This window comes from Giraffa tippelskirchi, chromosome 4 (assembly GCF_054371585.1).
Source record: "Giraffa tippelskirchi isolate mGirTip1 chromosome 4, T2T-mGirTip1v1.2.pri, whole genome shotgun sequence".
Lineage (NCBI taxonomy): Eukaryota > Metazoa > Chordata > Mammalia > Artiodactyla > Giraffidae > Giraffa > Giraffa tippelskirchi.
Window position 1 is genome coordinate 32,595,665 of NC_137278.1, and position 121,896 is coordinate 32,717,560.

At 45.6% G+C, this 121,896-nt stretch overlaps 3 protein-coding genes, 2 long non-coding RNA genes and 1 pseudogene across 20 annotated transcripts in view; 4 read left to right on the forward strand and 2 right to left on the reverse strand.

The window, feature by feature from the left end:
- Nucleotides 1–3,016, forward strand: part of SLC35F6 (solute carrier family 35 member F6) — a 17,193-nt gene extending 14,177 nt beyond the window's left edge. For both annotated transcript variants that reach the window (XM_081484024.1, XM_081484025.1), the window contains one exon: nucleotides 1–3,016. This exon is cut by the window's left edge and continues 710 nt beyond it. The gene's annotated coding sequence lies outside the window, so the exon portion shown is untranslated.
- Nucleotides 3,017–8,730: 5,714 nt separating this feature from the next.
- CENPA (centromere protein A) lies at nucleotides 8,731–14,881 on the forward strand. Of its 2 annotated transcripts, none has more exons than XM_081484026.1 (5): nucleotides 8,731–9,019; nucleotides 11,693–11,802; nucleotides 12,299–12,376; nucleotides 12,666–12,825; nucleotides 13,071–14,881. In XM_081484026.1, exons 1-4 carry the CDS (start codon nucleotides 8,926–8,928, stop codon nucleotides 12,798–12,800), a joined length of 417 nt encoding a protein of 138 aa, XP_081340152.1. In that variant the 5' UTR covers nucleotides 8,731–8,925; the 3' UTR covers nucleotides 12,801–12,825; nucleotides 13,071–14,881. The 2 variants fall into 2 exon arrangements, with proteins under 2 accessions (XP_081340152.1, XP_081340153.1); XM_081484027.1 differs by having other exon boundaries at nucleotides 8,738–9,019; nucleotides 13,651–14,881.
- A 2,469-nt stretch (nucleotides 14,882–17,350) lies between these two features.
- LOC145503777 (uncharacterized) lies at nucleotides 17,351–20,155 on the reverse strand. 2 transcript variants are annotated; one of them, XR_014051746.1, is made up of 3 exons: nucleotides 19,854–20,155; nucleotides 17,916–17,990; nucleotides 17,351–17,706 (listed from the first exon to the last, which is right to left on the reverse strand). It is a non-coding gene; the product is annotated as an uncharacterized LOC145503777 (long non-coding RNA). The 2 variants fall into 2 exon arrangements; XR_014051745.1 differs by lacking the exon at nucleotides 19,854–20,155 and adding an exon at nucleotides 19,071–19,440.
- Nucleotides 20,156–20,252: 97 nt separating this feature from the next.
- On the forward strand, nucleotides 20,253–20,885 carry LOC145503776 (uncharacterized). Its single transcript, XR_014051744.1, has 2 exons — nucleotides 20,253–20,377; nucleotides 20,657–20,885. It is a non-coding gene; the product is annotated as an uncharacterized LOC145503776 (long non-coding RNA).
- Nucleotides 20,886–32,745: 11,860 nt separating this feature from the next.
- DPYSL5 (dihydropyrimidinase like 5) lies at nucleotides 32,746–118,585 on the forward strand. Of its 13 annotated transcripts, XM_081484035.1 has the most exons (17): nucleotides 32,746–33,084; nucleotides 45,360–45,454; nucleotides 63,606–63,656; nucleotides 63,743–63,843; nucleotides 65,940–66,106; nucleotides 70,004–70,268; nucleotides 95,046–95,204; nucleotides 97,240–97,419; nucleotides 98,228–98,296; nucleotides 100,488–100,532; nucleotides 102,375–102,450; nucleotides 103,328–103,484; nucleotides 108,026–108,167; nucleotides 109,553–109,695; nucleotides 111,269–111,476; nucleotides 116,251–116,419; nucleotides 118,297–118,585. In XM_081484035.1, exons 6-17 carry the CDS (start codon nucleotides 70,008–70,010, stop codon nucleotides 118,380–118,382), a joined length of 1,695 nt encoding a protein of 564 aa, XP_081340161.1. In that variant the 5' UTR covers nucleotides 32,746–33,084; nucleotides 45,360–45,454; nucleotides 63,606–63,656; nucleotides 63,743–63,843; nucleotides 65,940–66,106; nucleotides 70,004–70,007; the 3' UTR covers nucleotides 118,383–118,585. The 13 variants fall into 13 exon arrangements, with proteins under 13 accessions (XP_081340161.1, XP_081340158.1, XP_081340166.1 ...); XM_081484032.1 differs by lacking the exon at nucleotides 45,360–45,454 and having other exon boundaries at nucleotides 65,936–66,106; XM_081484040.1 differs by lacking the exon at nucleotides 45,360–45,454 and having other exon boundaries at nucleotides 65,936–66,106; nucleotides 70,004–70,118.
- Nucleotides 81,094–81,193, reverse strand: LOC145504058 (U6 spliceosomal RNA; annotated as a pseudogene).
- Nucleotides 118,586–121,896: the final 3,311 nt, after the last annotated feature.

Sequence of the window (121,896 nt, forward strand, 5' to 3'; positions counted from 1 at the left end):
GCTTCCCCAGCCCCCCAGCCCCCCTGGAATACTAGAGCTAAATCATGGGGTAGAATTGAAGCAGCCCTAGGGCTTCCTCTTAAGTTGTAAGCTAAATGTGGTTCTCTCAGGAAGAGAGGTCAATGAGCAAATTCTAACAGAACTAAGCACCCCATTTTCTAAAACTTGTAAGATATTCCCTAACTCTGGAGACTGAGGTTTCAGCTGGGGTCTTGCTGCAAATGCTGTGTGCTCCCCAGCCCTGTACCTGGTTCTTCTGGGCTTTGGCATCCTGCTCTGTACAAGGTGTAGGACCAACCTGGGGAAGGAGGAACAGCCCGTTTATTGGAAATGCCTCCTGCCCACAGTTGTCCTCCTCCTTGCTCACACCCCCTGGGCCTCCCTGCCTGGGAGAGATTACAGAGGGGTTTCCAGGCAGCCCCTGATAACAGTTTTTATGAACTCTGATTCAGCTTCCATTTTAAAGCTGAGGAAGCTGAGTCCCAGAGTTTTAAGTTGTTTGGCCCAAAGGGCTCTCCTGCCCAGGGCTCTGGCCATGCAGCTACATGACCGGGCAGTAGGCTGGGGTGTCAAGGGCATTTGGGCCTCAGCTCCAACCCCAGCACCCCTACTCCATGGAGAGCCCTGCAGGGTGATGGGTCTCCCGGGAGTCTTACCATTCAGAGTGATGCTGCTACCCCAGACGCGTGTTAGTGCATGACAGCCTGCACAGGCGGACATGGATGAGAAAACTGTGGCCCAGAGATGGTCAGGTGACGTCCTCATGGAGCCAGTATTCCAAGCGCGGATTGCCTGATTCCAAACCTGTGGCCCCACCTATGATAAGAGCGTCTCTGGGATTCTTGGGCAGGGGTACATCCTGTTCTCTTGTCCTCCAGGTAACCCACCCCGGAAGAGGGAACTGGTAGCAGGGACCCCAGGTAGCTGAGCAGACCTTCTTTCCAGTGGTCCTCACTCTGTGGCAATTTCTGGAGTCTCAGTTCACTCCCTTGGGCAGCTCAATCATGAAAACAAAACACCAAATGCCTTCCTTAAAATAGATCATCGGGGAAGGAATCTCTGACCAGCAAAGCCCTCGGGCTGCGGGGATCCAGCAGGTTCTTACCATCCTGTACCTGCAGCTCTTGAGTCTCAGGGGGCCCTGAGCTCCTCTGGCCATGGTGTGTACCACAGGAGGAAGGAGGTGGGGACTACAGCTGCTTGGGGGCCTTACAGTGTTGTGTCAGGCTTTTTCTTTTTAAAAAACAAAGGGAAATTGGCAATATGGACTTTTCTCTTTAGTGAGAAGGAAGAAGCACAAGGGTTAGGACATTCCTGGAGGTGATATCTAGAATGTCAAAATGGAAAAACTCTAATGCACCAGAGGAATCATCCAGCCCCAAGCCCCATTGTTCACATGAAGAAGTTGAAGCCCAGAGAGAACGACACTTCTCAAAAATGCATAGAGCCAGGGACTGGTAAAGACAAATTTGCTGGTCTCAGTCCTTGCCCATCCCGTTCTCCCATCGGAGCAGGGCTGGGAGCCTGAACCAAGAGTCCAGGACTTGCTAAAGTACACAAATCACGGACTGTGTGGATTTTAGCATTGAAGGGTTGTGGAGTGAGGGGCGGCAGAGCATGGGGAGGGGGAATCACAGGCAGGCCTGCCACCCACTCAGACATCTTGCTTTAGGTCTTCACATCTCTAAAATGGGGAGGCCTGTATCTCACAGGATGACTATGGGCATTAACCTAAGATAATAAATGGAAGGTGCCTGTAAATGCTTACAGTGGAGTGTCCTGTCAGGCTGCTCTGCCCACCAGGGTGGCTGTCAGGCACTGAAGTCCCAGCAGAGCCCTGGTGCGGAGTATCGGTTTTGCTTTGGGGGGTGGGGGGATCTTTTGTTACACTATTGAGGAGTAGAGTGTAAACCTCATGTCAATTATAAGATAAAACAGGATGCCTCATGAAATTTTTATCTTGAACTTAAGTACCCCTCCGGACTGTGGAGGTGTGTCCTCTCTGTCCTGGTGTCTGGGGGGCTTCAGGATGAGTGTGGGAGGCTGTGCTGTGTCGTTCTGGTCATGGGGGTGGAGGGAGCAGGATCCCTACTCTCCCACTGAGTCTCCAGGGTTGTGAGGAACATCTGCAGCTGTGGCCTACTGCTCTGAGCAAGGTAAGGGGGCCGTGGACCCCAAAACTAGAATAAACATCAGTTCAGATACAGTGTTATTCAGGCCATCTGCATTGTTGTGAACTGACCAGTCCCTGCCCCATTCATAGTGGTCCTGGAAAACCCTGGGGCTGGAGCATCCTCCAGGACTGCCATCCAGGCCCTGGAGGAGCCCTCGGGCTCGCTGCCCACAAGAGAGACTTAGGACTATGCCAGGCAGTTGCGTTTGCCTTCACTCGTCCAAAGGTCTCTTAACAATCGAACTGCACTCAAGGCGGTCAGAGTCCCCTGATGAGGACGGTAGGAGGATTGGACCAAATGGCCACGTGGTGTTGAGGGGGAAGAAGCAGAAAGGGAGTCAGAGAGCTGTGTCCTCAGCCCACCCCTCCTTGACTGTGGCTTTAGACAAGTGATGTTACCTCTCCAGACCTTGGCTGCCTACAAGAGGGAGGTTCTTTGCTTCCTAAGTGTGTTCACCTCCCTGATGTGCTTACAGATTTTGTTCTTTCATGTTTCCCTTGGTAAAGAGCCCACTCGGCCTTCTGTTGACTACATCCTTTGAAAATTGGAGGTCATCAGGAGGTTCCTCCTATAGCCATAAAAGTTTATAGATCGCCCTTCTTCAGTAAGAACTCTGTCAAAAAAAAATTTTTTTTTCATGTTTTAAAGAATTTTTATTGGAGTATAGTTGATGTAAAATGTTGTATTAGGGACTTTTCTGGTGGTCCCGTGGTTAAGACTCCATGTTTCCACTGCAGCACGGCAGGAGGCATGGGTTCAACCCCTGGTCAGGGCACTAAGATCCTGCATGCCACATAGTGTGACCAAAAATAAAAATAAAAAAGTGTTTTGTTTTTGCTGTATAGCAAAGTGCATCAGTTATACATATACCCACTCTTGTTTAGATAGATAAAAGGCCTCTGTAATGGCATTTTCTTATAGGGCACTACAGAGGAGTAGAGTTCACTGCGCCATACAGTGGGTCCTTATTAGTTACCTGTTTTATATATGGTAGTGTGTATATGTCAATCCCAGCCTCCCAGTTTATCCCTCCCTTCCCTTCCCCCCCTAATAACCATAAGTTTGTTTTCTACATCTGTCTTGTCCAATATATGTATATGATTTCTATCCCATAATTCAAGCTTTCATTGAGAGCTGACATGCTCCAAGAACTGGGTCCATCAGAGAAAACCAGAGAGACAGATGTGTAAGGAAGGAGTTGGAGCCCAGCACAATGTTTGCTAGTGAGAGGCCTTTGTCTGAGGGTGGGGGCGGGGGGGCCAGGGAGAGTGGCTCAGCGCCCAGAGCTGTCAGCCCCTTTGGAACCCGTGTCGCAGAATGAGCAGCTGTCTTCCAGGCTGGGAGGAGAGGAAGAGGAAAGTCATATTCTAGGAGCAAGGAACAGCTGGTGAAAGCACAGAAATGTGTTAAGTGTGTAACCAGATGATGAACTCAGGAGCTGCAGGTGAGTAGGTTGGTTTGCCAGCCATGAGTACAACACAGGGAGTGGCACAGGCCCCTGGGTAGTGCTGTACCTTTTAGGCTTTGCTGAGCCACTAGAACTCCATCCTTAGATAGCAGGGTGCCAAAGGAGTGATGAAACCCTAATCATTGTTTGGAAAGATCACCTAGTTGTTACATGGAGACAGGTTTGACTAATGTCAGGAGGTACTAAAGGCAGAGACTGGTAAAACGCCCATTGGGGACTTGCCTGGTGGTCCAGACTCCATGCTTCCAATGCAGGGGATGTGAATCTAATCCCTAACCAGGGAACAAGTGTCCCACATGCCGTGTGGTGCAGCCAAAGAATTAAACAACAACAAAAAACACTGGTTACTTCGGGTCTAAACTAGAGAAGGGCTTCCCTGGTAACTCAGATGGTGAAAAATCTGCCTGCAATGCAGGAGACCTGAGTTTGATAGCTGGGTCAGGAAGATCCTCTGGAGGAGGGCATGGCAACCCATTCCAGTATTCTTGCCTAGAGAATCCCACAGACAGAGGAGCCTGGCAGGCTACAGTCCACGGGATCTCAAAGAGTAGGACACGAGTGAGCGGCAACACTTTCAAACTAGAGAAATGGTGGCGAGGATGAAGATCAGAGCCATTCAAAGAGTAGACTTACATTTTCGAGCCCTTGGCTGTTGGATGGTCTGTTGTGTAAGCTGGCACCAAAGACTGGGTCTCCTGGACCAGACTACTCAGCCCACCCCCCATCACCAGTGGACCCACTGAGCATCCCCCAAGCACAGCTCCAGCCAGCCAACTCAAGGAGATGCTGCCTTAAAGGACTGTAGACCCACATCAACCTGGTCTGCCTATTGTTGAGAGTTAGTTGTTACCTTCTCAAGGTAGGCAGGAACTCTCACCCAGATTCTGGAACAGCCAAGAGGGAGATCACCATGGGCATCACAAAATCAGAAGTCATCAGTACAAAATAGTGTTTGTTTGCTTTTATTTATAAAAATAAATGTCAGAGGAGAAAAGGGACACCAAAATTCTATGCAGAATATTATTCTCAGGTTCTGTTCCTCATTCTAAGGTAAAGACTTGTGTTCCATTGCAGCTTGATGCAGTGAGTAGAGTTCTTGACTGTGAATCCAGAGTTCCAGATCTGGCTCTAACTAGTGGCCTGAGAAGCCCCTTCCTCTCCCAGGAATCAGTCTCCTTGTCCCACGGATAAAGGAAGTGAGCCAGATATATTCACAGGAGTCTCCAGGAATCTGTGGTCTTTGTTCCTACTGATGATCCAGAGATTCTTCTGTGCTGACCAGCAAGAGGCACTGGGGAGTGTGGCTGGGGCTCATGCATGCATGCTAAGTCGCTTCAGTCATGTCTGACTCTGTGTGACCCCATGGACTGTAGCCCACCAAGCTCCTCTGACCATGGTTTCGCCAGGCAAGAATACTGGAGTGGGTTGCCATGCCCTCCTCCAGGGGATCTTGCCGGTCCTGGGATCAAACCTACATCTCTTGCATCTAACCCACAGTGGCAGGTGGGTTCTTTACCACTAACGCCACCTGGAGCTCATGGTCTACCTTAATACCCAAAGAAAAGGAGCCCATTTGGGTGCTGAGTTCACTCATAATTCAGTCACCCACTGCTGTTCAAAAAGGGTGATACCTGGCCGGATGCCAGCCCTAGACCCAAATATATACAAGGACTGGCCCTGGCCTCTCCAGAAATCAGAATTCTTGTCCTTGGGCCAGCCTCCCATTCTCACAGAAGTGCCAAATCCTGCTCTGAGGTTGATGGTCCTGGTGTCCATTCTGATCCTGACTTTGATGCTGGATGGGTCACTTCACAATTAAGTAACTTGTTTGTCTTTCATACTTTTCATGTCTCTCCATGGTCAAGCGCAGTTCACAAATTATTGTTTTTCATGTGTGCAGAGACCATATCCTAGGGATCATTAACTTGTTGAGCTCACTGAGCAGCATGTGGGTCACCTGCCACCACTGCTTAATTGTTTGGGGGTTTTGTTGCTTAGAAAGCACTGCTTGGTCTTGCGGTTAAGTAAACCTGCTCTCTTGAGTAATCATTAACTTAACTTATATGCAGAGTACATCATGAGTAACACTGGGCTGGAGGAAACACAAGCTGGAATCAAGATTGCCAGGAGAAATATCAATAACCTCAGATATGCAGATGATACCACTCTTACGGCAGAAAGTGAAGAAGAACTAAAGAGGCTCTTGTTGAAAGTGAAAGAGGAGAGAAAAATTCTGCTTAAAGCTCAACATTCAGAAAACTAAGATCATGGCATCTGGTCCTATCACTTCATGGCAAACAGATGGGGAAACAGTGGCTGACATTATTTTTTGGGCTCCAAAATCACTGCAGATGGTGATTGCAGCCATGAAATTAAAAGACATTTACTCCTTGGAAGGAAAGTTATGACCAACCTAGACAGCATATTAAAAAGCAGAGACATTACTTTGCCGACAAAGGTCCGTCTAGTCAAGGCTATGGTTTTTCCAGTAGTCATGTATGGATGTGAGAGTTGGACTATAAAGAAAGCTGAGCGCCGAAGAATTGATGCTTTTGAACTGTGGTGTTGGAGAAGACTCTTGAGAGTCCCTTGGACTGCAAGGAGATCCAACCAGTCCATCCTAAAGGAGATCAGTCCTGGGTATTCATTGGAAGGTCTCATGTTGAAGCTGAAACTCCAATACTTTGGCCACCTGATGCTAAGAGCTGACTAATTTGAAAAGACCCTGATGCTGGGTAAGATTGAGGGCAGGAGCAGAAGGGGACGACAGAGGATGAGATGGTTGGATGGCATCACCGACTCAATGGACATGAGTTTGGGTGGACTCCGGGAGTTGGTGTTGGACAGGGAGACCTGGTGTGCTGCAGCTCATGGGGTCGCAAAGAGCCGGACACGACTGAGCGACTGAACTGAACTGAGTAAGGCAAAGAAGGCACTCGAGGTCTAAAGCAAAATGAGTGAAGATTTGCTTCATCTGACTAACAGGTCTTGAAGACTAGTATAGAAGGACTTCTTGCCTCTGTGTCACTGAATAACAACCATCCTTCTGTCATATCAGTTCAGTTCAGTCGCTCAGTCATGTCCATTCTCTGCAACCCCATGAACTGCAGCACGCCAGGCCTCTCTGTCCATCACCAACTCCCGGAGTCTACCCAAACCCATGTCCATCGAGTCAGTGATGCCATCCAACCATCTCATCCTCTGTCATACCCTTCTCCTCCTGCCCCCAATCCTACCCAGCATTAGGGTCTTTTCCAATGAGTCAACTCTTCACATGAGGTGGCCAAAATATTGGAGTTTCAGCTTCAACATCAGTCCTTCCAATGAACACCCAGGATTGATCTCCTTTAGGATGGATTGATTGGATCTCCTTGCAGTCCAAGGGACTCTCAAGAGTCTTCTCCAACACCACAGTTCAAAAGCATCAATTCTGCGGCGCTCAGCCTTCTTCACCATCCAACTCTCACATCCATACATGACCACTGGAAAAACCATAGCCTTGACTAGACAGACTTTTGTTGGCAAAGTAATGTCTCTGCTTTTAAATATGCTATCTAGGTTGGTCATAACCTTCCTTCCAAAGAGTAAGCGTCTTTTAATTTCATGGCTGCAATCACCATCTGCAGTGATTTTGGAGCCCCCCAAAATAAACTCTGACACTGTTTCCACTGTTTCCCCATCTACTTCCCAGGAAGTGATGGGACCAGATGCCATGATCTTAGTTTTCTGAATATTGAGCTTTAAGCCAACTTTTTCACTCTCCTCTTTCACTTTCATCAAGAGGCTCTTTAGTTCTTCTTCACTTTCTGCCATAAGGGTGGTGTCATCTGCATATCTGAGGTTATTGATATTTCTCCCGGCAATATTGATTCCAGCTTGTGTTTCTTCCAGCCCAGCGTTTCTCATGATGTACTCTGCATATAAGTTAAACAAGCAGGGTGACAATATACAGCCTTGACGTACTCCTTTTCCTATTTGGAACCAGTCTGTTCCATGTCCAGTTCTAACTGTTGCTTCCTGACCTGCATACAGGTTTCTCAAGAGACAGGTCAGGTGGTCTGGTATGACCATCTCTTTCAGAATTTTCCACAGTTTATTGTGATCCACACAGTCAAAGGCTTTGGCATAGTCAATAAAGCAGAAATAGATGTTTTTCTGAAACTCTCTTGCTTTTTTCGATGATCCAGCGGATATTGGCAATTTGATCTCTGGTTCCTCTGCCTTTTCTAAAACCAGCTTGAACATCTGGAAGTTCACGGTTCACGTATTGCTGAACCCCCTTTATTCTAACTATTCAGTTGTACATTTGACCTCAAGCATATTTTCCCCCAACAGGAAGGGAAACGATCCTTTCCCTTGGGATGATTCTATTGAAATGCTGGAGCGTGTGATCCAGAAAAGAGCTGAAGCCTGCCCTGCTTGATCTCATTGTCAGAGTCCCCATTCTGGCTGTCCCACGACCCTAATCATTAATAGCGTTCAGGATGAGATGGTTGGATGGCATCACCGACTTAATGAACATGAGTTTGAGCAAGGTTCCGGAGTTGGTGATGGACAGGGAAGACTGGCGTTCTGCAGTCCATGGGGTCGCAGAGAGTCGGACACGACTGAGTGACTGAACTGAACTGAACTGAGTTAATGCTCATTTCTGAGTCGCGTTCGTGGGGTGTTCGGGGTGACCCTAATCTCAGGTGAGGCACGAAATAGTCACATTCTCCTTGGGCCTGTCTCCTAATCTTTAAAAGCCAATTTAGGATTAACAGAGCAAAACGTAAAATATTTGCGCAAAGTGATTCGTCTAGAGAAACGCGTTCCACACACGTACCGTCTACATCGTCAGAATGGAGCTTTCTTTTTTTCGACCAGAAGCCACTGGACTACCTGGGTCTAATCCATCAAACATGCGGGCCTCTCCAAGCGAGCGGAGGGCCGGAGCAGTTCCCGCCTCCTTTCACCTCTTCAAGTCTCTATTGGCTGGTTCCTACCGTCAATCTTTCTTGCCCCTGCAGTCTCCTCCTATCACCGCCGCCGTTAGCCTCTCGGGCCTGTGCTCTCATTGGTCCTCCCCGCAGTCGCTCTATGCCAGGAGCGTTCCGAGGCAGCCACTGGGAGTCGCTGGATTTGGTTTTTAAAAAACGCCGCCAGTGAACTGGCGTCGGTGCGGGCAATTCGAACAGCACCCAGCCGGGGCACGCGGCCGGGACGCCCCGGCCCTCCCAGCCTCTGCCCCCGGACCCAGAAGATCTAGAAGGAGCCGCGGGGCCGCAGCCCTGCGCGCCCGCCATGGGCCCGCGCCGCCGGAGCCGCAAGCCCGAAACACCCAGGAGGCGCCCCGCGAGCCCGGCTCCCGCCGCCCGCCGGCCGCCCCGGTCCTTAGGTAACCCGCCGCGATCCCTTTCCCTCCGAGCCGGCCTGCCTGCAGCCTGTCTGTGAGGTGGGTACGGACCCGGTCCGCGTGCCCGTTTCACAGACGAAAAGCTGAGGCTCCTTGCTGATCTGGGATCGAGCCCATTCTCCCAATCCCGGTCCACTGGCCTTCCTCTACAGGGAGCAAAGCGGCTCTGCCGTCCAGCATCTGTACGGAAGCAAGGTCCAAAACCCGGAGGGGACTGAGGAAAGCAGTTTCGAGGAGGAGAAAGGACTGGCTTAGACATTCTTGATACTAACAGCATGGATTGACTGCTCACCACTAACTAGGCATTATGTTAAACTCTTTATACGAAGTTACTCAACTTTATATTGTGCCCATTTTACAAATGGGACAACTGAGGCTCAGACAGACCTACTAACTTGAGCAAGGGCACCCAGTCTGTTCCCGCAGACAGGATTTTTTAAAATCAGTGTTTGTGCTTTTTTCAGTCGCAAAATTATTGGCTACTTTTTGTGACAACTTCACAAAAGTTTCGTGACAACAACAGTTCTACTTTTAGAAGGTGCCTGTTTAGGTATTTGGGTTGGGGGGTGGTGGTTTGATTTTTTTTTTCCTTCAGTGAGTGGCTGTGTTGGGCCTTAACCAAAGTGCCCTAACTCGACCTGTTCTCTCACCTTGTCCTCTTCCAGAGGTATGTGCCCGGAAAGAAGACTGGTCTGTGGTCCTCAATTTCTGTACTGTGGTCTGGTGCATGGGAGACCTAACCATCAGCAACCGCTTTACTTGTCTCCTGCTCCATAGCTAAGAGCAGGGAGAAGAAAGTATTATCAGTTATTTGTAGATGTTGCTATAGTGCATAGGATTTTTTTTTTTCTTTCCTAAACATAAATAACCTTTGCAGCTAGTGAACTTGCTGAATTCTCTTGTGAATCCTAATAGTCTTTCAGTTGCTTTAATTGAGATTTTCAAGTGAGCTATTATATTATGTGCAAATAATGACTTTTGAATCATTTTTTCATTTTTATACATTTTCTTTCTTATTTTATTGTTACTGAGGCCCTGAGACTAGTGTTGCCATGTGTCTGTTTTCCCCTCTTCCCAGTGATCCTTCAACTGATTTCAATCCGACTCCTCATAACCACTACCCCTGTATCTAGTGCCTTTGAACTACTCCTGTCAAGGTCACCAACTACTTTTGTATTGTCAACTTTATTAGACATGCCTGTGTCCTTCTCTTACCCTGTCTTTCAGAAGCATTCGACACAGTGGGCCATTTCTTCCTCGAAACCCTCCATCCCCCTTACTCCATGGTACATACACTCTGTAATTTCTGCTCAGCAGCTAGTGCTTGTGGCATCTCTCTGGAGCAAGTTGATATTGGACTTCCGTGGTCTCCTTTTTCTTTCTTTCCCTTCCCCAGGGGGGCTCATCCCTCCTTTTGACTCCAGTAGGACTTACACTCTGACAGCACTCACATGTTTAGCTCCAGCCCAGGTCTCATCTCTGACCCCACATACCTATGTCCAACTGCCTTTCTACCCAAGGACTCTGGGGTATGTCACACTAGTTCAGTTCAGTTCAGTAGCTCAGTAGTGTCTGACTCTTTGCGACCCCATGGACGGCAGCACACCAGGCTTCCCTGTCCATCACCAACTCCCAGAGCTTGCTCAAACTCATGTCTATAGAGTTGGTGATGCCATCCAACCATCTCATCCTCTGTCATCCCCTTCTCCTCCGGCCTTCAATCTTTCCCAGCATCAGGGTTTTTTCCAATGAGTCAGTTCTTCACCAAACACATCTAAAAGCAAACTTTTGGTTACTCTCCTCCTGCCTCTTCATCCTCAGTTTCCCTCATTTCAGTAAATGGCACAACCTCCCATAGCCAAAAACCTGGAAGAGATTTTTCATCCTATGCCCCATGTCCATCCAATCCAAATGTAAGTTCAGGTACTCCTACCACCACATCGCATCCTAATCATGCCACTTGTTGCCTTCTCTACTCCCACCAGCCCCATCCAACCCCCCACCCTAAGCCGGCTATGACATCACTTCCACTGTTGTCCCTTTTCAGTACTTTCCTTACATAGGGGCAGGAGTGATCTTTAAATAAAAGTGTATCATCTCTCCGTCCTGCTTAAAGCTCTTCCATGGCTTCCCATTACTTTAGGATTAAGGTAATGTGTGAAAGAGTTGGCATTTAAATTCAGACCCTCAAAGGATCATCACTGAGGGTCAGTAGGACCCTGAAAGGATCATTTATTCATTCATTTAACAAATATTCAGGTAGCACTGATCTGCTGTTCTCCAGTTGCTGAAGATTACCACAATGACTACAATAGACAAAAATCCCTGCTTTGGGGAGCCTGTTATCTACAGTCTACTATTTGGCTTCCCAGGTAGCACTAGTGGTAAAGAATCTGCCTGGCAATGCAAGGGACGCAAGAGACAGGGGTTCGATCCCTAGATTGGGAAGATCCCCCCTGGAGGAGAGCGTGGCAACCTACTGCTGTATTCTTGCCTGGAGAATCCCATGGACAGAGGAGCCTGGCAGGCTACAGTCCAGGGGGTTGCACAGTCGGACACGACCGAGCATGCATGTTTGGCAGTTTTTTGGCCAGGTTGCAGCACACCACCTATTTTCCACTGCCTTTGACTCTATGACTCGACTCCTTTGCTCAGGCACGTCCTCCCGTTCACCTGCTCGCCGGAGATATAGAATCCTGAAGGAGATCCGAACTCTTCAGAAGACCACAAACCTGCTGTTAAGAAAGACCCCCTTCTGCCGCCTGGTGAGCTCCAGGGAGCTTCCCACCAACCCCTGTGCAGCCTCCTTTCTTTAAATTTCCTGGGTGTTGGGGCCTTGTCATCTCTTGCCCTCTTCTATAATCTGATCAGTGACACTTCAGCTCCTGAAAACGTGAGGCTGCCGAGGGCAACTTCTCATTCTTTATAGAGTTCATTTCTAACCCCCACCACCTTTGAAACTGTGCTTTGATTTTGTAAAAGGAACTCTCTCATCCAATCAGCTTCTCATCCCTTCTCCTGCCCTAAGAGATTGTCTCCTCCTCTCTCCCCACTGCGACCAGGAGAGATGTGCCCATCTCTAACCTCCCTGGAGTTGACACCTAGTTAGGTGTTAGCTACTAGTTAGGTCCCGAGGTTAAGCACCAGGAAGGAATAACAGAAGTGAAGATTCATGGAGACTCACGGAGAGAGTCTATCTTCTCTTGAGTCTCCTTTTCCTCTCTACTCTTCCCCTTGCTCCCCATCCCCACTCCTTCACAGGCAAGAGAAATATGTGTTCAATTCACTCGTGGTGTGGACTTCAATTGGCAAGCCCAGGCCCTGTTGGCCCTGCAAGAGGTAAGAAGGGGTCCAGGGGCCAGTTGGGTGAGGGGTGAGAATGGGAGAAGGATGAGGCTGAATATCACCTCCTTGAAAAGAGCAACAGGGAACCTCCTGAGTCTGGAGGCTAGATTCTGGGGTCTGGTAGTAGTGGAATTCCCTGGCAAAGTTCCGTCTCGTGCTGTGAACAATCTTTCCTGTAGTCCTTTGAGCCCTTAGAGGCTGAGTTTTTAGCAGGTCTCTCAGCAAAAAGCAGCCCACGTCCCCTCGTCAGTGTCAGTCTTTCTGCTTCTCTTTGTGTCTGCAGGCGGCAGAAGCGTTTCTAGTTCATCTCTTCGAGGATGCCTATCTCCTCTCCTTACATGCCGGCCGCGTCACGCTCTTTCCGAAGGATGTGCAGCTGGCCCGGAGGATCCGAGGCATTCAGGAAGGGCTTGGCTGAGCTCTGGCCACCCACCCAAGTCTCTGTAAGCATTTCCTGCTCACCAGAGAGTGAGCAGACCTTGCGGGGAGAGCACTCAACTTCCCATCACCTGGGTGGGAGTTTCTCTGAGGGAAGCTTCCTTCTCCATCCTGACTCCTTTGCTGCCTTGCCTCCCCTTTGTTCTCTAGGAAAGCTTTGACCTAGTTTTAACTTGAATGTTTGGGATTCTGCAGCTCCTGTCCTTTTGTACAAAGTTATTTTTCAATTTTAATTTGGACTTCCCTGTAGCTCCAACGGCAAAGAATCTGCCAGCAATTCAGGAGACCCAGGTTTGATCCCTGGGTCGGGAAGATCCTCTGGAGAAAAGAATGGCAATCCACTCCAGAATTCTTGCTTGGAGAACCCTATGGACAGAGAAGCCTGGAGGGCTACAGTTCATGCAGTTGCAGAATTAGACACGACTGAGCGACTAACACATGCTTATTTTCAATTAAATAATGACCAGATAAACTGAATCTCTGACAGAGTTCATCCTGTTTTTCAAGGACCAGATGACCTTGGGGTTCTTTTGGGTTTGATTTTTTAATTGGAAGGTAATGGCTTTACAATGTTGTGTTGGTTTCTGTGGTACAACAACAAGAATCAGCCATAATTATATATATATATATCTCCTCCCTCTTGAGCCTCCCTCTCCTCTAGGTCATCACAGAGCACCAGGCTGGGCTCCGTATGTTATATAGCAGCTTCTCCCTAGCTAGTTATCTATCATTCACACATGATAGTGTATATATGATGACCTTGTTTTGATTGAAAGAAAGTTCTTATTTTTGAAAATGCCTTGTTAGTTAATATGATTCCTAAATTTCAGGGTTGATCCCAGAGCCTCTGCCTGTAGCCAGGACCAGATTCATGGAGTACAAGGTGTTGCCTGGACTGGCTCTCTCAGAGCAGAGTGTGCAAGTTGCTTTCGTAGTTAGTTTTTTTTTTTAGAAGAAGACTGCATGGCTTTCCTCTGTAACAGAGGTAATATATGAGAGAATCAACACATTCCAGAAATCCTGAGAATAATTTTCAGATGAGGAGACTCTAAGGTTGACTTCACTTTGCAAATTATTCATGTGACTGATGATTTGGAAGACATCAGATTTTCTAGGTTATGGGCAAAAAGGATATTTACTGATTATTTTAAATCTTCTTGTACCATTTAAATTTTTACCATATATATATATATATTTACTTATATTTAAAACATGATGGAAAAAAATAAGAGAAGACCAGTCAGTTGCATGGAAGAGCCTGGCACATCCAGTGTACAAATCTCTGTCCTTCAGGTTGACTTCATCATTAATGGCAGAAGCAAGTTCGTATGTGGACTGTACCTGTCAACAGATTATACAGCTTTTCAAAAACTCAATTGGGATGAAAATAGAAAATTGTTAAGGTTTGATGTTCTGGCTCCTTCTGGTAAATTCCTGGCAAAATCATTCAGAAATTCCAAATTGTAGAATTTATTTTATTCTTTATTTGCAAATCATAGGAGATGTATCATAATTCATACTTCAGAATTTTTCATTCCAGGATTTTAAAGAGCCTTTTCGATGTTTTTACAGATATTTTTATAACTTCCTTGTGGAAAGATAATAAAAATAATTCTTAATGAAAAAAATTTGAAGCAAAGTTACTGTTATACATAGATTTTACTATGTTTTTTGTGTGTTAGCATTAAATTCTTCCTTTGGACACTTTGCCAACAGCCCCAATTTAAACAAGAGAATTGAGGGATGTACCTTTGCCTCCAGTGGAGTAGAGCATGAGCCGATAAAATCCTTGCCCTTCTCTTGTAACTGAAAGCAGTTTAAGAGACTTCCAGGGAAATAGGAAGTTCCACCCAAAGACATTTAGGCATTGTGTGTGATGAAAATGATTAGTCAGGGAAGATAACTAATAACGATGCGTCAGCCAACTGAATTCAAACTAAAGGGAAGGACCAAGTTCTGTTGTTTCATAAATTTTAACCCTTTGTAAAAACCTTTTCCTGTTTGACATCAACTCATTTTTATGTAAACATTGGAATAAAGCTTATCTATGAATACATTTAACGTTCTTGTCAGAGTGTTATTAATCAGAAGATTATGCCTGCATGCATGCAAAGTCGCTTCAGTCGTGTCCCACTCTGTGCGACCCCATAGATGGCAGCCCACCAGGCTCCGCTGTCCCCAGGATTCTCTAGGCAAGAATACTGGAGTGGGTTGCCATTTCCTTCTCCATCAGAAGATTATACTCTTCCTCTAATTTTCTTAAAATTGACACTTCTCTTCTCTCCTAAAATTGTACCAACCAGAGCCCCACTGCAACACATGGTCACATGTCACATTCAAATGCCAGGCAGGATGTGTGCTCAGCACCACAGAGTAACATGTATAGTAACTATACAATAACCTGAGAATCTGATGTTACAATTTACTGTCAGCTTTGAGCACTTACATAGCTGATGTTGTTGGAGTTTTGTTTTCGTTTTCCCTACTTTCTGGGTGATTTCACCAACATCATCTTCTAATCTTTCCACTGGGTTTTTTATTTATGCTTTCACATTTTTTAATATCCAAGAACTCTCTTCATTGTAGTGCTCAGGCTTCTCATTTTGGTGGCTTCTCTTGTTGCAGAGCACAGGCTCTAGGCCCACGGGCTTCAGTAGTTGTGATGCACAGGCTTAGTTGCTCTGTGGCATGTGGGATCTCCCCAGAGCAGAGATTGAACCCATGTGCCCTGCATTGGCAGGCGAATTCTTATCCACTGTACCACCAGGGAAATCCTAGTTCTAGAATTTTTGATTCTTCTCAAAATTGTCATGTCCCTTTTTATAATTTCTAGCTCCTTGTCGAAAATGTCAAACTTGGCTTTTATATCCTTTAACACAGAAAGTAAGTTGCTTTGCAGACTATGTCTGTAACTCTCATAGACTCCCTATGACTCTGTTTCTATTTATGGCTTCTGTTGATTCCTGCTCATTTTTTTTCCTCTGATGTTGATTACACATGATTGTATGCCTGACACATCTATATGGAGAAATAATTTGAGGCCTAGAATGGCACCTTCCTCTAGAGAGGATTGGGTATTTTTTTTTCTATAGTTGCCTAGAGGCACTAAACATTCAGAACCACCTTCAGTTCAGTTTTAGAGCCCAAGATTTTCTGAACCACTCAGATGATTCAAAGCCAAGGAGCTGTGTAGAAATTGCTTCTCAGGAGGTGGCAGGCGGGATTCAGGATGGGGGGACACATGTATACCTGTGACTAATTCATGTTGATGTATGAAAAAAACATCACAATACTGTATAAAGTATTCATCTGCCAAGTGAAATTAATTAAAAAAAAGAAATTGCTTCTCATTCACTTTATTCCCAAGGTACAGGCAGCCCTCCAAGGTGAATTTATCACCCTTACCTTAGCAGGCCTGTACTTCAGCCTTGTCTCCCTAACCCCACAAGGTTACCGAAAGCATAGCTCATTCCTCAGCTACATTCCCACGGAAAAATGTTAGGCCTAATCTGCTATTAAACTCATCTCTAGATTTCCATCCTCTCTTTGATCTTGTATCAATAATTTCTAATAATCACTGCCTTGTTAGCAGTTTAATGCTTTTAAGAGCAAAAATATATTTGTCCAACTTTTTCTTTGTCTTCAGTAGGAGAGTGGTCCAAACAACTACTGGGATAAAGACCAGATAGACCAATGGAATAGGATGAGGGGGCCTACAAGTAAACCCTTGAATATATGGTCAAATGATTTTTGACAAGGGTGCCAAAGCCATTAAATGGGGAAAAGAGGTTTTCCAACAAATGTTTCTGGGAAAACTGGATATCCCCATGCAAAGAATGAAGTTGAAACCTTACCCACCACCATATAGAAAAGTCGACTCAAAATGGACCAAAAGCTTAAATATAAGAATGACAATTACAAAACTCTCAGAAGAAAACATAGGGAAAAAAAAAATTTTTTTTAAGACAAAAAACATTAAGAAAGAAAAAAAATAGGGCAAATACTTCACAACATTGGATTTGGCAATAATTTCTCGGATATGACACCAAAGGTACAGGCAATTAAAAAAATGAACATATTTGACTATGAAAATTAAGAATTTTGGGGCTATCAATAGTGAAAAGGCAGAATGAGCAAGTATTTGTTACATATATGCTAAGTCTCTTCAGTTGTGTCCAACTCTCCTTGATTCTATGGACTATAGCTCACCAGGCTCCTGTCCATGAGATTCTCCATGAAAGAATACTGGAATGGGTTTATATATATATATATATATATATAAAATGAGATAATGAGACAACAGAGATTGAGAAAAATATTTGCAGATCATATCAATAAGAGATTAATATTAGAATATATAGAGAACTAAACAACAAAAACTTGATTCACAAACGAGAAAAGGACTTGAATAGAGGAATATGTTCGAACAAGAATGTTAGTTTTGTAATTCTAAATATTCAATAAAATATTTTCTCAAATTTTGTAATATGTTTTCCCAATGGGGGAAAAAATTGGACTCCATCCTCAATGTTTATATCCCAGCTGATAATCGCTCTTTTCATTATTGGCTAAACTGTTTGATGAGAATATACACAGTCAGTTCCAAATCCCCAACCTGTAGAAGATTCCAGGAAATGGCTCCCAGTGAAAATTAAATGCAGCTTGATCCAGGACAGAAACAAGAGATGTGAATTTCAGAGTCTCTGAGTGAGCTGTAGAGAACTGGCAGAGTGTCTCTCCCTGGGCATTTGCTAAGTTCTGATCGGTCCCCACTCCACCCCAGCCATGTGAGTCATTCTGGACACCCTCTCTGGTCTATCAACTTCAACGGAAGCAGGGTCCTCAGGGTAGAAGGCAGAGGGTCAGATACCGGATGCCAATGAAGACTGTAGAGAGAAAGGATTGACATTCAGTCCAAATAATACTAAACCCCTTTGCCTAACTCGTGTCTCTCCAAGCCTTGTTACTTTGACGGTTCCCCGGTTTACAGTTCGCACACAGAGTCAGAACTCACTCTCCTCCCTTTCATCAGATCTCACTCATACACCCAGAGAATTGAAACCCCAACTCTGCTATTAATAATAGCATGACTTACCTGCAACTTTTCCATAGAAACAGCAGCAAAGAACAGGAGGCAGCCATCAGATTGGACCCAGACGCCACCCCAAGGCTTAAGAGACAGCATAGTTAGTTAGCGCACTTGAGATAAAATGAGTTTTTTTCAAGCCCTTTCACAGAATCAGACTTACAGGTTTGGGAGTAATGGCAATAACCAGCCAGTTTTGAAAGTGAAAGAGGAGAGTGAAAAAGCTGCCTTAAAACTCAACATTCAGAAAACTAAGATCATGGCATCTGGTCCCATCACTTCATGGCAAATAGATGGGCAAGCAGTGGAAACAGTGGCAGACTATTTTTAGGGGCTCCAAAATCACTTCAAAATCACAGACTTTATTTTTGGGGGCTCCAAAATCAAAAGTGACTGCAGCCATGAAATTAAAAGACACTTGCTCCTTGGAAGAAAAGTTATGACCAACCTAGACAGCACATTAAAAAGCAGAGGCATTACTTTGCCAACAAAGGTCCATCCAGTCAAAGCTATGGTTTTTCCAGTAGTCATGTATGGATGTGAGAGTAGGACTATAAAGAAAGCTGAGCGCCGAAGAATTGATGCTTTTGAACTGTGGTGTTGGAGAAGACTCTTGAGAGTCCCTTGGACTGCAAGGAGATCCAACCAGTCCATCCTAAAGGAAATCTTGGAAGGACTGATGCTGAAGCTGAAGCTTCAATACTTTGGCCACCTGATGCGAAGAACTGACTCATTGGAAAAGACCCTGATGCTGGGAAAGATTGAAGGCAGGAGGAGGAGGGGACGACAGAGGAGGAGATGGTTGGATGACATCACCGACTCAATGGACATGAGTTTGAGTAAACTCCGGGAGTTGATGATGGACAGGGAGGCCTGGCGGCTGCAGTCCTTGGAGTCTCAGAGTTGGACACGACTGAGTGACTCAACTGAACTGAATTCACACACACATATCCACGCCTGAATCTCCTCTCCAACAGCCACCTTCCCTCACCTCCCTGTTCTCTCTTTGGACTCCTCTAAAGTCCAAAGTCCAAAGAATTGATGGTGAGCTCATCAATTCCCTAGACAGCCTATTCCATACCCTGATACCTCTGACTCCAGAAAAGTAAGTAATTTCCTGCTACTATTTCCCAATCCCCCTCCTGGGGCCCATATAGGTCGTACCTTACTCCTCCCTAGTGTGACAGGCTTTCCTGCTAGAGGGCAGTCCTGTGACAGTTCAAAGTCACTGACAATTAGATCAGACTCCAGCTTCTTGGCTTGGAGGCTATTTAAATTTGGTCTTGCTAGTAAATAAAGGAGGAATGAAAATTTCCAGACAAAGCCCCTCTTAGAGGCCTCTTCCTCTCCCAGGGGAGCCTCTTGACCCCAGGCCATTGTCAGTCACTCTTAGGGCTCCTGGGGAGAAGGTGGGATGGAGGTATCATAGCGGGGAGGGGGCTGGCTTCCCAGGACCACCCTGGACTTTCGAATTCTCTAAGGAGTCTTACATGCACCCATCTGTTCACAATCTACATCTAAAGCCAGGCAGCTTACAATCAGGAGGAAGAGGCGTGGCCTAGCTGAGGGGCGGTGCCTTCATTGCTTGCCCTCCCATGTGAGCACCACCAGGCTCCGCCCCCCATCTCTCTACCCCTGGCTCCTTTCTGCGCTGCAACTGAACCAGTAATTCTTTTGCAAAATTTTAAAAGTTGAGTAGATAAAGATACCCTGTAAACTACAAACCTGGTAGACTGAGTATAGAAAAAAACAATTCAACTAAAACTTACCAGGCACATTAATATATGAATGACAGTGAGGAGATGGTCTGGTAAACAGGTGTGGTGATCAGCAAGCCATACATGCTAACTGATGGTCCCTGGGACCAAGATCATGGCACATCAAAATCCAATGTTGGGGGGAAGTGGAGCAGCTACAAGGACTGATGACGGGTTTGCACCCACTAACCTGAGGGCTTAGCGGTAACTAGGCACTTCTCATTCCCTCCTGGAGTCTAGACAGATCGGGACAGGACAGTCCTGCAGTAACCCTCCATGAGGTTTTGAGGCATGGGCCTGGGGCCCCACAGGGCTCTCTCCCTGGAGTCGCTCCCAGCCTCCCCGTTCCACAGCCAAAGAAACGGAAGCCCAGAGACGGTAAGCAGAGAAGCTCCCCTGACTCAAGTCGAGGGGACTTTGCAGGCGTGAAGCAGGGGATGGTTCTTAACCCTGCCACAGAGATGGGGACAGATGACCAGCCAGGGAGACCGTGGTGGGGACAGAAGGGGAACAGAAGAGAGACACAGCATTAGATTGTGACATCAGGCAGCTGAATCACTCCTAGAATCCCAGGGGGCCCCAGGATCTTTGCTCTCCCCAAACCCATTCCTACCAAAAGCAAAGTCCAGCTCCTCTGGAGCCCTTGGGAGTGTTCCAGGCCCACCTTTCTATGAGGAGAGAAAGAGCTGAAGCTCCAGTGACCACCAGAGTGAGGCACGATAGATATGGCAGGACTTCAGGGACCCTTCCTGTCCCCCTTCCTCCCTGCTACCCCCACCCTCACTGGTACAGGATTCTGACTTTGGAGACCCCTCTAAAATATCCCCTTGGCCCTCTATGGGCTGAATTGTATCCCCCCAAATTCCTTTGCTGAAGTTCTAACCCCAAATGTAGTGTGCCTGTACTTTGGGGAGGTAATTAGGGTAGAAGGTGGTCAGTGGGGTGGGCCCAAATCCAGTGAGGCTGGACTTATAAGAGGAAGTTTGGACTCAGATGTATATAGAAGGAAGACCATGTGGAGAAACAGGGAGAAGATGGCCATCCACAAGACGTGGAGAGAGACCTCAGAAGAAACAATCCCACCGGCACCTTGAACTTAGAACTCCAGGCTCTAGAAATGTGAGGAAATAAGTGTATGTTGTTGTTTAATCACCTCCTTCCACCCCTCTACCGCTGTCTGTAGTACCTTGTGTATCAGCAAATGAATACAGCCCTCACCTACCATCTGGATCTCACTGTTACAGTGGCACCCACGGGATGACGGGCTCGTTCAACAATGGGAGTGGGCACTGGGTCCATCACGGACAGTGGGTGTGGGGTGCAGTGGGGAGAGGAGGTGAAACATCATAGCAGACCCAGGGCATGGGCTGTTCAAGGCAGCAAGGCTAGGGTCCATGCAAGTGGTCCATGCAAGTGAACGGGCAGTAGAAGGAATGGGTCCCTGTGCGCTTGGGTGCATGTGTGCGTGCTCAGTCACTCAGTCATGTCTGACTCTTTGCAACCCCATGTCCACCAGGCTCCTCTGTCCATAGAATATTCCAGGCAAGAATACTGGAGCAGGTTGCCATTTCTTACACCAGGGGATCTTTCCAACCCAGGGATCAAACCCACATCTCTTGTGTCTCCTGCATTGGCAGGTGGATTCTTTACCACTGAGTCACCTGGGAGTCCCTGATGCGCTTGGGAGGGAGTCCCAGAAACACTTGGCCTTTTCCACTGGCACCTCTGGGGCAGAGGATGTTGATTCAGAAGAAAACTGTAGAACTCACAGCTGGAAGAGAGCTCTGCAAGTCCCAGGCTCACCTCTGACCTCCTGGCAGGCAAGAACAGCAGGCCTCCGGCCCAGGGAGAAACCCAAACAGAAAGCAACCCAATTAGATCACGACATCTGTGCAGGCATTTAAATTAGAAAATGACTGTAAAAAGAGAAGCCAAACGCATTGGTAAAGAACCTCCCTATCCTTTCACGTGGCTGAGACACACATGTTCTTCCTGACAACTCAGAGGGGGGTTGTTGCACACGAGGTAGTGAGATCACCAGAATACGAAGGAACCCAGGCCTGGCACGGACAGTCTGAAGCCCGACTCTGACTGTGACTCCATGACCTGGGCAAGCTACTCATCCCCCGTTAACCCCACTGCAGGTTCTGGCAGCGCCCACTACCCCATGAATGTCAGCAGCGGCTAGTGTCATCACGGTTCCATAGCAATGTGTTCAGGGAGGCTGAGTGGCCGTGTGGCAAAAGCTTGCCCACTGTCTTACACCCAAGTCACAGACTGGGACACCCTGGTACCCACCAAGGAGTCTTGGCCACATAAACAAGGTGTCGGCCTTAAAAATCACCTTCACAGACCTATTTCAAGATGGTTACATGAGAAAGGCTCAGAGGGTAGTGGCCTCAGGGGCTAGGACTTGGGTGGGGCTTAGGTGGTTTAAGCAACTCTGAAAGGTTGTCACTAGCTATTGAATAAAATTGGTCACCCTCAGTTCCCAAGCAGAGAGACTAATGTACCATAACATCTCGAATTTATTTGGTGTCTTTCTGCCAAGAAGATCAAAGCACTTGAAAATAATTTCCTCTAAACTTTTCAGAGAAAGAAGCCAGTGGGGGGAAAACACATTTCACCTATGAGTTCTGTTTGACATCAATCTCTGAGACTTCATAATTCTATATGCTCTAACAAGAGACTTTTGCACATCTCCTCAGTGGCATTCTGGAGCAGTAAACAGGTGAGGCTGACCCCATTTTACAGATGGGTAAGTGGGAGCCCAGGGAGCCTAAACTGCCTTTCCTAAGTGAGGACTTTCCCATCTTGCACTGCTGCACATTGGTACCTCCATACACTGTCATGTTTGCTAGTTTCTCCTTCCAGGGACTCGCCTAAATTCTTCCTGTATTCTCAAAGCCTTCCCTTCTCTTTTGTCCCAGGGCTCACCTTCTTCGATCCTCTGCACCTCTGTCTCCCTTTTGCATTCAGCTTCTTGCTCTTCACATGGCCATGTCTTTGAAGCTGGAAAAACCTTCCCCCAAACCCTGCTGCCCCTCCTCTTAGCCCTACTGGCCCTTCCTCTCCCTGACAAGTTTCCCCTGGACTGTGGACAGTGTGCTTCTATCTTTTCACCACATACTCTTGAGCCCACAGGCAAACTTTCACTTCATTCTTTGCATTGCAGCTGCTCAGCAGGCACGGTTCTCAGTCTCCTGAGTCACAATAGCCACCAAACACTGAGGGGCCTACTTCTGCAGGGGCTGTGTCATCCATCCTTAAATGACCTTGAGACATGCATAATGTTAGCCCAGGCTACTGAGCTGGTAATGCAAACATTCAGCCTATAGCAGAGTAGACATTCAGAGCAGCCCCCATACTTCTATAGGTTTTACTTCCAGGAACCCCACTAAAGTTCTCATGGTGAAAACTGGAGAAAATTCCCCTTGTGTTTCTGGCATGGGATGGGAAAAGTAACTATTTTGAAATAAGCCTAGAGGGTTATTCATAATAAGGGCCTTCCAGGGGAAATTCCACTAGACCCTTATCTTACTTGAAAGAAGGGCAATTATCCAGTTTTGGTCCCCTGTAGACTTCCTGTCTCATGTAAGGAAAGAGAAAAAAAGCTTGAGAATTGCTTCTGCAGGTCATAACCCAGGAACTCAGTCCTGCTAAAAAAAAAAAAAAAAGTGAATGAGATTTAATCATAGGATTATAGAACGCTTACCAACACATTTCCACCATATCAACAGGCTCCAGGACAATAATAACAGATCACAACTGAAAAAGCTGCAAGTCACAGAATCTATTTAAGAAAAGGTTCTTAGGGAAACCCAAAGATAATAGGGGAAGACAAGAAACAAAGAAATTAGAGGAAACAATCTTTGGCACCCATAATGATTATTCAACACAGCCCAGCTTCTACATAGATTAACATAAAGCCTTGTACTGAAAGCTTAACTACCTCAGTTTCTCTCTTTCTCTTTTTTAAAAGATTTATTTATTTATGACTGTGCAGGGTCTTCATTGCTGCATGTGGCTTTCTCCAGTTGTGGTAAGTGGGGGCTACTCATAGCAGTGCACAGGCTTCTCACTGCAGTGGTTTCTCTTGTGGAACACGGGTTCTAGGCACGTGGACTTCAGTATTTGCGGTGCATGGGCTCAGTAGTTGTGGATCACAGGCTCTAGAGCACTGGCTCAGTAGTGGTGGTATATGGGTTTAGTTGTCGCACGGCATATGGGATCTTTCCGATCCAGGGGTTGAACTCGTATCTCCTGCGTTAGCAGACAGTTTCTTTACCACTGAGCCACCAGGGAAGCCCTACCTCAGTTTCTCTTGTCAATGCATCATGTCTGGCTTTCAACAAATATGGTAGATATTAATCCAACTATATCAAGAGTCACTTTAAGTGTGAATGTTCTAAGGATACCAATTAAAAGACAAAAATTGTCAAAGTGAGTTGAAAAAAGAAAAAAAGACCCGACTACGTGCTGTCTACAAGAAACTCACTTTAAGTATAAAGACATAGACAGATTAAAGGTAAAAAGATAGAAAAAGATACACCATGGTAACACTAATCAAAGTAAAATTGAAGTGACCATGTTAATCTTAGACAAAGAGACTTCTGAACAAGGAAAATTATCAGAGATAAAGAGGTTCATTACATACTGATAAAGTGGTCAAGATTTAAAAAAAAAAATGTACCAAGACATGACAAACAATTGTAACAAATATACTACACTAATGTAAAATATTAATAATAAGGAAGATTCTGTGGTGTGTGTTTATGTGTTACATGTCTTGGAAGATATATGGAAACTGTACTATCTGCTTAATTTTTTGTACCTCTAAAACTGCTCTAAAAAACAAAGTTTACTAATTTTTAAAAGGTAATACACATTGATTTTTTTAATTTGGAAGAACTGGAAAAATAGAAAATAAAAATTCTGAAGACTTTATCATCCAAAGACAACTGATATTGACAATTTGATAAAGCGCTACCAGACTTCTTTGTGTAATCTTTTACTAACAGAAATTTCTTTATACCTATATTATACCGTGTACCTTCATCTGTCTTCTAGTATAGCTGTCTGTCTCTTCCACAAGGTCTTAAGTTCTCCAAGGGCGAGAACCACAACTTAATTTTCATATTTCACATGGTTCTTGCCATAAAATCTGGAACATAGTAGGACTTCAACAAATTTTTATTAAACTGAATTTAATAGAGAAGAATCTTCCCCACATCAAATCTATACTTTCTGGGGAAAAAATTTACGGAATGATTAAGAAAAAAAAAAAAATATATATATATATAATGAGAAACTCTTATTTTAAAGTTTACACATTTAGATAGATAGAGACGGGCTGGAGACCTTAACACAACAGAACCAAGGGAAAAGAAGTACACAATTTACCTTTGAAGACCTTTGAAGGTACCTCAACACGGGTACCCTTTGGTGGTCACTTTGCTCAGAGGGCTAAACCTCTGACCATGCTGGTCCAGGAGCCAGGCTGGGAGACTTGTACAGAGCATGTGGCTCTTCCAGGTTGGATCTGCAGAGCCAGTTGTGAATGCATTTCCTCATGAGAACAAGCACCTGATGGCACTTATAGTGTTAATACCACCTGTCCGTGCTGGCTGCTGGGCAGGGACCCTATTCTTCTTCAGGGACCTACCTAGATTTGAATAAGCACACAAAACTTGTTGGGTGGATAAAGCATTCCACATACAAGATCAGGTCTAGTCCTTAGGGTTTTTTCCTCCTCATAGCATGGGAAATTCCGATTTGATTTTCTCTCTCATATACTCAATATGAAGGATCCTCAAACAAGTAAATAAACCTCCTTCTTCATCTTAAGTGAGTTTGAAATTTAAATCTCCATTTTGAGAAAAAGTGGTGCATTTGTCTGGAAGAATTTTCTTTGATAAACTTCTTAATTCTTTAATTCATCTGTTCTTGGAGTCTAGTGGAATGACAGATTTTACCAATTATACCTGTCATAATTTCTATCAATTCAGGTGATATGTAAGGGCTGCTGACCAACTCCCCCACACACATGCCAAAAAGAGAGTGAAACCAGAGGATTCTTTGGACCTCAGGTCAAATCATAATGACAATAATAATTGGTGCTGATATAGTGCTTTATATTCAATTCAACAAAATGTTGGGTAATTTCATAAATGTTCTCACTTGATTAATGCCCTAAGGTATTGTCTGGTCCCTGGGCACTTTGCCTGGATTTGAATGAGCCCCATTCCCAGAACAAACAAAGCTCTGCTGACATGTCTCAAAGAATACTTAAATTGTAGCCAGCCTGAGCACAGGCTCCTTCCTAAGAGAAAAAAGCTGGAGTGAGTCAAAGGAAAAATCGTGTGTTTGTCCACCTTCTGGTTCTGGTACCCAAGATGTAAAGCACCCACTGGCGGGCTGATGGCCATTGTTCTAATTCTCCTCTTTGGGGAGTCCCTGGCTGTGGTCCCCTGGCTCTCTGCAGGGAGTAGGGCATTGAATGTTAAGCCCAGAGGTCTTGGTACACGGTGTCCTTGCCAGAAAAGGACAGGAGAGGGAGGCAGGTGGTGGTCTGTGCTTAGATAATAATGAGAATAATTGCTAATAATTTGTGAGCAATTAATAGAGCAGATCTGATTTATTAACTTCTCATAACCCCTACAAAAGTAGGTAATCTGCTATAAAAGTACATTTCAATTGTATGGTGCTTTACACAGTTAATTTTTCACCGGTTAATTACAAGCCATCGAATGAACACTGAACACCGTGCATAATCTATGGCACCTTGTACACTACCGCACTCGCTCCCCACAAGCACCCTATGGCTAGGCCCTGAACTGTCCTCCTTGTGCAGCGAAGGATACCGAGACTTGGAGATGCAGCATCACTTGATCTCACGGCTAAGTGAATGATTCAGGCAGGGGTCCAAAAAGTGCCCCACTCTTCCAAAGTCTGGGCCTTCATTCTGTCTCTTTTGACCCTCACAATAACAGAGCGGATAATCACTGCCCTGCAGTTAATGAAATTGAAGGCAGGAGGAGAAGGGGACGACAGAGGATGAGATGGTTGGATGGCATCACCAACTCAATGGACGTGAGTTTGAGTAAAATCTGGGAGTTGGTGATGGACAGAGAGGCCTGGCGTGCTGCAGTCCATGGGGTCGCAAAGAGTTGGACACGACTGAGCAACTGAACTGAACTGAACAGTTGGGAAGCAGAGTCTCAGCTGAGGGAAGAGGCTCATTCTGCGTCACCCAGGCATTTGACCTACTGGCCACACAGACCAAGTCCTTCTTCTACATGCTTCAGAACACTGTAAGATTGAACAGCAGGACACCTGGCTCCCTGGTACCTTACAGAGCCCCCATCGGGGCTCTTCTGCTGAAAGTGGAGAGGCAAACTAATCAAATTCAACAAAATCTCCAAGCTGGGTAGGATGACTGCCACCCTGAATATTACAATGTGAATCCAAATCACCATTGTAGGTTTGAGCAAAGGGCAAGTATGAACAGAATAACGTTCAATAACAAAGCAGTGTGGGTTAAAGGAACAAACAGGGATCCTGGAGTCAGACCCGGATCTTGATCTCAGCTCTGCCCCTTTGCGCTATTGGACTCTTGGTGAGTTCCTTGCCTTTGAGATCCTGTTTCCCTCTTCCCTTCCACAAGTGGGCTTCCCGCTTCCACTTCCCTTCCCACTTCCACAAGTGGGCTTCCCTTGTGGCTCAGATGGTAAAGAATCTGCCTGCAATGCAGGAGACCTGGTTCGATCCCCGGGTTGGGGAGATCCCCTGGAGAAGGGAAAGGCTACCCACTCCAGTATTCTGGCCTGGAAAATTCCATGGACTGTATAGTCCATGGGGTCGTAAAGAATTGAACACGATTGATTTTCACTTTCTTCCCTCTTCCATAAAGTGGGTGTCAGGATATCTTTCTCTTAAAGGGATTAAAATATTTACATAAAATATGCAAGAAAGGCTAGATAAATATTTGCTTTAATTCCTATTGAGAAAGGTTTTGATTAATGCAACTATAGAGGAAAAAATAGCTCAACGGAAGGGCTGGTTTCATAAAAGAGTACCAGAAAAAAAATCAGATGAAGGCAGTAATGGGTGGTTGGTTTGTTTTTTTTAACTGTTGTATTGATATTTCTCTGGACTCATTTGAGAAATGAAAATCCAACTCCAACTTGGTGGCTAGAGTGAGGGGATTCTTTCCAATATTCTCAGCTCCTCAGCTCTGGTCAAGGGTTAATAATGCATTGTGTTGTGGAGGGTGACAGGTGGGAAACAAGAAGATGATTAAAGATCTGACTCTCAGAGTAACTCTTTTGTTCTCTGAAGGTGTTTGTATATATTTGAGTTGTGTTTCTTGTCCTATTAATCCTGCTAATAGTTAGACTGAATTTTATTTGTTAAGGAAGAAAATGACTTAAAACAAAGCCTCCTTATCCTTATCTGTATAACGTTGGTATTGTGAGACTATGAAATTTTTAGGTTACTTCTGGCTTGAAGAATCTTCATATGAGTGTGAAACAAATACAAATTTAAAACTGTAGATTTCCACAATGGGGCCAGGGCATTTGGAAGCATCCAATGATCCCTTCTTTAGGGTGGTTTATGATCATTCAGTTTCCAAGAGAAGACAAGCTTTTATTTCAAAACTAAACTTTGAAATTTAAACATAAAGGGAGAAGAGTGGGAGGGGGTGGGAGGAGGGAAGGAGGTTCACGAGGGAAGGGACATATGTATACCCATGGCAATCCATGTTGATATATGGCAGAAATCAACACGATATTGTAAAGCAATCTCCAATTAAAAATTAATTAATGAATTAAAAAAGAAAAAAAAAAGGTATCCAAGGTCAGAAGGAAAGATTTAAATTTTTGAAGAGCTCATCAGCATTTCATGGGTAGTGATAAGCCACAGGAATTTACTTTGCTGTTTTCGGTTCAAGCACTGCCACCCCCAGCCTCTCCAGGTCTCCTCTCCCATAACTCTGTGTCAGACTAGGTGGCCACAGCTCTGGGGTCTGAAACTTCCAGTCTCAGTCTCCTCTGTTCCTGTTTGTTTATCTGATCTTCTTCATGCTTCCTCTGTTTTCTTGCAATGTCCATTTGTCCATCTTTCTGATGCCTTTTTGGCCCCTGCCTGGTGGCACTGACCTGAATATAGAAAAATTTCTACTGCTGGCTCACAATGGTTTTTTTAATGGCTAATGAGTTCTCCAGAGTAGGGTTATTGTGGAGTATGAGCTGAGGGAAGAGGTGGAAAGAGAAAGCAGAGGAAGAAATTTAGCACAAAGGTCCTCAGGGATGTTGGAGAACACACTTCTCAGAGGGTACCTTGAGGAGGAACAGGTGAAACTGTAGGAGGAACCTCTGGGTGCCAGTGACTTGTCTCTGCTTCCCTTGAGAGTCACTCATTCATAGTCACTACAGTCTGTCATCTTCTGTAGGGGAGGGCAGGCTGGAGCAGGAAGAGCTCAGCTTTGCATCAGGCAGATGGGGCCCGGAATAACATGGCTCTGCTGCTCTGAGTCTCGGGATGCGGATCTCCTCATCTCCATGAAATGAGCAGTGCTACTGCCATATGTGGGGTAGGGGAAAGGCTCAAATGTGTTCTAAAAACACCTACCTAGAGACTTCCCTGGTGATCCAGTGGCTAAGACTCTGAGCTCCCAATGCAGGGGGCCCAGGTTTAATCCCTGGTCAGGGAAATAGACCCCATATGCTGCAACTGAGAGTTCACCTGCTGCAACTAAAGATCCCAAATGTGGCAACTAAGACCCAGTGCAGCCAAATAAATAAATATTCAAAAACCAAACAAAGTACACCTACTAGTCTCTCCTCCCTCCCTTTTTATGATAGTCCTTTGCATGCCAATTATTCAGAAGATTCCTATAGGAGACTTCCCTGGTGGTTCAGTGGTTAAGACTTTGCCTTCCAATGCCACGTGATGGGGGAGGGGTGGTGGGTGGTGTGTTGGTTTGATCCCTGGTTGGAGAGCTAAGATCCCACAAGCCTCAAGGCCAAAAAACCAGGACATAAAATAGAAACAACATTGCAACAAATTCAATAAAGACTTAAGGTTGACATCAAAAAAAAAATTTAGAAAAATAAGCAAAAAACTCTTAGAAAAAGAAAAAAGCTTGCTGTTAAGACAATTTGGAACCCCTAACACATTTTCTCATAAAAGCCAGTAGTCCTGAGTTTTGTGAAGGCCCTGACTCCAGCCTACCTTGCCATTCCCTTCTCTTCCCACCTCCATCCACGAACTTGACTTCTAAGCCATGATGGGATCCTCAGCTGTCTTCCCCTCAGCTTTGCTACCCACAAACTTTTACTCCTTCATCCTGGAATCTCAGACCTCTGCTTAGAAAAATCCAGCAAGTCAATATCCAGGTGAAATTCAAATCCAGCTGATGATCTGTTCAGAACTGATTTTTCTCTTGCTTGAATTGTCATTCCACTTCACCTAAGCTGGTCATGGGAGCTTTACAATAAAAGTCACAACATATTTCCTTCTGTGGTTGTTATAATGGTAGCACACTGTTCAATAACCACTTATTGTTGAATAAATGAACAATAATAGCTACATTTGTTGAGTGTATGCTATATGTTAGGTAGTGTATTAAGCCTTTTATATGCATTTTCTCATGTAATTATCACAGCAAGGTTAAAACAATGTATTATGGTCCCCACACTCAGGGCTTCCCAGGTGGTGCTGATCAGGTAAAACCCCCCCTGACAAAGCAGAGACGTTAAAAGATGCAGGTTCTACCCCTGCGTTGGGAAGATCCCCTGGAAAAGGGCACGGCAACCCACTCCAGTTTTCTTGCCGGGAGAATCCCATGGACAGAGGAACCTGGCGGGCTGCAGTCTATAGGGTCGCACAGAGTCAGACGCGACTGAAGCGATTTAGCACACACACATGGTCCCCACACTCTGGGGAGCTAAGGTTCAGATCGACCAAGTAACTCTCTCAAAGTCAAGTATCCAGAAAGTAGAGCAAAGATTCCAACCTAGAAATGTGTGAACCCCAAGCCCTGTTTTCCTTCTACTTTCCAAGAGATAGAGCCTAAGTTAAAAATACATAGAACTAAAATCAACTACTGGGACCATTTGTAATCTCATGTTTGGATGTGACTTTCAGCAATGCCCCAGGCCAACAAATAATCTCTAGGCAGCTCTTTTCTGACTTGGGGAGGCAGGCCCAAGAAAGCAAAGAAGCAGGAATCCAAACGTGAGGTCCATTAAATGCTGCAGAAAAAGCTTACTGCCACTAGAGGGCTCCCTCCTCCTTAGGCAAAAAGTGCAGCCTGGACCGTGCAAGTGGACCCTGCTGCCCTGAGCCCGCTCCATTCCACTTCCCTCAAGTTCAATCCATTTTACCCAAATCCCTGGGACAGTAGCAGAAGTTGGCCAGCCTAGGGGAATCCCTTGGTACTTCCCTAAGCTGGAGCAGTGGGGGAAGGAGGAGCCATTTGCCCCATGTTTTCACAACCACATTCCATCCTCCTCTGGATTAGAGATGCTTTGAGGTCATCAGTTGAAGCTCTAAAACTTTGGCCACCTGATGCGAAGAGCCGACTCATTGGAAAATACCCTTGTGCTGGGAAAGATTAAGGGCAAGAGGAGAAGGGGGGCAACAGAGGATGAGATGATTGGATGGTTTCACCTACTCAATGAACATGAGATTTTGGAAACTCCAGGAGATAGTGATGGTTCGGGAAGCCTGGTGTGCTGCAGTCCATGGAGTCACAAATGGTAGTACACGACTTGGAGACTGAACAACTAACAATGCTCAGTGGGGGCGGGGGTGGGGGGTGGGCAGGGACAGGCAGGAGTTGGTCTCCCTGCATAAGCTCAGGATGTGAGAGGGAGCAGAAAACAAAACCTTCCTCCCAGGAGAAGTGGAGGCTCTGTGGTGGTAATCCAGAAGTGAGGCCCAACTGCCAGCCTGGTGGGCTGCAAGCTCTGAGCCTACAGCAAAGGAGTACAGAGCAAGTGACCCAAGGAGACCTCACTTAGATGGGCTCTCTGGAGGCCAAGCACTCTCAGATTTTGCTGAGATGGGATCGGGGGGTGGTGGTCGGTGGGAAGGCCTTCTGGTGTAATGAAGCACAGTTTTGTTTGAAAATATCCTTCCGGGAGAAACATCTCTTGGGGCCATGTTTGTGCGGCTACAGTCAGGGAACTCCCCCATCTTCACCACTTCCCAGAGGCCCTGCTGGGGAGGGGCTTCTGCAGCAACCCTTTGGGGTTCCCCTAGGTTGGAATGAGGACTCAATGATGCATTTTAACACTGTATCAACAGCAATGCATTAAGTGAAAACAGGCAAATTACTAAACTGAATCTAAGCTATTATTACACTACAGGAAAGAACGGATAACTGGTAAAGGGTTGAGAGGCTATCCAGAAGGAGGTAAAGGCCTGGTGATCCTCCCCTTTTTAGACTTGTTGATTTTGTTAGATTATGTGTGTATGTAAAAGTTGAAGAAAAAACGTGAAGCGAAGGTAAATTGAGTTACAAAACATTTCCAGAGGCTTCACCATGCCCTGATAGGAGGTTTCAGAAATTGGACGGGCAGCTTGGACCTGAGAGCCCTGGATGGAGAAGCAGTAGCTGAGAGCATGAACTCCGGGTTCGAGGCCCCAGAGGGGACAGATGCGAACTGAGGTGGCCCCGCGTGGCCGATCACGTTGTACATGGGAACATTTTCCTATAACTACATCCCGCCCTCTTCATCCTGCAATTCCGCCGGGCGCCCAGGGTAGGACTGGGTCTTGGCGGTAATCAGGTGGCCTTAGCCCGGCCTGCAGAGAAGGGAAGGCCCGGCAGCAGCCTAGCAGCCGGGGAGGGGCGGCAAGGACATTGTTCCAGCCCCTCGGGTGGGGTCTTGCGGGGGGAGGGGACGCGGTAGCCGTCCCAGGGGACCCGTGCATTAGCGCGTCCAAGCGCCGTGGCTTTGTGAAGTGTCTTGAGTCACCATGGAAATCCGAAGGAACGCGAAGAGCGCCCGGGGGTCGCTGGTTCTCGGGCCGCGCCCTTCGTCCCCTCTCGGACCCTGGCCCCGCCGCAGGGCCTGTCGGGAGTTGTAGTCCCCAGGCGGTGGCCGCGCGCGGCGCCGAGGATGCAGGGCGCCGCCGGTCCCCGCCTACCCCTAACCTGCTAGCGCGAGGTGGGGAGCGCTGGGGAGGAGCGTCGCTCCCGTGATTGGCGGAGGCCTCCTCCAGCCCCCTCCCAAGTCCCCTCCCCCGCTCGCGGCTTCGGACTCCGGAGCCCCCGCGCGCCAAGGCGGCGATCGAGCGAGCGCGCGTGCAGCCGCGCCGCCCAGAGCACCCGCAGCGCCGGCGCCGCGGCGAGACAGGAGGAGAACCCACCCACCGACAGAACCCCGCAGCCGCGGCATCCCGGAGGAGTGGGTGATGGCAGGGCGGGCGGTGGGCTCATTCTCCCCGGGCTGGGACGTCCATCTCACACAGTCTGTTTCTCTGGGAGGAGCACAATAGGGCTGGGGTCGGAGTGCGCCTAGGGAACCGGCTGCTGGGAACGCGGAGGGAGGTGTGGTTTGGAATTCGGGGCAGCCTTTTCGGGCTAAACTGGGACCCGAATCGGTTCCTCTTTGTAAGCCCACAGAGCTCCCAGAGCGCCGAGCGGTACCTTATTCATAGTAGGCTTTTAAGAGATGCTCGTGGGATTGCAAAGAACTGGGGTGAGGAGGCTGCTTGGCGGAAGGGGTTCGCTCCTAGCACACAGTAGACGCCCAGCCTCGTCGAGATGCAGTGAATGTCTGGAGGGCTGGGCGGGGGCTTCTCTGGCCGTGGGCCCGTCCTGCCCGATACCTCAGATCGGCACCGTCCTCTGCCCGCACGGATCACCGCCCGCCCCCACCCGCTCCACGCCCCCAGCACACACACACACCCTCTGTCCCTCTCGCCTCCGGGTTAGAGTTTGCCCAGCCTGGCCCGGACCCAGCGGCCCGTCCACGTCCGGCTAACGGGTGGACTATTCGCCGGCCGCCTCTGGAGGCACCTGTCTGAACCACAAAGGCCGCCTTTCGCTGCCCGGCCCAGAGTGGGCGCCAAGCTGGGTCCCTTCGCCGGAGCCCAGCGCGGGAGCCCTCCCGGGGGCATCGATCTTGGCGGGCGACGCCCCAGGCCGGGGGAGGAGGCCGGAGTCCTAGTTGGAGAGGAGATGAGATAGAGAGGCAGAGGCGAGGCCTCCGTTTGAGCAAAGATGCGAAAGGACGGAAGATAGGGATGGGTGGGAGGAGGGGGAACTGGAGACTGGTTTGAGGAAAGAGAAGGGTCTGAGCAGGGAGGGTCGGAGCTCGGAGCAGGTGGCGCGAGGCGAGGCTGGGGCTGATGAAGAATGTGGAGGGGAGGAGGGATGCGGGAGGGTGGAGACAGCCTGGGTTAGAGAAGAGTAGACTGGGGAGGAGGAGACCCACGCGATGAGAGGGAGGGAAGTCTCCGGGCAAGGGAGGGGCAGGCAGCTGGGGGGTGGGGAGAGGCGGGTCTCGGGCCCGAAGACCCTCAGCCCCGGCGAGGGGCCCGGCGGTCCTGTGGCTGGCGGGGCGTGGCTCTTGGACCGGGCGACGGACTCGGGATGGCGGATCGGGGACCGAGCCGGCTGTCCCTGCGAGGAGCTTTGTCTCCCGTCTTGACACGAGCCCTTAGGGACTCGTTTAGGGTTTTGTGATAATACGCAGCGCCACAGGCACACCCTTTTCTTCGCAGAGCTGAAAGGCTTGGTCCAGCGGCAGGTGATGCCAGGGAGGCGGAATGGGGGCCGCCTCCCGCCTGGGGGACCCGGAGAACAATGGCCGGCACTGGTGTCCTCCACACCACGAGCTAGGACACCCCTAGAACTCGAGTGTGCAGTTTTCTGGTGCAGAAAACACTCGCGGAGAAATCAAAGGGCACGTGCTCTTCCCTGGGGATTTGTGTTAGGGCAACAAACCCCGCTGGTAATTCTCTGATGTGAGTCGCGTATCTCCGCCCCCCAGACTGTGGGGCCCGCAGACAGACGCCGCCCCTGGCTTTGGTACCTTCTGGCTGCGGCGCCGCCCCCTGCCCCTTGCTGCTGACCAACCACCGAGACGGCCGGGGTGGGGGAAGACCTGTGGAGGTCGCCTCGGTGCTGAGCGGGCTCCCTGAGTAGCCGGCTTTGTCTAACGAGGCGGACGCATGTGCTGTGCGTTCTTAGAGGGAGCGGTCAGGGCTGGTGCGGTTTGTGATAAAATGGAGAGAAGCAGTCGTGGAGATTACCCGCCACGGGTGCAGCTCCTGGCCTTAAGGCCGGCAGCTAGGGGACCAGTGCTTCTCTTTGCCGGTGACCACACCCAAGCCAGTGTATCCATCCTTTGCAGATTTCACTTGTAGTGTCTGCTGACCCAAGAGAGGGACGACGCTGTGATAAGAGGCGTCTCCTTGCCCATGGGAAAGCAGATGGACAGAAATGGAAACACAAAAAGGAGCTCAACAGAGCTTTCCATGCATTCAGTCTTGCTCGCTGTCTAAGCATCTTTCACACCAGGCTAGCAGCGTCTTAACATGCGAGATGACAGCCAGAAACCAACATTCAGTTTTACAGGTTTTCTTTGATGATTGTCTAGTTGATATTAAAGGTGACTCTTTAGCATAGACTTATACTTTTAAACGGTCCTTCATTTTAAAAAGACAAACAAAAAGCAAGACAGAAGAATTTTTATTCCTAGAGTGAAGGAAGAAGCTTGGCTCAATGACAAGCAGACCATCATAGGAAAAATCGAGGTGACATATTTGGCCTGAAGTTGACTGATGAGCCTTTGGGCTCTCATAACCTGGCTTTGAAACCTCAGGATTTTACTCAGGTTGATGTGTAAGGTGAGGAAATGTGATGTGACTGTCACATATTGCCCAGCACATATGGTAGCTGACAATGTGAATTCTTCCTACCTCGGCTGTACCCAGCAGTAACAACAGTAGGCTATGTCCTGATGCTTTTATTAAAGGATGATGCTTTACGGAGGTGCCTCTCGGAATTTACAAAGGACTAGCTGGAATGTTGTTCACTGGATGTATTTAACTAAAATAATAGACCTATCTACCTCCAGAGTAAGTGAAAACCAGGAATCTCTGTATTGGATCTCTGGTGGCTCAAACAGTAAAGAATCTGTCTGCAGTGTGGGAGACCGGGGTTCAATTCCTGGGTCGGGAACATCCCCTGGAGAAGAGAATGGCTACCCACTCCAGTATTCTTGCCAAGAGAATTCCATTGACAGAGGAGCCCAGAGTAGGTGAAAACCAAGAATCTCTATATTAGAACACCCAAAATCTGGTACTAAAGGTTTCTTTCTTATGAAAAAACTCCCAATGAGACGTATTTTGTTGGTTTATTCTTCTTGAAAGAATTTTATGGACTTTAGGGTGTAATCCTATTATTTTAGAGCACTGTGTGAACATCCAATCCAATTTTTTCCTCATGGGGAGTCAGTTCCTAGATAAGGAATATTAGTATGACCGGTCCATTTCTTCAGGGAAGATAGAAAGCAATATCCTCCTACCTGCCCTGAATGCCTGGGAGAGAGATAGGAGAGGCAGGTGGCTGTAGAAAAAGACTTTATGTCGCTAGAATTCTAGAGTGCCCACATGGGCAGCATGTGAGATCTTAGTATCCTGACCAGGGGTCAAGCCAGCACCTCCTGCGGTGGAAGCATGGAGTCTTAACCACTGGACCACGAGAGAAGTCCACAGGGTGCCGTTCTTAACTCCCGTCTCCCTGACTTTGGGAACCTCAGCTCGGTATACAAATGGTGTTTGTGGGACATGAACACTTGGCCGTTTTCAGCATAACCTCTTCAGACTTAAGTCAGGGTAACAGTATTCTAAATACATTGCATGTTTCCACCACTGGAAGCAGTTACCCAGCAAGGCAAGTGTGTACAATTGGCCAAAATCAGGTTTGAGGACTTGGTATAGGCTTCATCTGTGGTACCTCTACCTCTTCCTGTCTTTCTGCCATTGATATCTGAGAATTCTCCCTCTTTGATAAAAGCTCCTTTGACAAAAATTCAGCTTCAGGGAATGGAACTGTAAGCCAAAGGCCATCACAGCTGTGGATAAATTTCTGGAGTAAATCAGAATTTAGTTTAATATTGAGAGCCAGGGAAGTTGGTACTATTAGAAGAGAGTATGTAAGACCCAGTCTATCTTTCTGGTGTCAAAACTAACCAAATTCTGATAGAATCTAATCCTGTTCACACATTTTTGATTTCTGAGCTGTAAGAAAACATTTCAGAAAAGTTTTCTAAAGACTTACTTGACAGTCACCTAGAGAAGAACAATAATACAGGAAACCTTTGTCAATGTGAAAACCTGTAAGGAGAAGTTGGTATAAAATGAAATCAAATGACAGTAAACAAGTGAGAAGGTATTTGATTTTCTTGTACTGCTAGTGAACAAATAAGAAATAATTTCAAGATCACTTTGTCTTAAATTTTTATATGAAAATGAAAGGTGAAAATACTGTGGTATGACTCTTTAATGAACGTCGATATTTATGTATAAAAGCAGACACATTATATACTTAAAAGAATTTCATGAAAGAATATTGTATATGGTTTGTTCTATTTCAGTCTTGGAAATTTCTTCCATCTAAAATAAATGGACTTAACCATAGCATCCCCTGACCCTCTCACGCCCTCCCATCAATCACAGCCCAGTTCTGTGCTGTTCCTTTGCCTCCTCCCACATGGACTCCCTTCTTACAATCCAGACTCAGAAGCAATGAACACAGGAAGGAGAGCCTGGCTCTGAGCCAGAAGGCTGGAAGTTGAGTCCCAGCCCTGACACTTGCTGTCTGTCCATCCTTAAACAACTAATTTTTCTCTTAAGGACTCAGTTTCTTCATTTGTTCAATGAGGTTATATGAGTTAACATATGTATAGCCTGAGAACAGAGTCTGACCCCTAGTAAGTGCTCAATAAATGTCAATTATCACCATCAGCACCATCGTCATACTCTCACCCCAGAATGTGTGCCCCTAAAAACATTTCGATTCCCTGTTTAATCTTTCATCCCCAGAGGTCAGGGTAAGCTGCCATAGGGTTATCAATAGTGGGAACAGAAAGAATGATTAGGACTCTGTTCTGAAGGTCCCACTCTGTAAATAGTAGGAATAGCTCCGTGTTGACTGTCAGCCTCCTTAAGCGCAGCTGTTTTGAGCAGCTGAGGACTTGCAGAGTTAAGAATGTTCCAGAACTGCTCTGACCCAGCTTTGCCAAAACTTCCCTGTGTATAGAGTTGGCCTGGCAACTGCTCCTGCTCCTACATTATCTAAAGAACAATCAGGCATCCATAACTGGTTGAGACGGCTGTTGTTCTGAGACTGTTCTGTTGTTGGTGTGGGAAAGAGTGATCATGTTTGGTTGATGGCAAATTGTTGGGAATAAAAATATCTCAAGTTTTCTAGCTAAGAAATAAACTCAGCAGCACAGAATTACCCATTTAACAAAAACTTTCAAAGTACTTGCTCTGTGCTAGGGGTTGTTCTAGTTCCTATGAGTTGAGTACAGTACTGTTATTATCCCCATTTTACAGATGAAGCAAATGAGAAGTGACAGAGAAAAGCTTTGCACCCAAGGACTCTGCTCAGAGTCTATACGAGTCAGGGTTCTCCAGAGAAACAGAACCAATAAGGATTGGCTTATGAGACTGTGGGGGCTGGCAAGTCTGATGTATGTAGGGCAGGCCAGTGGGCTGGAAGCTTTCAGGTGGGCGCTGATGTTGCAAGGACCCCATAATGGTTAGTCTTAAAGCAGAATTTCTTCCTCTTCTTGGAAACCTTGGTTTTTCTCTTAAGGTCTTTCAACTACATTCGACTACATTGTATGAGGCCTACCTACGTTATTGAGGAAATTCTTCAAGTCAACTGGCATAACCATACCTATAAAATACCCTCCCAGCAACACATATAAATGTGTGTTTGACTGAATGACTAACTACTGTAGCCTAGCCAAGGTGACACACACACACAAAAACTATCACTGGGTCCATGCTTTTTTAAACACTACCCCAAGCTAAGAGCCTTATTTGCAATAAACTAAAGAATTAGCAATGGCCTATTAATCCCACTACAAAATGCTGCTCCTTACCTTGTTGAAAATACAATTTGGATCTCTCTTTTTTATCCATGTAGCTTCTAGCACAAATTGTTGCTTACAGCAAGCATTTAATAGATAATATTTCATTTGACTCAGGTGAGTTTGAGGTTTTATGAATGAGTAGATTCTAGATTCTCTTGAATCAAGGCAGGAGAGGTATTCCCCTGGCAGTCCAGTGGATAAGACTCAGTTCCCCAGCAGAAGGCACCGGCAGGAGGCACAGGTTCAATCCTCAGTTGGGGGACTAAGATCCTGCATTCAGGACCGGCCAAAAAACAAAACAAAACAACAGGAGAATATCTGCATTCTGAATTAGGCATTGTGTCACTCTTCACCTCCCAACATCTGTCCATTTTCATGGGCTCAGCAAAGATTTTGGGGCCTGTCACTGTCTCCACTCCTCGTGAAAATATCTTGTACACAGTAGCAGTGCCCAGGACTCAGTCCCACTACCTTTGTGTCCGTTCAGTGTCCCCCTGACAGGCATTCCCTTTGTTGATTTCAAACCTGCCACGGGCTCCCTCCAGTTTCTCAGGCCTTTGGTCTTTATTCTCCCTGCCTTTGTCTGGTCCTTTCCTTCCCTTTGTCATTCCCCAGAGCATGACCCACTGAGCATGACCCACTATTGATGGAGAAGTTGCCTCCTTTCTCATTTTTAGCACTTTAACCAGATTTATGTCTTTGTGGATCAATACATTCATTCTGTTATAAAATTCAAATGTAGTCTCCGATTTTTTCCTTTACTGCTTTTTTGTTCCTTTACTGCTCCTTTTCAACAGATGTGAAACTCAACTTTAAGGAAGTTGCTCAGAATGTTTTAAGTCTGGCATGTTGCCGAATATATGGGCCACACACATACGTAAAATGGTAGTTTGGGGGGCTGAGCGTGTATTTTTAAAATATTTTCATTTTTTAAACTTTCTAATAAAGTGTAAGAGATATATAAACCTGGAGTGCTGCAGTCCATGGGGTCACAAAGAGTCAGACATGACCAAGCAACTGAACTGAACTGAACGGATATACAGAAAAATAAACAAATCATAAGTGTATAGCTTACTGAATTTTCACAAACTGAACATGGCCATGTAAACTCATCTGATCAAGAAACAGGTTACTAGCATATACCTCAAAGCCCCTCTTCAGTTGCCTCCTAGTCACTCACTACTCTTCCTCCAGGGTCTCTAACCACTATCAGCATAGATCAGCTTTGCCTATTTTTGAACTTTTTACAGATGGAATCATATACTGGGTACTCTTTCCAAAAGTGGCTTCTTTTGCTCAGTATTATATTTGCTGCATTTCATATGCTCATTTTCATTGCTATATAGCATTCCATTCTGTAAATGTACCACAATTTACTATCCATTATGTTGTTAATGGGTATTTGGCTAGTTTTTTTTTTTTTTTTTTGATGCTACTGTGAATAGTTTTATTGTGACTATTCTAGGACACATCTTTTGGTGAACAAATATGTGTTTCTCTTGGGTATATATTTAGGAGTAGAATTCGGATCAAGGATATGCATATGTTATGTTTTACTAGACCATGCCAAATAGTTAAGACCATTGGTGAAATTTTTTTTAAAAGTCAATCCCAAGGCATGCAATGCTATGATTAAACTGTTTTTAGAAGCCCTAAATGCTGGCATAATTTTGTGGTTTGATCAGAGATTGGTTTTAAACTCTTACTCTTCAGTGAAAAATAGAACTCTGGCTGTGTCTGACTCCACAGTAGCTGAAATGAACATTTTAAAACTAATGGTTGTGCTTGGGCTTGCTACAGCTACTTCCTTACTTCTGTTTCTTAAGGAAAAGCTGAGAACAGGTTATAGTTGCAGTGTGGGTCCAAAGATCATTTGGGAGATGACCAGTCAGATTTGAACAAGATTAACAAGCGATTTTTATTCTGTTAACTAGTCTTATATTGGGTCAAATTGCAATTTTGAATTGTGTGATTTTGGTGACTTAAAAAATTCCTCAAAAAGTACCAACTTGGAATCAGAAAGTTCAGTGTTTTTTTTTTTTATTACAACTATTTTTTGGTATTTTTCTGTTTTTCTTTTAATTTTATTTATTTATCTTATTTATTTGGCTGTGCTGAGTCTTCATTTCCCTAGTTGTGCCAAGCTAGAGGGGGCTACTCTATTTGCCTTGCTCAGGCTTCTCATTGTGGTGGTTTATCTTGTTGCAAAGCACAGGCTGTAGGTGTGCAGGGAGAAAGTTCAGATTTCTTATTTGGGAATAAGAACTATAGCATATATTCCATTTTTGTGGGTTTTTAAAAAAGACTTAAACTGCACAATTGGGGGGGGTGGATGTTAATCTTATTTAGGGTTTCTCTGGTGACTCAGGTGGTAAAGAATCTTCCTGCAATGCAGGAGACCTGGATTCAATCCCTGGGTTGGGAAGATCCTCTGGAGAAGAGAATGGCTATCCATTCCAGTGTTCCCGCCTAGAGAATTTCATGGATAGAGGAGCCTGGCAGGCTACAGTCCATGGGGTTGCATAGAGTCGGATACAGCTAAGCAGCTAACACTTTCACTTTTCACTAATCTTATTTATTTACTTTTTCCTCTCTTTTTAATTCAAGTATAGTTCATTTACAATGCTGTGTTAGTTCAGGTATACAGTAAAGTGATTCAGATAGATCTCTATCTGAAAATATATATATATATATATATAATATACATATATATTCTTTTTCAGATTCTTTTCCTTTATGGGTTATTACAAAATATTGAATATAGTTCCCAATGCATATTATTTTTACAGTAGGATTATAATGGAAAAAAACTTCTGCAACTACTGAAAAACAATACAGATGAGGCACAATGACATGAACAGCAGCCTCCAGATTGTGGGTATAGGCAAATCCATCTCTTCTCCATAGCCAGTCTTCACTGTTGGCCCAGGAGAGATGGCAATGATAAATGTGGCCAATGCAGATCAAGGGCAGCAGTTTAGGTACAATTAGAGGATGGTGGTAAGAAACCTTTGCCATCAAAGGAGTGTGGCAAGGTGGTCACGAACCCCTAACTTGCCTGGTTTTTTCTTATGACACTCATTCACAGCCCAAGTTGTTCCTGAAAAAGAATTTTCTCTTGCCTTGTAGACTGCCATGTTTGATTGGTCCTTATACAAGCAAGTGAGATCAGATTTATCCACTGCTTTAAAATATAGATTTACTGCTTAATCTCTGAGTCCCTTAAGCACTTGGATATTTTCATATCTCTTTTAATATAGGATTTAGTTTCACACTTTAAAATGTATACTCCTCCAATATTTAATCAGTTATAAAAGCATTTATAGACAATTTTGCTGGTACAGCTAGTGAAATGTTTGCTTGTTTCATCCAACTTTCATCCACATACTCAACATAATTTTTACAGAGTTGTAACCACAACATGGATCCACTATTATGGATACTGTATTTTGTTCTTTCATTTGACATGAGAAAAAAACTTTTCTGTATCTGCCTAATTTAGAAATGTAAACTTTTGATGACTGCCTATTGTTTCATTGAAATGTGCTATATTTGAGTGTTTACTTATGAATATTTAGATTATGGTTGATTTTTAAATTTTTAGATAGTGTTTACATCATTGTGAACATCACATACATGATTTTTTATTACCAAGCTGATAATATGTTTTTGAGAATCAAGATTCTCTTTAAAAAAAAAGGGAGTGGTGTGGGAGATGCAATGTTATTCATAATACCGGATAGTTTTCACATGAGAAATGCACAAATGCATGTTAATTCCTTGAAATGGATAATACATGTCACAGAATTCCCTGATCAGAGAATGCCTTCTAATTAGTCTTAGCTGGCAAGTTGTTTATCAAAGAGTTTGTGTAAAGGTAGGAATAATGTAAGAATTTGTGTAAATGTAGAGGTAATCAATCATTTTACAAACAGTACCTATAATAATAATTTGGAAGACAAAGGACTGCAAGTAAAGCCAATTTTACTAATAATTTCTATAAAATTGTATTATCTTTTAATAGCAGATGGCACCAAAAGTTGGCCATTGTGGAAGAAATCAAATGATCACCAAATTGCGAAGAGATGAAACAGTTGTGAGAGGCATCCAATACTTTGTTAAATTCTAAATATCTGCCCGTAGAGTGCAAATAGCCAGGGCCCAGAAATGACTGTTGGAACAGCCTGGCAAGTGAGAGGTTTACTCACAATCCAGTAACTGGACTTAAATTGCACTGAGCTGTTACTGGAAATGGGCTCAAACTTCCTCTCACGTATTTTCTGAGTGCCTGAAAGGAACAGTGCAATTTCCAGGAAGGAGCTTGCACATGGGAGAGAGATGGAGTTTGAATCCTGACTGCTATTTTCTAGACACGAGAAACCTTAGACAAAGTCACCTGATCTTCCCAAGCCTCGGTTACCTTGTGATTTAAAGATCATAGATTTATGAGGAGGACTCAGGGGAAAATATGCAGGGAGCTGGGGGTCACATCGTGAGTACTCAGTAAGTGGAGCTAATGTATTCTCCGAATGCTCAAGTTAGGTGCTTTTAGATACATAAAGATATGTAATAATATTGTCAAAGTACATGCTTGTCAAGTGAACAGCCTGGACAACATGATAGCTGGTCCAGCGGGAACAGAGAGCACCTGAGAAGTTCAGCCACAAAGGCTCAGTTCCCTCCTCTGTTCAGTGAGGAGGTGGAGACTAGATTCTATCTGGCAGCTCAGATGTTCTGCGCCAGCCATACTGTGCTGCTGCTGAGACCATCGTGATTCCTTCCTAACTCAAACTAACAGACTTGCAGCACCATCTATCAAAACGAAAACTGCTACACCCTTTAACCCAGCAATACCACTTCTGGAAATTTATCCTAAAGATGTACAAGTGTATGTGCACAATGAAATATAGGAAAGGATATTGTTGCAGCATTATTAGTACTAGCAAAAAAAAAAAACTTAGACCCAACCTAAATTCTCAAAATTGGAGAGCTAGTTAAATACAGGAGAAGGCAATGGCAACCCACTCCAGTACTCTTGCCTGGAGAATCCCATGGACAGAGGAGCCTGGTAGGCAGTAGTCCATGGGGTCATGAAGAGTCGGACACGACTGAGTGACTTTACTTTCACTTTTCACTTTCATGCACTGGAGAAGGAAATGGCAACCCACTCCAGTATTCTTGCCTGGAGAATCCCAGGGACGGAGGAGCCTGGTGGGCTGCTGTCTATGGGGTCGCACAGAGTCAGACATAACTGAAGCGACTTAGCAGCAGCAGCAGTTAAATACATCATGATCCATCCTTACAAAGAAATTTTTTGTTCCTCCATATGTGGGATCTTCGTTCCCTGACCAGGGATCAGACTCATGTCTCCTGTATTGGAAAGGAAGAGTCTGAACCACTGGACTACCAGGAAAGTCCAAGGCAGATAATTTCTGATCTGACAAAGAACAACCTCTAGTACACATCACTGAATAGGAAGAAAGCAGGCAGACCAATATTAAATGCATGTTGCCATCTATGTAAAATGTATGTGTATATAAATACATGGACTTCCCTGTAGCTCAAATGGTAAAGAACCTGCCTGCAATGCAGGAGACCAGGGTTCGATCCCTGGGTTGGGAAGCTCCTCTGGAGAAGGGAATGGCAATCCACTCCAGTATTCTTGCCTGGAGAATTCCATAGACAGAGAAGCCTGGTGGGCTACAGTCCGTAGGGTCGCAAAGAGTCGGACATGACTGAGTGACTAACACACATGTAAAATATATACATATGGGCTTCCCTGGTGGCTCAACAGTAAAGAACGTGCCTGCCAATGCAGGAGTCATAGGTTCGATCCCTGGGTAGGGAAGATTCCCTGGAGGAGGGCGTGGCAACCCGCTCCAGTGTTCTTGCCTGGAAAATCCCATGGAACAGGAAGAACCTGGTGGGCTACAGTTCATGGGGTTGTGAAAAAGTCAGACACAACTTAGTGATTAAAAAACACTACCACCACAGTGGGCCAGGTGTCAGCATAGGATATTAGGGCTAAAAAGAACCATAGACAACACTTAATCATTTCACAGAGGAAGAACCTCCAGGGCAGTTTAAGTCCAGTGAGCTGTGTCAGTGCAGTTTCTGATACTCTTTTGTCTCCAGTGACAGCCTAAGAGACTGCTGGATCCTCCTACAGAATTAGAATTAGTTCCCTTGTGTAGACTGTTCCTTCCATTCTGCTTTGCATTCTGGTTACCTGTGGGCATGTTTTCTCTGTAAAGACCATAAAGGCAGACTCCTGAGTTCACACCTACGTGTGGTCTCTTCCTGTGACTTGCTTTTAACCAAGAGAACACAGTCAACATGATGAGGATATCATTCCATGGCTGTTACATGATTTAAGACCCCATCTTGCAAGCAGATTTGCTCTAGAGACATGACTTGATGAGTAAGTGGCTGTGCCGGGAAGGCCCACTTGGCAAAAAATTATGTAGCCTCTGGGAGCTGAGTGGCCTCTAGCTAGAAGCCTGTGACCATAAGGACATGAATTCTGTCAACCTGAGTGAGCTTGCAACTGAGTTCTTCTCCGGCAGGCCTCCAGATGAGAGCACAGCCTGTCCAACACCTTGACTGTAGCCTGTGAGGCTCTAAGCCGAGAACTTAGGACTCCTGATCCACAGAGAGTAAGGTAATAAATAGGCGTTGTTTTAAGCCACTATGTTTATGGTGATTTTTAAACAGCATAGAAAAGTAATTCACAGCTCTCCTGTATCTCTGTTTCTAGTCCATGTTTTCTTCACCCATTTACCCCCCACGAACTCACTGCTTTTTTATCATTATCTTTCCGAGTCTTTGCTCCCCCCGCCGCCCCACGCCTCCCTCCCCCACCACATGTGGAATCTTAGTTCCCAGACCAAGGATTGGAGCCACATCCCCTGCATTGGAAGGCGGGTTCTTAACCACTGGGCCACCAGGGAAGTGCCTTTTCAGTTTTAATTGTTGACATTTTTTCCTTTCTTTATTAAAAATTAGATTCTCCCCTCCCCCACTTCCTCTCTCTTCCTCTTCTCCAACTAAATACCACCTCCTCACCCTCAGGTAACTCGAGTGTTTTCACTCATATTTCATTCCTTATACATTACTGTGTATAAACATATGCATGCCTGTGTGCTAAGTCATTTCAGTCATATCCAGTCTTTGTGACCCTATGGACTGTAGCCCACCAGGCTCCTCTGTCCGTGGGATTCTCCGGCAAAGAATACTGGAGCAGGTTGCATTTCTTTCTCCAGAGGATCTTCCCGACCCAGGGATCAAACCCTGACTTAGGTCTTCTGCATTGGCAGGCAAGTTCTTTACCGCTAGTGCCACCTGGGAAGCCCATATTAATATATATACCTAGGTATTTTTCACCTTTGTTCATTTTACAAGAAGAGAATCCTTTTATGTTTATGTGTAGATATCATGGATACATAGTTTTTATTGGTAAAATATATCATCTATACAACTTGTCTTATTACATCTTGGAAGAACCTTTAAGCCAACTGGTATAGATCTAACTTTAAAAACTGCATGATATTCTATGGCATGGATAATATGATACTGTGATATAATAAGAATTTTGATTGTCATTCCTAGTTGGCACAGAGTTCATAAAACTCTTAATTTTCTGAGTGATTTGGGTGAGAGGAGTGTCTTGTTATTCATAATAAGCCCCTTTCAACCTTACCTGAGTTTATGCTAATAAGGTAACTCTGAGGCTAGGAGCTGGTTGTCAAGGGAACCAACTAGGTGATCGATAGCTGGAACTTTCAGTCCCACCCCTCAGCCCTCACCCCGCTTCCAGCGGGAGGAAAAGGAGCTGGAGACTGAGTTAATCACCAATGCCCAATGATTTATTCACTCGTGTCTTTGTAATGGAACCTCCATAAAAACCCAGAGGAGTTTAGAGAACTTGCATATCGCTGAATGCATTGAAGTGCTGGGAGGGTGGTACGCCAGAGAGGGTATGGGAGCTCCAAGTCCGTTCCCCAGACCTGGCCCTGTGCATGTCTTCCATTTGGCTGTTCCTAAGTTATATCCATGCTCTGCTGTGCTGTGGTTAGTCGCTCAGTCGTGTCCGATTCTTTGTGACCTCATGGGCTTGCAGCCCTAAAGGCTCCTTTGTCCATGGGGATTCTCTGGCAAGAATACTTAGTTGTAAGTTAAGTGTTTCTGTGAGGTTTGTGAGGTGTTCTAGTGAATTAACAAGCTTGAGGAGGGCATTGTGGGAACCCCAGATTTATATTTGGATGGTCGGAAGTACAGGTGACAATGCAGGACAGGGAACTGGCATCTGCAGTTGGGGACAATCTGATGGGACTGAGCCCTTAACCTGGGCAGCCTGCACTAACTTCTGGTGGTTAGTGTCAGAAGTGGTGTAAGTAGAGACACAGTTTTCCTTTGGAGTGTACCACAGGTTTTTCCACCATTCTGCACTGGTGGGTATTCAATTTGTTTCCAGTTTTCTAGTTTCACCCTACCAGCCATGCTGCAGTGGACTTTCTGTACATGTCTCCTTGTGTTCTTGTGCTTTTATTTCTATGGATGGAACCCTATGAGTGAAGTTGCTGAATCAGAGATCTTTTTAAAATTTTAATAGAGGCTTTCAGACTGTTTCCCAAAAGCATGTAATAATTTACATTTCTATCAACAATGTCTGTCCAAGCTCTCCCAGCCTGCACCCTCCCCCGCCAAGTCCTACCAACATCAGGTATCACCCTGGAATTTTTGCCAGTTCTAATGAATGTGAAATGATGCCTTATTGTGGCTTTTATTTACATCTCCTTGATTACTGGTAAGGTTGAACATCTTTTTATATGTTTGGTCATTTAGATTTGTTCTTCTATGCCATTTATCCATGTCCTGTGGCTATCTTTCTCTTGGTTGTATTTTGCTTTTCAATTTGTAAGAGTTATAGCTGTCATACGCATTACACATGTTTTCTCAGGCTATTTACTGCTTATTGACTTTATTTCTATATCATTTTTATATCAAATTATATCATTTTCTGTAATATCACATTTAAAAATTTTTATAAAGTCAGAAATGTGACTTTTATGGCTTCTTGGTTTCTAGATTGATGTAAAAGGTCTCCCCTGTTACTAGGCTGTACATGTATTTTCCTGGCCTTCCTTCTAATATTTTTAATTGCTTAATATTTTACATTTAAATTAAAACCAGATGGATTACAGATTTGAATATATGCTGTAAGGTAGGGAGCCTGCTTAATTTTCTTCCAGACAAATAGCCAATGATGCCAGCCCCATCTATTATCAAGTAAATCATTTTCCCCCTGCTGAACTGAAATATCTCTTTTGTTGGATTTAATTGAAACCTGCTACCAAGCACCTTGCTCTGTTCCACTTATCTGTCTAATCATATGCTGATACCATACAGCTTTAATTACAGTAATTTCATATAGTATCTTTTATTATTCCAGTGAAATCCTTTATCTACCCCATAGTGTTTCTTTTCACAATTTTTTTACTCTTCTGAATTCCATTATCCATTTCAACATAAACCCTTTGGGAATTCTAATAAGAATGTTGTTACATTCATCTATCACTTTGCAGAGAATTGACACTTTATAATATTAGCTTTTCTGTCTGAGAATATATTTGTTTAATTTTGTTTAGATCCTATTTTATGTACTTTGAGAAGTTCTATAGGAGTCTGTGCCTTAGTTTTTTTATCCTTGGTCTCTTTTTGTGTGAATTTGTCTTGAGATATAATATTATTGTATTGTATACAATAAAATTCACACATTTTAAGTGTACAATTCACTGATTATTAGTGTATTTAAAGAGTTATGCCACCATCAGGCAATTTAATTTTAGAAAATTTCTATCACCACAAAAAAATTCATGCCCATCTGTATTTACTCTCATTCCCACCCTCAATACTGGGCAGCCTCTAAACAAAATAGATACAAACAAACAAAACACTTTATATTTAGATTTGCCTTTTCTCAACTATTCTCAGGCTTTTTTTTTTTATGCTTAAGTGTTTTCCAGTGTTTTTCACTACTGTGAACACAACATTTTTTTCTTATTTCTATTTATAGCTGGCTGGCTACTAGCATAGGAAATAATATTTTACTTTTATTATATTTACCTTATAATTTACTTTTATTTATTATTATTTAATAATAATTTACTTTTATTATATTACCTTATTATCTTACCAATTTTCTTAGGCTTTCTAGGTATACAATCACAGTATGTGTGTGAAGTCACATCGGTCATGTCTGACTCTTTGTGACCCCATGGACTGTAACTCTCCAAGCTCCTCTGTCCACGGGATTCTCCAGACAAGAATACTGGAGTGGGTTGCCATTTCCTTCTCCAGGGGATCTTCCCAACCCAGGGACTGAACCTGCGTCTCTTAAGTCCTGTGCATTGGCAGGCAGATTCTTTACCACTAGCGCCACCTGGGTACCACATAGATCGTATGATTCTAGGTATACAATCATAGCACAGCTTACCTCTTTTTCCATGTTTATCTTGAGGGTTTAATTATCTTATTCACATTTTTTAGGAAATTGCAAACATCATTCAGTAACTGTGGTCAGGAAGGCATCCCTGCTTTTCTCCTGATTGTAATCTATGTGTGTGTTAGTCACTCAGTCATGTCCAACTCGTTTCAACTCTATGGATTGTAGACCACCAGGCTCCTCTGTCCAGGGGATTCTCCAGGCAGGAATAATGAAGTGGGTTTCCATCCCCTCCTCCAGGGGATCTTCCCAACCCAGGGATTGAACCCAGGTCTCCCACACTGCAGGCAGATTCTTTACCATCTGAGCCATGAGGGTAATGTTCCTTAATTTTGGAACAATAAGCTGAGGGGAGGGAGGTGGGGAGCATGAACTTGGCTTAGGGATGGCTGGAGATGGGATGACCTAACTGCTGCTGCTGCTAAGTCGCGTCAGTCGTGTCTGACGCTGTGTGACCCCATGGACAGCAGCCCACCAGGCTCCCCAGTCCCTGGGATTCTCCAGACAAGAATACTGGAGGTTGCCATTTCCTTCCCCAATGCATGAAAGTGAAAAGTGAAAGTGAAGTCGCTCAGTCATGTCTGACTCTTCGCAACCCCTTGGACGACAGCCTACCAGGCTCCTCCGTCCATGGGAGTTTCCAGGCAAGGGTACTGGAGTGGGGTGCCATTGCCTTCTCCGGATGACCTAAGTAGAGGAGCAATATTTAGACATCTTCCTTACCATTACCAGTTGGAGGATGTCCAATATATATTTGTATTCTCATTTTAGTGTAGGTTAGAGCACCAGATTTATAAATTTATAATTGGACTATATCACTTTAACCTCCAAAGAAATGTCATTGCTAAGTTAAAATTTAATAGTATTTCCCCAGCCTTTTATTGATGTTTGCTCTATATTAAAAATGGCCACTGGGAAAATATTTCTGCACCTTCTGCAAAACTGCGGTCAAATACATCTATGCTTATTTTCCTCAGAGTAATCCAATAGATTCCATCTAGAATTATCTACATAGAGAACAGAACTGCTTTCTCTAAAACATTCTGACTGAAGCCTTCTTTTGACTGTTCCATTAGATAGAGGGGAGCAAGAAATTATTGGGGATTCAAAGTGCCTTTCCTGGTGGGTAAATCAGAGCTGCCCTTTTATTCAATAATAAGAAGAGTTTTCACCTTCCCTCCCAAACCATTTCTCCAGTTACTTGAACTGCCAGGAAACTTGGCATTAAATATAATTCCTACTAAATTACATCTTTTCTTTCCAGAGTTCCCTTTAGCAGTCCTCTTTTTTAATATGTTTTGTTGCTTTTAGGTTAACTTTGCTGAGGTGTAATTTATATGCAATGGACACAACCATTTTTAACGTTCATTTAAGATATATTTATGTACCTGAATAATCACTACTACAGTTGAAATATGGAATATTTCTATTACCACCCAAAGTTTCCTTATACCTCATATATATACATATATATCTATATATCTATATCTATATCTATCTATCTATCTATCTATCTATCTATCTATCTATATACTTTTTTAGCCACACTGCATGGCATGTGGGCTCTTAGTTCCGCACCAGGGATTGAACCCATGCCCCCTGCGTTGGAAGCAAGGAATCTAATCACTGGTCCACCAGGCAAGTCCCCCCTTGTGCCTCTTTCTATTCAATCCCCTCCCCTCTCCTCCCCAACCAGTGATGTGCTATCATTGTAGATCTGTGTTTCTCTACCATGGGAGTGGAGAAGGAAATGACAACCCACTCCAGTATTCTTGCCTGGAGAATTCCATGGACAGAGGAGCCAAGCAGGGGGCAGTCCATGGGGTCACAAAGAGTCAGACATGACTGAGTGACTCACTCACACACTCACTCACTACCATGGGAGAGTTTGCCCCTTTAGGGGCCATATGGCAATGTCTGGAGACATTTTTAGTTGTCACAACTGTGCAGGTACCACTGGCATTAGTGGGTAGAGGCCAAGAGTGCTGCTAAATATCCTACAATGCACACAGTAGTCCCTACAACAAACAATTAACCCGCCCAAAATTTCAGTTGTTCCAAGACTGAGAAACCCTACTAAATCTATAGATTGGGCACACAAATGATAGCCCACTGCTCAAATCCAGTCTCATTGCCTGTGTTCATACAGCCCGTAAATTACAAGTGGTTTCTGTATGTACTCCAGTATGAGTACTGCTTTCACTAAGCATGATGTTTTCAAGGTTCACCCATGTTGTATCATGAATCAATATCGCTTCTCTTTTTATTGCTAAATAACGTTCCATTGCATGGATTTGTAAAAATAATGCTGCTATAAACATTCTTGTGTAAGTTTATGTGTGGACATATCTTTTCATTTCTCTTTGGTATAAACTTAGAGTGGAGTTTCTGGGTTGTAGGGTGATTCTTTAACTTTTTGAAGAATCGCCAGATTGTTTTCTAAAGCAGTGCATCACTTTACATTTCTACTGTGGTGTACAAGGGTTTCAATTGCTCTCCACATCCTTGCCAACACTTGTTATTATCTGTCTTTTTTGTTATAATCATTCTAGTGGGTGTGAAGTGGTATTGCACTGTAGTTTTGATTTGCATAGCCTGGTGGCTAAATGAACATCTGTTCATGTGTTTATTGGCCATTCATGTATCTTCTTTGGAGAGATATTGATTCAGATCCTTTCCCCATTTTTAAACTGGGTTATGTCTTTTTATTACAGAGTTGTAGCAATTCTTTATATTCAGAATTTTCTCCCATTCTCTGGGAGTTAGTTTCTTTACTATTATTGTTAGTTTTATTTGGAATTAGTAGTGTATTCACAATTTGTTTGTCTGTTCACCTCCTAGGGTTGTTTGCAGTTTGGGGCTATAATGAAAAAAGTTACTACAAGGATAAGTCTTTGTGTGCACATATCTTTATATTTCTTGGGCAACTACCTACAAAGTGGGCTTGCTGAGTACTATGTTAACTTTATAAGACATTGCCAAAATATTTTCCAAAAGAGCTGCATCATTTTAAATTTCCACCAGCAATGTACAAGAGTTCCAGTTGTTCCATATCCATTCTAACCGTCATATTATTGGTCTTTATAATGGGCAATGATATTTCATCATGGGCTTCCCTGGTAGCTCAGCTGGTAAAGAATTCGCCTACAATGCTGGAGACCCCAGTTCAATTCCTGGGTCAGAAAGATCCACTGGAGAAGGGATAGGCTACCCACTCCAGTATTCTTGGGCTTCCTTGGTGGCTCAGCTGGCAAAGAATCTGCCTGCAACGTGGGAGACCTCGGTTCTATCCCTGGGTTGGGAAGATCCCCTGGAGAAGGGAAAGGCTACCCGCTCCAGTATTCTGACCTGGAGAATTTCATGAATTGTATATATAGTCCATGGGGTCGCAAAGAGTTGCAAATAATATAAAAACCTTCATATTATTGGTCTTTTTAATGGGCAATGATATTTCATTATGGTTTTAATTTGCATTTCCCTAATAATCAATGATGTTGACATCTTTTCATGTGCTTATTTGCCATCTGTACCATCTTTGTGATGTGTCTTTTAAAATCTTTTGCTCATTTTTTAAAAAATTTTATTTATTTATTTGGGCACATCGGGTCTTAGTTGCAGCACATGGGATCTTTGTTGTGGTACACAGACTCTAGTTGTGGCACGTGCGCTCTGGAGCATGAGAGCTCAGTAGTTACCTCTGGCTTGGTTGCCACCACTGGCAGGGAACCCAGGCACATGACAGAAAACTGCAGGTAGAGCACAGTGACCGGAGTGTGGGCATAGGTGGTGAGAGGAGGCAGTTGGTGGCAGGAGTGTACCAACGGGTGGAGGGACCTCAGATGCAGATGAGCAGGCCGCAACTCCCAGAGAAGGTGATAGGCAACAAGAAGTATGAATGTGCCAGCCTACTGGGAATGAGATAGCGGGCCCTTGACCAAGCCAGACTTGGGCACAGGGCATTGAGTACCTAATGTGGAATCTGGAGTTCTGAACTCCAGCAGCAGAAGAGGTGGAGTACACAGTCAGGGCTTGTCCCGAGCCAGGGGTCCTAACTGGGTGCCTTAGCATGTTCAGCTCCAGTCTTTAGTCCGCAGAGGTAGCCACATACCAGGAACCTAGGGAATCTGGCCAAGCCTTCTGGGAAGGAGAGGGGGGGAATAAATTGTGTTTATAAAGGTAATTGGGCATCTATCATCCATTCCAATCCCTCCTCTTTTCTAGTAGGAGCAGGTGAACAAGAAAAAGAGGAAATGCTGGCATTCAGGGTGAATTATATGGGCAGACAACCAGACTTCCATTACTCCCATTTACTTGCTTTTAGAGATATAGACTTATTCACCCCTTTTGTTGGCAGTTACTCAGCAGGTGCTCCACAGCCCAGCAAGGGCTGAAGGAGAAGCTCATTACCTCTTTTTGTTTAAGTGAATGAAGGTATCTCTACTTTTTCAGACTCAGCCACCAGGAAAAGCTTTTGAACCCCAAACAATCCATCACTCCCTCTCTCCAACTGTTCATTCAAGAAAGGCAGCAGCCAGATGGGCTGGGTTAGAGAGGGTGTTCAGCTCCTATTTTCCAGCCATTTGAAAAGATGCTGTCTTGTATGGGGCCCAGGTGAAAGGAATGAAAGAAGGACCATTCGCTATTGCCTGTGGAGGTGGCCCCCATCTGCTCACCTCCCTGAAGATGCTGCCCCCGATGCTGGCTTGGTCCCAGGTCGGGAGATGGGGTGTCTTTCACTGAGATGGGGGACACTGGGAGAGGATCCAGGTGCCGACAAGAGTGTGATGAGTTTTAGATGTGACGAATTTGAAGGGCCAGTGAGATATCTTAGCAGAGCAGTCCCATAAGCCACGAGATACTGTACTGATGAATGGTAGTTGAATAAATGTGCAAGAGATGTTGACTTGCTCATGGATTTGCCTGCCCTGGCACAGACTTCCTCCGGTGCTACTGCCCCCTTGACCAGGGCTATCATTGATTCCACAGCTAGTTTTTTATTTTTAAAAATTTATAATCAAATAGTACAAACAGATTGAGTCCTGATACAATTCTTTTTCTCTAAGACTGCAGCAGTTAATAGTGTTTTATGCAAAAAACTCATTATGTGTGAGTTATGTACATATATATGAATATTTATATGTGAGATTTCATATATATATATATGAAATTTCATTTATATGTAAATACACAAGTAAATAACATACCATAGTCCTGTTCTATAACCTGCTTTTCTTCACTTAATGCTGGATCATAGACAATCTCCCCTGTCAGTGTTTAGAGATCTACACAGTCCTTTACAATGGCTGCATAGCCTTCTGTTTGAATATGCTGTTATTTATTTAAACAGTCCTCATATTGACAGACCTTCAGCTTGTTCTTAAAATATTTGCTATTATAAAAACAATGCAACAAAATACCCACATAATACATTTTTGTGCAATGGTCCAGTTATTTTCTTAGAAGAAGTTTTTGGATGTGGAATGCACATTTCAAGTTTTCATATAGATGTTCAGGTTTCCTTCTGGTAAGATTGTACCAATTTGAACTGCTAAGCATCTGAGTGCATGCTTTTCTCATTTGTTCTGGGCATTTTTCTCTCTAATTTGTGCCATTATAGTAAGTGAAAAAATGTGATTTCATTGTTTTAATTCACATTTCTGTGATTATTAATAAAAATTAGCATCATCTGCTTTTTAGCTGTCTGTATTCCCCCCACTTCTGTGGGTTACCTATTCATATCCTTTGCCTGTATTTTATACTGGAATACTTGTCTTTCTCTTAAGATTTATAAATGCTCTTATGTATTATAGGTATCCTTGGTTATATGTTGCAAACATGACGTAACCAGCTTTTATTTGTCTTTATCATGATATCTTTTGCTGCAATACAGTTTTTCATTATTTTAGTCATATCCATATCAATCTTATGTTTTATGGTCTCTGGCTTTGAATTATGTTAAGAAAAGTTTAACCTATCAAAAAATTTATAAAAGTATCTTTCTATATTTCTTCTGTATTATACTTTTATTTTTTATGTAAAATGCAAATATAATGATGTCATTTCCTTGCTTGCCTTATCAGCAAGCCTTCCTGCTGCCCTCAGCATCTAGTCCACCCTCTTGGCATAGCCCACCAGACGGTGGATGAGCCGGGCTTTGCCTCTTCTTCATCCTCATACATCACACATATCGACCATCCCAAATGCACCCCTCTGCTGCTGTTTGGAGTATCTATGCTTGTCTTCTCCTCCACCTTGCTGGTGAACTCCTAATTAACTATCAAAACTCCCCTCAAGGGCATGTCCTCTGAGAAGCAGTCCTTTATCCCAGTCAGTGTTAAGTGCTTCCTGCCCCTCCTGGCAGTGACACAGCTATCCTCTTAACTCATATTGAAATTATCCATTTATGAATTTCTTTTCACTACAGACTTGTAAGCTCTGGGATTGGGGGGTGGGGTTCAGCATCTGGCACTTAATACAGTACTATTTAGCAGGTGCTAAGCCTGCCCTTGTGATGTGATTTGCATCTTAGCAAGCTCAGTGCACCAACAGTGTGAAGGCTGGGGGACCAATCAGAAGTATCCTGGTAACAGTGATGTCCTATCCAGGTAGCTGACAAGGGCCTGGACTAAGGGAGTGAGTTTGGAAAAAAGAGGATGAAAAACAGACCTAGTGGGTAGAATGGACACTGTTTGAGTAGAGTGTTTTGTTTGCTGTGTCTCCTAAAAGTTCAACACACAAATGGATAAAACTGTTAGCCCATTAGCATGGCCCACACCTTTTGATTCTAGTATTTTTCAGTGTAGATTTACCCCTACCCCAATTCCTTTCCATGAAGCTGTGTCACCTAGGCTAATCATCCCCTCCAGTCTGTCTAGGGAGGTAGCCTATCACCTCCAAGGGCAAGTGTGACATTGTTTCAATTAAATGCCCTGTGTTAAGAGCCTTCACAGCCCCTGACACATAGTACTATTGTTGCTGTTCAGTCGCCAACTCACGTCCGACTCTTCGCAACCCCATGGACTGCTGCATGCCAGGCTTCCCTGTCCCTCACCATCTCCTGGAATTTGCCCAAGTTCATGTCCATTGAATCAGTGATTCCATCCAGCCATCTCATCCTCTGTCACCCTCTTCTTCTGCCTTCAATCTTTGCCAGCATCAGCACTCAGTAAATATAAACTCACACTCTGGGCTCCTCCACCTCCTTACCTTGGGTGACTGGGTCATTGTCCATCTTCTGACTGATCTAAGGGATTCCTAGAGAGAGAGGCTGAAATCACTGTTTATTATTGTGTTTCCACAAAGCACAGGCGTGCCCTGACAGCTGGGCTCCATCTGTCCACAGCTCTCTGCTCGCTGTTTGCCCAGGCTGCCATTCTTACTGTCATCCCCACTCTGTTTTCCTTTTCCTCCAGAGACCCAGCATTTGGTCCTTTCCGAGCTCTGCTCCTTCCTTTTCTATTCTCTGAGCATCTTGTAATTAACCTACTGCATCCTCATGCCAAAGTCACCACCACTGTCACTGTTCTCCTAGCCTCCATTTAGCCTGTGACAGGTAAGAAGCAGGAAGACCAGCCCCCACATCTTGGTTCTATCCCCCAACTGTATTTGGCATCCTTCTCTGAAGGCTCCAGGACCCCCCAGGCCCCCCAGGCCCCCCATGTCTCATTCAGAAGCCAGAGCTTCTTGCTCTACACTCCGTGACTTCACACCCTGGCTCTCTAAGCCGCTTCCTCATCCCCGCCTGACCTCTCGGCCCCAAGACAGTTCCCCAAGTGCCATTCCCAGCCCATCCTTGCTTACTTCTGCCTCTAGTCATTTTTTTCATCCCAGAGAATGCCTGCTTTGTTCTTCTGCCCCCAGGCTTGCACCAAACACCCTCACAACCATCACAGAACTCTCTTTTGAGACCCTTCCTTGCCATTACTAGCAGCTGGTTCCTGTGGCTAACATTTTGTACTTGTAAAATGCTTTCCCACCACTATCTCGTATGACCAATCCTCCTGCTTTCCTTCAACTGACATTTAATGAGTCCGCTCTGCGTCCCAAGCCCTGGGAAGGATAAAATAAGGTATAGGCTTTGCTTTCAAGGTGCTCCAGTCTAGTCCGTTTGAATTCCAACCCAGTTTCCTCCGCCATAAAATGGGGATGATAATGTTTAATGACCTCATAGGGTTGTTGTAAGATTTATATGAAATTGTGTGTGAGCCTGACACAAAAAAAGCTTAATAGCGCTGGTGTGTGGGTGGTGCTGATGGCCACTTTACAGCTGGGTAGAGGGGCTTGGAGCAGTGAAGGATGTGCCCACAGTCCCACAGCTAGAGGGACAAACCCAAGTTTGGTACTTGTGGCACTGCTCTATCCATTCCCCACTCCATCTCTTCTCCATGCCCTCCTGGCCTCATTTGTGTCCCACTCTCAGTTGCTGGTCCCTTAAACAGGTCTCTGAAATGAGGACACAATCAGGTTAATGGGATCACTGCCCCTGTCAAGGGGAAGTTGGTCGTGTTCACCCCTAGTCCTTTCTTTTAGCCCCCTAAGTATGCCCACTTAGCCCAACACTCCTAGTGCACGGTGATTCCCACAAGTGCCCAGCTGTTTCACCCATGTGAGCTAATCTCCAGCAAGGAGTTGGTAAGCTTGCAATGGCTCACCCACCCTACTGTGCCCACCTCTGCAAAGTTGGGTTCCGTTAGTCACTCATGTCCACAAACACTGATGAGATTTTCTTCTCAGGCTCCAGGAATTCTGGATCTGGGTAGAAATATCCATTTGCCTCATGATGGTGATGAGTTGGGTCCATGAGAAGGCAGCTGGCAGAAGCAGACACGGGAGGGGCGAGCTCATTGATTGAGTGGAAGCACTAGTGGTGTAATTCAATGGCTGGTAAAAGCATCGCGTTTGGGAGAGAGGGCTGGAAGCACATTTTAAGCTCAGGATGGAATATCGGGTACCTCTTTAAAGGAGTCAGAGAAAAGAAGTGTATGTCCTTCTGAATCTACTTAAGAGTCAAATAAAGGAGGAGATTTGTCCTAAAGCCTGATCATTTTAGGCTTTAGGTGGCAGAAGGTGGCAGGTTGACGGCAAGACTTCCTTATGGCAAATTTTTTCCAAACAATACAGAAGGGTGTTGTTTTAAACTATCATATTTATTTTTCATTATAAAATTAATATGATATTATATAGAAAATTTGAGAAATTAGAGGGGGAAATCACCTATAATCCCATAACAAACCTTGTTGTTTATTTTCATCTGGTCTATTTTTTGTATGTATAGTTTCACCCAGTTGTAATAATGCTTAATATATCATTTTTGTGTACTAGCATGCAGTTCAGTTTTTTTTTTTTAATTTTTAAATATTTTGTGAGATACATCCAGAAGAGCACAGAAAATACATGGACAGTTTAAAGAATAATTCAAATTGTCTTAGTTCCCACCCTAGTAAAAGACTAGAGTATTTATAGCTCTCAAGAAAGCTTTTGGTTATCCCCACATATAGCCCCTTCTCCAGGGGATCTTCCCCACCCAGGGATAGAACCGGCATCTCTTGCATCTCCTGCCTTGGCAGGTGGATTCTTCATCACTAGTGCCACCTGGGAAGGATTCTACTACTATATGCCTATAAATCATTTTTGCCTGTTTTTGGATGTTAAGTGACCTTACTTGATGTGTCTTGCTTCTTTCCTTCTTTCCTTCAATTATATTGTTTCAAGACATTGTATGTGGCTGTGGTTAGTTCATACTCATTTTCAATTTAAAAGAGAAAAAAGCATTTTTATTTTCCTGCTCTATTTCTTTGCAAAATCCAGACTTTATCGGGTAGCCCAGGTCTGTGATGCTTTTACAGTTGGGAAAACTCATTCCTTTCCTCTGTTTGTGTCTTTCCCATCCGCCGCCTGAGAATCTTGGTCTCAGTGAGAAACGCACTGCCCCCTTCTTCTGGCCGTGGACCTGGCCCTCTCTGCCATTTGGCTGGCGTTCTAGGCAGCAGCCACCCTGTGGGCCACTGGACACCCTTAAGCTGCAGCTGCTGTCCTTCCACGGGAGCTGATGGGATTATTTCTGGGGACTGGAGACAGCTGGCGAGAGCATGGACAGCACAGCAGGGCTGAGGAATCTGCCGGAGAGGGGCGGCCAGAGCCAGGAGGGTGGCAGTGGCAGTGGTGACTCTACTGGTTGTGAAGAATCAGGTGTTCTCTGGCTAAAGCCTCAATCAGGAGGCAGGAAGCCATGTCTCCAATGTGTGCGCCCCTTCCTCTGTCCTTCTTCTAGGGCCCTGCAGCAGCTGGGCTCATGGAAGGGAGATTTTACATATACTTACTGGTGTTTGCTGATGTTCAGCCTCCCAGGATCTCACATGAGCCGCCTGACCTCAGTGAGTCAGTGGGTGCCTAAAAGGAGCTGTGTTGTTGCCCAAATGCAAAGACTGGTCATGCCAGGCCGGAATGCCCACAGTAGGCACACAGAGAAGCCTGTCCTGGATCAGCAATACACACACTCACATGTGCACTCGGCTTTGCCTTCTAACAACTGCTTGATTCTCGTAGCTAATCTCATTGAACAAGTGGCCTGCAGCTCCATTTCTTACCACCCTCTCATGGCTAATCCTTTGGAATTTCCCTTTTGCCCTCTTATGCGCTGATGGTGCTTGCTCAGTAAGCCCACCCTGCCGGGCCAGGCTAGGCTGATGAACCCGTGGGATTAAAAGCACTTATTTGATCTTAGCTTGTTAAGGACTCACCCCTGTTGGATTCATATATGCCTTCCCAGAAGCCAGGCCCTCCCCTTGGGCTCCACTTATGGCACCTTCCTGGTCTAAGCTGGTAATTCACACTTTCTCAGGAGCAAGCCATTCCTCGGTCACCACATTCACATCCATCACTTGACAGACTGCTTACTGAAGAGGCTGCCCTGGTGCTGGGCTCTCACCTGTAGTCCTGCCCTGTCCTGTCCTACCTGTCCCCTGCTACCTTCTCTACCACATGGTGACCAAGGTGGTGGCAGTATTCCAGATGCAGATGCTTCATGGTCCCCAGTTACAAACATCCTGGGCCAGCTGGCACCTACCCCAGAACCTAGATCCTGCTCAGCCCTTGGGTTATAGAGCCCCTGGGGTGTTAGTGACTTCCTGCCTGGCCAGTTAGAAGCAGAAATAGTGTGTTGCTACTGGATGAAGGATCCAGTGTGTCTCGGGGTGGGTGGGAGGCGTGTAACATTGGCCACAACCACTCTAGCCTCTGCCCTCCCTGTGCTACCCCTCAGCCTCACTAGCTCTTCTTCCTGTCTAGGCCTGGAGGACCCAGCCTCCAGGTCCCCACTAGTCTTTGATGAGCCCCAGATGAGAGATGGAGGACCTGCCCTTTTACCTTTCCCAGTTCTTCTCCCCATGGTTGGCTTCTACTTCCAGAATCCCTTAAAATATTTTGCACAAAACTCTGAGGTGCACACCAGCCCTTCTGAACACTGATGCTGGCCTAGGTTGAAGAGGAGTCCAGGAGGAGTCCCAGATTTCTGGATGGGTGATGGGGACAGTGCAGTTGGTTTTGAACTGATTGATGCTGCCTTGGGACAACTCAGCAGAATGGTCCAGTGGGCCTTTGGATGATGTTAAAATACCCCATATGTGCATGCTCAGTCACTTCAGTCATGTCCAACTCTCTGTGACCCCATGGACTAGAGCCTGCCAGGCTCCTCTGTCCATGGAATTTTCTAGGCAGGAATACTCAAGTGGGCTGCCATACCCTCCGGGAATCTTCCTGACCCAGGGATCGAACCCACTTCTCCTGAATCTCCTGCATTGCAGGCAGATTCTTTACCCACTGAGCCACCTGGGAAGCCCTAAAATGCCTTCAGTTCAGTTCAGTCGCTCAGTCGTGTCTGACTCTTTGCAACCCCATGAATCACAGCACGCCAGGCCTCACTGTCCATCACCAACTCCCGGAGTTTATCCAAACCCATGTCCATCGAGTCAGTGATGCCATCCAACCATCTCATCCTCTGTCGTCCCCTTTTCCTCCTGCCGCCAATCCTTCCCAGCATTACTCCTTTGTTATTAGCATAGTGGAGGTTCTCCGATTTCTGCTTCAAGCAGAGAACTAGGTGGTGAAGGAAGCAGTCAGAAATAGGTGAAACATGACTGCAGGATATGGGGAGAGATAGTCATGGGGTGGGAACATCTGTGATCTTGTCCTTTTTTTGTTACTTGTCACCTAATTGTTATTAGTCATTAGTTCATACAAATCCACTAGAGGAGTAGTTACCTCCGAGGAGGGGAATGTGAGCTGGGATGAAGGAGGTACCAGGATGAATGGTAATGACAATGCTGAGTTCACTGGTGTTTGTGTCATTATTCTTCGTATTAATACCTTACACATAGGTTATAAAATTGTTTAAAATCTACTCAAGATTTAATAAAGCCAGTTAAAAATTAGTTATAAAATTACACTGCACTTTAATATTAGTTAAGAATTGTTGGTGCTTTACTACATAGAAAGCAATTTACTTTTTTAAAAAAAATCAAACTTATTAATGTAAACACTTAGCTGTTTCCCACTCACCTCAAACTTCCCTTTTTGGTTTTTGTGCTGTGTTGAACCTTTAATTTGTTCTCAATTTTCCAACACCAAGAGAATCCCCTTTCGTAATCATCCCAGGATGCGCTAAGCACAAACACCCCTCTAGGGATGGCTCTCTTATTAGTCTGTTTCTCTTCCCCATGTGCTGACCAGAAGAAGAAAAATAGCTGCATGGTTTTCTTTTCTTTCCCAAACCCCTCACTTATATTAACTTTTGATCCTATAACAAATGTTATCAGCTTGGAGCAAGGGAACAGCCATTGCTGTTCAGCATGTCCCCCGTGACCTGAGTGGCTTCACTGCCCTTCCATCTTCCACCCCAGGTTGCTCTTAGGGTGGGCTTACATGCACAGGACCTTCATGTCACAGGGCAGTTGTGTAACTCTTGTATATTACTGGCTATCACAGTGACCCATTGTCTCTAAAGATCACATGGTTTCCTGTGGATTTTACCCAAAGGGGAAATGTGAGTCTTCAACCAATGCCTGTTAAGAGGGAATATACATCTTAAACCAATACCTGTTGGGTTAATTTCAAGGTCTTCCTGTAAGAAGTGTCCCTTTGCAGTGTGTTTCTTGGCTCAGATGTTTTTGCCCAGCCGGAGCCACCCAGCTTCCACCGGCTGAGCGGCTGGCAGGAGGCAGCTGTGCTGGACAGACTGCCGCTCTCCTTGTCTCACACTTCCCTGCAGGCTCGGGGAACTGTGGAAGGTGTTGACAGCAGCAGGCAATTCCAAACGCAGTGTTGGGGTTGGCATTTCCTTGGCAGGACTTACACTGTGCACATTCTAGGAGTGTGGGGTGTGTGCATTTCATGAATGAGAAGCAGAGCTGCTGTAACCTTGACTGTCCACTCAGCAAAGTGCATCCCTACCTCTCATCCAACCATGTATTTCTTTGCTGGAGCTGCTCAACGACAGTAAAAATGGCAGGAAGGTGGGCAGTGTAGGAAATTTACTGTCATCCCGCAAGACGGTTGTGGGAGAGCAGATAGCAATAATTGTTACTATTTTAAACACGAAGAAGCTTTCTTAAGAAAGACTCAGCTTCCAGCTCACAGCATTTTCCCTCCCCACCCGGAAGTCCCTCTTTCCCCAGCCAGCACATCACCTTAGCTCTGACCCACTACTGGTTCAAGAACATAAGGACCAGGAAACTGGGGAGATATGAGCTGTGTACACTTGGATAAATCTTTGCATGTTGGAGATATCCACCGTCTTTCTGAGGAAGAAATCATTGCTTCCCTGAATATACTGTAAGATTCTTAAGATCTCTGATATTTGTAGCAGAACACCACCCCTTTAGTCCTGGATTGGTTCCCTTCGATTCAAGGTCCCCGTTGGTAAAGTCTAGCACTGGAGGGAAAGTCAGGGTCCACTTGATGAATCTGTGCAGCTCTAGAATTTCATACCTCTGAATTATTTTTTCTAATAGCATTTAACTATCTGGTGTTTTTCCCCATTTCTTCCTGGGAGGGCAGAGATGTGATTTGAATGTTTTTGTTTGAATAGACAGAAGAGCTGGATGATCAGTTTTTGGTTAAGCCAATGGGAGTGTAGGATATAGCCAGAAGTCTTTAAAGGAGGTGCATTTATTTTAAGGCCCAGTTGTTACTTAATGATGATTTGACTATAATGTTTATTACTATCTAATGTGGTATCTTAGTCAGCTTGAGCTGCTATAATAAGAATACCATAGACTGGGTGCCTTAAGCGATGGAAACTCTTTCCTCATAGCTCTGAAGGCTGAGAAGTCCAAGATCAAGTTGCCAGCCAATTCAGTTCCTGGTGAGAGAATTTCTTGCTTGTGGACAGTCTTCTCTCTGTGTCTTCACATGGCAGAAAGAGAGATCTCTTGTGTTTCTTCTTATTAGGAAACTACAAAATCGTCATGACCTAAGTAGCTCCCAAAAAGACCCCAGCTCCAAATACCATCACATTGGGATTAATGCTTCAACATATGAATGTGGGAGAGGTGAGCCTAAACATTCAATCCATAGCATAATAATAGTGTAATAAGCCAGTGGGCCAGACTGGCTCTGTATATACAGTTATGGGGCTTCCCAGGTTGGTGCTAGTGGTAAAGAACCCACCTGCCAATGCAGAAGACATAAGAGATGTGGGTTCAATCTCTGGGTCAGGAAGATCCCCTGGAGGAGGGTATGGCAACCCACTCCAGTATTCTTGCCTGGAGAATCCCATGGATAGAGGAGCCTGACAGGCTACAGTCCATAGGGTTGCAAAGAGTCAGGTTTTGGAATAAAATCAGTGACTCAAAGCATCATAAATGAGTAAAACCAATCCTGACCTTTTTGATCATGACCATTGATATGGATGTTCTCTGAATATGCTGCCCCAACTAGAGCAGAGGGAAAGACCATCATGGCCTGTAGTATTTTCACTGTTTAAAAGCATGAGTTTCAACAACTGTGCTCAAATCCTTTCTCTTTGGGGGTACTCTCCTAGGAGGTCTGAGGTATCTCCCCATTCACACACCCCCTCGTTTTGTTATGTACATATACACGTAGTACACACACAAACAGCAGGGACACTGTGGGGAAAGATGCCAGTGTGTCTTTCTTTTAGCAAAGACTAGCAGGGAAAACTCTAGGAATGAGGTGCTAATGAGGTTACTGGAGGAGGTGAGAAGCATAATGAATGTCAACCATCACACAAGTCAACAGCAAGGGGGGACCAGGAGGGATGAGACATCTTGGTGATGCAGACCATTTGGAAATGTGGAAATGTGTGGGAGGACACTGGTGTAACAAAAGACACCCCTCCCATGACCAACCTGCTGGTCTCACCAAGTCACAGCTCTGGCATCTGGTACCTGGTGAGAGACACCTAGTCTAAATCAAGTTAGATTTAAGGTCTTTAGGCAAGAAATGTCCCCTTGACACTTTAGCACTTAGTAATGCAATTATTTGTCTCTCTCACTCACTAGACTGAGTTTCTTTTCTTTTTTTTAATACTTACTCTTCATTTATTTGGCTGTGCTGGGTTTTAGTTGTAGCATGTGGGATTTAGTTCCCTGACCAGGGACAGAACTCAAGAGCATGAAGTGTTTGCCACTGGACGGACCATCAGGGAAGTCCCAAGACTGGGTTTCTTGAGAGCAAGGCCTGTGTCCTTTCAGAGTTGTCTCCAGTGCTTGACACTTGGGAGGAATGAAGTTATAGAATATTTTCATGTGCACAAATATTCATTTTAAAAAGATATTCTCCAAAAACACCTTGGGCAGGGAGCTTTAAGCAACCATGCTATATTATTATCCAAACACACCAGTCTAGGACTGGAGTGTTCCAAGGCCTTGGTAACCCCCCAAACACTGAAGATCTTCAGGTAGTTGTGATGACAACACCGCCCCACCCCCACCTGCCGCCAATCTGAAGCTGTAAGTCTGCCAGAGGGTTGGAGGGAGCTGACAATTCTGTGCCAATCAGACCCATCAGTCAGGCCACTATTTACACTGAAGCCATTATTTACAGGGTTGGTTTCTGGTGAGGACTCTTTCTGGCTGGTAACTGGCTGCCTTCTCACTGTGTCCTCACATGACCTTTCTTCTGGGCGTAAGAACGGTTCATGGGGGTTAGAGTGGGTAGGGGAGAGAGGGAGAGCTCTCTGATGGTTCATCTTATGAGGACACTGATCCTATTTGATCAGGGCCCCACCCTTATGACTTCATTTATCCTTAAAAACTTCCTTAAAAAGGCCCCATCTTCTAATATAGCCACTCTGGAAGTTAGAACTTCAGCACATGAATTTTTGGAGGACACAAACATTTAGTTCATAACTGCTCTAAAAATGATTGTCTGGCTTTCAAACCCTACTCTGTTATAAACTAGCTGTGTGACCTTGAAGAAGTTCCTTTAACTTTTCTAAGCATCAGTTTCTTTGTGGTAAAACTGGGGACAATAATAGTATCTATCTCAGGGCATTGTAAGGATCAAATAAGATAATGTATATGGTGGGCATTGGAAAGGGTCCATTATATAGTAGATGTTTGCTAATTGTTAAGATCATTATTAGAATCCTCTAAATTCTGAGAATGAGTTTCCTCTAAGGTAGTCCTAGGAGTCCAGTCCAGTCCGGAGTTCCAGGACTAAAGCAGGCTTCTGTGAATGGGATCCCCCAACAAGAGAGGCTGCAGGACTCCCCAGATTTGCAGGAACCCAGCCTCTTCAGAGCCTGGTTGGCCTTCAGGGATTTCCACCAAAGAAGTGGAAAACAGTAAGGTGAGTCATGGTGGCAGGCCAAGTGTTCTAGAGAAGGATGTGGTGTTATAGCTGTCTTTTTTTCATCTCACACAGAGGATGGCAGAGGGAGGGACTGAGCCCACTGGACATTAGTGAAGGGTCATGTTGGATTCTTTCTGGCTTCTTTGTAGCTTAAAAAACCTTCTTAACACAACTGTTTAGATTTTAAAAGGTAATACAAGTTTAATGTATAAAATTTGAAACATATAAAAAACTGTCAAGAACCTAAAAATCATCTGAAACTCTTCTACCCAGAGTAACTCTGATAACCTTCCCTGTAAGTCCCAGACCCTGGAGTTGTATGACCTCTGATAGGTTACCTGTTATTTCAAAACCTCTATTTCCTTCTCTTAAAATAGGGCAAATACTTCCCGCTTTGTTCTTACTTCTTGGGGTTGCTTTGTGAATTAAATTCCAGGCACAGGGTGTTAGCTAGCTAAGAGCTTTGTTACTATTGAAGAAGATGCCCTTGGCTTATGATGATTCCAGCATCACAGCTCAGACAAGAAACCCTGGTAAATCATTATCACATCACTCTCCCAGGGTCTCCACCCTCCAGGTATGTGCTATGAGTGTGTGTTATGGATTAATAAGCAAATCAATATTCTCATTTACCACACTGACATAATGACTGTGCAGCAATTTCCCAGCATAAATATTCCATTTTCCATCTTACTTAAAGTTCTTTTCAAAGGTGAGGATTATATATTTGCACAGAGGATTGTGTGTGTTTTATCACCATTATTTCTCGCTGAGAACTTGCATCTCTCCTTTTGTGGTCACTTCTGGCCTTGGAAGAAAGAGATTGCATCACTGAAGGCTTTCTGGGCTTCCTTTGGCTAGAAAGGTTTTGTCCATCACCTGAGAACCAAATTGATTTCCTGATTATTGTGTATTAAATTAAAATTCCAGTTTTCAGATTTTAGGACAAAAGTTCCCCTGACATATGTCAGCTTTATTCCAGCTTCAGACAACGGGCTTGTTGCTTTGACAGTCCCAGTCTCCCCGTCCCTCTGGCCTCCCTGATTCCTCCCCACTGTCTCTACCCAGTTCCTTCCACACTAGGGGAGGGATCCCTTCTCCCCAAAGGTCAGAATGATGCCTGGCAGGGACCAGGTGTACATAGGAGACCATGTAAGGAAAGGAGGCTTACTCCCAGCCACCTGTCTTATTTCCCAGCATCTCCCAGGAGCAGTCCCCAGTGGACCAGCATCTCCTAACAGCAGGAGGACCTGACAGTCTAAGCTGAATTCAGACTGTAAACTTTCTTGTTGTGGAGATTCCATGCACTCCAGCCTGGTCAATTTGACAAAAAAACAAACAAATAAAAACAACTGCCTAACCAAGTGAGTTCAGGAGAGCAGGCTAAGCTCTCCAACTAGCTGACTTATTTCCTTACAAGAGTTATTCCTTCAACAGATTGTAAGACGTTTTCATCCTGGGACACTGGCTTCCTGTACCTTGGCTGGTGGCAGGCAAAATAAAATGATGAGGATGAGAGATAGTGTGTCGCTTTCTTTGCTCTGTTCACAGTGATGTGCTGTATTGGAAGAGGGATGAAAGTTAACCATTATCCTATATACAGAGTTGCCAAATGTTCCAGACAACAAATGTGGAATTGACCTACTGCTTTAAGCCGTTTGATTGTTGGGTGTACAAGTATCAGTAGAGGCAGCCATTCATTCATTTTTTTTTCACAGTTTGAATTTCCTGTACTGGATGCTGGGGGTGAGGATTGGGCAGATACAGTGCTCACTGCTATGCCTTTGACTTTGAGGGCTTAGTCCAGAGGTGGAGACAGATTCCAGTGCCATGAAGTCAGTGAAGGTACAGAGGGAGTCAGGGAAGGCTTCTCAGAAGAGGGGACAATTGATTGGATCCTTAAGAATAAGTTTACTGAGTAAAAATGTCGGCTTTCTTTGAGCTCACAATGACATTGCAGTGTCATTGTGGGAGGGAGGTATATCTCCCTCTGCTTGGTCAGATTTATATTTTCTAAATCTAAATGAAAATCATTTCTATTCAGATACCAAATGGTCAAGAGAGTTGCCGAAATCAACCTGCATTAAACATGCGTATCAGTTAGGGGAGAACTGACATCTTTTCTATGTTAAGTCTTCCGATCCATGAACATAGAATGTCTCTCCACTTACTTAGATCTTTGATTTCTTTCACCAGCATTTTGTACTTTTCAGCATACAAATCCTGTATGCATTCTTAGATTTATGCCTAAGTATTTCAATTTTCTTGAGCATCTATGTGTTCATTGCTAGTATATAGAAAAACAATACTGTTTGTATGTTGATCTTATAACTTGTGACCTTGCTGAATTCACTTATTTGTTCTAGGAGATTTTTTTGTAGATTCTTTAGGATTTTCTGCATAGCCCCTATCACGTCACCAGCAAATAAGAACAACTTTTTTATTTTTCAATTGATACGTCTTTCATTTCATTTTCTTTTGTCATAGTGCTAGCTAGGACTTTCTCTATTGAATAATAGTGGTTAAGAGTAGACATCCTTGGCTTATTCCCAGTTTAGCAGGGAAAATGTTCAGTCTTTCATCATTAATTCTGATATTAGCTACAGGTTTTTTGTTGATGTTCTTTATCAACTTGAGGAAGTTAACTTCTATTCCTACTTTCCTGAGAGTCTTCATCATGAATGGGTGTTATATTTTGTCAAGTGCTTTTTCTGTATCAATTGATATGATTGTGTGATTTTTCTTCTTTAGCCTGTTAATATGGTGGATTACACTGATTGATTTTCAAAAATTGAGCAAGCTTTGCATCCCTGGAGGTAATCCCATTTACATGGGTGGGATTTTTGGATTCTTTTACATGTTGCTAAATTCTGTTTGCTGAGGTTTGTTAGAAATTTTTGTACCTACGTTCATGAGGGATATCACTTGAGAGGTTTGTTGGGTTTTTTTTTTTGGTACTGTCTTTGTCTATCTTTGGTATCAGGGTAATACTGACTTCATAAAATGACTTGGGAAGGTTTCCTTCTCTATTTTCTGGAAGGAATTGGTGTTAATTCTTTAAGTGTATGGTAGAGGTCTGTGGCTTTTGAAAAACGTATTCTGGGGGCACAGCCTGAACCAAATAAAGCTGAGTCTTCAGGGGTGGAGCTTTAGCATGGATGCTTTTCAAAAGCTCCTCGGATGAGTTTATCAATATGCAGTCAGCTAGGGAGCTTTAGTGTGGTAGCGGACTTCTTGATGCAGACACAGGAGGGTGAACTGCAGCAGAATCCATCTGAAGAATGGCATGAATTAAACAGCTGTGAGGCTTGGAGAATTTGGCCCTCTGAGACACGCTCCAGGAGCCTCCGATATCTCCAGGACCATATATATATGGTTTAGTGGGGACATTCCTCATGTAAGACCTCTGGGTTTGACTTGGCTAGTTAGTAGCCATAAATTCCTTAATACCAATTTCAGTTTTCTCATCTGTGACATGCCACTTCTTGGGCTGTTGTAGTAATAAAATGAGAACCCAGGTCTCCCACATTGCAGGTGGATTCTTTACAGTCTGAGCCACCAGGGAAGCCCAAAATGAGACAAGAGATATGAAAATTCTTTACAACCCCCACAACATCTTGAGAAGCTGAAAACTGATGTTTCTTTGGGTTCTAGCTTCACCTTAATTGCCGCAGTGTCATGATTCCCAAGTAGTCCTGCTGTGAGGTTAGCGGGAGGCCTGTGACCCCAGCTGGATGTACAACCAGTGTCCTCAGGCTATGGAGAAACTTCTTCCCCATCCCTGCTCCCTCAACTCTGCCCATTGATTTGGGCTCTCACAGGAAGGGGTGGGACCTTGGTGACCATGAAAAGGGACTTTGACTTTGACCAATGCCCCCCTCTCACCTTTCACAGGAACATGCTTGCCAATTCAGCCAGCGTGCGGATTCTCATCAAGGGAGGCAAGGTTGTGAACGATGACTGCACCCACGAGGCTGATGTCTACATCGAGAACGGCATCATCCAGCAGGTGGGCCGTGAACTCATGATCCCTGGAGGGGCCAAGGTGATTGATGCCACGGGGAAGCTGGTGATCCCTGGAGGCATCGACACCAGCACCCACTTCCACCAGACCTTCATGAATGCCACGTGTGTGGACGACTTCTACCATGGGACCAAGGTAATGCTTCTGGGTGCTGAAGGTGCTTCCTTGGTGGCTTCCTCTGTTTCTGGGCCTGCTCCAGGCTAGACCCTCATGAACAGGGTGCTCCCACCGTATTGCTCAAAGAAGAAATTTGCCCTTGAAAGGGGCCCCTGTGGCAACTAAAACAGGAAATTTTGGGCTAAATGTCATAGATTTCCATGATTATGGAAAAAGGAGGCATTCAGGCCCATTTTGCCAATCATATCACTTAAGTGAGGTTCTGAGGCCAGAAACTGATTTTATTTTTATATTCTTATGTTATGTAGTGCTGATCTAGAGGAAGAGGAGAATTAGCTGGTGTTTGTTATTGTGCATGTATGTGGTGGGGGGAGGGGGTTGGTCTAATGGACTCCTTTATGTATGATAAGCTAAATTAATTTCCCCCAAGTTGTGAAAAATAGATATGCTTCTTCTAGATGATTTTAATGGTAGAAATTATGAAATAGACATAATTAGGTAACTTTGATTATCTTTCCTAACTTGTTATTTTTAAAAACAGCTTAAAAACCACTGGTGGTGGGCCCTCTTTCCAGAGAGAATTATCACGGACAATATTTAAGAATTACTGAGCTGGGCTTGAGCTACTTCAATGCAAAATACAAAAATTCAGACCTGTGAAACAAATGAATCAAGACGAAATTACATTTTCTCAAAAGCATCACAAATAGATTTTTTTCACCATTTGTCTGTGCTCCAGAATCCTGTCATTGCTGTCATCTCTGCATTGTAATTATCTGTCACATGCAGGCTTCTTTCTGAAGCTCAGACTATGGGCTTGCCCTTAAGGGCAAGGCCTGACCATATTCTTCTGTGTTTCTAGAGCCTGACCCTGACCTAGAATTAGAGTAGCTGACCAATAAATGTTTGTTGAATGAATAAGTGATTGATATTTATCCATGTGGGTTTCTACATCCAACTGTGCATCAGATTCATCTATGAAGATTTTTTCAAATGAAGAATTGAATTAGAATCTCAAGGGCCAGAAGTCCCTGGCCTCGGCAGCAGCCCTTTGTACAGTCTGATCTATAAAGGACTTAGCCTCTAACGCTCCCTGGGTGAAAGGAGTCCACTGGCCACTGGCCCAGGGGTTACAGTCCTATGTCCTACTTTGGCCCACTGCTGCAAATCCCCAGTGGCCCTGTATCCTAAAATCTCACCTCTGTTCTCTCTGGGGTCCTCAGGGAGCCCCTCTCCCATGCTCAGTGCTCTCTCTGGGATCCATATTCCTGGGGGCTTCAGTGCTCCTCCTGCTGGAGCTCCCCAAACCCACCCTGAATAGCCAGGGTGGGACAGGCAGAGGCTGGCCTTGGAGTTGCAACATTACAGGCTAGCCCACCTCAGGCAGGTGGCCCTGAAGATCTCCCTGAGGATATGCCTCCTTCCCAGTCCTGGAGCAGCAGATCAGACCCCTGAAGGCTAAGCTGTGGGGAGTCACAGTGGCCATAGCCCAGCCTGTGCTGAGGTGAGGATGATATCCCAGGCCACAGCTGCCCACTGGAGCCAAGCCCAGGGAAGAGAGGTGTTTTGTGAACCCTCCCTAGTTTCTCCTCTGAGAATTACTCTGGGGCCCTGCAGATGATGCCTCACTCATGAAATGGGGAGCCCCATCCTCATACATACTGGCAGGGTCCTCTCGAGGGGATCCAGGTGGCAGTCAGGGCTTTTCTGAAGTGAGTGAGCGCTTTCAGCTCACCATGTCCATGCACTTGAGCCCTGCCAGGCCAGGCCTGCTTTGTTTGTGGTTAATTTTTAAAATTTTTTTAAGTGTTTTTTTTTTGTTTTTTTTTTTTGCTGCACTGAGTCTTTGTTGCTGTGCGCAGGCTTTCTCTGTTTTGGCGAGTGGGGGGTACTCTCTAGTTGTGGTGGCCAGGCTTCTCATTGTGGTGGCTTCTCTTGTTGTGGAGCATGGGCTCTGGATGCACAGCCTTCAGTAGTTATGGCACATAGGCTCAGTAGATGTGGTGCATGGGCTTAGTTGCCCTGCAGCACGTGGAATCCTCCCAGACCAGGGATCGAACTCATATCCCCTGCATTGGCAGGCAGGTTCTTAACCACTGGACCACCAGAAAGCCCTCTGGTTATTTTTATTGAAGTATAGCAGACATATAGAGAAGTGCACAGATTCTAAGTACAAAGAATTGTCACAACTGAACACACCCTTGTGACCAGCACCCAAATCAAGAAACCAAACATTGCCAGCACCCAGAATTCCCCCTTGTGTCCCCTCCCCAGTCACTACTCCTCACCAAGGAGAGTCACTATCCTGACTTCTAATACCATAGTCTTTTTGTTTTTTAAATAACGGCTTAATTGAGGTATACACGCCATACAATTCACCTATTTAAAGTGCAGATGTCAGTGGTTTTCTGTATATTCACCATAGGTTGGTTTTGACTGTGTTTAATGTAAATGGGCTCAGGCAGTCTGTCCCCTTGTGTTGGCTTCCTTTGCTCAGTATTATTTTTGTGAAATTCACCCATGTTGTTGCACATCATTCTTAATTCACTTTCATTGCTTTCTAGTATTCAACTATGCAAAAGCCCCTGTCGTACCCAGCCATTCCACCATCAACAAGGTCATTAGTTTGGGGCTATTACAAATGCTGTGGCTGTGAATGTTGTGTACATGTCATTTAGCAAACGTGTACATTTCTGCTGGGCCTGTTCCTGGGGGTTGAGAGTGCCGGGTCATAGAAGACACACATGTTTAGCTTTAGGAGATGCTGCCAAATCACTTTCCAATCTGGTTGTAACAGTTGATACTCCCAACAGGATTCCAAGAGAGGCCCCAGTACTCATCATCAGTATAACTCTGATTACCACACCAATCCATGCCAGGGTCTATTCTGCAGTGTGTACCAAAAATTGTGTCCAAGGTGCTGCCTTGCTCCAAAATTGTAGCTTGCTGGTTACTGTCCCCCCTCCCCCTCCTTGAGAAATCTTTGTTCCAGAGTCAGATGCCATGCTGTCACTGTGCTGCCTACCAGCCTCTGGGAGGGCAGGCTGGCCTTCTTTGTCTTCTTTTCCTCATTGTCATCTGCCAGGGCCTCATTAGCCAGGAGTGACGAGTTTTCCTCTGAGAGCCTGCAGCTCTTTATGGCCGGTGAAGACCTTTGCACGTGCATCTTTGCACAAGGCGGTGGGTAACTTTTGATCTTTTTCAAGCTTCTCATCCATGGAATCAGCTGCCTCTAGAAAAACATATAAAAAGCCCCTGTGTGATTTAAAGGTCACACCTCTCCCAGTTCCTGCAGTTTCAGGCACCCTCCAATCCATGCCACGTGCTAGTTATAGGAAATGTAAGGCCCGTAGACCCCAAGCCAGTCTGACTGCTTGTGTCACCTAAACTGTGCCTTTGTTATAACCACCGCCTAAGCAAGCAACATGCACCTTTTGCATGTTTCTCCTTGTGCCCCAGCTCATATTAAATGTCTATTTCATAACACAGCCCCTGACCCAGTCCTCCCCGGACCCCTTCAGGAGACTCTGCCCAGAGTTCTTCATCAAACATCCCAGCCTCCTAAGACCTGGCTTCCTGCCCTGGTCCTCACTCCCCTCCACTCTTGGATTGCTCCTCCCTTTTGGTACACCTGCAGCTGGATTTTTTTGGCTTCCTCTTACCTCTAATTCCTGACAGTCTCCTAGGGCAAGAAATGCTCTCGGAGGCAATGCTGATCTCTGGGATGTGTGGGTTTAATTATTCATACAGCCTGTGGCACTCAAGCCGAGCCTGTGCACCCTGGTAGATCGTTGCTGACCTACTTCGTACCTTCTAAGAAAGGTAGCAGTTGATTCGCTGTAAGCAGCTGGGTTTATAATAGAATAATAACCCCAAGGAAAAGCTCTCCTGTGTGATTAGCCTATAGAGAAAGAGAGATCAAGTTGCACCTTTTTGTTCTTGTCCGACAGATCCGCAGGGCCTTGAACTCTGCACCCCCTGAGCTATTGCATGCTTGTTAATTTGGTGGCAGCAGCCAGGGCTGGGAAAACAAAACAGTTGAAAGGCTGGCTTTTCTGCGAGCATCTGGGACTCCATTGTACTAGGTCTAAAGGGATTTCTCTAGCACTTCTTTAACAAATGCTTTGCCCGCCTCTGCTTCTGTTAGAGGCTGTGGCAGGCTCTGCCTGGCTCCCCAGCCTCCGCCCCCCCTTGCTCACAGCCCAGTCACTTGATCCTTTTGATCCTCCTGTCTGCCTCCTCCACACCCTCCCAACCTGCAGGCCCCACCCTCTCAGAGGCCCAGGACCCCCTGCTTGTTAAAAATGCCCCCATTGAAGAAGGAGGTTACCTCCTTGGGGAGCCTGGGACAGGAGGGGAGGGAGGAGAGCCTGTGACACCAGTTGTGTTAACAAAGGTGTAGGATTTCACTTGGGTCATGGGAGTCTTTTATTATTATTCTGCTTAGCCTACTTATACATTATATTTACTCTTTTGTGTGAATTTAATATTACACAAGAAGAGTGTTAATGCAGGCCATTGGGCTCCACCCCACCAATGGCTCTCCATGGTCCGGTGGGAATATCAGAATCAGGCTTTTTCAACTCCAGGCACAGCCCCTTCACTGAGACAGTGATAAAGGGGGCAGCCATGGACAATGGGAAAAAGCTTCCTGGATGCCTTTTCTGCTTCCCACTCCTCCAAAGATATATTAAGAACCACTGTCCAGGCCAATGGTTTTCAACCTTTGAAAGCAAATTACAGTAAAACTACTTGGGGAATTTTTAAAAAATATGTGTCCAGGCCCCTCCCCTCTGCTGCCCCCCACCCTCCACCCCAGACCAATGAAATCAATGTCTTTAGGTCTGTGTCTTCCCCCATCAGTATGTTTTTTGAAGCATCCTTGATGATTCTAACACTAGCATGCGGATTATTAAGGAACTTTCTCGGCTGTTTTGAATGGCATGTTGTCCTGGCTATTAGCCCTGTTGCCCATCTAACCCTCACCTTATGTGTCAGGCTGATACCTGAATCACCATGGAAAGCTTGGGCCTGCCTCACCTCACCCTTCCCAGTATTATTTATTTGTTTCTCTCCTTCTAGTTACATTATAGGGTCCCATGATTAGGCTCCCAAGCTCTAGCCTGGGGCCTAGAACCCCTGTACTTGCTAAGTGTCCCTGGTGCTGTGTTCTGCCCTCCTGTCTATACCCCAGAGGCAGCATCGGTGAGCTGGGAGCTGGCCATGGTCAAGTGTTACCACTGGAAATCCAGCTAGGCCTGTCCCTTTTCTTTGAGGACCCAGAATCTGCCTCTTGTCTGTGCCAGAGCCATCTGGTCACAGAGACAGCCTCCCACGAACTCAAAATCAGCAGCAGCAGGATATCTATTCTTGTAGTCAAACTACAAGGGGAGCCAAGTCCTAACTGGACAAGTGCTTGGCCAGCATGGACTCAGCCTAGTGGATGTTCAGTGGCACAGGCTAGAATGGCCTCTCACGTCCCGCCCCCAGTGGAGGGTCCTGATCCTCTCCCCTTCTCCCACTGTAAAGTACTAAACCTGTCAGAGTCCTGAGATACGACACACTGGGACATAAATAAATTCCCTTTGGCATCCAGCCTGCCAACATTCTTACCAAGCAGCCCATTTATCCATTGGGCGGACTGTTTTTGCTATTATGCCATTGAAGCTTGCTCTTTTGGAATTAAACCTTTAAATGCGGCTCACTTCCTTTCTTCTTGACTCCAGTATTCTGTCCGTTTCTGTTTAATTCTAGCTAAATTTCCAGTCTTTTAGCTTTGCAGTAATACTTCCTGCTTATTGAGATCCAGACTCATACGATCTTGCTTATTAATTAATGTTCCCAATTTCACTTCATTCCTCTAAAAAGCTGGAGAGACCTTAGAAATCTTAGAAATCTCCCACCCTGCTATTGTAGGAAGAGAGAGTAAAGGAGTTGCCCCGAGTCCCAAACATAGTTGGGCCAGAATGTAGGTTTCTTAGTCTGAGGGCCTTTTTACCCTATCAATCATGGGCTCCCGAAACCCCAGATCTAGTCAGTCACCCCTTTCAGAGAGCCTAGGACCTCTCTGTGGGCTGCATGCAAATAGTTAACCTGACAGTGTATGGCTGCAAACTTGCCTGGACCAGATAAAGGCATCACAGAACTGACGCATCAGGCAGACCGTGGGGTGAGATTTCTGCTTTCCCGAGATGGTGGCTTTATAACACACCACTGTCCCTAGAGGAGTAACATTGATGCCAGTGCCTTAGAGCTGACTGTTTTTACCATCTGCAAACAGTCATTGTGAGGATGAAATAAGATGATGCATGAAAAACACTCACCCAGTCCCTGGCACAGAGGACATGCACGATAAATGTCAGTCCCCAGGCTGTGACTACCCGCTTTCACCCTAGGCCTAGCCTTGGCTCTCTCTGGTCTCTTAGGTTAGTTGATCCAGCTACTTGGGCTTTGCAGTGAGACTGTTCTACTGTCCACATAGTGCCCCTGTTGCCTGTGTCCCCAGTTTAACCAACAGGGTCATGTCCTGCTTGAGAGCTTGCAGTGGCTTCCTGCTGTCTAGTCTGGAATCCTGGATCTTCACCCTGGACGGCTTCCCCATCTGACCTTCCTTTCCATTCAATCCGCACTCCCAACGTGTGCCCATTCACCAGGAAAGGGGTTTTCTCAGCCCCCTCCCCATGGACATCCCATGTTCCTTGCTGCCACCCCTTCCTGCCCACCCACAGGAGACCTTCACCACCTACCAAGCTCATGTCACGTATTTCCTCCAGCTAATTCAGCTCCAGGAATCCACTTTTTTCTCCCCAGCTGAAATAATGGGTTATCCTGGGGCTTTCTTATTGTTTCCTGTGTAACGTTTGTCTCTTAACTGATTTGAAAACTTTGAGGGGCAGAGACCACAATTTATATCTAACTCGAGACTCACCACAGACTCATTTAGCTTTAAACATGGAGTCAATGCTCAAGAAATAGATGAATGATAGATGAATGTCAGCACAGAGTGGCAGTCGTGAGCACAGACTCAGATAGACACACCGGAGTCTGAGTTTGAATTTCAGCTCCACATTTACTGGCTGTGTGATTTGGATCAGTTAATCTGTCTGTGTCTCTGTTTCCTGAAAAGTGGAGATTATGATAATACTTTATGGGTGTTACTACTGGTAAAAAATTTAAAATAGTACTTCATAGTTCCCTGGTGGTCCAGCGTTTAGGACTCAGCGCTTTCACTGCCGTGGCCTGGATTCAGTCCCTGGTCGGGGAACTGAGATCCCGCAAGCTGCCTGGCCAAAAATAAAGAATGAACAGAATAAAAACTATATTTAAAAGATAGTACTTGGTGCTTACTAAGCACTATATGACTGTTTGTTAAACAGATTCTGCTGATTGAGGACCAACCCCTGGAAAATCCATTTGTACAGTCTCCTCAGGAGCTGTTAGACATCAACTAGGAACTTAAGAAAAACTGGTTCCCATCTCTATAGTCAGGGTTGACTCTGTTGCAGATTTCAAATGCAGCCTATATAGTACTGGTGATGACTTTTAGATCATTTTCTCTCTCCTTTCTTTCTCTTAGAAACAGAGACAGATAGTCATAAACTCAGCAGGTAGCAGAGGCTATTTAAAGATGTCCTGCTTCCAATCAGGTATCTCCTGTTAGGAAAATTAGCTGACAACTTTGATTCTAACATCTGCATTAACTGGCAGGCCAACACGTAGGCCAGGTGATCCTTCTTAGAACGAATGTGGGAGAGGAGATCTATCGTTTCTTACACATTTTTATATCTAGTTTGGGAAGAAACCTCCTATGGTGACCAAGCAGCTCCTCAATTCCTAGAATAAGAGTGTTTGCAAAGAATTGATCTATACAGAGAGATTGTTGCTTTTTAAAACCTTTGGTTCAAGAATAGAGATAAATGTATCCTTTGTGATTAAACCCACGCATCTTGGAAAACTGTCATACCTCATACAGACTCTGCTTTTATACTCTCATCCTCTGGTGTTTAAAAAAAGATCAGGAAAACTACATCGTGTATTGTATGTATACTTCGGTGATGCTATAGTACATGAATGCTGTCTTTTTCTTCTTCGTTTTTTCTTTTCTTAAAGCTTGCATATTTTTTTAATATTTTAAGAACTATTTGAATATGGTCTTATAGGATGGTTCAAAAATCTCAGTGGAAAATATCTCTTCTCCCAACCCTCACTGAGGTTGCCTCCAATCTGAAGTTGCCATATGTCTATGTTGAAGGTCAGGTGCATGTCTTAGAATGGTCCATTGGCAGGTAGAAATGTGTGTAGACACCACATTTTTCCCCTTGGTTGTTTCTGCCTCTTTTTTCCCTAAGCCTATCCCTGCCACCAATACATTTTTCTCTCCTTCAGATCCTTTTTTTATTTATTGTTAATTAAAAATTAGAAGCTATAAGATCCCTAATTAGTGACTATATGAGGATAAAGCTGTAGACCAACTATAGTTAAGAACTTTCTCACTTACCAATGTTTATCTCTTACACTATACACACACTCACACACTTAGACACTTTCACATACTCTCACACAGTATCACACTCACACACTCACTCTCACATACATATGAACTCACTCATACACACTTTTAGAGTTGGAAGTGCCATTGCAGATTAGTGAATTCATCCTCTAATCTAAAAATAACTTTCTGCTTTAGATTTAAACTCTCTACAGTGGCCTCAATATTTAAAAATAAAATTAAACTTGGTATACGTTGGTGAACTTTGTTCTTGGGGAGAGTATGTATAGAATGAAGAAAATCATGATTGGGTAACCCAGGAAGCCACTTTAAAAAAAAAAAAAAGGAGACACAGATTCGATTCCCTATCCAAGAAGATCCCATGTGCCTCAGGGCAACTAATCCTACTCTATTGAGCCTGTGCTCTAGAGCCTGGAAGTCATAACTGCTAAGCCCACGTGCCGCAACTACTGAAGCCCGTGTGCCCTAGAGCCTGTGCTCCGCAACAAGAGAAGCCACCACAATGAGAAGCCCTCGCACTGCAACTGTAGAAAGCCCTGCTCACTGCAACTAGAGAAAAGCCCACCCAGCAACGAATACCCAGCACAGCCATAAATAAATAAAATTTTTAAAAAGAGAACTAATGGAGAATATACCTTGATTCCTTTCCCACTTAAAAAAATATCTGATAGAAAAAATTCTTTTTAAAAATTTTAAACAAAATTTTTTTAAATTTTAAAAGAGTTTAACACTTTTTTCTCCAATAACTTGATTAAGGTATAGATGACATACAGTAAGTCTCGTATGTGTTTTTGGCCATGCCTTGAGGCATGTGGGATCTTATTTCCCCAACCAGGGACAGAACCCATTCCCCCTGCATTGGAAACTCAGAGTCTTAACCACTGGACCACCAGGGAAGTCCCCACACATTTTTTAAATGTATATTTTGATATGTTTGGACATATGTATATACTGTAAAGCCATCACTATCAATATAATAAACATATCCATCACCCCCCAAAAGTTTCTTTGTGTCTCTTCTAATCCTTTCCTGCTCCAAGTAACTACTGATCTGTTTTTTGTCACTATAGATTAATTTGCGTTTTAATATTTATATATAAATGGAATACTACAGTATGTATTTCTTTTTTGGTCTGGTTTCTTTGACTTAGCATTATTAAGTTTTTGGCTATTACAGATAAAGCTACTGTGAATATCTGTATCCGTATGTTTATGTCGACATATGCTTACTATTCCTTGTGTAATTACCTAGAAGTGGGATGGCTAGAATATATGGTCTGTATACATTTAGCTTTTTAAGAAGTGCCAAACTGGTTTCCAAAGTGGTTGTAACATTGTCTGTTCCTTCCACATTCTGTCGTCACTTAGTTATGGTCAGTCTTTCTCGTTTTAGCCATTCTAACAGATGTGTCAGTGGTAGTTCACTGTAGTTTTAAACTGCATTTCCCTAGTGTTGCATGTCTCTACATGTGCTTTTTTACCCTCTGTCTGTCTTTGGTGAAGCATTTGCGTCTTTTCCCTATGTTTTGAGTCACTGGGTCTTTTTTTATGAAATGTAAAGAATAGGTAATTTTTTTTTTTCTTTCTGAGCTTAGTTGCTCAGTCATGACCTACTCTTTGTGACCCCAAGGACACTAGCCCGCCAGGCTCTTCTGTCCATGAGGGATTCTCCAGGCAAGAAAACTTGAGTTGCCATTTCCTCCTCCAGGGGATCTTCCCAATTCAGGGATTGAACCCAGGTCTCCCACATTGCAGGTGGATTCTTTACTGTCTGAGCTACCAGGGAAGCCCAAATGTTTTTTTCTTTCTAGTTTTATTGAAATATAGTTGATATAAGCACTGTATGAGTTTAAGATGTATAGAATAATGATTTGATTTATATATGGCATGAAATGATTACCCCCAATAAGTTTAGTAAATATTCATCATCCCATATGTTAATAAATACAAAATAAAAGAAAAAGTTTTTTTCCTTGTGATGAGAATTCTCAGGATTTACTCTCTTAACAGCTTTCACTTACAATATTCAGCAGTGTTAATTGTATTTATCATGTTGTACATTACATCCCTGGGCTTCCCAGGTGATGCAGTGGGAAAGAATCCACCTGCCGATGCAGGAGATGCAAGAGATGTGAGTTGGATCCCTGAGTCAGGGAGATACCCTGGAGAAGGAAATGGCAACCCACTCCAGTATTCTTGCCTGGGAAATCCCATGGACAGAGAAGCATGGAGGGCTACAGTTCATGGGGTCTCAAAGAGTCGGACACCACTGAGCGACTGAGCACAAATATTTGCACAGCATTACAACCCTAGTACTTATTTAACTTATAACTAAAAAATATGGAATGCTTCACAAGTCTGTGTGTCATCCCTGTGTGGGGATCATGCTAATTTCTGTATTGTTCCAAGTTTACTATTGCTGAAGTGAGCACTATGTGTCTCCTCTTTTTGCTTGTTTTTAATTGGAGGATAGTTGTTTTACAGATCATTTCTGCCATACATTAACATGAATCAGCCATAGGTATACATATGACCCCTCCCTCTTGAACCACCACCACCCCACCTCCCACCTCACATTTGTCTTCTTTTTATTGGGTTGTCAGAGTTGTTTAAACATTCTAGCTACAAGTCGTTTGTTGGGTATGTTTTTTGCAAATATTTTCTCTCAGACTTTCCTCTTGATTTTCTTAACATTGCCATTGGAAGAGCAATAGTTTTTCATTTTGAAGTCAGTTTATAGATTTTTTCTTTCATAGTTTGATTTTTGTGTTGTAATTGAAAAATTTTTTGCAAAATCCAAGGTCATTAAGATTTTCTTCTATGTTTTCTTTTGGAAGTTTTATAATAATAGCTTTTAAATTTAGGTCTGTGATCATTTTAAGTTAGTTTTTAAATATGATATTCAGTTTCTCGCATATGGCTATCCAATTTTTCCAGCATCATTTGTTGAAAATATCATCCCATGTCAAAAATCAGTTGACCATATATGTGTGGGTCTATTTTAGCACTCTTTTTTCTAGTCTTCTCATCTATTAATCTATCTTTATACCAATTTGACATATTATAGTTTTACAAGTCTTGAAAGCCAGTAGTACATTTTCCAACTTGCCCTTTATTATTATTATTGCTTTATTACTTTATTGACCTTTATAATTATTATTATTACTAATATTTAAAAATTTTATTTATGTATTTATTTATTTGGCTGTGTCCAGTCTTCATCGCAGCACACAGAATCCTCAAACTTCCTGTGGTATGTGGAATCTTTTTAGTTGTAGCAGTCGAGCTGTTAGTTGGGGCACGTAGGATCTATTTCTGCAAACTGCAACCAAACCCTCAGGTCTTCTGCACTGAGAATGCAGAGTTTTAGCCACTGGACCACCGGGGAAGTCCCTGTCCTTTTTCAAAGTTGTTTTGGCTATTCTATTTCCTTGGAAGCAAACTTTTTCAGTGCAGGCTATAAACTAAAAACGTAAAAGAATTGTAAACTGAGTGGATTAACCAAGCACTTGATAAACATTTTCAGCCCTTAGCATGGTCCCTTTCTGTTAGCTAAAAGTAAAGAATTTTCTCTAAATATTTCTAAAGTTAATTGGAGAGAAAAAAATCTGTGATATGTGTGTGTGTTGAAAGAAACTTAATTGGGCGCTGGGGGTTCAGATGAGGTTCGTAAGGATGTTGTCTTCTGTGGTACTTGGCTACATATTGATCTTGATATATTATCTTCACAAGATCCAGATCTTTTTGTACAATAAATTGTGATGATGTCACAGGGAAGAGTTTGCTCTGCTCCTTCTCGCTCCCTCCTTGTCTTACATTTAGAGTCAGCAGAGAAGAGACACAGACTAGATTAGGGTAAAACTTCCATGAGCTGAAATTCTATCCATTTAGCTGTTGCCACTCTCAACCTTTCCCTCGGTCAGGTTTCCATTCTGTTTGGTACCCTAGTTACCACCAGGCCTAGGCTGTAGCTCTTTCCTGGTGTGCTGCCCTGACTCTCACTTTGCCAGTCTTAAGAAGCTGCATTTTATTTTATTTTTTATTATTTTTTGGCTGCACTGTGCAGCCCATGGGATCTTTGTTCCCCAATCAAGGATTGAACCCACACCCCCCTGCATTGGAAACATGGAGTCTTAACCACTGGACCACCAGGGAAGTCTCCTATCAGGCTTAAGATAACTAGAGCACATATTTGGGCAAGCAGTCAAGCTCTGAATCTCTTAAGTCACAGACTTAGTGGTCCATCAAAGAGTCTATTTTTCCTGTTGTGGAAAATACAATGTTCAGAATGGAGCCTGTGGAGCCTCTGGTGGGTTCGGGGCTCCAAGATCCCCAGCTGGAACCTGGCAGTGCCTGGCTCTCCATGGGACCTGCAGCTAAGCTTCCAGCCCTGTCCCCTCCAGTAGGGCTGATCTGAGCTGTCAGTTCAGCACTTCTGTATTCCTTACACCCTTCTTTTCATGATCTTTAAGGTCTCCCACAGGCAGACCTTCTTTTCCTTCCTTTCCAGGTAGGGAAGCTGAGTCTCAGGGAGTGAAATACCGTGCCAAGATTGAAGTACAGGCATGGGCCCTGGTACCTCCCCAGCCTTGACTCCAGCCCACATTCCCCAACATCAGTGACCAGAGTGGCGGCCGGGCAGCCTCCCTCAGCAGTTTGACACTGATATCACTGAAATTTGGGCCCAAGATGAAGACTCGCCAACGTTGGAGTAGATGAGGGAAGAAGAGCAAGTGGGGTTACGTGTGGTTTATTTCTGGACTGATGATAAACCCCTCCTCTCCGGCATCTGTGGGCAACCTGGGCTTTTAATAAAGATAGTCATGCCCTGCTTGCCTGTAAACTTTCCCCCTTTGCGTTCTGAAGGGGCTTTGCTAAGTAGGAGGATGACAAAAGGCTTCTCTGGGCTCTATTTTAGAATGGTTTTCCGAGGCCCCTTGCCTTCTCAGAAGCTGGCAGCCACTTTCTCTCTGCCACATAACTCCCTCTGAGAATCCTCTCCAGTCTCCATGGTAACTGCATGTCAGGAGACAGCCTGCTCTGTTCTGTGGCTTTGTATTAAACACAATGAATTTAAATCGGGTGCTCGGCAGTGAAGATAATCATTCTGGATTAGAGAGACGCCTGGAGCTCCTCGTTTCATAATTTTAGATGTTGGCACAATTCTCAGCTTTCGTCCTTGTAATTCAAGCCCAAGCCCCACCTACCCCTCTGTTTCTAAACTGCAGTTAGATCCAGTTTCACTTGGGCTTTCCTCCATCCTTTGACAGAGGAATCTTGGAGCCAGGGAGCCCCGCAGTCTTGCCAGGGCTATCCTGAGCCCTGGAAGGGGCGGTATCGTGTGAAGGAGACATGGAACTCCAGAGACAGATGGACACTCATTCCTTCTGGCTGCGTGATTTCCTCTGAGCCCCATTTTTCTTATCTATAAAATGAGAAGAGTAAGCTCTACCCTACAGAATCATATATATTTTTTTAAATTTTTATTGTGATAAGATATATATATATGGAGCTTCCCTGGTGACACTAGTGATGAAGAATCTGCTTGCAGTGCAGGAGACGCAAAAGACTCGGGTTTGATCCCTGGGTCAGGAAGATCCTCTGGAGGAGGAAATGGCAGCCACTTCAGTATTCCTGCCTGGAGAATTCCATGGACAGGGGAGCCTGACAGGTCACAGTTCATGAGGCCGCAAAGAGTTGGTCTTGACTAAGCACACACACAAGATATATATAACATAAGATTTCTCATTTTAACCATTTTAAATGTACAGTTCAGTGACATTTAGTACATTCACAATGTTGTCACCACAATAATCCATCTCCAGAACTTTTCCATCGTTCCCAACTGAAACTCTGTACTCAGTGAATACTAATTTCCATTCTCCCCACTTCTCCCAGCCCCTGGAAAACACCATTTTACTTTCTACCTCCATGAAGTTGATTACTCCAACTTCATAAAAGTAGGATCATACAGTTTTTGTCCATTTGTGAATGGCTTATTTCACGGAGCTTAATGTCCGCAAGATTGAACCATGTTGTAGCATGTGTCATTTTTTCCTTCTTTTTTAAGGCTGGATGACATCCACTTCCACTTTATGTACATACCACATTTTGTTTATCCATTCATCTGTCGATCGACACTTGGTCGCTTCTGCATTTTGGCTGTTATGAAAAATACTGCTACGAATGTGGGTATACAGATATCTGAGTTCTTGTTTTCAATTATAGTCATTTTGAGGACCAAATAAGATAATAAATATTAAGAACATTGCACAGAGCAGGCTGTCAGTAAATGTTCATTTCACTCCTGAAAGTGAGTTCAGCCCAGGTGCTACCTGCCACAGGGGTCCGATGGCTTCTTTGGGAGGGGGGTCACCTTGTGCTAGCAGGCTGCCTCTGTGTGCCTAGGACATGTGAATCTGTTGAGCCTGGGAAATTAACACAATTCATTTCAGGATTTAAAGGGCCTGTCTTCCTATGGAAATGTGTGTCATTTCATGATGAAAACCATGCATGTTTTTACATTTCTCCCACCATTTGGTATTCATGTATTCCCCATTACAAAGTGAGAGAATGTTATGGCTGATGTATATAATTCCCTACCTCTGGTCTATTTTAAGTATAGCCTCTGGAGACCCTGAATCTGCAGTGGGATTGCCCCAGGCTATGAGGCTCTGCCCTTAGTTCCTATTGGTTGGTATCAGATCTATTCTCCATGTTATCCAAGAGTATGAGATTTGGAGTAAAAATACCTAGATCCCAGTTTTGTTTCATCTCTCAAAAACTGAGATGGTGGAAACATCTGTCCAACCCAGTGTTTGTGAAGATTAGGTGAGGGCAGCCTTTGCTGTGCAGGTGACCCTCGTGCACTTCTTGGGGGCCAGGTTGCCATCTTGGTCTGCATCCCTCCAGGAGAGTTTCTCTGGGTCTAATTTATTCTGAAAGTTTCTACGGTGGGGATTACTCTCTTGCTGCCTGGGGGCCCTCCAGGGATGAAAATCCCAAAGCCAAGGAAGCATCTTTCTCTGCCAGGTCCTCTGAAATTAGCCTTTCCAGATTCGGCCGGAGCTTCTGCCACCAGCCCTGGAGAGGGCCAGCACCTCTTTGTCTTCAGGAATTTGCAACAGAAGGGAAAGGGGAGCAATGCACAGCCTCCTACTGACCAGTGCCTGACCTAGCTGCTCCGCGCAGCGATCAGATCTGCTCTTTATTGATGGGGCTGAAGGCAGGGAGGGAATATGGGATTTCACACTGAATCTTGGAACTTTCTCTCAGCAGGTCTGTTCTTGATTGCAGCTGGTTATGTTTTTGTGCCCAGGGCCTACCTTTGGAGCAGGAGCCAGGCTGGCTTAAATCAGGCTTCCCGAGAGGATATGCCCACTGTCCGTGATACCTGCAGGTTAACCTGGTCTGCTCACCTCTGGAAGGGGGGCCTGAGTTTCCTACAAGGGTGTCTTAACTTCTACGGCAGCTCACCTCTGCTTGAAGGCAGTGAGCCAGGAAGATGCCTGCTTTGGTGACAGTGTTTCCTTGGCTTCCATAACCCCATGCCAGCCTGCCCTTCCTCCTCCTTCTTGGCTCTCCTCCCCGTGGTCTTGTCTTTGTCTAACTCCTCTCCTCTGTGGTCGCCTCTCGGGATCCTATCCCAGATTGCCTTCTCCTCTTCCCCACCTCCTCTCCCCAGGTGATCTGTTACTGATGACTCCCATGTCTGCAGCTACATCTTAGGCTCCTCTGCGCACCTGCCCGAAACTCAGCATATCCACCACAACCCCACTCCTCTGCTGGGGACCCCTCCGTCTGGGAGTGGCACCCCCATCATCCCAAGCCAGAGCGCACTTGCTCAAGACCACAGGACTCCTCAGTGATAAAAGCCAGACCTCAGACCCAGGTCTGCCAGGCTCCAGAGTTCAGGCCACTCCCACCAGAGCCTCCTGCCTCCACACACTATCAGTGAATAGAAACGTATCTTGAACAAATGCAAAATTTCAAATGTCACTCTCAGCCCCAGCCTGACTCTGCTCTGGGACCCCTCCCTGGTTTTGGCTGTGCTGGACCTCACCTGGACCCCTTTGTTGGCCGTCCCTGGCCCCTGGGTGCCCATTCCCTTGGCAATCCCAGCCTGCTTTCTCTGTCCCTGCTCCTGACTTCACAGAACTGGCCATCTAACATGGCGTGTTCCATTCAGCCTTCTCTTGTTGATTCTATAGTACATTTCCCATATGCTTTTCTTTACCTCCATCTTGGCTCAGGCCAACACTTCTAATTTTCCCAGAACTTTCCCTCTGTTTTGCTAAGAAGTCTGGGACCAAGGGCCTGGGCACCCTCAGCTCCCCTCCACGTCACTTTGGATCACCTCCTCCTCTATCTACCTCCCTCTAGAACGGATGGGGAGAGATATCTTTCCCAGTCTAATAGAAGTGCAACCCTCAGTTTCCTCATCTGGACAATGGGGATAACACATGTATTTCACAGGACTATTGTGAAAAACAAGCACAGAGCATGTGCTCAATGGAAATTAGGTAGCGATTTTCACCTCTGCTCCAGTGCCTCAGTCAGCTCTACCTTAAGATGTCTAAAAACTCCCTTCTGTCCTAAATTTGGTGGCTCCTCTCCTGATACTGTTTTTGCAGCCATATAGTCATAAAACCTCCCCTGTTAGTTACATCACATCCTCTTCTGTCATTAAACCTGGCTGTTGCTTCTTCCTAGAAATGGGTTTCACATACAACCTTCATCCCAATTCCCAAGTTGTGGTTCATCATCTAGGCACTGCAGTTGAGTTTGCACTGTATAGTCGGAGTCATGTTATGGAGTCTGATTTTCATGTTCTCTCTCTGCCCAGAAGCCTGCCGTGACTACAGACATGTCCAAGGATGGGGGTGACCAGAGTCCTCTCTGCAAATGTGCTCCTAAACCCCCACACTCCCGAAGCCCTTCATCACCACCACCTCCACAACACACTTTGCTGACTGATGGAATCCAAGGTCACCAAGGTCCACCCACTTTGGTCATAATCAGTCCTGCCTCAACCAAACCAGCCAGGTCTTTTCTCTGTCCTCCAGCGGTGTCCCTGACTCTGCCCACATCATTTCCTGCCCTAGAGGGTCACATCTGCCCGCTTCCAGCCTTCAGCCTGCCCACCCTACTGTGTCCTTCCACTCCCCTTGTCTTTTGTTGAACTTGATGATGCTGTCACCATTGAGGAAAGTTATCTTGTGCTGCTTTGTACCCTCATTATTTTGAAGTCATTTCTATTAGAAATGAACCTTTTTGTCTTATTTGTTTTGCTAACTGTACTTGTATTTCTCACTTAAGCATCTTAAGGTTCTTATATTTCTCACTTCTTCTGGAGCATCTGATACACTTAACATGGTGTACACATTCGTGTTACCCAGAAATTATGCTTAGTGTTCATTAACTGTAATAGTTATAATAGTAGTGTAAATCACTCGTATTTACTAGGCTCCTACTCTGTGAGGGTACCGTCCTTGGTGCTTTACACACATTATCTCATCTAATTCTCATAGTAACCCCACAAGTGGTGTATTATTACTCCATTTTACCAACGAGGAAAATGAAGCTCAAAGAGATTAAATAACTTGCCCAAGATTTTATAACCATAAATGATGGAGCTAATCTATAAATCTAGATCTGTCTGGTTCTTGTCACTCTACCATTTTGCATCTAAATATAGCATTAATGTGCTTTTAAACGGCAGGCAGATAAAGTGTGAAAAATGTTCTTTTCCCAAAGTATATTGCAGGTTGAATGTTGCCTGTCTCCTCTGCTGAAAATTCAAAGAATGAAGGGTGAGTTATAGATATGGTAATGCTGTGAGAGCATAGCAAGGTCAGGAAGTGGGACCATGCCCTGGATGAGGCAACAGAGGCTGGGACCCAGAAGGTAGGAGTGAAAAGTAAAAGGAAGTTTAGAAGTGCAATTCATTATAAATGTGCAATTTAGAGAAAACCAGTCAGCTGCAGAATGAACTCAGCAGGTCAATAAAAGGCCTGGGAACTGTGTGCAGCCTGAGGAACAGTGGGTGGCCCCAAGGAACAATCATGCATTCCTTGGTATCTGGGAGAAAAGGTGGTTCAGGGGAGGATTTGTGTTGTCTTGTTTGTTTTTCAGAGAAAAGGAGCATTTGATAAAAAGTGTTGGGGAGACTCTAACAGAAGACAGAAGGGGACTTCCCTAGTGATCCAGTGGTTAAAGCTCTGCGCTTCCACTGTAAAGCACATGAGTTCGATCTCTGGTTGGGGACTAGGATGCAACCAAAAATGATAAAAATAAATTTAAAAAAAAATAAAAGAAGATGGAGCTGTGGTCAGCATTCCAGTGGCCTGGTAGGGAATTATGGCAGAAAGAGTCATGGTCCTGAGCCCTCAACGTGAGCTGGATGAATTGACAGCAAAGCCAGCATAAACTTGTTAAAAGCATGATCTCCCTAGATCAGGTCAGTGTAGCTGATAAAAATGTGGGACTCCTCATTTAAAAATTATTAAGAATTCCCAGATGACAGCAGGGATTAAACCAGGACAGAGCCCTCCTAAATGCAGGGCACTGTGGGACTGCACAAGCCATATACCCATGGAGCTGGCTTTGGCTGGTGGGTGTATGTTTCAGGATGAGAAAGGTATTTGCTGAGTGCCAGGCATGGTTCTAAGTACCATCATACATCATCTCACTTGACAAAATGCTCAGGCCCTTCTTTTGAGTGTCTCTCGAATCCCAAGGAGTGCTGCTGCTTAACAGCTGGCTTTCCAGAGGGCCCGTAAGCAGCCAACAGATATCTGAAGATGAAGGAAGTTATTCAGCACAAGGGAGAAACCACTGAGCTGGTTATTTCCTTTCTCTGTACTTCAAGCAAATATGAGTAAAAGATGGAAGATAATTTCAATGTGAAAAGAAAAGGAAACGGTTCAGCAGTTCCAAGAGAAGCAGATCCATTTGAACAAGTGATGACTTTCTCAGTCATGTTAAGAAATGTTAAAACGTTTGCATTGGACTTAGTTTACAAAGCACATACAAACACTTGTTATTTGAAGGACTTCCCTGGTGGTCCAGTGGTTGAGAATCCACCTAGCAGTGCAGGGGATACAGGTTTGATCCCTGATCAGGAAGCTAAGATCCCACATGTCTTGGGGCAAGTAAGACCATGCAGCCAAAAAAAAAAAAATTGTTGTTTGATTCTCAGTGCAGGATTGTTCCCTCTGTGAAATTTGAGTTGCCCTTAATCTGTACATCTAGATAGTAGCAGATCTAGCTCTTCTGATTCCAATAACCTCCCCCAAACACCCTCCCCCTTTTCTGAGCATCAGTATGAAAATATAATCCAGGAAGTCCTTCCCTCATCCCTAATGAAAAACCCCACAGATAAGCTCAGGCCCAAGTGCCTTCTCAACATCAGGATACCAAGTTTGTGTCTTGACCTGTTGGTTCTTGGCCTTGGAGTTAGAGAATCAAACTTTTTCCTTTGGGGTGCAGAGTGGAGGGGTAGAGAAAAAAAGAAAAACATTGTTACTGGGAACTCAGAAATATGTGATTACACCTGCAGCAACGTAGGAGATGCTACAGAGTGACCCTCCAGATTTGTCCTGACGAAATCAGGAAAGGCCAATGCACTATTCTTTCCAACTCTGTGATATCAGCAAATAAATTACATCTGAAATTTCTTTTCAACTTGCTGAGCAGGTCCACGGTCAGTATAAAGACCCCCGAGTGCCCACAGTGGTCTGTAACTTCTGAAGCATAAAGATGACATTTATAATAACAGGTTTAGGTTGAGTTCAGTATGAGTTCCTGCCAAGTGTATGCCTGGAAACTGTGTCATAAAATGGATTACTATTACGTAGACTGGTTTTCCTTAGGGGGCAAGTGGAAGTGACATGACTGGGCATCAAATCAATCCAGATTTACCCAGCAGTATGTCATCAATATCAAAAATAAAATAATGGCAACCCTTTGAAGTAGTAAAATTCTGTTTCATATCCTGCCAAATGGATGTAATGATGCTGTGTCTGCTGGTTAAACAAATGGTCCTAAAGTCCATATTAACTCAGTAGTGAGATGTCAGGTCTACATTCACAATAGAAAGGAATGCCACATGCACAGTGGGGAATGCTTGGCTGGAAAGTAGTTTATGTCAAAAAAAAAATAAGGGCTTGGGTTGATAAGTGGGCCGTTCTGGTCAGCCACCAGGTTCCAGGAGGCCCTGCTGAGTTAGCTGTTCCATGGTCGAGTCTGGCATGATTGGAGATGTTCATGTGTTGGGAAGCAGCAGTTCCACTTCCTGGCAGCGTATACCCTGAATGCGGGGACTGCCCTGGTGTGGGTGAGGATGCGCCAGGACCGTGCATAGCAATGTCCCTGAACTCAGAAATGAATACATGCCTGGAGAAGTGTTCATACAGTGAATTAATTAAAGCAAATGAAATATCTGTACTTAAGTGAATCTTAAAGATGTCAAATTGAAAAAGCAACTTGCAAAAGAACATGAAAGTTATAAAACCATTTGTATACCTTTTTTTAATTTGCAAAGCAAATACAGTGAAAGTGTAAAACATGGATGGAAGAAGTTTATATCAACCTCAGGGTTGAGGGATAGAAATAAGATGAAGAGCTCCTATTATATTGAAAATATTTTCTTTCATTTTTTTAATTAAATAATATGTAAGGTAAATACAGTAAAAAGTTAACACCTGTTAAATCTGAGTAATGGGTTCATGTTTATGTGTTGTAGTATGTTCTATACTTTTACTGTATGGTTGAAATGTTTCATAACTTTAAAAAAAAGTATTTTAAGCACATAAACATGGCTGACTAAATTTTAAATAGCTTTAGTTTCCCTCAAATTTATTTTTATGTATATTATGAAAGTAATATAGTCTAAGAAAGAAATTTCAGAAAATTAGAAAAAAAATAAATTACTCAGAATCTCATCATCCAAAACAGTCATTGTTAATGTGTTGGTATATTTCCTTCCATTTTGTTTCTTTGTGTGGGTGTATGTGTATTTAAACACATTTCTAAAGCATCTTGGGTACACATATTGAATGCTGCCTTTTTGACTCATTATAGCATCACCCTTGTTCCCTGTTGAGACTTAGCCTCCATGAACATCATTTCTACCGATTTCTAAAGATCTTTCACAGCTTCCTTTTCTTGCATAAACACAGTTCTGAACATTCAGCAGTCACACAGTCACATTTCCTTTTGATTATCGTAAACATCATCCTTCTGAAAGCCACCGGAACAGGATTGGGTCACGCTCTGCTGTTGATTTCTATAAGGCTGTTTTGTGTGGGATGACAGTAAAAAGGTCTGTCACATCTGTGATACCACATTCCCGTGAAGACTGAGCTTGTCGGCATTCATCCCGTGGGTGGGAGCTGTGCATATTTTAGAAGCCAGCTCTGTGTGTATCTTGCCTGGGAGGAAACCAACACTCGTGCATCCAGCATCTGCTCTGGGCTCCAAACCTGCAGCTAGAGGAATGTTTACTCCCATTAAACTTGCTTTGAGTCTTGGGGTAACAGCAGTAATGACTATACCAGGTATTTATGTGCCCTTTGCAGCTGATAGATGCTCTCACATCCATTGCCACCTGACCTTCTCTGAGCCCCCAGAGGTAAGGCGCAGAGCAGAGTAGACACACAGGATTACAACCAGTAAATGTGATAGTCAGGACCACTGTTGGATGCTTCTGACTCCTTCCAGAACACTTTTCAGTTACTATCCTTGGACCCAGGCAAGAGGAGTCTCTGCCATGAACTCTGGACTCCAGGTGACCTCCCTACGTCTGCCCAGAGCCCACTGTTCCAAAATCCTGGACTATACTCTGGGGCCCTGGAATCCACTGACAAAGGGTCTCAGCACTGCCAGGGCCTATATTAGCCTGTATCTGTCTGCTTGGGGGCCGGACCCCCGCTGGGTGCACACCAAGCCCCAGGGCAGCATCTTGCAGGGGTGAAGCAGAGCTTAGATCTGCGGCTGCAGGATGGATCCAGGGTTAGGGGGTGTGGGCTGGAGGCAGACACAGAGGCTTGAGGCCAACATCTCCTGCAGTGTATCTCAGAACTGCAAGGACTCTGAGAATTGCAAACTCAAGCCTGGCCTTCTCAGTCATCATGCGAAGGGTTGACTCATTGGAAAAGACCCTAATGCTGGGTAGGATTGGGGGCGGGAGGAGAAGGGGACAACAGAGGATGAGATGGCTGGATGGCATCACCAACTCGATGAACATGGGTTTGGGTAGACTCCGGGAGTTGGTGATGGACAGGGAGGCCTGGCGTGCTGCAGTTCATGGGGTCGCAGAGTCGGACATGACTGAGCGACTGAACTGAATTGAACTAGAATATATTTTATGTAACAGTTTGTTAGCTTGATCTGAGTCAACCTAGAGATTCAGCAGGTAGATCTTTTCTACTGTCAGAAACCCACAAATAGTAAGAACTGTCTTGGCTCTCTTATTCCACTGTGCTGTTTCCAAGTTCCCTTCTTTTTGACGCAAGGCCACAGATGGACGAGGGAGTGCAAAGGAAAACAATCTAGAACCCCAGAAGAAGTAAAACAATTTAGTGTGTAAAATCCCAATATACCAGACACCCCCGTGTCCACACATAAAAGCAAGAAATGCATTTCAGGACAAAATAGACTATAACCACCTGCTATGAGGGTGAATCAGCCTGGCACCATCCAGCCAAATCTGAAATAGAAGCCAGCTAGTAAAGCTACAATCTGGTGTTCTTCCCCTTCCTACATCTCTGCCTCCCACATCACAGTTCCTACATGTGAACCGAAGAACTAACACCCTCTGTTGGTTACTTCAAGTTATGAAAGAAGTCAGGCCTCTGCATCTCCCAGGACCACAGGGGGCAAGTCTCACCCACCCAGCCAGGGTCAGCTTGGAAAATCAGTGTTGCAAGAGCTTTCATTTTAATTGTTTGTTGGCCACTGAACTAATTTTTTTCAGTTCCTTATTCCCCAGCAATATTTCTGATTTGTAATAAAGGATTTAACTGAATAGAAAAGCATGAAATCATCAAGACAGTTTCATTGTGCTAATTTCCTCCCATACAGAAAACAGAGATAAACAACTAAATTCTGAATAATTACATACACATATTAGGACAAAACTTTACAAAGTGATGCTTCTCTTGACTTTCACAGCCATCTAACAAGGAAGCTGTTCCTATGGTACAGGTAAAGACTCAGCATCAAAATATTTTTAAAATGATAGGGATAATGTTAGCCACTCAGTCATGTCCAACTCTTTGCAACCCATGGACTGTAGCCCGCCGGGCTCCTCTGTCCATGGGATCCTCAAGGCAAGAATACTGGAGTGGATTACCATTCCCTTCTCCAGGGGATCTTCCCAACCCAGGGACCAAACCCTGGGTAATTTTTCACTGATAAATCATACAGGGACCTAAAATGCTCTATCTCAAACAAGTCAAATGGAAATAAAGTTAATGTTCTTGGAAAAACTGAAAACAAAGATAATGATTTGAAAATGTCTATAAAAACTTTGACCAGAATTGCTTAATGAAATGTGAGAGAATAAAACAAAACAATATATTTAAATTAATATTTTATTCATTATGGTTTACATATATATCTGTAACTAAAATAATATTATAACTTCATTATGGTTTACATGTATATCTGTAAATAGATAATATTATAAATAATATTATAAAATTACCTCATCTATATATTCAGGGCTTCCCTTGTGGCTCAGCTGGTTAAGAATCCGCCCACAATGCAGGAGACCTGGGTTCAATCCCTGGGTTGGGAAGATCCCCTGGAGAAGGGAAAGACGACCCACTCCAGTATTCTGGCCTGGAGAATTCCATGGACAGTATAGTCCATGCGGTCTCAAAGAGTTGGACACAACTGAGCAACTTTCACTTCACTTCACTCATATTTCAAGTTGGTCAGAAATCATTTGGGGGGAATCGTTTCATTGGGAAATAGAGGCTGAGGAAACACACTAAGTGGTTTTTCCAAAGCAATGAGCCACAACCCAAGGACGAGGAAGAAGCAGGTTTGTGTGTTGGATCCACAGTAATGATAATGGTTACACACTGGCTTCTGTGTGTAACTCAGGAACTCCAGCTCCTCGCAGTTTCCTGAACACGGCTGCACTTGGGCCTCCCTGCCTCCTGTGTGGGAGAGTCAGTGGTTGTCCTGAATGTCCACCTGAGGACCCAGAGTCTCCCCATGCAGCGACTCAGATGTGGGTAGAGATGTAACCAGATGGCTTTTCCCATCTCCCTCAGGCAGCACTCGTTGGAGGTACCACCATGATCATCGGCCATGTCCTGCCTGACAAGGAGACCTCCCTTGTGGAAGCCTACGAGAAGTGCCGGGGTCTGGCCGACCCCAAGGTTTGCTGTGACTATGCCCTCCACGTGGGGATCACCTGGTGGGCTCCCAAGGTAACAGTGCTGGGTGAAACCCCAAAAGGAGAACCAGTGCTCCTGTTGGCGGAAGGGCCATTTGGTGGGAGCCAGCTGTGGGTGACGCTCTCCTACAGTGAGGAGAGCCCCTCCCGCCACCATCCTAACTCCCCCAAATGCCAAAAGGAAAAACACTTAAGGTTCTATGGGGCAGGGGCTGCTTGCTTAATTTAAACAACCAGTTTTCCAGCACATAGACAGGGAGCACCGGCTCCTTGCTCTGACCACCAGGCTGTCAGTGTGTCCTGACGCTTTTCATTAGGTACCACTGACACCGAAGGGGTCGCTGCTGAGTAGCGGGGTCAGCCTCCAGGGTCGAATCATTTTGTACCGGAAGTAACAGCACTAAGGTCTCAGAACAGAGGGTCCTGTCCTGGCTCGGTGCCCCTTGATAAGAATGGATCTTACCATCTTACCCAGAAAGAATGGGTGCTTCTTTCCTGCTGGGCCCCAGCTCCTGCTCTAAGCGCTCTTAGGCCACCTCCCACTGGACCCTGTCTCTGTTAAGCCTCTGTGCCCTTAGCTATCCTGGCCTCCCGGGCCAGGCCCCAGGGCCAGAGTCCAAGCCCTGCTCCTTGGCTTCCCAATTCCTTGTTCTTCCTGAAAACAGATTCACAGGCATTTAGATTTTGCTTCAATTCTGGAGTTTTTGCTGCTTATTGCCCCTGGGGAAGCAGCCCAAATAGTCATCCTTTCATCAAGTGTTCATTAATCACCATGTGCCAATACTTGAGTGGGTGCCCTGGGATCTTAAAAATAAACAAGCATTAAGAGATTTTACAAAGTTCTCCAGCTGGGGACCCTGACCTAAAGAGCCTGACTCCCTTCTGAGCTGGTAACTAAAAGCCTGACTGCACTTCTGCCCTTGAGTGTAAGCCTTGATCGTGAGATTCACCTAGTCTCGCTCATTACTTCCAAAAGGGTGCTCATGAAAGGCCGCAGAGCCATCCACCTCCCACATACAGACTCCCCTCCTGGTACCGGGCAGAAGATGCCATCTATAATGAATGTCAGCCATCCCTTATCTTAGGTGGAAGTTTTGTCCAATTTGGACCCCCTCCTGGGTGGATGACCCCTCCTACCCTGAGCCTCTCTCCCTTCCCTTCCCCAGCAAGGGACTGAAATTGAGGATCCACTCAGATCCTCAACATTGAGGCCAAGCCAGTCATCCCTAACTCCCCAAAGACTGTGGGGCTTTTCATGTATCTAGAATTTTAAATTTTTTTCTGTGGTAATCAAAATTTTTTTCTAATTACTGATTTTAAAAATAGAAAAGAAAGGAAGCTTGTAATCCAGTCACCCCCAATACAATGACCATTGCTATTTTAGCTCATTGCTTTCTGGCTTTTTTCATACCTGCTTTTTACATAGTAACTCTTTTGCTTTAAGTATGAGCATTTGCCATTTGGCTGCATGGTCTTCATGACCATCAATGCCATGGCCACCTAGTGTTCTGTCAAGTAGAAGAGTCACGATTTATTTACCTATTGTCAGGCCAGTGTTTCTTCCATTTTTTTTCCCTAGTATAAATAGTATTGGGATCAATCTCCTTATTCATATAGCTTTATTTCATGTTTGGCTTTGTCCCTAAATTAGATTTTTCCCTGGGCCTCTGGATTTTTAGTATTAGTATGCCTTCTCTGTAACACCCCTTCCGTTATGGGGATGGAGGGAATTGACCAAGGTATGAAAGTCATTAGTGCATTTACCAACAAGGCTGATTTGGAGACAGAAACATAGACAAGCTTATGTGATACAAGAAACATGCCCAGATAGCATTTCTATATTTGTAGCATGCTGGACAATTTTCAAAGCACTTCTGCATCCATTTGCTCACGTGACCTCACAGCAGCCTGTGGAGTGGGAGGAGAGTGATAATACTATGAGGTTACGGGTGGTCATGCAGCAACTCCATCCACCGAGCTACCTCCCCTCCACATTGGGCCAGCATCCACCAGCCAACCTCTTGATAATCTGTACTCACGCAACATTGCCTTTGCGTTTTGCTCTCCAGGTGAAAGTGGAAATGGAGACCCTGGTGAGGGAGAAGGGAGTCAACTCATTTCAGATGTTCATGACTTACAAGGACTTGTATATGCTTCGGGACAGCGAGCTGTACCAAGTGTTTCACGCTTGCAAGGATATTGGAGCCATCGCCCGAGTCCATGCTGAAAATGGGGAGCTCGTGGCTGAGGCAAGGCAGCAGAGAATATTGGGCGGGAGGGGGCGGGGCGCCAGTTCTCAGGGGGATTCCTGACCACCCGTGACCCATCCTACAGAGTTCAGATAAAACAAATTCTAAAAGAAAGTGTGAGATGTTAACACCCCAGATGACAGATTTTTGCCCCAAAATCCAAACTTTTCTAGCGTCTGTAAAAAAACAAATGTTCCTTTGTAGTTCAAAAAGGTTTCTAAGTCTTGAATGATAATGTCTTCATTCTAATATGATATTTAAATTCGGTTACCACAAAGGAATGTAGAGCATCTCTAAGAAATATTTTTAATAAGATGTGACATACAGAATAAATAAAGAGTCAGCCTTCTACTTTCCTGGACCTCCTCAGAGGAGCAGAGGTATTAGAGAGACCTTCTCACTGGGACTAAGACAGACAAGCCCCATTTTACTCCTGACTCTTAAGTAGGACACTTGGGGTGACAGTTATTCTAGGCATTTCTGGACGCTGGAGATTTAACTGGATTTCCAGTGAGGAAATTCTGATTTTTCAGATCAATAAAGAGTGCTTGTCTTTAGTGTCCCAGGCCTGTTGGCTGATGACTCTACTGTATTTCTAAAAGGAAAAAAATATTTTCAATTATTATGAAGTGAGTCTCAGGGGAGCCCTGTATTAATCCTGCCCTTTTTAGAAGATGAGTATTACAGAAGTGAGAAAAGCAGCAAGCCTATTGACATGGGCTGGACTGAGCATATTTTACAGTCCCTTGGGTTATGTTTTTTGTATCTCTTTGATTCTCTCAATTTTCTTTCTTTTGCTATTATTCAGGGAGCAAAGGAGGCACTAGATTTGGGTATCACAGGCCCAGAAGGCATTGAAATCAGCCGTCCAGAGGAGGTGAGAAAGACGTCTGCGTTCTTTGTCAACGTCTTTCCTACAGATTCATAGAATCTTTAGGATGCACAAGACATCAGTGAATACAGGTTGTATGGTATTGCTTTCTCCCTGGGTGAAATTCCCATCTGGAAGCTTCCCAAGGAGCAGCCTTCTCCATGCTACAGCTGGGGCTTCCCTGGTGGCTCAGACAGTAAAGAATCTACCTGCAGTGTGGGAGACCTGGGTTCGATCCCTGGGTCGAGAAGATCCCCTGGAGAAGGGAATGGCAACCCATTCCAGTATTCTTGCCTGGAGAATTCCATGGACAGAGGAGCCTACCAGGCTACAGTCCATGGGGTCGCCAAGAGTCAGACAGGAGTGTGCAACTAATACTACTACTATACTGCTACTATGCTACAGCTGACCAGGCTTTGAACTTCCTTGGGGAAGACCACTTTGGGGAAACAGACCCACCTGGGTTGGGTTCTGATTTCAAGGGTCTGAGGGAGGCCATGTGAGCATGCCAGGGGTTGCAGTGGCCAAAATTAAATTGGGAGAGAAAAGACAGACTGAAAGGGCCTTCAGATGCTATAAGAAACTCCAGGCTATAAGCCAGTGAATCAGCATTTGGGGGCTGAGATCCCTTTGAGTGTCTGAGGAAAACTCTGGACCATTCCCACTAGAAACAAGTGGCACATGTGTGTGTTCTCTCTTTTCCTATTCATCACTGAGAATGGTAACTAAGGCCTACCCTTCCTCTGCCCTCTGATTTTACCCTTGCATGGTTTTGCAGGATGTTGACACAAATGCCCTCCAGTTCCCCATTTTCTGAAAATTTGACTCTGGAGGATCACACTGGATAAATAATGCATTTTTGCCCTATTCAGATAAATAATGCATATTTTGCCCTATTTTTGCCCTGTTCAGATCTCCCCCACCACTGGTGAGGGGAAAGCTATTTTCTGTTTCTTCAAAGCCTTAAATGCAGAGTGGTGGTTGGATGCCCATGAAGGATTGATGCGGAAGCCTTGAGGGATGAAGAGCAGAGACAGGATGTGATGGTTCTACCATCTGACAGGAACTAAGTCAGCTTATACTGGGTCAGCCCACCTTACTCCTGCCTTGGGTCTGTCCCTGTTTGTCAGAGCCCTTGAATGTAGCTCCAATCTGGGCACCTCAGAGTTGGTAGAGAAAGACACACCAACTTCAATAAAGGCAATGCACTGAGAGTGCCTATGAGAGCAGGGGTGGGTGGGTGATGGGCACAGGACTGCACTTTGTGGAGTTCTACCCGGAGAGGAGCAAGGCACTGACTGTAGTGGTAGTAAAAGCAAGAATTACCACCATTATCATCTACTGATTAAAGGGAAGCATCTGGGGAGATTTTGCTCCCCAGGGACATTTGGTGATATCTAGAGATATTTTGTTGTTCAGCCACTCAGTCATGTTTGATTCTTTGCAACCCCATGGGCTGCAGCATGCCATGCTTCCCTGTCCTACACCATCTCCCAGAGCTTGCTCAAACTCATGTCCATTGAGTCAGTGATGCCATCCAACCATCTCGACCTCTGTCGTTCCCTTCTCCTCCTGCCTTCAACCCTTCCCAGCATCAGGGTCTTTTCCAGTGAGTCGGCTCTTTGCATCAGATGGCCAAAGTATTGGAGCTTCAGATATCTTGGGTTATCCCAACTCAGGGGGAGGATGTTACTGGCATCTAGTAGGTAGAGACAGGGGCTGCTGCTGAAGAGCCCACAATGTCCACTCAGCGTCCCCCACAAAGAATTATCTCACCCAAAATGTCAATAGTGTCAAGATTCAGAAATCCTGATCTAGGCTAATTTCCAGCTTGAAATCAATCAGTGTTGCTCCTTTGCTACAATTCTGAGATGGCTGTGCAGAGAAGGCACCAGAAACCAAGGGAGATGTTTTTGTTTGCCCTTGTTTTGTTGCCTTTGAATTAACCCTGAGTAGCATCCAGTGAAGACACGCCTGGAACACCAAGTCCTGGGATGCTCTCAGTGTGAAGAGGTGGCTGGAACTTGGTGCCCCTGCTCGGGATTTCCTCCCAGGCCAGTGTCTGTGAGTGCAATTGGCCCCTCCAGCTCTGAGTCAGACATTCCAGCACTTTCTCCAAGGTGGGGTATCAGGCAGAGGTAAGCTTGCTTGGTGAGATGATGAAGTTTGTTTTCTTCCTGTCCTCTGTTCCTAACAGCTGGAAGCAGAAGCCACTCACCGAGTTATCACCATTGCAAACAGAGTAAGTAGACCCCAGCTCACTCTCAGCCCATTCTCAACTCTGGGGTCAGAAACCAGCCTGGACAGTGGAGTCCCAATCTGCTCTGGGTGCTAGCACCAGGTCTGGCTCATGGGACCCCAAATGGACATCGTTTGCTGAATGAACATTGTTACTCCCACAGCCATGACAGGAGCGCTCCTTGCCACTGGCTCTCTCTTCCATCCCACTGAGCTTGCTGACACCTGGGTCATTGCTCAAGTGGAAATGACTCCCAAGGGAGACGGGGCAAGGTGGGGACCACAGAGCCTCACGGCAACTGGAATCTCTTTCTTCTAGAGGAACAAAGATATTTACCTAGAGATTCATGATTCAGACCTCTAGCTCTCGGCCATTTGTGATTTTTTTCTTGGTACAGTTCAGGGTAAGGGGGCACTGATGTAGGGTGGTGGTGGGAACCAGCAAGAGACGTGGGGCCTTGACCAAAGACAGGCTTCCGGTCACATGCCAGTCAATCAGCCATTCCAATAGGCTATTTCATTGGAGTGATGTTATCACCCACCACTTACAGGATGGTTGTGAGGATCAAAGGAATCATGGGAGGAAAAGCAGTTTATACACAGTAGAACACTGTATCAAGGTCATTTCTCCTCCTGAATTGTCATTAGAGGGTTCCCTTTGCTCAGATAATCTGAACTACCTTCTCTAAAACACTAGTTTTCTAAGTGCCGTCTCTGGATTAGCTGCATCCACATCGTTTGTTAGAAATAGGAACTCAGAAACGCAAATGCTCAGGCTTGTCCAGACCCACTGAATCAGAAACTGGGGGTGATGCCCAGCAATCTGTGTTTTAACAAGCCCACTAATGATTTTAATGGGCACTAACACTTGAGAACTTCTCCTCTGGAAAGACCTGGGCTACTTTGAAGGCTGTGAGCAGAGAGTGAAGGGTGTGGTGTTAGGAACACCAGGGGAACACAGAGGTCAGAGGTCCAGCTGGTCTCAGAATTAGTCAGGAAACTTGTACCAAGCATATCATATGTCAGGCCAGTTCCTAAATTCTCTATCCTCCTAATTTGATAGAAAAAGAAGGCACTAGAATAACATTTGGGGAAAGTTTTCCATTAACCCTTTATAAGTCTAGAAGCTGGACAAGGACATCATTTTACTGTTATAATAATAATTATGCTAGCAATTACTTCCTGATGGAAACTTACCCCAGAATAAGGAAAGAGCGGAACAACAAAAGGGAAATTCCTCATTTTTTTAGCTCAAACATATTCCCAGAGAAGTGAAACAGTGGACCATGGTTGCACAGCTCGGTAGAGGAAAAGCTAATCAGTGTTATAATCCAGGTGTCCATTTGCAAGACTGGTCCTGTCTGATGTAGACTGAACCCTGAACCTCTTAAGTAACATTCCTTCTCCAGGCTAGGGTACATTCTATCTGCTGATAAAGCATCCTTCAGATGGCAGGCATCGTAATTTTAGATATGGGACATAATATACAACTGTATCTAGGTCTTCACGTTCATGAATAGGAAATTGAAAGTCCCTCATTTTAAGTTGTAAATAGTCTTGGTGTTGGCTGGTAGAAAAGGTGAGGTTCAGCACTTGACATCTTACCCAGATGTTCCCCTTGTGGGCTCTGGTGCTGGGCACCACCTGCCCGCTCTTTGTTTTGTGGGATTCCCCCAGCCTGCAGCCACCAGCCTGCATTCCATGCAGAAGACTGTCAGCCTAAGGAGGGTGCTGAGCGATGCAGGGGGAGGTGCGGGGGCCAGGACTAATCTGGTCCAGTCATCTTGGTGCTTGTTAAGTTATAGGGTTGATGCTCTCTCCTTCCCACCATGTTTCCTGTGTTTAGACTCACTGTCCCATCTATCTGGTCAACGTGTCCAGCATCTCAGCCGGTGATGTTATCGCAGCTGCTAAGATGCAAGGTGAGTCAGTAGGCTGGGCTGGGCAGTTAGCCCTTTTCTGAGGGGTGCCCAGAAGCTCCATGCACTTTCCCTCCCGGCTCCTGAGGCCAGGCCCCAAGCCTGCCCTGCCCTTCTCTTTCCTGCTGTCTTCCTGCACGGGCCTGGGGTCAGTCCCTTAGAATCAGTGTTTTCCTCTGCACATTTGTATGCATAACAGCTTTACAGAAGTATCTGTCGCCTCTCCTCAGACTGGTAAAATTTTCCAAGTTTTTAATCAACTCATTAATTGGGATTTTTTTTTTTTTTTTGGTCTCTTGGGTTTTGCTAATGGTTACCGTGGTAACCAACATAAAATCCTGGATGAGTTCCAGTGGACATTTCAGGGGGAAATGCCTGCGAAGTCCTTGGAGAAATGACTGTGTCAGAGCTGGACATCCCCTTCAGGAACCCAATGTACTAGCCCCGGGACACCTGTGTGTCTGAGCACCTGGCCACACCTGAAGGCTTTGTCCATGCTTGTACTCTTGGCCCAGCTCAGGGTGCTGATGAGGGCCTGATAACAGGTGTAAAAGATCACAGTCACAAACCCGGGGATATAAATCGGGCCTTCCAGCCCTCCCGCCACACTGCCTTCCGCATCCCACCTCCTACCTCTCCTCTGGCCAGACCCCCTCTGGGGTCTCACCTGTGCTGTGGACCCAGCCTTCTGCCTCTGTCTCCTGGGACCCAGGAGCACTCTGGCCTTGACCCCAGCTGAGGTCTCCAACGCCCAGCCGAGCTCAGGCTAGTCCCTTCCTTTCTGACTTCAGCTCCTTCCCTGCCCAGGGAGAGGCTCAGACCAACGCTCCCCCAGGTTCACTGGCATCCTGGTGATGGTTGGACTCCCCTCTTCTTCCAGGGAAGGTCGTGCTGGCTGAGACCACCACCGCACACGCCACGCTCACAGGCTTACACTACTACCACCAGGACTGGTCCCACGCGGCCGCCTACGTCACGGTGCCTCCCCTGAGACTGGACACCAACACGTCAACCTACCTCATGAGCCTGCTGGCCAAGTAAGGCACCTCGGCTGGACCATGCTGCATCCTTGTGTTATAATTCGAGCCATGCCAGGCATTTGTAGACCTTTAAGGTGATATCGTAGAGGCCCCGAATCCGACCTAAGTTTGATTTCCTTGTGTCCAGAGGATGAGTTTTGCTTTTGTTACCTTCTCCAAAGCCCCTGCCATGCCATGGTGCTCCTATGACCACTTGATTTGGAGTTAGAGCTTCTGCGGTGACAAGTAAAGAGTGTATATGAAACTGTGAACAGTGGCTATTCAGAATTTCAAAGGACCTTGCTATCTTACACTGAAGACCACTGGGGAGCTATAGGATGTAGACTGACTTCTCTGAGAATATTTGTGGACCTTTCTCTTCCTTTTTCCTTCACCTCCCCCTCTCATTGTTTCCTACATGGTTTACTCTCATGTGTCCCTCCCTTCTTCTGTGTTGCTCCTTCCTTTCTTTCCTCTTTTCCTTTTTCTTTCACACCTTCTCCCTCTTTCTCCTTAACCTCTTCCTCCAGACCTCCTTTTCTCCAGTTCCTATTTTTACAAAACTGCTTTTCCCATTCAATCTGAATCTAGATAATATGCTTCAATGGATAGTCTGATTTTGGTGGGACACAAACATGGAAAGATTTTGTTTGGTTCCAGTACCAGCTTGCAAATTCTTTCTTGCCTCTAGTAACCCTTGGGTAATGGTAAAAACCATTGCTTTTTCTTCCATTTTGGTTATTAAAATCCAGTTCAGTTTAAAAGTCAGTCTCCTCTCCTCCCGACTCTCAGCTTGGGGAATTTGGTGGGGATTAGGATTAAAGTGGTGGGGGACTCTGCTCCATACCCAAGCACGGCCTGTACCCCTGCACTAACTGATGCTGCTTCTTCTCTGGCAGAAAGTGACTGGATTCTGGGGCCCTCCTTGTGCAGGGTATGTGCCCAGATAAGGACTCTCTTGAGCCACTCTCATGCCGTCCTCTGACACAGGAGATGGAGTCCAGCTTGACTTCTTTTTAAAAAAAAAAATTATTTCTTTGGCTTTGCTGGGTCTTAGTTGTAGCACTCGGGATCTTTGATCTTCCTTGCAGCATGTGGTATCTTTAGTGGGACCTAGTACCCTGACCAGGGATCCCAGGCCCCCTGCCGTGGAAATGCAACGTTTAATCACTGGACCACCAGGGGAGTCCCCATCTTTACCTTCTCTAACCTGCCCCTTCCCAGCTTCCCTGTGAACAAGAATTTGGGCCGGCAGCTTAAGCCCCATCACCTTCTGCAGAGTCTGGGCCCAGAGGAAGCTCAGCTTTGCCACTCCCTCTGATGGGATTACAGGCTGCTCCATGCCCATGACCTGGCTCTCCTCATTCAGAGGCTCAGGCAGGCCCACCCGCCCATCTTCCAAGCAGGTGCCTGCTCCTGTTGCCTCTGTTCTCCACAGGTGAACCCCTTCAAATGTCCCCTCTTGACTCTGAGGTAGACTAGTTGGGGGAGAGGGAAAGTACCATTCAATTCATGAAAACAGGAAGAAGGGCAAGACCACAGGACCCTCCATTCTACCAAACACCTCAGTCGCCCTCCCTGTCTTCTGCTTTCGTAGACGTGGGAATGGTGATACACTTCTGCTAGGATGATGGTGGGGGGTGTTGAGGGAAGTGACCAGCCCCAGTTGGAGGTGGCTGTTGTTAGATAATGGGGCATTTATCTCATTCATGTCCTTAGTTTTCAGTCTTGGTTGGTTGACTAACTGGAAAATTTCCACTCAACATCTTGCTCTGTTAACAACCTAAAGAGCACTGTGGGGCTTTCCAAATATGACTGAAGTGCAGGTGGTAGGGTCCTGGGGCCACGGTGGCCTCTGGAGGGGTAGGATATGCTGTGGCACAGTGGCAGTAATTATAGTCTGTCCCATAAATTGCTAAAATTCTGAGCAGTGGCAGCTCTGAGAGTTTTAACCAATTTGAGAGAGTAAAGGGAGAAATGCTAGATCAGCTCTTACTTTTAAAAATGCTTGCTTGGGGGAAAAACCAGCCTCCTTTTCACCATTATCAACACAACAAAAACAAACCAATATCAAGAACCCATGATAATAGTTTGGGCTCCGTTCCAAGGGCAAAGAATCTTTTGAAATACCTCACAAGCAAATTTACTAAAAGAACAAAAAGGTAATGAATTCCCCCAACCCACCCAAATTACAGTGCCCAAACCCACACAAATTTAAATAGACAGAAAAAGAAAAGTATTATTAATTGAGTAATTTCAAGTTTTTGTTTCTAGCTTATTTTATCAACTTTATTTAAATTATTCAACTAAATTCTATTCATTTAAATAGAATTATAATTTCATGTGAATAATTATGAGAATAGTTTGAATCCCTTTTTTAATCAGTGCATATTGTAAACTTGTATAATTTTATAGAATTTGGAGCATATTTTTAGCATTTTTAGGAATTCATGATTACTATAATTTTGCTTTTATGACATTTTAGTGATAATTGGTATTATGCAAAGTACTTGATAGAAAACCCACGTACTAATTAACGTATTTCTATAAGAAAATATGAGCTGCTTTATAATGATCTATTTTAGGATATGATCTCTTCGGGTATATCAGGGTAAGAAGTACAATCTGTAGATGTCAGGATTTGTCCTTTACTTAAAATCTGACTTCTTAAAGAGACCAGAAATTCTTTCATTTGAACTTATATATTTTTAAAGTGGGCTTCCCTGGTGGCTCAGATGGTAAAGAATCTACCTGCAATATGGGAGACCTGGGTTCGATCCCTGGGTTGGAGGATCCCCTGGAGGAGGACATAGCAACCCACTCCAGTATTCTTGCCTGGAGAATCCCCATGGGCAGAGGAGCCTGGCAGGCTTCAGTCCATCGGGTCACAAAGAGTCAGATACGACTCAAAGAATCGGAGTGACTAAGCACAGGACAGCACAGTTTTAAAGTACTTAACAAAAGTTAGTGATGTTTTAAAGAGTAGGGATGTTTTAAAGAGTAGGGTGTGTCATATCTCCCAGATTCCTGGCAGCACTGGGGGTCCCCAGAAGCCCTTCTGGAATGTGCCCCCCTCAGTCACTCCGGCCTAGTGAACACTTACTCGTGTATGGGCCTTTTAAGAAAGGCGAGGGCTCAGTAAGACTAGTCAGTTAAAGCATGGGGTCCATGGGTCCTCAGCCCCTGACTGATGAGCATTTTCTGATCTGAGCCCCACCCAGGGGTCTGGAGAACGCCCCAGGAGAAAGTGAAAACCGAAGATTCTGTTCATCACTAGCAGGTTCTGTGGGTCTGGGGAGTGGGGGTCTCTAATAACACTAAAACAAACCCTCTGCTTGGTGGAGGAGCCTCTCCTGCAGTCTCTCAGGGGCCACAGTAGCATCTTTGGTGCCAGAAGCTGCCAGCCCCTGCCACAGAGGAACTAAGTCACGTCACCGTTGATTTTGCCAAGGATAGTAGTCATCTGGGGAAAGCCCTGCCAGGCCCCCAGTGGAGGCAGCCCCATGTGCAGCCTGACCCTGAACATCTGAGAGCCTTAAGAATATGCCTCCTCACCAAGCCAAATAATGCCTTCTGCTCAAAGATCCCCCTCTGAGGATCGCATCTTGGTTGGCCCACATGCAGGCACATGGCTTGGTAACTCTCACAAGTTAAACTAGCCTCCAGGGCCCCCGCTGAGCCGTCCCCTCTCCCACCAGGCCCCCAATTTCCAGCCAGGCCCCTCCCTGCCCTCTTGTTTCCTCCTGAGGCTGTCCTGGCCTGGGCAATGGAGGCGTCCCTCCCCGCTGCCCCTCACCACCTCTGAGGCCTACAGAGATCTCTGAACATGGGCCAGCCATCTGCCTGCCTTCTCAGGCAGAGGGTCTGCCACCGTGTGAACTCTCACTGACGTAATTCTCCGCCCCGAGTTCTGAGCTGGCCCAGGAGCCCCTCAAGAGCCCGGCCATGCCTCACCCACCACAGCCTTGGCAACCATCTGAGAACCGTGCTCACGGATGGCAGCGGCCATGACCCACTGCCATGTCATTGCTGGCTCATCAAGCCAGACTTCTCTTCTATCTTGTCCATCCTCCTCCCGGCTGGGCCAGGAGAGCCCCACCTCCAAACAAAGCTTAACATGGAGCTTGAGTATTTCACCAAGCACGTGCTTGTTGCCAGCAGGGCCTGGTGGGGGTTGAGCAGGGAGATGAGAGGGAGTTCGTATATGTTTCTGGGGAAGTAAAACTACCTCCATCCTCTCACTTTAAACTCTTAAGTTCAATTTTTCTCTGTTCGTTCTCTTAACTCTTAAAATCAACATCCCAAAGACTACTCTCAATGTCTTCTATGACCCTGGCATTCTGTGCCATGGTCAGCACATATTCCCATCTTGTAGATGTGTAAACTGAGGTTCTCACAGATTAACTCATTAGAGGTCATACAGCTCTGAAGTATCAGAGCAGAGACTGAAACCAGCTTTGCTGGGTTCCCAAGCGAAGGCTTTTTCCCTGTCACTGTCCTCACCCTCTGGGACCCTGACCTCCCCTCCCCTTACTGGTCATGTCCTTCTCTTTACCCAGTGATACTTTGAACATTGTGGCATCAGATCACCGGCCTTTCACCACAAAGCAGAAAGCTATGGGCAAGGAGGACTTCACCAAGATCCCACATGGTGTGACCGGGGTTCAGGACCGCATGAGCGTCATCTGGGAGAGAGGCGTGGTACGTTCCCAGGACCCCACCTGGCGCTGGGCCGCAGAAGAATTTTCACACTTACGAGGGCTGGGTCAACCACAGCTCCCATTTCACTCAAAAACAAAAGAGAAAAGGTCTTTTCTATTTTCCTGATTGGAAAAGTAAGAAGTCCTAGCATGACAATTTGGAAAATACTGGAAAGTACTAGGAAAAAAACGTAATTCCATACTGAGAAATTATTAATATTTTGATATATTTCTTCCCAAGCTCTATGCATGCAGCATACATTATTTTAATTACTGGGTTTATCTTTTTTTTTCATGTAATAGTGTATTTTGAGTGTCTTCCTATATCAGTGAAAGTTCTTTAAAAACGTCTTTGTTAATAACTAAACAAGATTTCCTCCCATGGAAGCACCATACTCAGTTATGGCCTCCTTGATGTTTGGAACTTTTCAACTGCTTCAAATTTTTGCACTTACCAATAACACTGCACAGAATTTCTTTGTTCATGAGTGTATGTCAGCATTTCTAATTGTTTCCTGAGGACAGATTCTTAGAAATGGATTTCTGGGCCAGGGGATATGAACTTTCTTAAGGATCTTGGTATCTTTTGTCCAATAGTAAAGACAGAGACTAGAACTTCATTTGAATACCACTTGTTCTGCTCCTGAAGAATAAGTAGTTTGGTCTTGACCTGTCACAGATTACATGCAGTTTTAGGGGAAGAGCCCGAAGAAATTTGAAATACACAAGGCTAAGCCACCAGCTCAGGGAAGACCCTGAGGCAGCTCAGGAATCCCTTTTTAAAATTTATTTATTTATTTGGCTTTGCCAAGTCTTAGTTGCGGCACATGGGATCTTTCATTGTGGCTCACATGTTTCTCTCTAGTTGGGGTGCACAGGCTTATTTGCTCAGCAGCATGTGGGATCTTAGTTCCCCAACCAGGGATCAAACTCATGTCCCCTGCATTGGAAGGCGATTCTTAACCCCTAGACCACCAGGGAAGTCCTAGGAATCCCCTTTGAAGAAGGTCCACGGTGCACTTGTGGGTGGGGCTATAACATGCCTTTCCAGCACAGAATATATGCCCCTTCGTGGATCTCGGAAAGCTCCCAACTTATCCATAGTGAGCACATGAGTAGATCTGGTTTTACAAACAGGAGGTAGATTTGCCCCAAGAAAGCCACCATTTGGAAGAAGGGCCCACCCACCACCGTTACTAGAAGGAGAGAGGAGGAAATGAGCTCGTGGAAACCATGCCATGCAGATTGTCTCATCCGAGATGATGCCCATGGCATTGTCCTTCTCGGCACTATTGCTCGGACCAACTAAAAGTGCACAAGGGTGACAAGGGGTGTGAGGCACACACACAGGACCTTGGTTGACCTGACCCTTTGGCCATGTTTCAGGTTGGAGGAAAGATGGATGAGAACCGTTTTGTGGCCGTTACCAGTTCCAACGCAGCCAAGATTCTCAACCTGTATCCCCGAAAGGGCCGCATCATCCCTGGAGCTGATGCTGACGTGGTGGTGTGGGACCCCGAAGCCACCAAGTAAAGCCTGATACTTGTCTCCAGGGCTGGGGAATGGGGTTTTTAAGGACCTTGTGTTATAGAACTTCAAAGCATCATCTTTGCCCTACTTCTAGCATAGAGCAGGATGTCCCTGAGATGTGTTCAATTCAACAAATACTTGAGGGTTTGCCATGGTCCAAGCACTAGGGATGCAACAGTGAACAAGAAGGTCTGAAGGCTTGCCACAGGGCAAGCTCCATGTGCACAGCACTTTACAGTTTTTCACAGCTGCATCACATCAATGATCTCATTTTCTAATCTCACAGCCCTGAGAAGCACTCAAGGCTGGAGTTCTTACTTCCATTTTACTATTGAAAAAACTTGGAGAAGGAAATGGCAACCCACTCTAGTATTCTTGCCTGGAGAATTCCATGAACAGAGGAGTCTGGTGAGCTACAGTCCATGGGATCACAAAGAGTCAGACACAATTGAGCGAGTATCACTCACTGAAGAAACTAAGAGCAGAGAGTAGAGGGACTCCCCATATCACATACCTAATAAGAGGCTGAACCAGACAGATGTCCTGACACTCAGTTCCAGACTCTTGCACCAACCCTCTGCTTCCCTCGTTGAGGGTGTGCATTCTCTCGAGCACACAGCGCTTGACACCCACAGCATTTATGAATACAACTTGAGTGAATAAATGAAATGTGTTAGGAATTATCAAGCCGCAGGATACAGGGCATCATCTTTACTCCGAGATTTGACCAGGGGAGATGGGAATTGTTTTTTAATACTAAACTTCATTCAGTCACTCAACAAATATCTGTTAAGTGCTACCATTTGCCAAGCACTTTTCTAGATGCACAAGCTAACAGTGAACAAGACAAAAATGTGCTGGGATTTTGAAGGTAAAATGTTGAACTGCAGAAAAAGTTCTCCCTGTGCACCACCACCCAGCCCCTTGCACAGATCCCTGCCCTGCTTCTCCATTAGGGGACTTAAGAAGTCAGATTCTGCATCCAGCCTGGGGCTGGTCCCTGTTGCTCTTGTGGGTGTGGCTGTTGGTGATCGCTGTTGACAGAAAGACCCCTAGAGTGTAGCCCGGTAGGTTAGTCAGCTAGGGTGCTCCCATAACAAAATACCACAGACAGGAGGCTTGAACAATAGAAATTCATTTTCTCACAGTCCTGGAAGCTAGAAGTCCAAGATCAAGGTGTCAGCAGAGCTGATTTCATTCTGAGGCCCTTGGTATGTAGAGGTCATCTCTTCCCTGTGTCTCTACATAGCACTTCCTCTGTGTGTGCACTTCTGGCATCTCTATTTCCTCTTATAAAGACACCCATTTGATTGGATTAGGGCCCACCTGTATGACCTCATTTTACTTTAGTTCTTTAAAGGTCTTATCTCCGAATATAGTCACCTTCTGAGGTACTGGGGACAGGGACTTCAACAGATAAATTTGTGGTGACGTAATTCATTCTAGCCTTCGGGAGTCCTTCCTTTCCACTGAGCATCATCACCTCTTCCCCTGAGCACCTTCCCTTCCATTGAGCTGTGACATCTTTACCTCCTCTCATAGCGTTCTCTCCCGCCACTGCCTTCCCACCAGGACCATCTCTGCCAGCACCCAGGTGCAGGGAGGAGACTTCAACCTGTACGAGAACATGCGTTGCCACGGCGTCCCACTGGTCACCATCAGCCGAGGCCGGGTCGTGTACGAGAATGGTGTCTTCATGTGTGCTGAGGGTACCGGCAAGTTCTGTCCCCTGCGATCCTTCCCAGACACTGTCTACAAGAAGCTGGTCCAGAGGGAAAAGGTATGGTGAGGGAGAGGGGAGAATACATGTGGGAAGGGGTTGAAGACCCTTGTTGGTGACTTCTTATGTGACTATTATAAATCTCAAAGATGATCTCACTTTGTTTTTTCCACCAGAATCCTATTGCCTGAATAGTCACTTTGGGAACAATCAAAATAGTAGAAAAGGAGTGCCTGTAACAGAGTAAAATTTATTGGGAAGGGTCCCCAAGTCCCTTGGATCTGGGGACACTATGAGGTGCTCACAGCTACTCCTGATACCCAGGCTTCTTGTGGTCCCTCGGGGCAGGGGGCTCCTGGCTTAGCCGGGGTTATCATATTTGCACTGGAGATCCTCTTTCCCAAAACTCCCCACAATTGTCTTGTGTCTGCTGTGGAGCGGGTGGGCTTTGCTGAGTCTCCAACACTGAAGGGGTCAGGGCAGGTCTGAAATAGCTCACAGCCATGTGGGGGTAGCCTGAGGTCTTATCTTGAGAATTTCATCCAGTCCTTGGATTCCATTAGCACCCTGGGTGTTCAGTGAAGCTTGAGGCTCCTTCCTCATCGCCAGGGATACCGAATGCTGGGGAGAGTTTCACCCAAAAGAACTGGCTCTTCCCTCACTGCTCCGGGATTGACTGTCCAGCCTTATCTTTGAGGGCTGCCCTGGCCTTCCTGACAACTCCAGGTGCTGGGAACCAATAGCAGCCCTGGCCTTGTGATGGAGGACCCAAATCATCAGAAAAGAACAAGTCTGACAAATTGACAGGTGGAAGCATCATGCAGTTTCCCCTCTGGCAGAAAGTACTATCATCATGATTCAAAATGCTGCTGCCTAGCTATTTCCAGATTCTTTCCAGAAATGGTGGGTGTTCTTAGCAACACCATGACCAATGGCCTAGGAGCCCCAGCCTCAATCCAGGTCTTCTGTCGGGGAGCAGACTTGGACTACCCAAACAAAGCAAGACTGTATTATCCCAGTATTCAATCTGAAAGCAGACTCAGGATCTCTCAGGTAGGTGAAGGGTCCCATCTTCACTATGCTTCCCAGATAGGGACAATGGCAGGAGGCCTCAGCCCCACCTCTGGAGGACGTGCCAGAAAGAGATGGAAAAGCGATCCGTTCACACACAAGATTATCTGACAGAGGGTGGCAATGATTTAAAATAAGAAAATGGAAAAAGTGTCAGTGATGATGTAGAGAAATTAGAATGCTCATTCACTGTAAAATCAATGTAAAATGGTGCAGCCACTTTGGAAAACAATTTGGCAATTACCAAAAAGTTATAGAGTTGCCAAAATGACTCAGCACTTCCTTTCTTGGGTATGGATATACTCAAGAGAAAAGAAAATATATGTCTACAAAAAATCTTATCCATGAATGTTGATAGTAGGATTTTTTTGTAATAGCCAAAAAGTGGGAACAACTCAAATGCCCATCAACTATTGAATAAACAAAATATGGTGTTAATACAGCCATACAGTGGAATATTATTCAGCCATGAAATGGAATGGAGTGCTAATATATGCTATATACAACATGCATGAACCTTAGAAACATTATGCTAAGTGAAAGAATCCAGTCACAAAAGACCACATATTATGATTCCATTTGTTGGAAATGTCCAGAAGAAGTAAATCCATAGACAGAAAATAGACTAGTGGTTGCTTAGGGTTGGTTGAGAGAAAGGGAGTGATAGCTCATGAGTATGGGGATTTTTGAGGGGTGATGAAGATATTTTGAATTTACACATTGGTGATGGTGGCACAACCTTGTGAATTACACTAACCACAATATACTGTATACTTTTAAATGGCGAGTTTTATGGTATGTGAATTATATCTCAATTAAAAAAAAAAACTGTCAACAGTTCTGTGACTTTCCCAAAAAAGGACATTTTAGTCAGGAAATAGGGTCAAAAGAGGGCAGAGAAAGAATTTGAAGCCCTTCTAAAAGCCAACCTCACAAAAATGTCAGACAGATATCAATTTGTGCTGCTCTGAGGGCCAGCCACAGTGAAAGAGCCCAGCTTCTAGGGCTGACATAAATTTAACTCAGAGTCCCTTTATCCAAAGCACTTATTATACTAACAAAGTAAGGCCCTCAAGAAAAAGCCATCTCTATTTCCTGTTCTCCAGTGTAGCCCTTACAGAGAAGGCAATGGCACCCCACTCCAGTACTCTTGCCTGGAAAATCCCTGAAAATGGACGGAGGAGCCTGGTAGGCTACAGTCCATGGGGTCGCTAAGAGTCGGACACGACTGAGCGGCTTCACTTTCACTTTTCCTGTTCATGCACTAGAGAAGGAAATGGCAACCCACTCCAGTGTTCTTGCCTGGAGAATCCCAGGGATGGCGGAGCATGGTGGGCTGCCGTCTATGGGGTCACACAGAGTCGGACACGACTGAAGTGACTTAGCAATTAGTATAGCCCTTACGTAGCAGAATGCAGGGCTTCCCCAATGGCTCAGCAGTAAGGAATCCACCAAAATGCAAGAGATGGAAGAGACACGAGTTCGATCTCTGGGTGGAGAAGATCCCCTGGAGGAGGAAATGACAACCCATTTTGGTATTCTTGCCTGGGAAACCTCATGGACAGAGGAGGCTGGCAGGCTACAGGCCATGGGGTCACAAAGAGTCGGACACACATGAGTGACTGAGCATGCAATAGAATACAGGTATGCAGAAAACCTCATTTCCCCCAAATTATAAATAAGCAATCCCTACGGAGCAGGGTCCTCAGGGAGAAAGCAGCCCTGGGGTTGGGACTAGTATCCAAAGCCAGGAAGCCAGGGGCTTCCAGGACCTGCCAAGGTCACTCACCCAGGATTCACCGGGTCCGTACTCCCATCTATACCACCCGGACCCCAAAGTGCAGCCTGGTAAAGGCTAAAACACTCCAGACCAGCTTTGACATTCTGAGGGCTGAGCTCAACTACAGATCTGTTGGAGAATACAAAGGAATATGTAAGCTGAGGAGCATTCCAGAAATCACCCATATCTATTGTTTCTCTCAACAAGGTTTTCAATAAGCATTGAGCAGCAAGGAGATTGAGGTTCTGTCTCTGATGGGTGCCTGGGGTGTAGATTATGGATGATGCTCCTTCAGACCTATGCACACACTCCAACACACTTACTCTCACAATACCACCCTTTAAAATGGTAAAGCCCCATAAATGACCTCTGCAATAATAACAACTGCTGGTACTTTTGTGTCACTCACCATGTGCCAGAGCTTTACATGTTCTATTTCATTTGATCTCATAACAACTCTGTAGTCTTACAAATGAGAAAACAGGCACAGAGGGTTTATCTAACTTGCATAAGGTCACACAGCTTCCAAGTAACAGAGCTGGGGTGAAACATAGGCAGTCTGGTTGCAGAATATAGGTTCTTAATTCTACTGCCTTTGTGAGTACAAAATTAACTACTATTGCTAGTGGGGGATTCTAATCTTCAAATCAGCTGTATTTAGCCTCTATTCCCACAAAGTTGTCAGATCCATCCCAGTAAAAGCTCCAGTATTTTGTCCACCTGATGTGAAGAGCCTACTCAGTGGAAAAGATCCCGATGCTGGGAAAGACTGAAGGCAAAAGGAGAAGGGGAAACAGAGGATGAGATGTTTAGATAGCACCACCGACTCAATGGAAATGAATTTGAGCAAATTCCAGGAGAGAGCAGAGGACAGGAAAGCCTGGCATGCTGCAGTCCATGGGGTTGCCAAGAGTCAGACATGACTTAGCGACTGAACAACAACAACAACTTGAAAGCCTGGCAAGTGAGAGGACCACTGCTTCGTGTGAGCAATGCTCTCTAAAGCTGAATATCTCCAAAGCCTACCTGCTGCCTTGGAAAGCATTCCACCAGTGTCAAGGGGGAGCCAGTGGATATCTCCTTTATGCACATGCCTGCACACTCTCACACATATGCCCTGTTTAGGAAGTACAAAAGGATTCTTTACCCTTGGGCTCAAGATGTAGTGTCAGGGAACGTTTAACAGTAGGATTCCTGTGTGCCGTTTTCTGTCTCTCATGAGACCTCTGTTCTTTATCAGTTCCTGGTAACAGGAACAAGTGGAGCGGCACGCTGCTCCCAGGACTGAGGTCATGGGATGGAATGCATGCATGGATTTCCTTCATTAACTTTTCCATACGGTGAAAGTGATTAGTCACGACCCTCTTTCTTAAGATATGGATTGTCTTCTTGCTTTATGACCTCTGTTATTCCTTGTTTCCTTGGTAACTTGTAAGTCTGGTCTTTTGATCTTTATCTTCGCTGAAAAGGCTACCTTGTAAAAGAGTATATATACTCTCATGGAGTTCAATAAAACACTCTTGTTCCACTAGAGACTTGGGTCCCCGTGTCTTTCTTTCTCTCTCTCTCTCTCTCTAAGTTCTCTGGAGCGTGGAAACCTGCTGAGCTCACTTTCCTGCCCAGGCTCTCAAGACCTCCTCGAGAGGACGCTCTGTGCCTTCGTAAGCGGTACAAGCCCTGTCCTAGGGCTTTATTGGTTTTCTGCGTAACCCAGGGAATCTTGGTCTCTTTCCCTCTTTCACTTTTATCGTGGACTCCGGACCACCGGGTTCCGGTCCATTAAAGGACTGCAGCAATGTAGGAAGGCTTTGTCACGTGCAATAATTTGGGTTCTGAACAGAGTGGCAGCGTCTAGACTCTCATCAGCCATCAAGGAAGCTCTGCTGGTGGTGGTGGTGGGGGTGTCTCGGCCCTGATGGTTGATGGTGTCCGTGCTCTGATGGTATCATCTTTTCCCTTTGTCTCCTTCTCTGCCATCACTAGACCTTAAAGGTGAGGGGAGTGGACCGCACGCCCTACCTGGGAGATGTAGCTGTCATTGTGCATCCTGGGAAAAAAGAGATGGGAACACCGCTGGCAGACACTCCTACCCGGCCTGTCACCCGACACGGGGGCATGAGAGACCTTCATGAATCCAGCTTCAGCCTTTCTGGTAAGAGCAAGGGCTACCTGGCCTGACACTTGCATCTCCACCACAGTGGGGTAGAGAGAGGCGGGCGGAGGGCCAGGAGCCCTACCTAGGCAGTGAGGCTTGCTCCACCTCCTCCCTCTGTCTCCCGTCCCCTTCCCGGTGATGAGTGCTGAGTCCCCTGTTAGAAACACACAAATACTGGGGATGGGAAAGGAGGGCTCTCCCGGTCACAGGCACCTGCCACTCCACCCGGCCACGGCTCTTCTGGAGCTGCCCCACGGTTACTAAATTCAAATGTTTTCATCCCTTGAAACATTTTGAGGGACCTGCACGTAGGGTGCCCCTAGAGATGATCAGAGCTCAGAAGGGTTAACTGTGCCACATGGGTCTGCACCCCTGTTTCCCACCCCGTCCTCACCAGCCTCTCTGAAAGATGTGGTGTTTCCCTTATACCCTTCCCTCCTTCACCTTAGTTTGCTCCTCTGCCACCTTCTTTTCTTGCTAGGAGTTGTACTGTATAGAATATACAAAACAGAATATACGGTGTGTCTATGCTTAGAGACTTTGTTGTTGATGGCTGCATGCTTCCCAGGTGCTCGGTGGTAGTTAAAGGTGGAGGTCATTGCGAGCATAAACCGCAAGCCTCCCTGGAGAACAGGTAGAGGCCCATAAGATGCCCTGGACCTGCAAGCAGCTTTGCTGGAAAGCGTGAGCCCCACGTGAAAGGGCTCAGGACCGGGTCTTGCTGAGCGGCCTCCAGGACTAGCCCGCGTGCAGCCCGAGCCTATGCTCTGCAGGCTCTGTGCTGGGGCCAGAGGGTGAGAGGACCTAAATCCACACGCCTCCGCACAGAGCATGGCGTCTCCTGGGCCGGGGAGACACCGCCGCAAACCGACCTAACCTGAGAGGCAAAGAGCTAAACTCAGGGCTGTCAAGAGGCACGGCTGGCCGCTGGGCTTCCTCTGTGCCCAGCCGTGTGCTGAGAGCAGCTCAGGTGGCTCCTGTCTGAGTTGCTGACCGGCCTTTGGGGGGAGGGGTCCTCTCCACCCTCACCATCTCAGAGCCACTCTCACTACAGAGATAACTTCTCCCCCACCCTGAGGGCCACTGTTAAAACTCCCACCCTTGCCGGGACCGAATGCTGTCAGAAAAGGTCCGCCGTGTGGAGTGTCCGTGGGCGCCCCCGCCTGGCCAATCCAGGAGGTGTCGCTCCCCACGGCTGCCTGGGCCTGGCCCTTCCTGCAGGGGTCAGCCCCAGGAGAAGCGGCCAGGCCCCAGAGGCGCCAGTCCCCTCAGGCCCCTGGCTTCTGCTCCTACCCAAGTCTGGGTAGAGACAAAACTGGACAGAACCGCTCTCAGGTGCAGCAGACACCAGGCAGTCTCTCACCTTTCCTCGCCTCAAACCCTGTCTGCTGTGAGACAGGTGGAAGAATGCTCCATGGCACTCCCTGGGGCACCAGGACTTCTTTTCTAAGCCTCGAGATTTCAAGACGTAGGGGCCTTTGGGGGTGCTGTTCTATGTTTTTCCAAGACAACGGCGCCCCCTCTTCCCTCTCTTGCTCACTGAGTCATGTGTGCAAAGGCCCACTTGCTAACAGGTGGCTCCATGGTCTGGGTGCTTGACAAGAGATGGTACCTCCAGGGATGGGAGTGGTGAAGGCAGGTGTAGCAAGGCAGTTAGTTAACCGTGGAGTCTCTGTATCAGGAAGACCTGGGTTCAAGTCCAGGCTCTACATACTCATACACTATGGGACAGGGGGCAAGTTAACTTCCCTGAGCCTCAGTCTTCCCACCTGTAAAATGGGATGGTGTTGCGTTGAGGATTAAATTAGATCTAAGCACGGGAGGACCTGGTTTTATTACCCAGGGGAACTCACCCTCTACTTCCTTTCTTCCAGGTTCTCAGATAGATGACCATGTTCCAAAGCGAGCCTCGGCTCGGATCCTCGCTCCCCCCGGAGGCAGGTCAAGCGGCATTTGGTAAAGACACTGCCCAGCCCCCCAAGTGAAGATGCACCGACGCCACCAGCCCCACGCCCTCAGGCCGCAGCTGCAGGGGTGGGGCGGGGGAGGCCGCGCTGGGCAGCTCACCACCTGAGGGGCCCCGGGACCCAGGGCCCTCCCCTTGTCTGACACGTGATTCACTGTGCTTCGAGACAACCCTAACAGGCACTTTGAGATGTGTTCCTCCTGCTGCAGTCCTTTCCTGTCTTGGCCCCGGCGGGCTTCCCTGAGGCCCAGGAAGCCCATACTATGCACAGAGCCCACTTGCATAGAGCCTGGCCCCGCCCCTCCCTCGCCCCCGCCCCCTGCTGGCCTTGGGCAACCCCCGCCCTTAGTGCCCTGCCCCTGGCTAACCCGCCAGTTGTCCAGAGCACTTTAGCAGATGTGTTTTAAAAGAAAAGGACCCCCTCCCTGATCCCCTTCGGCCTGTGGTCGTTTTCCCCAAGTCAGACAGGTGTTCGCATCCCAGCTGTGCCCCAGGACCTCCCGTTTCTCCCGATTCAACTCCTGCCCCTGTTTGGGAGTGGCTGGGACACGCTGCGCCCTTTGCTGGCTGCCTCCTCCCCGAATTCCAGCAGTCCCAGGCCCAGAAGGGCTGGCCGGGCGGGCATGAGGCTGGTGCCAGGCGCGTGTATATGATTTCGTTTTGCACGTTTTGTTTGCGCAGTGGTTTGGTTTGACTTGTTTGTGCATCCTGTGAAAACTGACGGTGCTTTGTGTCACTAGCATAGCATAGAAACAGGAATAGATGTGGACCTTAAGAGATGCTGCATCGACACCAACCAGATAGCCTAGGGCACCGAGAACAGGGGCCAGCGGGGGATACTGGACTCTCAGGGCCCTTCTCCCTATCTGCAGTCTTCCGATCCCCCCCTCCCATCCTGGTTTCCTACATCCTGAGAGGGTGCCTGGAATGCTGGCCCTAGAGACCTTCAGGAAGCAAGGTGACCTTTCCCATGTGTGGTCCTGGTCACTCCCAGCACTAACCCCCCCCCCCCCGCCACACACCCCCCCAAATGCCTCTAGGTATCCCCCTCCTGGACAGAGGCCCAGTTGCTCCTCCTGTGATTGGCAAGAGGCCTCATGCCTGCTAAGGGGGGGGGGGTGATAAGGGGAGCAGGCTGGCTGGATGCCAGGTAGGAGGCCAGGCCAGTAGGACCTGGCTATAGCCAGCAGTGCTACACAGGGTCTTCGGTCTCCTGTGGTCAGCACCTTGCCCTCACCTGCCTGTGGTGTCCATCTCCTCTCAGCTGGGCCTTCCCTGCCTGCAAAACTCCAGGAGGTTTCCATGGAAACACTAGAGGCTGCCCTTGCTAAGCCTTGTTCCCCCTTGGGGAGTGACATCACATTGCACCTGGGCTGACACGCGGCTACTGGACTCTTGGGCCGGTGGTCATACCCTGCACATTTCTGCAGTGCTTTTCATGTTTTCAAAGCCCTTTCATGTATGAGCTCTCAATTGCTTCTCACAACCACAAAGTGAAAGTGAAGTGGCTCAGTCGTGTCTGACTCTTTGCAACCCCATGGACTGTACCCTAGCGTGCTTCTCCATCCATGGGATTTTCCAGGCAAGAGTACTGGAGTGGGTTGCCATTTCCTTCTCCAGAGGATCTTCCCAATCCATTGATCGAACCCAGATCTCCCGCATTGTAGGCAGATGCTTTACCATCTGAGCCACCAGGCAAGTGTGGCTAAGTGTGCATTATTCTCCCCATTTCTCAGATGTGGCCCAGAAAGCTCAGGCCTTCTGACTCCAGAAAGGTCCAGACTGCCCTTTTTTGAACTTGGCTGTCTACCCCAGCTGTGGACAGAAGGAATGGAGTGACGTCTCTTGCAGATCCCACCTGAGAGTTTAACCAGCTAGATGACTTACTCCCCCAGTAGGCATTCTGCTTTGTTTTGCACAGGTAGATAAATTTTTCTTGTAAACAAACTAATGCATATTCACTATTTGAGCCAGAACTAGTTACATGCTGGAGGCTTGCCATGTGGTTTGGGCTGCCTCCGCATCCTCGCCCCTCCCTTCATGGTCCCCTTCCGCACTTAGGGGCTGAGAGGACCCAGATGGTAACCCAGGAAGCAGAGGCAGCAAAGGCACTCCTGGAGAGTGGTAGACAGCGGGACAGTCAGTAGGGATCTGAGCCTGGGAAACCGTGACACTGATCCCTTGGTACAATGCACATCATCTTTATTCCTTTCAGCCCTTGCTGGGTCATGGGCCTTGGGCAGATGCCAAAGAGCCAAGCAGTGGTGGTAGCCAGCGGGCAGAGCATCCCTGCTTGGGCCAGGAAAGCTTTACCTTCTCTGAGTGCCTCCGCCCGAGAGATGCGTGGTCCGTGGCTCTGGGAGACCACCTGTTGGTATGGTCCGTCAAAGGCCTTCCACTTCATTCACCCCCGACCCTTACATAGACCCACCCGTGCCCAGGAACACCTAGATGAAAATCAGAAGGAAGTTCAAGGAACCGAATGAAAGGTCAGCCCTGTCACCCATCCCCTGCCCCTGTGCTGAGTTCCAGCCAGCCCCATCACTAGCCCCACCGGCTCCTGATTGGAATGAAAAGGGTCTCTGGTTGCACTGAATGCAGCTCTCAAACTTGGTCTTGTACTTGCTGAATAAATACTGTTGTTCTTGCCTTAGCTGCTCTCTAGGTTTGTGGGGTTAAGTTACCAGAAAATTGTGCTACCGTGTGTGCGTGTGTATGTGTGCGTGTGTGTAGTGCTAGGAGTCCACAGTAGGTCTCGGTCAAGCCAATGCTGAGATGAGGGCTTTTCCAATACTGACCCAGAAACCACTCGGAAACCCAAACCCCCTCCAGCTACCCAGGTGGCGGGCACAGCCTGGGGTCGGGATGGAGCCTTGAACACCCCAGCACCCAAGTGACTTCCTCACTCCTCTGTAAACGTCATGGTGCTAAGATTGTGTCAACCCCAGGACGGCACATGGTCTTGTGCTTTGGCCACCCGATTGAGGCAAACACGAAACAGCCCGACTCATTGTGTTCTGGTGCAGGTTTGTATTAAACTATAGCTACTTCTCGCTTGGTCTCAGTTGTGTTTCTTCAAGGAAGAGGGAGTTTGGTGGGGGGACCTCTTCTTCCACAGTGGCTGGGGTGAGGCTTTAGCCACTAAAAAATAGGCAAAAAAAACTCAGCTTTGGTTCTTTACTTGTGTTGGGTAGCAGATGGCAGTTCACTGGGAGGCCTGAACAGAGTTTGAAGATTAAAAAAAAAGCTGAAAGCTTCCCTGGTGGTCCGGTGGTTAAGACTCTGCACTTCCACTGCAAGAGTCACAGGTTTGACCCTGGTCAGGGAAGTTCTACACGCCTTGAGGTCTGGTCAAAAAAAAAAAAAGTGTTGAGAGATGGGAGCCTCAGTGACCCAACAACTAATAGTCAGTCCTTTCTCCTGGTGGAAACAAAACCAAGTTTTTTGGTGCCAAATTTCCCAGGACAAGGTTGGGTTGAGTTATCTGAAACAGGAATAATTAGAGGAA

Coding starts and splice junctions, on each gene's coding strand:
- DPYSL5 (XM_081484035.1), top strand. CDS start 70,008: ATGCTTGCCAATTCAGCCAGCGTGCGGATTCTCATCAAGGGAGGCAAG. Junction 97,420..98,227: donor ATGGGGAGCTCGTGGCTGAG/GCAAGGCAGCAG, acceptor GCTATTATTCAG/GGAGCAAAGGAGGCACTAGA. Junction 100,533..102,374: donor TTATCACCATTGCAAACAGA/GTAAGTAGACCC, acceptor TCCTGTGTTTAG/ACTCACTGTCCCATCTATCT.
- CENPA (XM_081484026.1), top strand. CDS start 8,926: ATGGGCCCGCGCCGCCGGAGCCGCAAGCCCGAAACACCCAGGAGGCGC. Junction 11,803..12,298: donor AGACCCCCTTCTGCCGCCTG/GTGAGCTCCAGG, acceptor ACTCCTTCACAG/GCAAGAGAAATATGTGTTCA. Junction 12,377..12,665: donor CCCTGTTGGCCCTGCAAGAG/GTAAGAAGGGGT, acceptor TTGTGTCTGCAG/GCGGCAGAAGCGTTTCTAGT.